A 144,179-nucleotide genomic window follows, 5' to 3' on the forward strand; every position below is an offset into this window, starting at 1 on the left:
CCAGTGAGGTAGACAGTATCAGCTGCTGGTGATAGTTTGATGTAGGTCAGCAAACTACCTTTAAAATAATCTTAGGCAGTTCTATAAACCTTAAATCATAAAGATCAAAGTCATAGTGAAATTAGCAAGAGGCAAATTCACGAGGGGAGTAGACTGCTTGCGTTTAGAGGGACAATGTATTTAAAAAGTGATCAGATCCAGTGATAAATGTTGGGAATAACATAGAATGGGACAAACCTGAAGTTTTGTCAGACTTTTTCAACAGAGAATAAACCTGATGCTACAGTGTCCACCAGATGGCAGCTCACGCTTGATAGACTTGGCTGGTGGGCTTTTAGTTTCAAGGCTGCCAATTATCCTCCACAACACATACTTTACAATGAAGGAGACAAGATAAAATGTCATAGAGTGATACAGCATGGATACAGGCCCTTTAGCCCAACTTGCCCACACCAACTAACATGTCCCATCTACACTAGTCCCACTTGCTTGTGTTTGGCCCATATCACCTCTAAACCAGTCCTATTCATGTACCTGCCTAATTGCTTCTTAAACATTGCGATAGTCTCAACCTCAAACTACCTCTTCCAGCAGCTCGGTGCATACATCCACCATCCTTTGTGTGGGTAGACCAATCAGCTTATATTTTGTGAGATATGCCTTCTTAAAATAATAATTTGATGGACTCTCTTCTGTAGACAAATGAAAACGGATCATCTTTGAAACAAGGCAGGCACGTCACTTGCCCCGCGATTTACACTTGGTTTCTTGTATGTGGTCCGGGCAAAGTGATAGTTCAGTGAACGCAGATCAATTTCATTAAATCCCAGTGGATTCCCCCATCCCACATGTCTTTGTGCTACTGTAACTCCAAGCTATTTGACATGAAGTTACATTTTTGCCGCTACTGCTGTTCCTAGATTCGCAAAATGGATGTGTTCCTGAGTACTGTTGAAATTCCATAACTTACAGATGGGATTAAATTCATCACGGGCATTTTTGCTGCAGTGCATCTCTGTGGGCAGAATGCACTGACTTAATTGTTGTAGCAAAAATAGGTCTGCAAAGCTACGACACAGACCCCAGAGATTAAATTAGACTATAAACTTTAGAGGTACAGCACAGAAACAGGCCCTTTGATCCACTGAGTCCATGCACCCTGTACACTAAAGGGCCTGTCCCACTTAGGCGACTTTTTAGGCAAGTGCAGGAGACTCTGCGCTCGCCACATGGTCGCCACATGGTCACTGGTGAGTCTCCGTCATGGTCGCGAGGAGTTCCTGCATTCTGGGAACTAGTCGCAGCAGTATGGTCGCCACAAATTTTTCAAAGTAAGCACGAGTTTTCAGAACCAAGGATAACCGACCGGTAATGTTAATTGCCCGCCAAACTTCACAGCTGTGTATCTCTGGCTTATTATAAGTTGTCTGGCTTCTTAAAAGTACCTCCACTCCTTCTCCGCCCTTATCCTCTCCCCCACTTCTTTTAAAGGACTTACTGTACACTGTGCTAGCTGTCTTAACCTTCCTGGTCATCGTTGTGTGTGTCTGCATCACCTTGGCTTTGCACCGTGTGAATTTTAGACAGCGCTCCCCTGCTTGCCCTGGCCCCCGCCTTTGCGATGTGTTTGTATGTGTGTTCCACTCTGACAGTCGCTGTTCCAGTTCCTGGTTTTTCAGGCGACTGCCGGCAACTTGACAGTCCCCGGCAGTCCGTTGAAAATCGCCTTAGTGGGCCAGCCCCTTAACTTAGCAATGTTACAAAATTTTGAGATTTTAAAAATCAAGTCTGCAATTTATCCCATCAGATAAAGCATAAACATAAGTTTAATTTGACACCTAATTCACTTTCATATCTCAAGTATTTAAAAAGTTATGGCCATTTTCATACTGGGAAATGAGCATCTTGTTCCCTATTGATTTTCTATGGACATAACAAAAAAGCTGTGATCGTGAACAGTCAAAAGCCCATAACTTTCTTAAAAATTAAGAGAACTGAATGAAATTTTCAGTTATCATAGATTGAAGCATTCTGAAACAAATATAAAATAATCTTACTTGGATGACCTGAAATTAAGGCATATAATTAGTTAGTTACCTAATTGTAGCTAATTTCAGACTTCAATTACTAGATCTAAACATCTATCCATTTCTTAATAAATGATTAACATTTTTAAATAGCCTAAATGTCCAAATAATATTCACAAATAATTCACAATAAAACATGATTTTTAAATCTCATTTACATTAATTTATAGACCATATGGAAGGAATTTAGTGTTTAATTGCTGTAAATAAATGCCCATTTAAATCAGCTTTCCAGTGGGTCCCTGTGGAACGCGCTGGTTTAGAACGTTCACATTGCGGTAGATTTGTGCCCCAAATGTCCAGAAAAATACTGCGGGATATAATGGGCCCAAAATGAGCTACTCGCAATATTAAACTTTGTATAAAGGGATCTTTAGAAGCCCTTTTTAATGTAAAAATATACAGCCTTCCTTCAGTTGACTGCTTTATGAGACCCTGCGGTTGCTGGTGGTCGCGGGTTTAGAGGTTGATTTTTAAACTACTATAACTATTTTACGAGGCCTTTAAAACTAATAATAGCTTTTGCGACGGGGTCTTTCAGCGATTTTTCGTTATTAATTAACTAGGCTGAACATCCTCGATTTAAACAGCCTAGAGAAAATCGCGTTTTAAACCCGCCCCCTCTAAACGGCGCCAAAATCGCGCACACAGGCTGGGACAGATTTTCAGCGACGCTTCAGGTAGGCTTTGCAACATACCTACTTAACTCTATCCTACACACTAGAGACAATTAACCTACAAACCTCTACATCTGTGGAGTGTGGGAGGAAACCAGAGCACCCGGAGAAAACTCACGTGGTCAGGGGGAGAACGTATAAACCCTGCACAGACAGCTCCCGTAGTTAGGATCAAACCCGGGTCTGTGGTGCTGAAAGGCAGCAACTCTACCACTGCGCCACAATGCCACCCTAAGCATTGTTGAGATAATCGGCAAACCAAACATATGCAAACCAACCTTATTAAGGTCCTGATGTTTCGTTATTGACATGGCATTACAAAGTTTCAGAAAGTATTAAAAACGAACATGCAGCAGAATTTCAAGGCATGAATCTCCAGAACAAGGAACTTTGCACATGCCCAGGTATTTGCAGAAGACTTTGCAGTATTGAGCATCGCATGTAAAATGTCACCAAAATACCATGGTAATTTCCATCAAACTTTCACATTTCACATTTCACATGAATCTCTCCGCTCTTTTCAGATTTCAGAGGCAGCAGTGGTCTGATTACAAATACAACAACTTCTCACCTGGCTACTTGACGATATTTGTAAATGTGAAGCTTACAGAATTATTGTTTAGATATAGAAATCAAACTTGAAGTTTTATGCAGATACTTTTTTTTTTTTTTTTAAACGCCACATTCACAATTCACAATTTTATATACCCATTATAAGAAAACATCTGAAGAATTTAGACCAAAGTGAAACATATCAATATTGTAAATATCATGGTAAATAGGAAGCTCATGTTAAATCCTGTATCCAGCAACAATAATAATTATAACATATAACCAATTAATGGTTATACACATCCTGCTAGACATTTTCTTCATGGGGATTTGGATAATTTGCTACCATTTCAGTTCCATGTGTTCTGAGGTAACCGATGAAGCCAAAGTTAACATGGATTTAGAGCTTTTGCTGGGAATGTTAAAATACTCCTTGGAGCATAGGAGGATGAGGGGTGATCTTATAGAGGTGTATAAAACCATGATGGGAATAGATCGGCTAGGTGCACAGGGTCTCTTGCCCAGATTAGATGAATCGAGCACCAGAGGACATAGGTTTTAAGGTGAAAAGATTGAATAAGAATCTGATGGGTAACTTTTTCACACAAAGGTTGGTGGGTGTATGGAGCAAGCTGCCCGAGGAGGTGGTTGATGCAGAGACTATCACAATGTTTAAGAAACAGTTAGACCAGTACATGGAGAGGATAGATTTGGAGGGATATGGACCAAACGCGAGCAGGTAGGACTAATGTAGCTGGGGCATGTTGGCCGGTGTGGGCAGATTGGGCTGAAGGGCCTGTTTTCATGCTGTTTATAGTGCAAGAAGAAATCGCAGATGCTGCTTTAAACTAAAGATAGACACAAAAAGCCGGGATAACTCAGCAGGTCAGAGCATCTCTGGAGAAAAGGAATAGGTGATGTTTCAGGTCGAGATCCTTCTTCAGAGTAAAGACCCGAATCGTGACCTAGTATTCATTTTCTCCAGAGATGCTGCCTGACACGCAGAGCTACTCCAGCTTTTTGTGTTAATCTTTATTTTATAGTGACTGAAATGGAAATGTACTACACACTACTGACATTGCACAAGACATTGTAATTGCTATCTGAGTTCACAATGTTGATTTTCACAATAACATACATAATTACATACCATCCGGACATGGGTTCACCATCAGCTGTGGTTTATCTCAGCCTTTCCATGTGACACACATTGAAAGTCCTGCAAACCTTACAAATTCATGCTTTTGTCCTGCCTGAATAAAGTAAGTTAAAAATCATTAGCTCTCGGGGGATAGAGAGATTCAGTGATGTGACAAGACATTGCAGATATCTCCCACTCTAGCACCAGCCATGTACTATTTGTCCTACTTTAAAGTTAGTGTTGACAGCAGAAGGTGGCAGGTTTCAGTGGCTACGTCCTCATCAAATATCAGACATCCTGCACATTTCATCTTGCTAAGATGAACAGGGGAAAATTGCTCCTCAAGGCCCTTAGAGATCTTCCATTCCTCCTATCTCTTCCAGCATTGTGCCCTCTTCTCAATCTTCCTCTCATGCTACACTTTGAGGGGAATGCCTTGTAACACACCCGTGTCTATAAGCAACTCGTCTGCGCAGAAGCTTGAAGTAAAGTCGTTTAGCTTGTGGCACTCTATGATTTTCCCAGCCATAATGAACTCTAGAAAGCACCAACATTTGCAGAATCACAGAAATCATTAGAAACAGCCTTATAGGTTTTGATAAACTATTTATCAAATAGTGACAGGCATCTTAATGCTTAAAAAAGCACAAAGTGTTGGTGTAACTGAACAGGACAGGCAGCATCTTTGGAAACCATAGAAAGGTGACGGTTCGGGTTGGGACCCTTCTATAGACATTGTGGTAGTGGGGTGGGGTTGGGTAGCAGCTGGAAAAGAGGAAGGGCAGGACCAAATATTGCGAGTGATAGGTGGATACGCATGGGGGGGGGGGGGGGGGTTAATAGGAAGATGGTTGGACAAAAGCCAAACATGAAAAGACAAAAGGTGTGAGATAAGGATAGAACTGGTGAAAATAGTGGAGCCAGAGGAAGGAATGTAGGTGGAAGGAGAGGAGAAAGGGAAGAAATAGGTGTGAGTCCATGTGGGGCACGTGGGGAGGGGGAGGGAGGGGGGGGGGGGGGGGGGGGGGGGGGGGGGGGGGGGGGGGGGGGGGGGGGGGGGGGTGGGGTGGAAGGAAGGGTTGTATGTAGGTTAGTTATCTAAAATTGGAGAATTCAATATTCATACTGTTGTAAGCAGAATATGAGGATCAGTCCCTACTGGTTGCATGTGGCCTCACTTTGTCAATGGAGGACTGCCTGGGCAAGACATCATATGTCTTCATGCTAGCAAGACTTTAATTTAGTTTAGAGATATAACATTGGCCCATCGAGCTCAGGCTGACCATCGATCACTCATGTACTATTTCTTTGTTATCTCACTTTTGCACCCTACACACTAGGGGCAATTTACAGAAGCCAATTAACTTACAAACCTGTTCGTCTTTGGAATGTGGGAGGAAAATGGAGATCCCGGCGAAAACGCACACGGTCACAGGAAGAGGTACAAACTCCGCACAGACTGCACCTGTAGTTAGTCTCTAGTGCTGTGAGGCAGTAGTTCTACCGCTGCGCCACTGTGCTGCCCTGAGCTCCAAAATGGCTGCACTTACATCATCTACATTTAATTATCACTGCACATTGTAACGGGTATAGCTTGGACCCAATAGCAGCACAGAATCAGGCAGGTATAGTTGGTAACGAACTTTATTACGATACTGTAACACAGGAATGGGTACACCGTACTCACAGAGAGGCTCAGGATTGAGCGAGGGTTCCGAAGAGGGGCAGGCAGGAGACGTAGTCGGGGTAGCGGAAGGTCCGGTCACCAGGAGATCCAACACACGATGCAAACAAACCAGCGAGGGACAGACGAAAGGAGAGTCGAAGCCAGGCAGGAAGTCGGGAAATCGCTGGAGAGTCTTGCATGAATGCTGAGAACAATCTGGTCAGAGGCAACTGAGTGCAACAGGTGAGGAGAGTTGGGCTGATGAGAGGGGAGTGGCAGGCAGGCAGGTGAAGTGGATGAGAATGAGGAGAGGGCAGACTGTGACGCACATTGGCCTCCTGATATGCATGAATCAAGCTAGCTCTGGCATTGTGCATGTTAACACTATCACCACTATGCCATCCAGGCACTTGGGCTTCAGGTAAGCCACTGTGCACAAATTAATATATTGGAACCAATCAAATGAATATTATTTCACACAATGGAAGATTGGTCATATTTTGATAGGTAATACAACCACTAATGGATCAAAAATTGTCGATTTATATTCCCTTGAAGAATGTACACATTGTTTACATAGCTGCAACTGATATAATTAAATTATATACTTGAATTATATACTTGATTTATATTTAGCCTGAGATCTTATTAGACACAAAATGCTGGAGTAACTCTGAAGTATCTCTGGAGAAAAGGAAATGTGACGTTTCGGGTCGAGACCCTTCTTCAGCATGGGATTCAGTGTAGGCTGTATGCAATTACATAGTAGAATGAAAAGTTGTTCTATGTCCATTTAAACTTGTTTGAGGTGAAACAAGCAAAGACATGAAATGGAAAGACATCCTTTGTTCTATCTGTGACTTCTGATATTAAATAGAATTTCCTACTATTACCGAATAGTTATAGATCGATACTGTAAAACCAAAAATAAATCTATCTGTAATTAGCACCAAGTTGGCACTTTGATGGCAATACAGATGATTGCTTGTATAATGAAAAGTCAAGGATGAAGAATTCTTCCTGGTTGTGAATAAGGTAAATCAGTGGGATATGGCAGAGGTTATTATGTATCCTCATGGCAGATTCACCAGTGGTTTTCATACCCCAACAGCAATCAACATTATAACCTTTATAAACTGTAAGCATTGTAAAATATGCACCTATTGAACTACACTTACATAAACAAACCAATGCCTTCATTGTATGACTATCCCTTACATTGATGTCTTCAGGATATTTATTTGCATTTTATTATATACCCTTAATAAAATTGAGGATAATTTTTGCAATTTGTTTTATTGTGAATCATCAGATGATATAACCACAGGGACAATGATAGACACAAAATTCTGGAGTAACTCAGCGGGACAGGCAGCATCTCTGGATAGGAGGAATGGGTGACATTTTGGGATTAGACCCTTCTTCAGAGAGCCAGAGGAGAGGGAGGCACAGAGATATGGAAGGGTAAGGTGTGAAAACGAGACATCAAAGGGGAAGATGTTCAAGGAAAATGTAGAATAGATCATTGTTAGCTTGGGGAAGGTGACAACGAAGCATACATTGATAAAATGTAATCAAGAGGACAGCCAGACTGTTCAGAAAACTAGGATGAGGGAATACGATTTATTTATTGATATTTGAGTGATATATTACTTTCTATAGAAGACATTTGAAGTGCTTTAATTTTATAAAAGCGGCAGATGAAAATTACTCTTTACACTGGATAAGTTGTAACAACGATATTAATGTTTGAAGGATCAGTGTGATATTTTACTTCAGTTGGACTTTAATTCACAGGGTGTATCACTTGACACTTCCTTTTCTAGATCTCTCGGTCTCGAAACAGGAGATAGGCTAGCTAATAACACCCATTATTACATGTCCACCGACTACCACATCTATCTCAACTCCTCTGTGTCACACCCTGCCTCCAGCAAGGACTCTGTTCCACTCTCCAAGTTCATCCATCCAGTATTTGCTTCAACAACAAGACTCTGTACAAGTGCCTCTGAAGCGTCTTTCTTGATCCTGAACTGTGGCTTCCCCTCTATCTTTGTTAACAAAGCCCTTGACTACCTTTCATCCGTTTCTTATCCATCTGCTTTCACTCCCTCTCCTCCAGGACACAGATAAGGTTAGAGTTCCGCTGGACTCACCTTCCATCATTTTCCATCATTTTTTTCCAAGAAATCTCACCACTTTTCCTCTTCACTCCCTTCAGTATTTTGCAGCGACCGTTTGTAACTTCCCTGTCCACTCTTCCATTCCCATGAACCACACGACTTTAGACTTTGGCCCGCCGAGTCCGCGCCGACCTGCGATCACCCTGTACACCAGCACTATCCTGCACACTAGGGACAATTGACAATTTACAGCAGCCAATTAACCTACAAACCTGCACGTCTTTGGAGTGTGGGAGGAAACCGGAGAACACAGCGAAAATCACAGGGCGAATGTACAAACTTGGTACAGACAAGTACCCATAGTCAGGATCAGAATCAGAATCAGAATCACACTTTATTCGCCAAGTATGTTTTGCAACATATAAGAAATTTCATTGGCCAGGTCAGTCATACAATTAAAAGTAACAGATCACTTTAAAAACACAATTTAACATGAACATCCACCTCAGTGACTCCTACACATTCCTCACTGTGATGGAAGGCGAAACAAAGTTCAATTCCTTCCCCTTAGTTCTTCCTCGGTCGTTGGCATCGAGCCCCCATTGACGGGATGATCTTAACTCCCGTAGCCGGTGGCGTTCCGGCCCTCCGTGTCGAGGCGATCAGCTCCTGCATCGGGGGGGGATGTCAGCACCCCCGCGCTGGGCGATCGAACCTCGCTTCGGGGCTGGTGAACCTTCCGCGACGTTGGAGCTCCCGACTCAGCCCCACCCGAGACTGCGAGCCCTTGATGTTCATTCCATGGTGGGAGCGATCCCATGCAAGGGATCAAACCGGGGTCTCTGGCGCTGTAAGGCAGTAGCTTATGGCTGCCCAATCAGCACGTCTTCCTGCTCTGAATTTTGCAACACCTACATTATTTTATCAAAGTTCTTATTCTCTGACTGTTCCTGTTGACTCATTGACCAGATGGCCTTGTTTACAGCTGATCTCCATGGTCACCCTGTTTTGGAAATTGACAAGCTGAAAAGAATGGTGTAAAGAAAACAGTTTCAGGGGAAAAACAATGTCCATGCAACCTCCCTGCAGTAATCGGGCAATAACGTCTCTTATGGACATGGTCTGTAGTTTTACCGCTCGTAAAATTAACATAGATAATTTTAGTAATGTTCTGCTGATTTTACTTATTCATTATCAAGGATTTTATATCTGACCTCCCCATTTCCCTCTATATTTTGGGGGCACAAAATAACTTCCTGTCTGAATTGCTTTAAATAGACTGAGACTGGGAATTGCTGAGACTGGATTGGAGCAATGATAAAGGTATGCTAAATAAAGCAAATAAACATTGGAAGCTTGAAATATAAACACAAAATGCTGGAAATACTCAACTGGCCATTTGTGGAGCAAGAAACAGAATTAAATGCCATCAAGCTATAAAAAAAAATTCTCACCCTCTCCCTCTCCCTCTCCCTCTCCCTCTTCCTCTTCCTCTTCCTCTCCCCCCCCCCCCCCTGACCTGACGAGTGGTTCCAGCATTTTCTGTTTAATAGAGTCTCAGAAATATGCTCCTCAGCCCAACTCGTCCATGCTAACCAAGGTGTAATGTCTTGTGTAAAACCCGTTTCTGGCTAGCACAATAAAGAGACGTCAACTGTCTTTTCGATGGTGGTTGGGGCAACTATTTCACGTGCCCGGCTGATGCTTCGGCGATCGTACACATGTCAGTGCATTTTTTCAGCATTAAGTCATCGCATTCGAGTAGTTTCTCCCGGAGCGGCTGGCTGATGATGCCGCAGACTATTCTATCTTGCAGCAACGAGTCATGCACGCTGCCAAATTATCAATCGTTTGTTAAAGACTTCACTGCAGTCAGGTAGTTGGAGAAGGTCTCTCCTCGCCACTGATTATGTGTATTGAAGATGTATTTTCTGACAGTTAAGTTTTTTTTGGTTCACAGTATGTCTAACTTCTCCTTCAGCGTTTGTATTTTGTCACGTTCCTCCGAGGCGAACTAAAAGGTTCATTAATCTGCTGAGTGTCCGGCCCCTAGCCACGTGGAGGAATGTTGCACTCCGAATCTTTTCTGGATTACTCGTCACCTCTGTCGCCATCTTGTACAGCTGGAACACCTTTATCTAGACCTTATAGTTCTTGGCTACGTTGTCTTGCATGGAGAGTGGTCCCGGTGGCTTGAGTCCAGTCATTTTTTACTTCTGACACCATGTAAAGTCTTGCGTAAAACCCGGTTGTGACTAACACAATAAAGAGACATCCGACACCGGTGAGATATGCGAGTCTGGCCTCTAGAGGGCGCTCGCATTTACATGTTGATGACGAATACAAACGTACTGAGCTAGTCCCATTTATCTGTATTTGACCCTTTCCTATCCCATGAGCCTGTCCAAATGTCTTTTAAACATTGTAATTATACCCACGTCCACCAACTCCTTTGGCAGCTGATTCCACATGCCCATCACCCTCTGTGTTTTATGAAGATTTTGGAGGGTTTGGCTCCACCAAGTTAGTACATTTACTAAAATAAGTTACCTAAAATGCTGTTTTGTGCCTCTATTTTGGAATCAATTTGGGGAACCCTTTGCAAAGGGTGAAAGGAGCATTGGTTAATTGCAAGACAACATTTCTGTATGCATTTTGGGGGCTTTTGACTTTACGGCTTTCCCCCTTCCCCGTTATATTTATGATTATAAATATCTCTTCCAACAAGGAAAATAAATCTTCTCATCTTCCTCACGGGGAAGCCAAAGCAGCTTTATTCAAGGGTTATCCAGCAGGCAGCAAGCTGTCAGAAGAAAACATTGACTGCTTTAAAAAATTTGGAGCCAAGGAAAAACTGGTAAATACTTAATGTAGGTCAGATAAACATTGCAACTTAACCTCGTGATTTAGTGGAAGATGTAAAGGAACTCTTGCACAAGAAGTCATTTTAGACTGTGGTGCTCAGAGAAAAGAATAATTCCATTGCAATTACTGAGTGAACGGGCAGAGGCCCAGCGTGAAGCATTACACTGGAAACCAGTGCAGTTCTCTGCATGTCATGTAGAAACTTCAAATGCTTTTTCATTTGAATTGACTGCAGTCAACATTACCAGATCAGTCCGTCCCCTCAAGCATCCTGCAAGTGTTATTCCCTGCTATTTTCATCAAAGCATCCATCGTGAATTAAAACAGAAATTACTGGCTGATGTTAGGAGCTTTCCTAATTTAACTGTTAATTATGCAACAATAATAACAGGAGTAGGCCATTCGGCCCTTCGAGCCAGCACCGCCATTCACTGTGATCATGGCTGACCAGCACATTCAGTACCCCGTTCCTGCCTTCTCACCATATCCCCTGACTCTGCTATCTTTAAGAGCTCTATCTAACTCTCTCTTGAAAGCATCCAGAGAATTGGCCTCCACTGCCTTCTGAGGCAGAGAATTCCACAGATTCACAACTCGCTGGGTAAAAATGTTTTTCCTCATCTCTGTTCTAAATGGGCTACTCCTTATTCTTAAACATTACCCTTCAACATACATAAAATTAAGATGGATCCCATTCATTGCATGCAATTAAAATTGTTGCTTAGAAGTTATGGTAAGCCAAAGGAAGAGCGAGGCTTGTACCTAGACCTGATTGAAAGGTTATGGTCTTGTTTAGCATTTTGAGCGTGAATTGGCCCTCTGGAGGAGCAAGGTAACAGTCTGCTCACCTGCCCTTGTTTATGGCCTTGCTGTTTGCCATATTCAAATATGCTCTTGCTTTTTGAATTTACTTGCTAACTAACAAATGTTGCATAATTATATTACTGATTTTAAAGGTACATTTTGCATTTTATGTATCATGAGCCCATCTATTCTTGTGCAGATTAACCCATAGCTTACCATCCTTGTTTACTCTCATGCAGAGTGAGTCATTCCATAAATATGTTTCTGCTTAATAGGCAGTCTCTTGGGATCATGTGTAGGAAGCAACTGCAGGTGCTGGTTTACACCTAAGATAGATGCAAAATGTTGGAGTAACTCAGCGGGTCAGGCAGCATCTCCAGAGAAAAGGAATAGGCAACATTTCGAGTCAAAACACATCTTCAGACTCGAATGGTGGTGCTACTGACACAAGGGGTCTGAAGAAGGGTCTCGACTAGAAACGTCACATATTCTTTTTCTCCAGAGATGCTGCCTGGCCCACTGAGTTACTCCAACATTTTGTGTCTATCCTTGGGATCATGAATGGCTTACACCCTCTTCTACTAATGAGGCCAATATGGAAATTACACAAAGTGCCAGACGTGTGGCACTTTGTGCAAACAGGATGGGAGGCTAGGTGGGCTATTTGAGTGGTGGTCTACTGACATCTAGACTCAAGAGTTTCAATGCCATTCTGAAAGCTCCTACAGCAGTCATGAACCAGAAATTCTCAAGTGTCAGTACATTTTTTCAAGGAGCTTTGAGCACCTCCTTGAAACCTTCCCTCTGCCCATCGAATAGTCTCTTCCCATGACAGCGCTTGAATTTCCACTTCCAGGTCCAGGGTCAGACATTTGTATAAAGCTGGAACCCTTGAAACTGCTGATGCTGGCTTAAAAAATAGACACAAAGAGCTGCAGTAATTCAGCATATCAGGAACGTCTCCGGAGAACATGGATAGGTGACATTTCCAAACAGGACCCTTCTACAGACCGATTGGAATAGTGGGGGAGAAAGCTGGAAGAGAGGTGAGTGCAAGACAAAGTCTGGCAAATGATAGATGGATACAGGTGAGTGGGGTTTCCAAACAGTAGGCGGTTAGACAAAGACCAGAGGTGAAAAGCCATGAGGATAAAAAGACATCTGAACAAAGAGGCCTTCTCACCATATCCACTGGAGTGTAACTAGGGCCTCAGTATTGGGGATGTGGACTCGGAGAGTCTAAACTACTTTCCAGTAGTTTTTGTGGAGAGAGCATTGGTATTTTCCCAGTGTCCACGGTGGCTGAGGTACAGTTGCTGCTTAACCCTCATTGTCAGAGGGCATGGAGGTACAACGGCCGTGAATTAGCAGTGGCCTTTTTTTCTTGCAGATATTGAAGGTAAGGTTTGTCCACTCACATGTTTCCATGAAGGCACTGACATTGGCTGTGGAGCATGTACAAACTCAAGATCATCGGCATACAGCTGCTCAGCTGCTGGGCTTTGCGTAACATTTAGTGTGCAATGGTATAGGTCAAATAACTTCCCTTTCATTCGGAATGATATCCTTGACTTTGCCTTCCATCACAGTGAGGAGGAGATTCACTGTGATGGATGTTTGTGTAAATTGAATTGTTTGTAGGTTTTGTAGGAATTGTCTTTGTTTGTATGGCTGTGGAAACGGAGTTTCGTTTGAGCCTCACTGAGGAATAAAATATTGTATATTGTATATTGAACTAATTGTCTAGAATTCTGCAATAAATGCCATTAACTTCAGCAACATGATCTTTTTTGAATTATCTCCTAAGATAGACACAAAATGCTGGAGTAACTCAGCGGGACAGGAATGGGTGACATTTCACGTCGAGACCCTTCTTCAGCATCATCTGTCCCTTCTTACACACTTGAACCACCTCTTACACTGTCTTCTCAGCATGGGCCTCATTTACTTGTTTCAAGAGCTTCATTTCGTTAACATTTTCCTGGTAGATAGCATATACTTGTTCAATCCCAGACCATCTGTCTGTTTGAAACTACACTGCATTTTTTTGTTAGTGCTTTGACTTTCATGTTCTGCGGATTGCAAACGTAACCATGCTGTGGTACATTCTTTGCCGTTAGCATGATTTCTGATTTGACTGACTGTCATATTTCTGTTTTTAACCTTACGCCCCTATATTTCAGAGTTAATACACTTTGTTATGCTTTACATTCCTAACAATGATAACAGTCTGTGCAAGTGTACAATTACAACAACGATATACCAAAGGAACAGCAGGGACATGTTGAAATAGATATTTAAAACACTTTACCATTTGTTTTCATTTAAGCTTTCTCTTCTCCAAAAATATACCACATGGTACTTTTCTGCTTTAAAATGGCCATATTTCCACATGTTCTCTTAACCTTTGTATGTCCTCATGAAATCTATCACCGCTATGCTTTGTATCATCTCCAAAATGCATACTATTGCTTGCATTAGACAATTGTGACAGATCACTCTGAATCTGCAACCACAGCTGCCTGGAGCAGCAGAGTCATGGGGCCTCCATTATCTGCAGGCGTCCTGTCCAAATCTTGCAAATAGTTCCTTTAACATCACCAGGTCTAAATCTTGCAATCTCTACACAATAATACCATTCATTCACCCACAAAATAAACGTTAAGAGTTCAAAATAGTGGCTTTCTCCAGGAAAACAAATTGTAGGCAACGAATATTGGCCGAGGCAGCATTGATAACATTACTCAAACTATTTACTTTTGAATTGTTCTCCTCACTATTTTCTTTCTGGTTAGAAGGTATGTGTCCCCTGTACATTTTGAAATTGTTCCTCTTACGCCCAAACCCAGGCCATGAACATATCACATATGTAGACAAAAATGCTGGAGAAACTCAGCGGGTGTGGCAGTATCTATGGAGCGATGGAAATAGACAACATTTCGGGCTGAAAGCCATATGTAGTGGCCCCAACACTGATTCCCCAGTTGCAGCCATCCACACACTGGAATCAAGAATTTATCAGATTAAATTTCAGGATAGTTTTTTAGCTTAGTTTTGTTTAAAGAAACAGGCCATTCGACCCACAAAGGCTGCACCCACCAGCGATCCCCGCACATTAACACTATCCTACGCACACTAGAGACAATTTTACATTTATCCCAAGCCAATTAACCTGCCAACCTGTACTTCTTTGGAGTGTGGGAGGAAGCCGAAGATCTCGCCGAAACTCACGCAGGTCACAGGGAGAACGTACAAACTCCGTACAGAATCGAACTCTGGTCTCTAGCGCTGTAAGGCAGCAACTTTACCGCTGCACCACCATGTCATGCCGATGGGACATAAGCATTAATTCGGTTGTAGAGGCCGACGTGACTTTGCTGTCAAATTAAATTTGAAGTAAATTTTACAAGCATATGTATCAGACAATCAAACAGTTCCACACAAAAAAGATTGACACGGTCAAGACTTATATCTGCAAAAACAGTGTGTCTTCATCATTGCCTTCTTAAATTCTGTGATATATTTTGTCTCGAGTATAACATTTTTCTTAGAATGTTTGAAGCAACTACTTAGATCTTAACACCAAACCAAATGCTGACTATACTGGTTGAAGTACAGAAGATTGCAATTTCTCAGCTGAACATCTTAATATCCTTTGATGTTAGACTTTTGATCAAGACCAAAGGATGGTCAAATTGTGGAGTCTCATGATAATAGTGTGAATTGTCTGAACATTTCAACAACATGTGGAAATATAAAGACCGTTCTATCTGCTAATTTTACATTTACTTATGTAACTCATTTGATCTTATGCACCAGATCAAGGGCCTTCTGAACTGCTATATCTCATCTATCAGTTGAGCTGATATTTCATTCCCCGATTACAATTAATTCACTTTTTCGTGTTATTTGCTTAAACTATTCAAAGTGGTGGCAAAAGCAAAATCCTGGTGACCCAGTAATTGATTTAATCTCCGATTGTAATTTTTTAACGTGGCTTCCATACCATTCGCTGCAGTCTCTCCAAGGTCAATATATGCTTCCTAACATACAGAATCACTAGATTCTTGGTCTACCCTACCTAACAAGGGCTTTGTATTTCTGTAGTACAACTTCCACCAGCTTGTACTGCTGTCTCCTTGATGTATAGGTCAGAATCCATTGACCTTTTCATTATTTTCTGTACATTTGACAGGTTTCTCCGAGTCTCTCTGGGTTTTGTGTTTCTATTTTTGGACCACTTTGAAACTATACTATTCTAAATTGGATGGGCTTGTATTTTCCACTTTGAAATCATCTTTGCCTTTCCTTATTTAATATTAATTTCTATGGGATTGCCAAGATGCTTTTCCACTAATATAAATACTAATACATAGAAAATAGGTGCAGGAGGAGGCCATTTGGCCCTTCAAGCCTGCACTACATGATACAAAATAACATTTCTTCATGTTACCCATTTCCTTATTTGCCATAAGGGCCTGTCCCACTGCGGCGACCTGTCAGCGACTGTCTTCGACCTTCAAGCTCGAGGGCACTCGCCTGAAAAACCTCGAGCTGGATCGACCGTCAGCGATGAAACCGCGAGCTAGATCGACCGACCACACACACACACACACACAAACACGTTGCAAAGGCGGGGACCAGGGAAAGCGGGGGAGCGCTGTCTGAAATTCACACCCGCCATGAACAGAAAGGGAAAAGACTCCAGTGTACAGTAAGTCCTTTAGAGAGCGCAGGGGGGTGGGGGAGGGGAGAGAGGAGTGGAGACACTTTTAAGTATCCAGCCACCTTTAAATAAAGTTTATCGTGCATTTTACTTACCGGTCGGTTTTCCTTGGTCCCGAAAACTCCAATGAGCCAATTAAAATACCACCACTACCAGTCCATAAAAGTTCTCGCCCCCTATTCTTTTTCATTCTTTCCCCCTATCTTGCACACCTCAGTTATCTAGATCTATTGGTTCTCACCTGGTTCCATTAGTCCACCATCTCCCCCTTAACTGGTTCCACCTAATACCTTCAAGGCTCCATCTCTACCTTTCCAATTCCCCTTCCCCCAGCCCATCTCCATCTGTCCATGATCCCCCACCTCACCTGATTCCACCCACCAGCTCCTCTTGCACCTCTTTATACTGACTATATTCACACTCTCAGTCCTGCTGCTGGGTCTCAACCCGAAAAGTTGACCAGCAAATTGTCTTCATTGGTGCTGCTTAACCTGCCGAGTTCCTCCAGCAGTTTGTTGTTTGCCCCAGATTCCAACATCAGCAATCTCTTGTGCCTCTGATTCTTGGTTCCCCCTTAACCCGGAAGACTAATCCTTCATCTTTATTATTTTTGCTTTTCTGTAGATATTATACTCATATTTTGAATCCATTCCTGGCAATCCATTATTTATCCACATAATGTGTATTATTGAGCATATATTATCTATATATCTATTACTCAGGCTTGGCTACATGTCATGCCTTCCAAGCCAAATTTATATCAGCAACATACTCAGTGTACTTCCACTCTACTCATCTACATTAAGAACAGTTATCGGGCCACAAACATTATTCCAACATCTTGCTTTGACATTTAACCTGCATTTTCCTTTTCTTTAGTGTGTAGGAAGGAACTGCAGATGCTGGTCTACACTGAAGATAGACAGCAGGACTGGAGGAGAGAGATAGATCTAGATAGATGGACAGATAGATACATTCTATACCTATATCTTAAGGGTTATGACCCGAAACATCACCCATTCTTTCCCTCCAGAGATGTTGCCTATCCCGCTGAGTTGCTCCAGCATTTTGTGTCTATCTTCGATTTAAACCAGCATATGCAGTTCCTTCCTACATTAGATACAGTAGATAGATGGATAAATAAACTGGAGTAACTCAGCGGGACAGGCACCATCTCCATTCCTTCTCTCCAGAGATCCTGCCTGTCCCGCTGAGTTACTGCAACGTTTTGTGTCTATCTTCCTTTTATTTGTTGTTTGGCTCACCTACATTCCATTTTGCAGATATCCCTTCACCCTTGCTGCCTGTTGCAGCTTTACATTCAATGGTTCCTTTATTATCAGTGTACCAAGTACAGCAAGAGTCTTTATTTGTCTACGGATCAGTAAGACTATTGCCATACCTTTTGCTTCCTTTAGATCTATATATTATTCTACCTTTTCCCACCCAAGCCTCATGACCATTTACTGCTGTAAAAATCCTTGAAAGTGCCTTATTAATCCTTATTGCTTAAATGCTGATCCCAGCCTGATCAACAATCAATATCAATATTAGTTCCTACCTGTCCCTGTATCACAATCTCACAAAATAGTTCACATCTTTCCCAGGGCACTTTTTACAAATCCATCCCCATGTTAAGTTGAAGTTCTGTTTAAAAAAATAATAATTAAGCTCTTGGCCCTTTCAATGTCCGGGTTAGGGTTGTGGAGTCAATATCCGAAACACCGACTCCGACCCCAACCCCTATGTATAATAATAATTCTAAATCTGTTATGATGACATTACACAAGATGGCTTTTCATAAGAACCACATGAATCATCAGGCTACCTTTTAAACCAATGCCCTTAAAGTTTTGAGTCTCATGGTTGTAGCTATGCTATTGTGGCTTTTATATTTTTTATTCTTGAAAAAAAATCATAATTCATTATGCTAAAAAAAAAGAAATTACATATAGGATCTATGACATTAAAATTCCAGTGAATTAAATAAAAATTATAAAAGCATTACTCCAAAATTTATTAAACTAAGGCAGGGGCCTCCAAACTTTTCAGCATGAGGGCCACATTATATATTTGGCAGTTTTGCGGGCTGTAGGAAAAAATAAAGAAATGTCACACATACACACCCACGCACTGACACACCCACACACTGACACACCCACAGACTGACACACACAGAGACACGAACACACTGATAGCCACACACACACTGACACATACACATACTGACCCACACACAGAAGCTCACACACTGACAGACACACACACACTGACATTTTTTACCCGAGTTGAGAAAAAAGCTTGTGTGGGGGAAAAAAAAGTATTAAACAATTTATATTGTTTTGATTTAATTGAATTTGGTTTAAAATTAACGGCTGGGTGTGTTGCATTTTTTAGGCTTTTTATCTCATTGGGTTTGAATGTGCATAGACAGAGTATCTCTGTTGAGAATTGGGTCAGTTTGAGTGTGCAAGTTGGTAAAAGTATCCACAAAAGGTAAGTTTGTACTTTCCATGCAGGAGTGAAGGTGGTTTTATGCTGGCAGCAAGGTCTGGGACTTTTGCCAAATATATTAAGATAACCACACAGGAGGTAAGTAATAGGAAGTATACAAAGGATTAATGGCCTTAAATTTATTATGCTGTAGTTCGAGACATTTTTCTTAACTATTTTTTATTGAACCTAAACACATTACTACAATTCATGTGTTCTGCTGACTGGATTTTCGTTTGTCAATAATGATTGAAGAACTTTTAGTGCCGTTGCAATATTTATTTACTTCAAAGATCCAGAGATGGGAAGTATGATCAAAACAATTTGAGTATCGTTTAATATGTTAACACACTGACCACAGAGTATAGAACATAGAACAGTACAGTCAGGCAGCATCTCTGGTGAAAAATAGATGACGTTTGTGAGTCTGAAGAAGGGTCTCGACCCAAATCACCAATTCCTTTTCTAGAGATGCTACCTGACCCGCTGAGTTACTCTAGCATTTTGTGTCTATCTTTGGTGAAAACCAGCATCTGCAGTTCCTTTACACGTAGAACAGTACAGAACAGGAACAGACCTTTTGTATCGAAGGTACACAAAATTGCTGGGGAAACTCAGCGGGTGCAGCAGCATCTATGGAGCGAAGGAAATAGGCGACGTTTCGGGCCGAAACCCGTCTGAAGAAGGGTTTCGGCCCGAAACGTCGCCTATTTCCTTCGCTCCATAGATGCTGCTGCACCCGCTGAGTTTCCCCAGCAATTTTGTGTACCCCAGACCTTTTGTATCATTTGGCACAGACATTGTGGGCCAAATTAAACTAATTTCCTCTGCCTTCACGTGATCCATATCTCTCCATTCTCTGCGTATCCGTGGCTGTCTAAAAGCTTCTTAAATGCCACTGTTGTATCTGCATCCACCACCACCACCCCTGGCAGCCACCCCTGTGTAAAAAAAAAACTGGCCCTGTACATCTCCTTTAACCTTGGCACTCTCACCTTAAAGCTATGCCCCCGAGTCTTTGACATTTCTACATTGAGAAAAAAAGGTTCTTAGTCTACCCTATCCATGCCTCTCATAATTTTCTATACTCCTATCAGGTCTCCCCTCAAACTCAACGATCTAGAGAAAAAAATCTAAGTTTGTCCAACTTCTCCTTGCAGCTTTTTTGAGATACAGCATGGAAACAGGCCCTTCTGCTCACAGATGACCATCAATCACACGTCCAAACGAGTTCTACGCTATCCCACTTTGAGATCTGCTCTCTACACACTAGGGGCAATTTGCAAAGTCCAATTAACCTACAAACCCGCACTTATTTGGTATGTGGGAGGAAACACACACGGTCATATGAAGAATGCACAAACTCCTCAGATAGTGCCCTAAAGTCAGGATCAGACCCGGCTCTTTGGAGCTGAGGCAGCGGCACTACCGGTTGTGCTACTGCCTCACTTACAAAATTCTTAAGGGGTTGGACAGGCTAGATGCAGGAAGATTGCTCCCGATGTTGGGGAAGTCCAGGACAAGGGGTCACAGCTTAAGGATAAGGGGGAAATCCTTTAAAACCGAGATGAGAAGAACTTTTTTCACACAGAGTGGCGAATCTCTGGAACTCCCTGCCACAGAGGGTAGTCGAGGCCAGTTCATTGGCTATATTTAAGAGGGAGTTAGATGTGGCCCTTGTGGCTAAGGGGATCAGAGGGTATGGAGAGAAGGCAGGTACGGGATACTGAGTTGGATGATCAGCCATGATCATATTGAATGGCGGTGCAGGCTCGAAGGGCCGAGTGGCCTACTCCTGCACCTAATTTCTATGTTTCTATGTGCCACGGGTAGTTAATACCCTCTAGTCCATGAATCAATCTGGTAAACGTCTTCTGCATTGCTTCCACATCCTTCCTGTAATGGGGTGGCGAGAACTGCACACAATACTCCAAATGTAATCTAACCAAATTATTATGTCTACAAAATGACTTCCTGACTCGTGCACACAATGGCCTGACTGATGATGACACACAAACACATGATATGTCTTCTTTACCACTATTTGTACTTGTGTTGCCACTTGCAGGGAGCTATGGATTTTGACCTCAATATCCCTCTGTACATCAACACTGTGAATGTTCTTGCTATTAACTGTATAATTTCTCCTTATATTTGATTTCCTAAAGTGCATTACTTCACACTTGCTCGGATTAAAGTCTATCTGCCATCTCTGGACCTAATCTATATCCCGGTGTATCCTATGACAGCCTTCATAACCGTCTGCAACCATTAAATTTGGTGTAGTCGGCAAATGTTAATAACTAACCCATCTACATCCAAGTAATTTACATCCATATCAGAATCAGATGTCCCAGCACTGGTCCCCGAGGAGCACCACCTCTCAATAAGCTGATATACTTCCCATCCGATACCTGGGATTTATCCACTTTAATGCTCATCAAGAGATCCAATATCACCTCCTTCATGAGAATGTAGAAAATACCTCAAAAGAACCATTAAAGATTACACATAAATGAAGTACAATAGAAAAGATGGATAGAACAGTTGGATACGCCTGAATGCTTATTTTTTCCTAATAAACGATGACACACAAGGTGCACAAACAAATCACAGATCTAAATTGAATTTTCTTGGCCTCCACATCCTGAAACTGATACACTACAGTGCCCTCCATAATATTTTGGACAAAGACCCATCATTTATTTATTTGCCTCTGTACTCCACAATGTGAGATTTGTAATAGAAAAAAAATCACATGTGGTTAAAGTGCACATCGTCAGATTTTAATAAAAGACATTTTTATACATTTTGGTTTCACCATATAGAAACTACAGCAGTGTTTATACATAGCACCCCCCCCCCCCCCCCCCCCCATTTTCAGGGCACCATAATGTTTGGGAAACAGCAATGTCATGTAAATGAAAGTAGTCATGTTTAGTATTTTGTTGCATACCCTTTGCATGCAATGATTGCTTGAAGTCTGCGATTCATAGACATCACCTGTTGTTGGGTGTCTTCTCTGGTGATGCTCTGCCAGGCCTGTATTACAGCCATCTTTAGCTTATGCTTGTTTTGGGGGTTAGTGCTCTTCAGTTTTCTCTTCAGCATATAAAAGGCATGCTCAATTGGGTTCAGATCGGGTGATTGACTTGGCCACTCAAGAATTGAACATTTTTTAGCTTTGAAAAACTCCTTTGTTGCTTTACCAGTATGTTTGGGATCATTGTCATGCTGTAGAATGAAGCACCGGCTAATGAGTTTCGAGACAATTTGTTTGAACTTGAGCAGAGAGGATGTGGCCATACACTTCAGAATTCATTATGTTACTACCATCAGCAGTTGTATCATCAATGAAGATAAGTGAGTCAGTACCTTCAGCAGCCATACATGCCCAGGTCATAACACCCCCACCACCGTCTTTCACAGATGAAGTGGTATGCTTTGGATCTTGGGCAATTCCTTCTCTCCTCTATAATTTTCTCTTGCCATCACTCTGATATGTTAATCTTCGTCTCATCTGCCCACAAGACCTTTTTCCAGAACTGTGGTTGCTCTTTTAAGTACTTCTTGGCAAACTGGAACCTGGCCATCCTATTGTTGCGGCTAACCAGTGGTTTGCATCTTGCAGTGTAGTCTCTGTATTTCTGTTCATGAAGTCTTCTGCGGAAAGTGGTCATTGACAAATCCACACCCGACTCCTGAAGAGTGTTTCTGATCTGTCAGACAGATGCTTGGGGATTTTTCTTTATTAGAGAGAATTCTTCTGTCATCAGCTGTGGAGATCTGCCTTGGCTTGCCAGTCCATTTGCGATTAGTAAGCTCACCAGTGCTCTCTTTCCTCTTAATGATATTCCAAACAGTTGATTTTGGTAAGCCTAGGCTTTGGCTGATGTCTCTAACAGTTGTAGTGATATTTCTCAGTCTCATAATGGCTTCTTTAACTTTCATTGGCACAACTTTGGTCCTCATGTTGATAAACAGCAATAAAAGTTTCCAAAGGTGATGGAAAGACTGGAGGAAAGACGAGGTGCTGAGAGCTCTCTTGAACCTGCATTAAGGAGGCAATTAAACACACCTGAGCAATTACAAACACCTGTGATGCCATGTGTCCAAAACATTATGGTGCCCTGAAATGGGGGGGGGACTATGTATGAACACAGCTATAATTTCTACATGGTGAAACCAAAATGCAAAAAGTGACCTTTAATAAAATCTGACAATGCACACTTCAACCACATGTGATTTTTCTCTATTACAAATCTTAAATTGTGGAGTACAGAGGCAAATAAATAAAGGGTCTTTGTCCCAAACATTACGGAGGACACTGTACATATGAACAAATAGACCAGATTAAAGGGTTTATTTGACAAGTAATGAAATTTAAATTAAATCATGTGAATTGATGGTAATTAACATGAGAGATTTAATCTAGCAACCTGAAAAGAAAGCCAAAGTCAATACAATATTCAAGAAGAAAAGTGATTTTGCATCTCGTTTCCCATATTTTTAATTCCACTTTGAATCTACACACTAATTACTTCCACAAAATGTTGTGGTCCACAGTTTTATAAAGTATCCATTTACTTAGAACTTCATCATTTACAACTTAAAATCTAAAACAGATTTTACACAAATTGTATTAAATAATTGTGCATATATTAAAAAGAGAAATAAAAAGGCACATGCAATATACTTTTTTTGTTAAAAAAGCACACTTGAAATTGTTTTGGCACCAGGTTAAACCTAATGCTTAAATGTGCTAAAACAAAGCACAATTTAAATTGAGTATATCATTACAGCTCATTTACATCTGCAATACATTGTTCCTATTTATATTTTCAAAGCACTTTCACATTGTTAGAACACATTGGAAGCTGCAAGGACATATTATAAACTTTAATTTGTAGACGGTAAGATCATTACAACATTGATTTATACAGCTTTCTGTGCACTTCATATAAAATATGACAGGAACCGTTGAAATTATTATTGCTCTCAATAACATTGTAATTTATCATAATCACCCTTCCACTTTCATGCATAACCACTAATGCCAAAAGTCTTTGCAAGAAAATTACTTTGGACCATTAAATGTTCCACACCTTGAAAAACATTTCAACAGAAATTAAAGTTTTAAAATACTTGACCAAAGTTGATTTTTAATATATCCCAAGCAACTATCATCAATAAAACTATCACTGTGTGAGCAGCTTCTTTGGGGTCTTGGAAAATTAAAAAAAAGGCTCACATTTATAATGGTACCTTTCAGAATTTTACGACAATTTACTCCTTCATTTTGAAGTACAACAACTTTTTATAGGAAATGTGACAACCGGTTTGCACAAAGGAAGCTATTGCAAGCAGCAGTGATGTGACCAGATACTGTTTTATGGATGCTAAAACCTAGGACAAAGGTAATCAATTAGGTCTTCGAAAGTGCAGTGGACTTTTTGCAACTCAGCAATTACAATGGAATGCAAGTCTACATATTTGTGCAGGTGTTTCTAAAGTGAAACTTAAACCAACCATCTATGATTCGAAGCCCAGAGTGATATCCACTGAGTCACGGCTAGCACTTACTGGGGGAGAAAGTGGTAAAGGGTTTGAAAAGACATTTTAAGTATACCGACTGTGTGAGCACAACCTTACATACAGGAGATTTATGAAAATGCATGATGCATGAAAATTCACAACTATGCCAATGCAAGTTATGCAAACTTTATTTATCTCAGGTTTTGATATGAAGGGAGAACTGAAGGCAATAAACATTTGATGATTTCTGTTACCAAAATATGCTTTAAAATTGTGTGTATTTGTACGCACGCGAAAGAGAATACAGAACACACAGAATCTAGAAGTAGAAAGCATGGCAGACAGAATAAATATAGTTATATTGTGAATGTGATAACTTTTGTTTAACATTGTGGATGCAAAAGAGTAGTTAGCATTCTCTGAAAAACTGAAAGGGATAAATATACATGTCATTATTCGCACAATGCAATGAAAAATCTGAAATTTAGATACACGATGAGGTATAGAATTACTGCCAATTTCCAGCAACATCAAAAGCTTAAGGAAGCACTTTTATATACTGTTGTTTGCAAAAAATCTAAGGGAACTTGCTTAACTTTTCCAGTTCTGGTTGAATTGGTTATCCAGATAAAGAAAGAAACAAAAAAACTGAATGATTTTCTGAAGACTATAAAAATATAACTTTTTTTCCATTACAACATTTTGTTAGATTTTTCAGTTATTGGTTCTGTGAAATATGATACAAATCAGATTTCTAATGTCATACCATAATGCCACTTATTCTGATGTGCTGAGAAAGTGTAACATAATTATTAAACAATGTTAAGTTCAGTTACTTCAAACTATATTTTCCAGGACATATTGCAAAAAAAATCACAAATCTACATCCATAATTTCAGATTTAAAAACACATTCTTTCTTTTTTCTTTTAATTTATTAACTCTTTTTACCCTATGTGGTATGGTTATAGGTAGTTGATGAGTAAAATGTTCTGTGGAAGAAAACATCTGCCGAACCTGCTCAAAGCCCATTAAAGTTCATATTTAGGAACTTGAACCAAAAGGAGTGAGGCCAGAGGAGGAATGTTTACAGGCATAAACAAGTCTAACTCTTGTTCAAAAGGCGAAAATATACAGGAAGAATAGGTTACACAGACATTAAACTATGCCTTGTGATTCACTGTGGTCTTTTGTCATTGTGGAAAGTTCAGTCTTGATTAAATCATGATTGGAGAGATAGTCTCACGCCCAGCACTGTCTTTCCAGTTTTCTCCCAGTTGGTTTCTCACATCTATAGATATAGTTGATGATAGTAACACCCTGACTGAAGGCAGAAATGCATCTCACGATTGAATGAACAAATGGGTAATTGTTACTTCTGTAGCTGTACCAGGACATTAATTCATCAAATAGATTAATTTTGGAGGACCAGATCTCTATTCCTGGAAAAGAATGGCTGGACTGAACCAAGTTTGAATGCCTTGGCATAAAACAAGCCAGTTTTAATTTATTTTGTCCTGGAATATATACAAATTATTAGTTGCAGCAACAGCTATGATGTTCTCTTTATGATGCCAAGCTGTATGCAGAATCTTCTTGTTGAAGTCCAGACTATCAACACTAATTTCATCTTTCTTCCTTTTTCCGCCTGTGCAAACCTTACGTGGCTTCAAGATGGCACGCGGTTTACTGCTTTCTCGAGATGCCTCAAGAGTGATGTCACGTTTGGTATTTCTGTCAAACATTCGGAAGAAGTTGTTGTAGGAGCCGGTCATAATAGCACTGTTTATAAAACAAAATAAACTAGTGTCACGGCAAACAAAATTTTATAAGTACATGACATTCAGAAAAAATTACTGCAGATCCAAATCTATTTCCTGATGTCAGGTGTTATGACAAATATTGATGGCATTATGAAAAGATATGCCGTTACTAATGTTCCCTATGACATCCCATAAAATCAAGCAGCATACAATTAATGAAACGCAGCGAGGAATGTTACCATCATATCAATAACATGCAAAATTAAATACTTCATACTTCAAGTGACGTATGAAGTATCAATTTTTCACTTGCCTTTTCTTTTCATTCTATATAGGGAATGAATGAATACGTTTATTGGCCAAGTATTCACATACAAGGAATCACTTCATTACCATTCAGTGAGTATTTTTTTTGCCTATAATAAAACCTTTATTAATTGTTTGGTGGAATTTGAATCATACAGCACTGTATGGCCGAGCTCTACTTGCAGTAAGGAAAAGTGTCCGGAGTACTTACTCAGCTGTAGTACAATTCCAAATCTGGAAACACTTGTATGATGCTGTTTTTTTTGCTAGTTTCACATGATTAGCAAACCCAATGTTAACCAGGTACAATCATATAATAAAGAAGAAGATATAAAATAAGGTGTCTAACACTGTTTCCCCTCTAGGTATAAATGAATTCTATCATAGTATACAATAAAAGGAACACACCACTATAACATAATCACAGCGATAAACATAGAACCAAAGTACTGTACATAGTAAGCTTAGCAACAGAAGAGGGAATTGTTACCAAATAAAACCTTCTAGTCTGCATCAGGTTAGGATTTGAAAAGGATCCCCATTTATAACATTTCTGAAAAATTGGACAAGTGGAACTGTCCAAATGCAAACTTGCTAATGCAAACAGCAGCCACTGAAGGCAAAGCATATACCAACAGTTATGAGGTAAATGGTCAGTTTTTGTTGTGATAATGGGCAAAAGTGGAATGGTGAGTCACACAGACATTTTTATCTTTCACTGAATATATAGTACATGAGCCAGAACCGCAAGAGTCCAAGTTTATTAATTCATATAATTGGGAAGAGGTTTGAACAACAAAGCACTCCCATGAAATGCACTGAAGTGTGAGCATAGTTTTTTCAATAATAATCTGGGATATGAAATGTTACTTAGGTACTAGATTACAACTGAATTGGCTGTAAACAGCCACGTCAATAAATACTACATTACCTGTCTGAACCATTCCAACAACACTCAAACTTGTCAAAGATGCAGTCATTCTCGTACAAAGAACATAACTTGCTCCGCAAATATTCATGAACCTGGAAATATGAAGCATCAAAACAAACCACAAATCAATGATCAGAATTATTAAAGAAAAAATAATTTTGAAGTAAAAGCATTATCAACAGTCTAAAATACTCGCCTGGTACGTTTCCACTGGTCTAGTTTCCATATTAACATCCCACACCTTGACAGATAAATAGTCTCTTGTCATCATGTACCGCCCATTATGGCTGAACTTCACATCAGAAATTGAGGAGATGATTTCAGAGAAAAATGATCTACTGCTTGGATCTTCTGGTTCTTCAAAAACTAGATGCAAAATATTAACAGAGGTTAGACATCTCTATCTGATCAGTCAATTAATCACTTTTGTAGGAAGAATGTAGTAACTTAAATATTGTTGCTATAAGAGCAAACAGAATGTGGGTATTTTGCAGCAAATCAGAAGTATGGTGGAATGCTCACCGTTTGCTTAGCTGAATGCAACAATCAAACACTCCATACCATCCAGGGAAAAGCAGTCTGCTTGATTGGCTCTCTATCCATAAACCTAGCCATTTATTTCCTCCATCATTAGCACGCCACTGCAGCACTGTGCATCATCTACAATAAAAAGGTGCCTCTCAACCTCTTCTTCCATGAAACATGAGGGCAGTAGGCACACACAAACACCTACACATTCCCTCTAGTTACACACATAGAGCATAGAAAAATACCAAACAGGAACAGGCCCTTTGCCCTACAATGTCTTTGGTGAACATAATGGCAAGTAAAACTAAATCTCGTCTGCCTACACATGATCCATATCCCTCCATTCCCTGCCTATCCATGTGCCTAGCTAAAAGCCCCTTAAACACCACTATTGTATCCAGTCCTAACTTGGAAAGATTGGCATTCCTTAATTATTTTAGGAGCTCCATCGCCATAATGCTGTTTCAGATCACATTAAGTGCTGCAGCAGTTCAAGAACTGTTTGGCTTACCATCACCTTAAGAAATCACTAAGAATAGGCCCCAAATGCTGGGCTTGTGAGCATGAACCATATCCCAGGAATAAACAAATGAAGATCAGCAATGCTGGACAACCTTGCATAATTACTTCTATTTAAAACAGCATCTTGAAGAAGAGCACGAATATTGAACGAATAAATACTGTGACAAGTAGAAGCTTCCAAACCAACTTTACCATTTGATAAGATAATGAATGACCATCATCCTCCACTTCACTCTCAGACCATCCTAAAGCTCTTTAGTATCCAAAAATCTTCTGAACTTCATCCTGTATATTCTCAAAAGCTGAGCATCTGGTGTGTGAAATCCCAACGTTCATAGTCCTCCACATCTCTGTGATAAATATGTATCTCTTGTGTTGAGACTATGAACGTTAGTTCCAGATCCTCCAGAAAAGGAAACTTCCCCATTTTTTCTGATAAGGATTCTAGTATTTTGCATGTGCTTTTCAACTAAAGTTACTGTATTCGAAAAGAGTGTTATCTGCAAAAGTCTGGCATAGAACACACTGTTCTCAGATTTCAAAACAGATAAATCATTGACATTCTCACAGGTGTCATAAAGTTTGTTTAATGCCAATTCTAAAAATGTACAACTGCAACTGGTACCAATAAATAAGCCATCTATTTAAGTAATTACATTTATTAGCTTATCTACAATCGCACCTTACCAACTGTTCACGAGCGCAAAAAAAGTGCATAATTAGGTTGGTTCCATAACCTGTGATCATAACTGTTCAAGGAAGCAAAGTAGCACTTTCAACCAAGGATGCAATCAACAACAGATGTAAACCATAGGAGTATGTTAAAATAATAGATTTAAGAGTACAAGGATCAGAAATGTAAAGCATGATGATATATACACAGAAAATTGGCAGTATATAAGCAGTTGTGGATCTGCAACAATTGTCATGGTCAGGTTTTATCAATGGGAAGAAAGACAATAAAATGGGACTTTTGAGATGTTGCATAGGATAATACTGCTCAGATCAGAATAGATTACCACAAGGACCTTTGAAGATCACAGGGGTGTATAGTTGAAAGTTTCACCAGCGAAAGCTTGCTGAAATCTCATACAGATTACACAAATTCTTAATTAACCATTTATTCCATGATCTCTTATTCATGGAAAACTTCTCCTGGTTGCTCTGGGGTTCGGTCTCTTCCCAACAACTGCTTCCCTGCCTGTCATACAAAGAATTGCCACTTGCAATACGCTAAGATATTTCCCTAGCAATCTGTGATTCTGCTATTTCAATTTGCAGGGTTTGATTATAGATTTCCACGGCACATTTAATTATGATCCAGATGGTTAAATATACTTAGTTATAACAATTTCCTAGGATCTGACGGGAATTAATAGCCTTTGCTACAAGGATTGTCTTGATCTCCTAATCACTTATTTTGCAATTTTAGTGCAAGTCAGGTAGTAAGGATTAATATTCACAATTATCTGTTCATTGCCGCATGCAAGTTGCTTCTGGGGGTTGTATCACTCATAGTGAATGATCAATGGGTATATTGTCCATTTCCATCCCTACCCCAAAATCCACAACATGCGCAAGATTGTTACAAAATTGGCATATTATAAATCAGAAATAAATTGGCTGTGTTTTACAAATAATATGTTCATATGAGTATCTGATAGATGTGGCTAATGACCTTTAGATATTTAGAATATTTAGCTATGTACATATTAGGATGTGCTATCAATCAAATATCAGTCCTTATACCCAGGGATATAAATATAGCACATTTCCAACTATGAATACCACAGAAGATAGACACAAAATGCTGGAGTACCACAGTGGGACAGGTCAAGACAGCTACATTCAAATAGTAAAACTGAGAGGGGAGGCTGCAAATGTCAGAATGTTAGTAATTAGAGGCAGGCCATGTTTGGGCAGATGAGACTTTGATATTTAACTCTCTTCCTATGGGAATATATTTTGGGTTTCTTCTGGTAGGTTTTCTTAAAAAAAAATATATACATTGAATATCTGTAAATCCATTGTGTTTGTTTTAAAATAAGAAACTTAAATCTTTCATTTATTGACCACATGGAAGAAAAATCAGAAGAAGCAAATTATCAGGTGTAGTCATAGTAACTTAAATAATTTGTTTTGTTTGGATGAAAAAAAAAGTTGGCAAATCTCAATTAAAACACGATAAATTCAGAGATTACTGTTGATTAATAACTTGATATATGCAACATTCCAAGTAATAGTGTATACTTACATTTTGAATGCTTGTCGCAGAGGGCACCAGCCCGCATATCACAGAGTCTTATTGTTCCTTTACTACTACTATAGGCAAACACATTGCACTGATGAGGATGACATTCTGCTGCTGTAATAACTTCTGTCAGCTCTTCCATGTTGGCAGGTTTAATGTCTACAATGTCTTTAGCAGTTTGTTAAGGACAATTTTATGATTAAACATGGAAACAGTTGCATGTACATTTTAACATGCTAAAATTGTATATTAATGGTTTACAATAAAAATAAAGTCTGTCCAAATGTATAACAAAATGTAAGGAAGATAGGAAGAGAATAAAATTACCAATTTAGATCAACTATTGTACATGGTCAGATGTATTCTAAAGTACAAGGATACAAAATAATTCATAATTTTAAGAAAGGGAATCTGATCTTTAAGCACATTATTACCATAATACACAACTAAAATTAAAATGCTTGCCTTTGCATCATCTCTGTGGTAAGGATCAAATAGTTAATGTGGAAAACTACATCAGACAAAAATAATGTCTGGAGAAACTTCTTCAGAAGAAGGGTCCCAACTCAAAACATTGTCTGTCCATTCCCTCCACAGGTGCTGTCTGACCAACCTTTTGTTTGTTCGAGCTTCCATCCAGCATCTGCAGTTTCTTGTGTTTTGAATGTTGCATGAATTTTGGACAATGGCTTTTCTGAATATTTATGGTACTATGAATATATTGGGCACAAAATCTGTTTACACATATCCAAAAAAATGTGCACTTTAATTTGAGTTAACCCGAGCCTTTATCAAAATCATCTCATATTTTGACCCTATTTTCCATTTCACCAACAAATTTTCTCTGGTGTAAAACTCGGTCAAGTTAAATCAATAGTGTAACAGGCAAATTTCATCTGCAGTGAAATTTTCCACCATTCTGGTTTGAATAACAACTGTTTTTATTGTCGTTATTTATTTGCAGAAGAATCAAGTTTTGCTAACCTCATTTGCCCTGAAGTTGGTCTATTTAAAAGCGCTAACACTCAAATGGAAGCTGCTGTTGCAACAGCAGATGCATCAGTATTTACAAATCCGTAAAAGAGAAGAACAATACTAATTTCCTTCAGCTAAAAAAAAATAAAAATTTGCATTGGTCTGGGTGAAAGAATATTTTATAGACAGCACTAAAACAGACATCACAATATACTGGAATAGAAACAGTTTGAAAAAAGGATACTAAAACTTCTATCTGTAATTTCTAAATGCCACAAGTTAATTCTAAGATCATCTGATGAAAGGTAGGTTTCATAGTCACTATTTACTGAAATTGAGTTAATGTGATATGTGTGCGCATTTGCAAATACTCTTCGGGGACTTGCTTCTACCATCAAGTCCATAGGTTTCAGTACTGGTACCTGTCAAGTTAAAATAAAAGCATTTTCTAAAAGAGAATTTTATCTTTCATTTAGTCACTAAGTACTCAAATATTTACAAGATTTTTCTCAACCCAGCTACTCGGGGTTCCTTGAGTTGTGTTTTCTATTGAACTACTGAATTATGAATTATTTTTCTAGAATACCATAAGAAAAGTATAACAATTGATTAGAATATGAAGAATATAATATCTCAGTTAGATTTGTTTGAAAACAAATATTTTTAGCTTATCTAAACATTTATTTACAGATTATGAAAAGCAAATCAGTTTTATTGTTGTTAACAGTCAAATAAAAAAATATTCCTTCGTTAACCTGGTTTACATGTAGAATTAGCAAAGTATATAACAAAATATGAAATACTTTGATAAAATCCCGAGCGCATGCCCCAGTGGTGGCCGGTTATAGCATCCGAGATAATACACAGATGCTCTGGACACAGGGACTTATTTTCTTGGCTAATATCCCATAAGCTTTTATTGAGCTATTCACATTAACCACCAAGATATATTTCCAAATGAAAACAATACCAATTGTTTAACCTACTTTTAAAATTTAATGACTGTCTGTGAGGGAAAGAAAGGTTTGAAAAACAAGTGTATAATGTCCCCATTAGCATCAGAATCGTAGGCTTCAATAATTTCCCAAATATACCCTGAATATTCTCAAACAGAAACAGTTTCAATATTAAATTCATTTAATTTATACACAGGTTAAATTAAGGAACACCTTAACATTTACTAGTGTACAAAACACAATTTGAATGTAGTACTCAACCATTTGAAATATTGTTCATTGATCAAAGCAGACTATTGGCACATGGGATTGATATATTTAAATATTCATCATTTAGGTCCAGTGAACAACCCTGATATGGCTCTTAAATTAACTTATTAACAAATCAGCTCACTAAAAAATGTTTAATTCAGCCAGAATCAATTAAATTGTGGTAATCCAGAAATAATTAAAAGTTCTTACTAAGTGGAACTATCTCTCTGAATAACCCATGCAAACCTATCAAAATCATATGCCAATACCCACACAAATTGATGACCGTAAGTCAGATCAAACATATTAGCATTTCATACCCGCAGAGTGGTAATTCTGACAGGATCCCTAAATCTTCCATCTTCTTCCTTCAAATTATAGCCTTCTGCTCGTTTGTCCCTTTCACTTATCTTCCACAATTTAATAGTTTTATCTGGAAGTCACAAGTTAAACCATAAAGATTATATTCTTTGGAATTACTTACTTCTAGAGCATTTGGATTTGAATCATTGGAAAAATTCTTAGACATTCACTCAAATCCAAAAATGTCATGATAGTTATCAGATTGTAGCCTTCTGTGCAATTTCGCCACCATTACTTATATTTTAACAATCATTAAACTTCAAAAACATTTCCATATAAAGCACGTTGGGATATTCAGGATATCTTAAAGCATTGAAAAAGATTCTCTTCTCAAATTGCAAGTTTTAGCTTTTTGATCCTGTGACTATCTTCAAATAACTGAATGTAGTCAAATTTAGTCAAAGTACACATGAAAATAGTATGGAGAACAAACCCTGAGGAGTCATACTTGACAATGGAATGATGCGTCCTCTATCTATGTACATAGGCAAAATGCTCTCTCTTCAATTCTATGTACATAGGCAAAATGCTCTCTCTTCAATTCTTTAAAAGCATCAACCTAAATATTCCAGTGCATCTACTGCTAAATTAGTATTTCTCAACAACTAGTTCATAGACCCATGCCGGTCCAAGTGAGTAGAGATTTGAAAATAAAATCTGAATTCCGAGCGAAGGACCATGTCACAAAACCCCAAACAACTTACATGAGTTTACACTCTGACCCAACCCACCTTCGTTTTCCTTTTAAAACTTCATTTGTATATAGTTTTCAATTGAAACTAATAGCAGCAAAAATCAGCAGGTTTAAAAAAGGATATTAATTTTCCCATGCTCGGCTTTGTTAAAGCCGATACAGCTGGATCATTTTTTTGGAACAAGGAAATGTTTCAGGAAACAACAAAGATGAGACAAGTGATGAGTTATTAATAAAAACAAAATGTTGGGAAAATAATGAGGAAGCATTTGGCGCACAACATAAAATATAAGGCTTCACATATAAAGTATGAGATTTTTTAAAGCAGGGAAATAGAGTGTACTTAACCTCAGCATGTATGTGGTGCAAGGGTCAATTTTGAGCAGCAATGCCACAGAACTTTCTAAACCATTACCTTGGGGCCAAACACCCAAATTTGAAAGGTCAATATAATTCCTCCATGGAAGCAAGATGAATTGGTAAGCTAAGTAAAAACCACAGCAACTTGCTGCAGCACAACAGAATATGTAAACATAGTACACAACGGGAGTAGAAAAAAATAAATCAGTGTATACACATACTCAATAAATAACAGATATAGAGCAATATTAATAATAATCTGTTGTAGTTCAGAGCTTATTTGTTGTTGTGTTTAATAGCCTGATGGCTGTAGGGAAGAAGCTGTTCCTGAACCTGGACGTTACAGTTTTCAGGCTCCTGTACCTTCTTCCCGATGGCAGTGGTGAAATGAGTGTGGCTAGGATGTTGTGGGTCTTTGATGATGTTGGCTGCCTTTTTGAGGCAGCGACTTCGATAGATCCCTTCAATGGTGGGGAGGTCAAAGCCGGTGATGGACTGGGCAGTGGTCACAACTTTTTGTCGTCTTTTCCACGTCTGGACGTTCAAGTTGCCGAACCAGGCCACGTTGCAACCAGTCAGTATTCTCTCTACTGTGCGCCTGTAGAAGTTCAGAAGAATCCTCTCTGACATGCCGAATCTCCGTAATCTTCTCAGGAAGTAGAGTCGCTTATTTGCTTTCTTTAGAATTGCATCAGTGTGCTGGCTCCAGGAAAGATCTTCGGAAATATGCACACCGAGGAATCCTTCCCCTACCAAAGTCCACAATCAGTTCCTTGGTTTTACTGATGTTGAGAGCCAGGTTGTTGTGCTGGCACCATTTGGTCAATCGGTTGATCTCACTTTGATATTCTGACTTATCACCATCTTTGATTCGTCCAACAACAGTGGTGTCGTCGGCGAACTTAATGATGGAGTTCGCACTATGTCCGGCTACGCAATCATGGTTATGGAGCGAGTAAAGCAGGGGGCTGAGCACGCAGCCTTGAGGTGCTCCCATACTGATTGTTATTGAGGATGAAGTGTTTCTGCCAATTCGAATTGACTGTGGTCTGTGGATGAGGAAGTCGAGGATCCAATTGCAGAGGGATGCGCAGAGACCAAGTTCCGTGAGCTTGGTAACCAGCTTGGAGGGAATGATGGTATCAAACGCCGAGCTGTAGTCTATAAATAACAGCCTGACATAAGTGTTTTTATTGTCCAAGTGGTACTATGCGGAGTGGAGAGTCAGTGAGATTGCATCCTCTGTTGACCTGTTGTGGCGGTAGGCGAACTGTAGTGGGTCGAGGTTCTCGTCAAGGTAGGAGTTGATATGCGCCATAGCCAACCTCTCAAAGCACTTCATCACCAGAGACGTTAGTGCCACTGGTCGATATTCATTTAGGCACGTCACCTTACTCTTCTTGGGCACCGGTATTATGGATGCCCTCTTAAAGCAGTGGGAACATAAGAAGTGAAAGGTTGAAAATGTCTGCAAAATCTCCCGCCAGTTGGTCTGCACAGGTTTTGAGAACTTGACCGGGTATACCAGGTCCAGGCGTTTTCCAAGGGTTCACCCCCCTGAAGGATCTTCTGACGTCGGCCTCTGTGACTGTGATTGTAATACCATCAGGGCAAATGGGGGCTCGGGAAGGCACATCAGTGTTTTCCCTATCAAAGCGTGCGTAGAATGCATTGAGCTCGTCAGGGAGTGATGCTTCGCTGTTGTTTGAGCTGCCTCCCGATTTCGCCTTGTAGGAGGTGATGGCATTCGAGCCTTGCCACAGTTGCCGAACATCCGCCTCATCCTCCAACTCAGAGCAGAAGCCCCTTTTGGCCTTTTTGATGGCCTGGTCATGGTCATATCTGGACTTTTTATAGACCTCTGCATCACCAGACTTGAATGCCCGAGATCTGGTCTTCTGATGTGGATCTCGTGGTTCATCCAAGGCTTCTGGTGCTGTTTGACAGACTATGGGTGCTGTTTGTACGGAGTGGGGTTTCTCCGAGATCTTCGATTTTCTCCCACACTCCAAAGACGTATAGTTTTGTAGGTTAATTGGCTTGGTATAAATGTAAATTGTCCCTAGTGGGTGTAGGATAGTGCTAATGTGCGAGGATCGCTGGTCGGCGCGGTTGCTAAAAAAGAGTGTCAGTGGATGTGGAGCACAGAATCTGGTGAAGAACCTGGCTTTAGTTTTCCCTGCATTTAGTCAGACTCGGTGGGCGAAGGGCCTGTTTCCACGCTATATCTCCAAACCAAACTGCACTCCCTCCTTCCAAATTGGTGCAAAGTTGTGGCCCAAATGCACATTTTCAACATTAAAAATATGCTGCTTGATAGTCCATTTAAATCTCGGTTTGAAATGATTGCTATGTGCAAGCCATATTGGGGAGGGAAAGAGTAATCAAATTTGGACATCAGCATGGTGATGGATGGGGGCAGAAAGGAAGATCGGGACATTGACTAGGACGCAGCAGATTTACTTTTAGACTTAGAGATACAGTGCAGAAATAGGCCTGTCAGCACTCCAAGTCCACGCTGACCAGTGATCACCCCGTACACCAGCACTATCCTGCACACTGGGGACAAAGTACAATTTTATCGAAGCCAATTATCCTGTATGTCTTTCCTGTGTGGGAGGAAACTGGAGCATCCGGAGAAAACCCTTGCTGTCTCAGAGAGAACGTACAAATTCCGTACAGACAGCACCTGTAGTCAAGGGTCGAACCAGAGTCTCTGGCATTGTGAGGCAACAACTCTACTGCTGCCACTGTGCCACCCTGGGTCTGGGAGGAAGTAAGGCGAGGAGAGGGAGGTGTATAAATAAATCACTGTAGTGTGGGCAAGTAAAGTTGTCTTGAGGGATCAAAAGTTCATCTGGCAATCTTAGACACCAGTGGGAAGACGTTTTTCTAGGAGTGTACAACAAGGGGTAGTCCTGGGATGAAGTAGTCCAACTTTACCCAATCTAAAAGGGTTGTTGCACAGGGAGTGACATTAGTCCGTGCACCCAACAGAAGTTAGGTCAGGTCAGAATTCAAATCTATAAGCCCCAAATGTATTTATGGAGTGATGCAAAGTGATCTGAAAAAGATTACTCTGAGCAGGAAGAAAAGTGATCTTCCATAACGCAAAACAAAATAAGTGTAATGGAATTAAATGTTTAGAATATCAAATCTTGTTCGGAGTGGAATTCCAAGGACTAATGATGTCCAAATGACCTTTCTACACATGGGTATTGTCAGAGGCGGGATCATATTATCACATGGTATTTGCGCACATTTTCATAGTAAGATCACCAGAGTGTAATTAACAGGAGAAATTGCTGCCCATGAGATGAAGATTAATTTATATCAGAGTGATGGCAAAAGCAATATATGGAGGAAAGAAGGAACTGCCCAAGATCCAAAGCATACCACCTCATCTGTGAAACACGGTGGTGGGGGTGCTGTGGCCTGGGCACTTATGGTGGCTGAAGGTACTGGCTCACTTATCTTCATTAATACAACTGCTGATGGTAGTAGCATAATGAATTCTGATTGGTACAGACAGATTCCATCTGCTCAAGTTCAAACAAATGCCTTAAAACTCATTAGCCGGTGGTTCATTCTACTGCAAGACAATGATTCCAAACATACTGCTAAATGTCTACATAATGTATAAACACTGCTGTAATTTATACTTGGTGAAACCAAAATGTATAAAAATGGTCTTTATTAAAATCTGATAATGTGCACTTTAACCACATGTGATGTTTTCCATTACAAATCTCAAATTATGCAGTACAGAGGCAAATAAATAAATGATGGGTCGTTGTCCCAAACATTATGGAGGGCACTGTAGATAATGGAATTTGAACTCACCATTTGTAGACAGTAAGAAATGAGCAGCATTCTGTTGGGGTAACCATCTGATTTTATTAATTTTTTCCTCAATTTCTAGACTTTTCAAATAATCAAACTCTGGTTCATGACTCTGAAATGTACTGTAAACATTGTATTCTCCTCTATGGTGGGGTCTGCTTTTATTCTGCAAAACAAACAGGAAATTATGCTGTAACTTAATGTATTAAACTTGTATTTACATGCTTAATACATCTTCAACAGAACAATATTAATGGTAGAAATCTCTGTATATATTAATCTTGATACCCATTATTCAAAACCATCAACGTATCTTTGAAAAATTGAAGCAACTTAAAAAATTCACTGAGTTAAATATAAACCATAGAAGTTTCTCCTCCATCTAGAGTGCCGTTTTCACTTTACCAACATAATCTTCAGAAATCACTGAACTGACAAAATTGTCATGCATTTATGAAGTGTGCTCAATATAAAATATCCTGAATTTTTATGCTCTACCACAATAGTAGTTTAAAAAAATATATATATTAAAAGAAATTGCTAAACATTATTTTTGCTTCTATCTTTACCTCAAATGATGGTTCCAATCTTTATATTACATTCTGCAAAATTCTGAAAATGTGTGTTATAAATTCCAACTTCTAGCCTCTGGGTTGCTGACTGTGAATTAATTATTCAATGTGCTTGATCTCTGGGCCAGCTTGATATCATTGTTGATCTCAGTCCAAATGGGACTAATTCCTTAGACAATTGAATCATTGACGATTACCGACATTGAAAAATTTGAAGTCAATGCAACACAAATTGCGAGATCTTTCTGGGCAAATGTCTTCAAAATTAAAGAACATTGTTTAATCATTGACCATAAAATGCAAGCTAATGAGAAATAAATCAACCTACATGTAAAGGTTTACAATGACGAAATTTAAAGGAAAGGTAAACACAAAATGCTGGAGTAACTAAGTGGGACAGGCAGCATCTCTGGAGAGAAGGAATGGGTGACGTTTTGGGTCGATATGCAAATGTATGCAAATTAATCAAGATAGGTGCCAGTAAATAATAGTCAAATATTATACTACAGGTGCACAACCTTTTATCCGAAAGCCTTGGGACCAGACACTTTTCGTAATTCAGAATTTGTCGGTCTTCGGAATGGAATTTTTTTTGCGTAGATTTTAATGGCTGGCTCAGTGGTAGAGTGCTCGGCTCGTATCCGCAAGGTCGCGAGTTTGCGCCTTGATCCCGGCAGTTACTCGGTCGCGAGTTTGCGTCTTCAATGTAGTTTTTTCTAGCAGGATAAATGTCTGTATGAAATGCAGTGTAGGAGAGGTGTACTGACTGTGTGGGCAGAACTTTGGAAGTGATTGCCCACCAGTCTAAAAAGCCGCTGTGTCTCCCTGTCCCTGGGATAGCAGGCGGCGATCAAACAGCACAATACCCCCCTCCCCCTCCAACTCCAGAGGAATCCGCTCCCCGATGGGCCGCTACGGCGACAAGTGGCTGTTTGCCCACAGCCCGAGCTGCGCCCCCTCATCCGCCACCCCAAGAACAAGACGTACCTTGCACACCATCAGCTTCTGCCCCTACGTGTTCCTCTGGAGTTGGAGCGGGGCTGGGCTGGAGTTGCTGCTGGCTGTGGGTCTCTGGGATCTCCGTGCTTGCAGTGGGCCTGGGGGTCGGTGTCCCGTTGGGCCTGACGTCTCCGGCCACCCCCCTGGACAGGAGCTGAGACTGTGAACTGTACAGCCCTTGCCCCCTCCCTCTGCAACTGCAAACAACCCCACTCTTCTGCAAGGGCGGTACAGTTCCCGGAGGATGGCAGGTGGCCGGAGACGTCAGGACCAACAGGAACCCGCTCCCCGATGGGCCCCTACGACGCCCCGAGCTGCGCCCCGTCATCCGCAACCCAGGTTCCTCTGTAGTTGGAGCGGGGCTGGGCTGGGCTGCTGTTGGCTGTGGGTCTCTGGGATCTCCGTGCTTGCAGTGGGCCTGGGGGTCGGTGTCCCGATGAGGGGGCGCAGCTCGGGGAACGGCTTCTGGTGGTCCTGACGTCTCCGGCCAGTTTGCAGTTTTCCTCTGGAGTTGGAACGGGGCTGGGCTGCTGTTGGCTGTGGGTCTCTGGGATCTCTGTGCTTGCGGTGGGCCTGGGGGTCGGTGTCCCGTTGGTCCTGACGTCTCCGGTGACTGGCACGGTCCTGCTCAAATATCCTATAGCGGAGCTATAAGATCTTTGGTCCTGCTGGCATCGCCGACTTGAAGACAGTGCAAAGCCCCCGCGCCGGTGCAATGGGCGGGGAGCTGGAGAGGGGAGGGAAGGGGTCACACACATGGCCGGGAAGCAGAGGGGTGTAGGTGGGGTGAAACTGAAGGGAGCGACAATCTGCTGCTGCCTGCCCCGCTGAGTTAAAAAGTTCCCACGTAAGACTCACGATACACTGTATATCGTGAGTCTACCGTGGGAACTTTTTAACTCAGCGGGCAGGCAGCAGCATATTGTCAATTATTAACCCTCCCGCGCAATATACCCTCACCTTCTCTTTTATGAATGGGGATTTAGTTCCCCTTTCTTCGAGGACCGACCGGAGGTTCCGCTGTCACCTCTGCGGGCCGCCCTCAGTGAACGTTTTCAAGGACCTTTCTTCAAGGACCGAAATAAATGGCCGCTATTCGGAGGTTTTCGTTATTTGGATCTTCGGATAAAAGGTTGTGCACCTGTACTGAGTGGTAACAATTATGAAGAGTGAACCGATATCCAGCACTCAAATGTCATGTCAAGGTCCCAATGCAACCCAAACGTTTTGTCTGCCCAGATGAATTTTAAACTAGTCTATAAAAAAGCATCTCTATTACACCATATATTTACCAACCTCTTGCTCCCGTTGAAATATAACAACTCTGCCGCCTTTATCACCAGTCGCCAGTAGATCTCCAGAGTAGTTGAATTCAACAGTTGAAATTATATCCGCTGAAAAAGAATATAACACTCAGTACCGAGAATATCGGCATCCGTCTGAAAGAATACTTTTGCGACTTTGAAATAAATATATAAAATGATTCGATTCTAATACAAGTAAATATGTTCCACCAAAGACATTTTATCTCATGGCCCAGTCAATATCTATACTGCAAAATTCCCTTAAATAGGCTAAATGATCTAATTGTTGAATTAGGACCTGGCTCTGACTGTTATATTCCCCTTTAATATAATAGTGACTGCAGAGAGTCGATTCTGGACCATCCTGGTGTTAAAAGTATAAAAATTAGTCCAATGACAGCTAATGATAGAGATGGATACTGGAACAGAAGATTTACAAGAAACAAGTGCCCGCCACATATCCCAGCATTTACAAATGGACGCATGTTAGTAGCAGCTGACATGTCATGTAGCAGTTTGCCTCTCATATGTAAATTTTCTAATCCAGGATTACCAGTCCTAAATATCACAATTCAAAATTAAATTGCTGTTTACAAACAATGTGTTACTCAGCTGAAACAAAGAAGAGGAAAAGAGTCAGGGTTAATGGGAATCTTGAAATCAGTTCCACATCGCGTTGAATTACTTCTGGACTCAATTGAATTATTCAACTGATTTATTCACAAAGTATTTCAATGGATGTACAGATTACTGCCATAATTCTGTTGGTTCAAACTAAAAATACATTTTATTTCTTGCAATCTTTCATAATTTAAATTTCAGAAGGTATTAGGTTGGAATTTAAAGAAAGTGGAGTGAAGAATTAAAAATCTTATTTTATTGAACCACATGTCCCACTATACGACCAGCAGTAGCAGCAGCAGCAGTGCCACACCACCTCTCACCCGGCTCATTTATCCAATTCTGAATACATTAAATTTGTCTCGGAATTGAATCAAATGATGAAACAATTGCATGGTGCCCTAGTCTTCAATGACTAAACTTAGAATTGTTTGAGGATTTTCAGGAAAAAGTCAATTTTAAAGCAATATCAGATTTTTAGAAGTTTCTAACACTCAACTAGGTATACTGGTATTAAATTTATTATATCTATAATTAGGCTGCACCATTAAAATATAATATAAATACTCTAGGTAGATAACCTCTAAATAGGAAGAAAACTATTGTAAAAACCGGTAAAACTAATTGTACACAATACACACTCAGGGCAGAATACCATCCACAAATAAGTCCTCAAGCTTAGAGTGATTTTGCAAGCCAAGTGATCAATATTTGTTTCTCTTTCCACAAATGCTAAATGGTCCTTTTTTGAAGTTGTAATTAATATTTGCACATTTATTAGAAACACCAAAACTCAGTTTAAGGATACCTAAATAAGTTAGCCAATTCTTTAGTTTAATTAACATTGAGATTAGGATAGCCACGTCTTCTTCCATTTTGAGATGATTCATTTTGAGAAGTCTCTCTCCATTGCAGGTGATAGACATCTGACCGATATCCACTATAAACCCACTGACTCCCATGGCTATCTAGACTACACTTCTTGCCACCCTGCTTCCTGTAAGGACTCCATCCCCCACTCCCAATTCCTCCGCCTATGCCGCATCTGCACCCAGGATGAGGTGTTCCTCACCAGGTCATCGGAGATGTCCTCATTCTTCAGGGAACGGGGGTTCCCCTTCTACCATAGATGAGGCTCTCACCAGGGTCTCTTCTATACCCCGTGACTCTGCTCTCACTACCCCCCCCGCCCCCCACTCGTAACAAGGGCAGAATCCCCTTTGTCCTCACCTTCCACCCTACCAGCCGTCACATACAACAAATAATCCTCCGACATGTTCGCCACCTCCAACATGATCCCACCACTTGCCGCATCTTCCCATCTCCTCCCGTCTGCTTTCCGCAGGGACCACTCCCTCTGTAACACCCTGGTCAATTCGTCTCTTCCCACCCGAGCCACCCACTCTCCGGGCACTTTCCCTTGCAACCGCAAGAGATGCTACACTTGTCGCTTCATCTCCTCGCCATTCAAGGACCAAAGCAGTCTCTCCAGGTGCGGTGGAGGTTCACCTGTACCTCCTCCAACCTCATCTATTGCATCCGCTGCTCTAGGTGTCAGCTGCTCTACATCGGTGAGACCAAGCGTAGGCTTGGCGATCGCTTCGCCCAACACCTCCGCTCGGTTCGTAATAACCAACCGGATCTCCCGGTGGTTCAGCGCTTCAACTCCCCCTCCCATTCCGAATCCGACCTTTCTGTCCTGGGCCTCCTCCATGGCCAGAGTGAGGACCACCGTAAATTGGAGGGGGTAAATTGGACACCTCATATTTCGCTTGGGCAGTTTGCACCCTAGCGGTATGAACATTGACTTCTCTAATTTCAGGTAGTCCTTACTTTCTACTCCCCTTCTCAGCTCTCCCTCAGCCCACTGGCTCCACCTCTTCCTTTGTTCCTCCCCCCCCCCCTCACATCAGTCTGAAGAAGGGTTTCGACCCGAAACATTGCCTATTTCCTTCACTCCATAGATGCTGCCTCACCCGCTGAGTTTCTGCAGCATTTATGTCTACCTTGAGATGATTCAAGTTTGGCAGCACAGTATTCACCTCGGGAGATTTAAATGGAATCCCAAATTAAAAAGGATGAAGTTTGCGGTTGGCACATTGAGCCTAATATACAATGATAGGGCCTAGAACATGACAGGTTAAGAGAACCAGATCAAAACCAATGGAAGCAGAGCTCACTTATGTTCATTCAGATCTTTTTGAATGATCTTTGTGAATGTTAATGTAAAGAAGGACTTTTATTTCTTCATTTACCAAAGCAACAGTTGCATTGCAAGGAAAACAATGAACTCAGAGAAAGCTTTTCTTAGCTAGCCTCTCATGTATAACTTGCTGTCTCCCAACCAACAGGTAAACTACAGAACACCCTCAGCCCCTGTACATTCCTAAGTCTATCATTATTAGCACTTGTGAAGAGAATCTTGGCTTCTGTAGCAACAAACATCCCCAGGAATGGTTTGATGAGAATGTGAAAGAGCAAGTCAGGAGCAGTTCTAGGAATAGCTAAACCTAGTGTGCTGCCAGCCAAGTGAAAAGACAGACACAAAAAAGCTGGAGTAAAGGGCCTGTTCCACTTACGTGTCCTTGGCGTGCAAATTACGTGACCTTGTGGTCGCGTTGAGCCGCGATGGTCCCGCGAAAGTCGGTCGTGGTTACATGCGTACGCAGTCGTCTGGAGCGCGTGACGTAATTTGAAGATGGGCACAAAGCTGGAGTAACTCAGCGGGACCGGCAGCATCTCTGGAGAGAAGGAATGAATGATGTTTCGGGTCGAGACTCTTCTTCAATCTGAAAAGAAGGGTCTTGACCCGAAACGTCACCCATTGCTTCTCTCCAAAGATGCTGCCGGTCCCGCTGAGACACTCCAGCATTTTGTGTCTACCTTCAATTTTCTTTGCACTGCTCTGGGAGTATAAGTGGGGGCGGATCCGGACTGCAACGGCCGTGAGCCCCAGGCCGAGTTCGGCGATCGTTTGCCTGCTTCTGCTGCTGTTGAAGGTGAGACGTTGCGTCGTGCCAGGGTCTTGGGCCTGTCCCACTTTGGCCGTCAGTTCTACGACAAGCCGTTGGCGCGCAAAGATTTTGTTCACTACAAAAATTTCGGAGCCCCGCGCGATGTCGCGCACAACTACATACCCCTTCGCTCTTCTAAGTGGGACCGGCCCCGCGCGGCCATACGATGCTCTTATGCCTCAACGCGACCACGAGGTCGCGTAATTTGCGTGCCAAGGACACGTAAGTGGGACAGGCCTTTAACTCAGTGAGGCAGGCAGCACCTCTGGAGAGCCGGAATGGGTGTTTAAGAAAGAACTGCAGATGCTGGTAAAATCGAAGGTAGACCCAAAATGCTGGAGATGCGGGTGAGGCAGCATCTAAGGAGAGAAGGAATTTGCGATGTTTCGGGTCGAGACCCTTCTTCAGACTGATGTCAGGGGAGGCGGTAGGACAAAGAAAAAATGTAGGCGGAGACAGTGGGTCGTGGCAGAACTGGAAAGGGGGGGGGGGGGGGGGGGGGGGGGATGAAGAGAGAGAGCAAGGGCTACCTGAAGTTAGAGAAGTCAATGTTCATACCGCTAGGGTGTAAACTACGCAAGCAAAATGTGAGGTGCTATTCCTCCAATTTGCGCTGGGCCTCACTGACAATGGAGGCGGCCCAGGACAGTAAGGTCAGATTGGGAATGGGAGGGGGAGCTGAAGGCCACCGGGAGATCAGCTTGGTTAAGACGGACTAAGCAGAGGCGTTCAGCAAAACGATCACCGAGCCTGCGCTTGGTCTTGCTGATATAGAGAAGTTGACACCTGGAACAGCGGATGCAGTAGATGAGGTTGGAGGAGGTGCAAGTGAACCTCTGCCTCACCTGGAAAGACTGTTTGGGTCCTTGGATGGAGTTGAGGGAGGAGGTAAAGGAACAGGTGTTGCATCTCCTGCGGTTGCAGGTGGTTTGGGTGGGAAGGGACGAGTTGACCAGGGAGTTACGGAGGGAACGGACTCTGCGGAAATCAGAAAGTGCTGGAGATGGGAAGATATGACCAGTAGTGGGATCCCTTTGGAGGTGGTGAAAATGGAGGATTATATGTTGTATACGACGGCTGATGGGGTGGAAGGTGAGGATGAGGCGGACTCTGTCCTTGTTACTAGTGGGGTGAGAGGTAGTGAGAGCGGAGCTGCGGGATTTGGAGGAGACCCTAGTGAGAGCTTCATCTATAATGGAAGAGGGGAATTCCCGTTCCCTAAAGAATGAGGACATTTCCGATGCCCTGGTATGGAAAACCTCATCCTGGGCACAGATACAGCATAGATGGAGGAATTGGGAGTGGGGGATAGAGTCTTTACAAGAAGCAGGGTGGGAAGTGTAGTCTAGATAGCTATGGGAGTCAGTAGGTTTGTAGTAGATGTCGGTCAATAGTCTGTTTCCTGTGATGGAGACGGTGAGATCTAGAAACAGTAGGGAGATGTCGGAGATGGTCCACGTGAATTTGAGTGCAGGATGGAAATTAGTGGTGAAGTCAGTGAGTTCTGCATGGGTGCAGGAGGTAGCACCAATGCAGTCGTCAATGTAGCGGAGGTAGAGTTCAGGGATAGGGCCAGCGTACGCCTGGAACAGGGATTGTTCGACGTACCCTCCAAAGAGGCAGGCACAGCTAGGGCCCATGCGAGTGCCCATCGCTACTCCTTGGATCTGGAGGAAGTGGGAGGAGTCAAAGGAGAGGTTGTTGAGGGCAACGACCAGCTCTGCTAGGCAGAGGAAAGAATTGGTGGATGGAAATTGGCTGGTTCTGCGGTCTAGGATGAAAGAGGGCTTTATGACCCTCCTGATGGGGAATGGAGGTGTGGAGTGACTGGACATCCATAGTAAAGATGAGGGAGTGGAGGCCTGGAAAGCGGAAGTCATTGAAGAGACAAAGTGCCTGTGAGGTGTCTTGGACATAGGTTGGGAGGGAATGGACCGGGGGGATAGGATGCAGTCGAGGTGCATGGTAATGATTTTAGTGGGGTAGGAGCAGTCAGAAACATTTGGTTCTGCCAGAGCAGTTATGAATTTTGGGAAGACAGTAAAGCTGGGCTATCCGGGGGTGAGGAATGATAAGGTTGCAGGTTGGGGGGGAGGGGGGGTCAGACAGAAACCCTGCTGACAAGGGAGGTCCCATGGCAAGCTGACCTCTACCGCGCGGAAGCTATGCGCCAGCTCTAGGACACCACCTCCGACTCACCCCTGGACCATGATCCCACAGATGAGCACCCGACCATCATAGACAATAGGTAGGGAGGAATTGGACCAGGGGGGATAGGATGGAGTTGAGATATGTGGAAATTAATTTGGTAGGGCATGAACAAACAGAAACAATGGGTCTGCCAGGACAGTTCCATTTGTGGATTTTGGGGAGAAGTTAAAATTGGGCCCTGTGGGGCTGGGGAACGATAAGGTTGGAGGCTTTAGAGAGCCGAAGTGATGAAGTCAGTAATGGTGTGTGATATTAAGGCCTGGTGCTCGTCTGTGTGGTCTGTGGGGTACGTTTGGGACGGGGGACGGGGTCATCACTGGGTGGTGAGGACTCCTTCCCATGGAAAAAGGTACAGAGACGGAGGCGACGGAAGAAGAGCTCTGCATCGTGGCGGACCCGGAACTCGTTGAGGTGGGGGCGGAAGTGAACAAAGGTGAGGCCTCCGCTGAGGACAGACCGTTCTTAGTCGAGACCCTTCTTCAGACAGTATAGGTTATGTGTGTGCTAAACAACAAAAACAGATTGAAGCTCTGCAGTTCATTAACACATGTTAGTGAATGGTGTAGCCAATTGACAGGAGAAGAAAACTCCAAGGACAGGCTAATTGTTAAAATGGAGGGGCTTAGTGTGTGAATGCTCAAGAAAAAGCTGAAGCTTTCACAGCTATCTAGTGTCAGAATTGTCAAATACATGATCTATCACAGCTTCCTCTCAAGAATTCTACCATCATATAAGCCAGTCTATAGTCAGCCTTATTCACTCATTTTGCTATCAAGAAGCAACTGAAAGTACTGGATACAGCAAAAGCTTTGGGTCCAAATAACATTGAAGACCTGCTCTAGAACTAACTGAACCACATTTATGCTATTCACAAAAACAGCCTGCTAAAGAAGATGGTATAAGAGGAAAGATACTAGCATGGATACAAGGTTGGCTGAATGGCAGAAGGCAAGGAGTGAGAATAAAGAGGGCTTTTTCTAGTTGGCTGCCAGTGACTAATGGTGATGCTGGGACCATTACTGTTCACGTTGTATATCAATGAATTGGATGAGGGAATTGAAGACTTTGTGGCCGTTTGCGGAAGATACAATGATAGGGGAGAGGCAGGTATTGCAGCAAAAGCAGGTTCTCTTCAAAAGGACGTGGACAAGTGGGAGAGTGAGCAAAGAAGTGACAGATGGAATACGGTGCAGCAAAGTGTGGAATCATGCATTTGGTAGTAGGAATAAAGGCGTAGTCTATTTTCTAAATGGGGAGAGGATTCTAAAATCAGAGGTGCAAAGGGACTTGGGAGTGTTGTTGCAGGATTCTCAAAAAGGTAATCTGCAAGTCGAATCGGTAGTCAGGAAGGCAAATGTTAGTATTTATTTCAAGAGGACTAGAATATAAAAACAGGAATGTAATGCTGAGGCTTTATCAGGCACTGGTGAGACTGCATTTGGAGTATTGTGAGCAGCTTTTGGGCCCATATCTGAGAAAGGATGTGCTGGCAGAGGAGGTTTACGAGAATGATCAAGGGGATGATTGGGTTAACGTATGACGAGCGTTTGACGGCACTGGGCCTGTACTCATTGGAGTTTAGGATGAGGGGGACCTCATTGAAACTTACTGAATAGTGAAAGGCCTAGATAGAGTGAATGTGGAGAAGATGATTTGACTAGTGGGAGGGGTGGGAGATTGCAACCTTCACGTGGTCCACCCTGTTTCGACGAATGCAATCATCCTGGCGTGCAAAATCAAATAAGATCAAATAGAACACGTTGTCCCACAACTTCAGGCTGTGCAAGCCATATGCAAGAAGACGACTAGTGGGAGCGTGTAGGACCAGAGGGCATAGCCTCAGAATAAAAGGACGTTCCTTTAGAAAGGAGATGAGGAGGAATATCTTTAGTCAGAGGGTGGTGAATCTGTGGAATTCATTGTTACAGAAGGCTGTGGTGGCCAAGTCATTTGTTTTGTTAAGGCAGTTATTGACATATTAGTCGGGATGTCACGGGTTATGGGGGAAAAAGGCAGGAGAAGGCGTTGAGAGGGAAAGATAGATCAGCCATGATTGAATGGTGGAGTAGACTCGATGGGCCAAATGGCCTAATTCTGCTTCTATGACATGAAGAAACAGGACAAATCCAATCTCAACAATCAAAGTAATGGATACTGCAGTGTACAGTACTTACTCACCAATAACTTAGGGTTTGCCTGGGCAGCTCAACTCCTGACACTAACCGCAGCCTCAAATCAAACATGGACCAAAGAGCTGATTTCCAGAGGTGAAATGAGAAAGGCTGCCCTTGACATCAAGATAGCATTTAACAAGTGAGAGCTTGTCCTGGTAAAACTAAAATAAATGGGAGTCAAAGAGAAAACATTGCAGTATTTGAAGTCACATCATGCACAAAAGAAGATGGTTGTGGTTGTTGGCGATCAATCATTCCAGTCTCAGATCATTGCAGCAGAAGTTCCTCAATGTTAGACCCAACCAACTGCTTCTGTAATAACCTTCTTTCATAAGGTCAGATGTGGGATTTTGCTGATGATTATATAATGTTGAATTCCATTTCCAACACCTCAGCACATGAAATAGCCCATGTAAGAATCAGCAAGAGAGAATAGCGTCCAAGCATGCGCTGACAAATGACAAGTGATATTCTCACCACAAAAATGATGACTCTTTTGGGCAGCACAGTGGCGCAGCTGATAGACCTGCTATCTCGCAGAGTCAGATACATGGTTTTGATCCTGATCTTGGGTGCTGCCTGCCTGTGCAGTGTTTGCACATTTTCCCTGTGACAGCGCCGGCTTCCTCTGAGTGCTCCGGCTTCCTCCCACAGCTCAACGACATGCAGGTTTACAGATTAACGTGAATCTGTAAAACTGTCTCTAATGTAGGGGCAATGAGAAATGTGTAATAAGAGAATAATAGTGGGAATGGGTGTTTGATGGTTGGCATGGACGCGATGGGCCAAAGAGCCTGTTTCCATGCTTCATCTCTCAAAATAAACTAAAACAGTTCCAGTCAATTACCATCTCCAACAAGACATTCTAATCACCTCCCCATGACATTCAATGGCATCATAAATTCCTCCTGTGGCAGTTTTAAAGCAAAAATCAGGTACTTACTTAATTGAACATATGTAGGTTTTATATTAGAGAATAATAGACATAAGTCAATTGGATCTTCTGCATGCTGGCTCAAAAGCAAAATCCTGAGAATGCTAGATATCTGACAAAATAATACATTGCAGTAGATGATCAGCTGTTCAGGCAGCATCTATGAACAGCGAAAAAGCTAGTATTTCAATAGACAATAGGTGCAAAAGTAGGCCATTTGGCCCTTCGAACCAGCACCGCCATTCAATGTGATCATCCCCAATCAGTACCCTGTTCCTGCCTTCTCCCCATATCCCCTGACTCTGCTATTTTTAAGAGCCCTATCTAGCTCTCTCTTGAAAGCATCCAGAGAACCTGCCTCCACCGCCCTCTGAGGCAGAGAATTCCACAGACTCACCATTCTCTGTGAGAAAAAGTGTTTCCTCGTCTCCATTCCAAATGGCTTACTCCTTATTCTTAAAATGTGGCCCCTGGTTCTGGACTCCCCCAACATCGGGAACATGTTTCCAGCCTCTAACGTGTCCAAACCCTTAACAATCTTATATGTTTCAATGAGATATCCTCTCATCCTTCTAAACTCCAGAGAGTACAAGCCCAGCTGCTCCATTCTCTCAGCATATGACAGTCCCGCCATCCTGGGAATTAACCTTGTAAACCTACGCTACACTCCTTCAATAGCAAGAATGTCCTTCCTCAAATTAGGGGACCAGAACTACACACACTACTCCAGGTGTGGTCTCACTAGGGCTCTGTACAACTGCAGAAGGACCTCTTTGCTCCTATATTTGATTCCTCTTGTTATAAAGGCCACCATGCCATTCGCTTTTTTCACTGCCTGCTGTACCTGCATGCTTACTTTTATAGACTGATGTACAAGGATCCCCAGATCCCGCTGTACTTCCCCTTTTCCCAATTCAGGTTTCAGGTTGATAATATTTCAATAGGAAGTACAAGTCAAGGTGGCATTAAACAATCATGTGCAGCCTTTGCCTCTCCACCAAGGTACAACACCAGCATATTTGTGGAAGAATGTGCTTCGTATTCTGCAACAATATTAGTAGTCCGTATTCGTATTCTGCAACAATATTAGTAGTCCATGTACTGAAAGATGGTGAATATTTTGACAAAAGCAGATTCAGTGTGAAATTCAACAACTTTTTAAGAAGGGAGGGAGAGAGAAAACGGGGAATTACAGACCAGTTAGTCCAACATCGGTAGTGGGGAAATTGCTAGAGTCAGTTATTAAAGATGGGATAGCAGCACATTTGGAAAGTGGTGAAATCATTGGACAAAGTCAGCATGGATTTACAAAAGGTAAATCATGTCTGACGAATCTTATAGAATTTTTCGAGGATGTAACTAGTAGCGTGGATAGGGGAGAACCAGTGGATGTGGTGTATCTGGACTTCCAGAAGGCTTTCGACAAGGTCCCACATAAGAGATTAGTATACAAACTTAAAGCACACGGCATTGGGGGTTCAGTATTGATGTGGATAGAGAACTGGCTGGCAAACAGGAAGCAAAGAGTAGGAGTAAACGGGTCCTTTTCACAATGGCAGGCAGTGACTAGTGGGGTACCGCAAGGCTCAGTGCTGGGACCCCAGCTATTTACAATATATATTAATGATCTGGATGAGGGAATTGAAGGCAATATCTCCAAGTTTGCGGATGACACTATGCTGGGGGGCAGTGTTAGCTGTGAGGAGGATGCTAGGAGACTGCAAGGTGACTTGGATAGGCTGGGTGAGTGGGCAAATGTTTGGCAGATGCAGTATAATGTGGATAAATGTGAGGTTATCCATTTTGGTGGCAAAAACAGGAAAGCAGACTATTATCTAAATGGTGGCCGACTAGGAAAAGGGGAGATGCAGCGAGACCTGGGTGTCATGGTACACCAGTCATTGAAAGTGGGCATGCAGGTGCAGCAGGCAGTGAAGAAAGCGAATGGTATGTTAGCTTTCATAGCAAAAGGATTTGAGTATAGGAGCAGGGAGGTTCTACTGCAGTTGTACAGGGTCTTGGTGAGACCACACCTGGAGTATTGCGTACAGTTTTGGTCTCCAAATCTGAGGAAGGACATTATTGCCATAGAGGGAGTGCAGAGAAGGTTCACCAGACTGATTCCTGGGATGTCAGGACTGTCTTATGAAGAAAGACTGGATAGACTTGGTTTATACTCTCTAGAATTTAGGAGATTGAGAGGGGATCTTATAGAAACTTACAAAATTCTTAAGGGGTTGGACAGGCTAGATGCAGGAAGATTGCTCCCGATGTTGGGGAAGTCCAGGACAAGGGGTCACAGCTTAAGGATAAGGGGGAAATCCTTTAAAACCGAGATGAGAAGAACTTTTTTCACACAGAGAGTGGTGAATCTCTGGAACTCTCTGCCACAGAGGGTAGTCGAGGCCAGTTCATTGGCTATATTTAAGAGGGAGTTAGATGTGGCCCTTGTGGCTAAGGGGATCAGAGGGTATGGAGAGAAGGCAGGTACGGGATACTGAGTTGGATGATCAGCCATGATCATATTGAATGGCGGTGCAGGCTCGAAGGGCCGAATGGCCTACTCCTGCACCTAATTTCTATGTTTCTATGTTTCTAACCCCTGTAAATGTGAAATGTACCCATCAGAAAACTTGTTCAAAACTTTGCTGTTAAGTAGTCTAATGTTTATTTCAGCACCTTACCTTCATGTAATTTTAAGACATATTTGAAGTACTATTGAGAAACTTTGGTTGTGTAGAGTCCCACTAATTTTAATTGTTATTAACTTTTAAGTCTGAAGAAAGGTCTAGACCCGAAATGTCACCCATTCCTTCTCTCCAGAGATGCTGCCTGTCCTGCTGACTTACTCCAGCTTTTTGTGTCTATCTTTGGTTTATACCAGAATCTGCAGTTTCTTATTATACACAAATTGTTATTGTTCTATTTGTAGTTTCAATGCAAGGCTCAATAAACTCATTTGGAATTACTTAAAAAAGATTTGTCATTTCTTTTTGCTCAGGGTACATTCAATTTTTTTAGGTTCACATCTTTCAACAAACCCAATAAATGCAAGCCACATTAATCCATTTTCAATGTGGCAATAATACATTTAAAAACACTTAAAACAATGAACATTGCATAGGAATTACCACACTATTTTATGTACACATATTTGTTGTTGGTATATTTTTAATTTCCAATGAGCATTGCTACCCATTTGTGGCATGTGCTCCTGGAAACAAACACTATAGTGACAATTGACTATAAAGTTGAGAAATCTTTGCTTTCAGCAATCAGAATAAATTATCAAACTTTCATCAAGGCATTGCACATGGAAGAATGCTTGTGATAATGTATTATATTATTATAAACTAATGCTATAAAGCTGTGCTTATAAAATGTTTAATAAATCCAATTGTTCAATTGTGTAAATTTTTTATATCTAAAAATGAAAGAAGAAAATATCATGCACTTTAAAGAAATTGGTCATTTAAAAAAAATAGCCTTACAAATAAAAGGATATTTTTAGTTTTATACTATTGTATGAAGAGGCAGATCCATGCAACTCAAAAGATAATTGAAATTCTTAAATATATTAAGCACAGAAAGCATAATCCATTTAGAGATTATCAAAAATCCAGTTGAATACCATTTTCTGCAACATTTCCTTTTACAGTGCAACTATTTAAAAACATGAATGCAGAAAAGCAGCTTACTGCAGAACCTATGGAATGAAAGGTTAACAAAAATAAATCTTAACAGTAAATTGTTAATTATGAAGATGCTAGAATACAGTTTGGAATTCTTGGTTTAAATCCGTACCTTGATCATAAGATGATGTTGACATCAGTGAATTAGTACCAGAGGTAGAAGTCTTAAACACTTGAGAGAAATTGCAAGGAAAGCATTTCATCTTCTGCAGTATGCAAACGCTGCTTTAACTTCCTCATTTGATACCTCCACGGTCCAAATGGGTGAATACCCTTGGCTCTAATAATATTTTCTTTTGCTATAGATTTTTTAGATGCCTGCATTGCATAGAACTGGTTAATGTTTTAGATCACGGAGAGCAGGCACGCGAGGGGTGGACTCTGCATTTACAGCAGTACAGTGCAGGCCCCATACGCTATTCCCAAGATGCTGCTAAGACAGGGACCATTGCACTAAAAAGAGCTGTCCAGCACATTGCCAACAATTTTAAATCCAAAATCAATGCAACTGTCACCACAGCCTACTATTTTGATCCTCTTTTGAAGTTGCACAAAATTCTGTATCAAGTAAATTTCTAACCGTTTAAATCAATCTGATAATAATTCAAAATACATTTAAAATCGTTGCTTCTGAGAAGCTAATGATTTGCAATGCAACAATGATTTTACAGTTCAAATCGGCAGCGTGACAATGTGGAAACGACTGTTACAATCAATGAAGCAGACTATCAAATAAAACTAAGCATTATCCATTTTCATTTCTTCCTTGAATACTGCAGCATGTTCACTGAGGAAATCTCAAGCTGCTGAAGTCACATGTTCATTAAATTATCTCTCAGCCAACTGCGATGATTTGACAAGTTCATTTTACAAATGAACAGACCCAGGTCAAACGATCTTGATGTTTAAAAGATATTTAGTATGGTGCTATTTAAATCTGCAAAATTTATGCCATATATAAAATTAACAATTTAATTATAATTTTAAGCTATTATAAGCGCATCAGTAATGGCTACCCTCCCAATCCCACAAAGTATTCGTTGTTTATTCAGTCTTTTTAGGAATACGTTGCATTTTCCCTTTAATTTAGATCTAAGCATGTTCAATCGTGCAGGGGTGTCAATAAATAAAACAGATGCTCATTACATTGTGTTCAGTAAATATGACTAATTTATCATGGATTGAAAGGTTATCACAGTTTAATACCTGCCCGGAATCTATCCGGGAGCACTGCTATTTCTCATCTATATGTTATTCTTCAAGAATATCATCTGAGATCAGCACACGAGTTTCCACATGAAAACGACTCTATCTTACCCTCAGGCAGACACAAACTGCTGGAGTAGCGGTAGTGGGGAAGACAGCATCTCTGGAGAGAAGGAATGGGTGACGTTTTGTGTCGAGACCCTTCTTCAGTCTGATCTTACCATCACTTCTTGTCCAACACTGAGTATTTTAGAAAACGTCTCCACCTAAATTATGGCAAGACCAAAACTACTGTCTTTCAATTATTATCTAAGCTCTGGAAGACACTTCCAACCCTTCTTTAAAATAATCTTCAAAACGTAATTCCACTGTAACATGTTAGCTGGCATATATTTTGGGGAAAAAGCAGCTGTGTTTACTCAACACTTGCCTCAGTTTTCTATTTTTCAATTAAAATACAAATTTAATTTGTTCAATAGCTTTGTTGCCAACCCACAATCTTGTAGAAAATTAGTTACTTGGAAGTAACCTGATTGAATAGAGGCAATTATAAACTGTGATCATCATAACATCAGTGGCTCTTTAGTATTGGTACCTCAAGGTTTAGATTAAATCACTCTAGTTGACTGGCTCCAGTCTAATAGGCACCATATCTATTTTGGGAAATTAACTTTAAATCTCTGCTGTTACTCTATATTTTTTCATTATCACTAAAGAATGATTCAAACAACCTTAGGATTTAACAAAAATATGACCAGATTCAGTGATATATACAGCTGCTCCTCGACCTACGATTGGGTTACACTCCGATAAACTCACCGTAAATCGAAAATATCCTAAGTCAAAAACGCATTTAGTAGAATTTGATCACGTGACCGTAAGTGAGCTGCAGCTCGCTGCCGTTGTCCGGCGTTTGCACCATCGTAAAGTCAAAATATCGAAGTCAAGTCGATCATCGTAAATCAGGGAGCATCTGATGTTCCCTAATATTTTCCGCCATCTCACACACAATTGAAAAGAAACCTTTTAAACTCATATGATAGAATTAGCAACACCTCAAATGCTGCCACCATGTTATATTGCCTATTCCACATATTAGGCTGATCCAAATTATATGAATCGGCAGTCAACCTAATTGAAGAGGTGATCAAGAAGATTGAGGGCAGTGCAGTAGACGTTGTCTACGTGGACGTTAGCAACTTTAGGTTGGTCTCGGTTAGATCATATGGGTTTCGGGACAAGCTAATTAATTGGATACAAAAAAGGCTTGAAGGTTGGAGACAGAGTGTTGGTAGAGCCCTTTTACAGGCTGAAGGCCTGTAACCAGTGGTGTGCTTCCATGTTGGTCTGTTTCCATGTTGTGTCACTCTATGATTCTCGCAATGCAACGAGCTGGATGAATGATGAAGCAAGGATAGCATGAATTTAAAAGGACTGCAATAATGAAACTTTAGTTGAATGTGAAGCTAAATTGTTGTGTGTACCTCAAACGAATAAAAACTGAGAACAAACATTGAACAGGATATCAATGGGGAATTTGAGAAAACAGTAAGATAAACACTCAAACACAAAGAGCCAGGCATGGGAATAGACAGATAACAAACAGAAACAAATCAGTTAAGAATAAACAATTATCTGAATCATGGTTCAGTTGGGCCTCTGCATGATCTTATGGGGATAAGTGGATGCAATTGCCCTGGAATCACATGGCAAGGTGTAGTAGAATGTATCTATCAAGGATAAAATCAAATAACATTTTTATATATTTGGTTTAACCATGTATAAATTACAGCTGTGTTTATATAGTCCCCCCCCCCCCGATTGATAGAATCTCCAAACAAATTTAAAAAGATTTAATAATTAAAATTATATATTTAACTTTGAAATCACTGCCAAGTGAAACATTATGGAGGAATTATAAATTCTACTATCAAACAGATTATCCTGTTCTCCAATTGTCACAGTATTTTATCATAGTTACCCACTCCTCCCAAACAAATTATTTTCTATGTAAAATATTCTGTGCTGTATAATCTTCATTGAAGATAGACAAAAAATGCTGGCTTTCGCGGGTCAGGCAGCATCTCTGGAGAAAAGGAATAGGTGACGTTTCGGGTCGAGACCCTTCTTCATACAAAGAGTCAAGGGAGAAGGAAACTAGAATTATGAAAAGGTACAAAGGAGCCCACAATAGTCAATTGTTTATGGTAGAAAATGTGATAATGATGGGAAACAAACAAGACAGCTATGGTGGGGGACAGATGGAGAGAAAAGGAATACAATGGTTACTTGAAATTAGCAAAATCAATATTCATACCACTGCGTTGCAAGCTGCCCAAGCAATATACCCCAGAACCCCTAGAACCCATAGGAACCCTAGTAACCCCGGAAACCCCAGGAACCATAAGAAGAAACTCACCTACAGGACGAGGGAATCCAAGACCCGCATCGCAATCCCGACTGGTCGCACATGGAGCCGCTCGGAACTACTCAGCATCGGACGTGGCTGCGAGAAACTGGCGTGTGAGTACTACAGTACCCTTACCGTCCCGTCAGAGCCGGGCAGGAAAGCCCCTTGGATCACCACTCCGGAGGGCAGGAGACGGAGCAAGCGCCGGGAACGGAAGCAGAAACGTGGAAGGCGAGCGGGGGTGCAGGACAGGCTACGGAGGGCTCCACAAAGACCATCGCTCCCAGGCGTCTTTCTGGCGAATGTCCGGTCACTCACCAACAAGCTGGATGAGGTAAGGCTCTGGATCAACACCCAGCGATCCCTGGAAGACTGCTGTGTGCTGATCTTCACAGAGACCAGGCTCAGCGCGCTGGTTCCCGATGGGGCTGTGGACCTGACCAACCGGTCACTGGATCGTGCTGATAGAACAAAGGACTACGGTAAGAGCAAGGGTGGCGGGCTCTGCATCTACATCAACAATGACTGGTGCACCATCCACACTGCAATAGAGAGCTACTGTTCCCCAGACCTGGAATACCTACTGCTTAAATGTAGACCGTTTTACCTGCCTCGGGAGTTTACTGTGGTTATCATCATGGCCATATACATCCCACCACAGGCTAATGTTAACCTAGCGCTAGCACAGCTGCACTCGGCCATCAGTAAGCAGCAGGATGCTCACCCCGACGGTGCCTTCATTGTTGCAGGGGACTTTAACCAAGTCGACCTACGTGCCACACTCCGCAAATTCCACCAGCATGTGCAGTGCCCTACCAGGGGCTCAAACACGTTGGATAAAGTGTACACCAACATCAAGGACGCATACAGAGCTCTCCCCCGCCCATCCCTGGAACAATCCGATCACTTCTCACTGTTTCTACTGCCTGCATACAGACCCCTCATCCGCAAGACCAAACCTGCAATAAGGACGGTCAAAATATGGCCCGAGGACGCCACCCTACAACTCCAGGACTGCTTTGATCGCACCGACTGGGACCTGTTTGCACAACAGGCTACCAGTGGTACAGAGATAGACTTGGAGGAGTACACATCCACTGTGCTCTCCTACATCAACTGCTGTGTGGAGACTGTCACAGTGGACAAGCAAATAAAGATGTTCCCAAACCGGAAACCCTGGATGAACAAGGAGGTTCAGGATCTGCTAAGGGCACGCAACAACGCCTTTAAATCCAGGGACACTTCTGCTTACAGTGCGGCCAGGTCGAACCTGAACAGAGGCATAAGAAAGGCCAAAGTCATCCACAGGCAAAGGGTAGAAGACCACTTCAATACCGCGGACACCAGAAGCATGTGGCAGGGTGTCAGGGACATCACTGACAACAAGAGCAGCCCCGCCTGCCCCCACGGTGATATCACACTGCCAACGAACTAAACACCTTCTTTGCCCGGTTCGATACTGGCAACACCACCAGGTGTGGAATAACCCCGGCCATAGCGGAGGGACAGGCCTTAACACTGAGCACTCAGGAGGTACAGTGCGCTCTGCGTAGGATCAATCCACGCAAGGCTGCAGGCCCGGATGGAGTACAGGGAAGAGTATTAAAGGACTGTGCTGGACAGCTGGCGGAGGTATTCACGAGAATCTTCAATCTATCTCTATCTCTGGCAACGGTCCCCAAGTGCCTGAAAACAGCCACCATAGTGCCGGTGCCGAAAAAGTCCAAAATCACCAACCTCAACGACTACCGGCCGGTTGCCCTGACTCCAATCCCTATGAAGTGCTTCGAAAGGCTGGTCCTCTCCCATATTAAATCCAGCATCCCTGCCTCACTGGACTCCCATCAATTTGCATACAGGGCAAATAGATCGACAGAGGATGCCATCTCTCTGGCCCTTCACACTGTCCTGACTCACCTGGACAGACAGGGCACGGATGTGAGGATGCTCTTCATTGACTATAGCTCTGCATTCAATACGGTCATCCCCACCAAGCTCACCACCAAACTCCACCAGCTAGGCCTCAGCTCACCGATATGCGCTTGGATCCTGAACTTTCTCACGGAGCGACCGCAGGCAGTGAGACTGGGCCCGCACCTGTCCTCCACCATCACCCTGAGCACCGGCACACCACAGGGTTGTGTACTAAGCCCCATGCTCTACTCCCTCTTCACTCACGACTGTGTCCCTGCATTCGACACCAACACCATCGTGAAGTTTGCAGACGACACAACAGTGATTGGGCTGATCACCAACGGTGATGAAACAAACTACAGAGCGGAGGTGCAGAATCTGGCGGACTGGTGCGCCAATAGCAACTTGGCACTAAACACCTCCAAGACCAAGGAGCTGATTATTGACTTCAGGAGGTCCCATTCTGGAGAATACGCCCCAATCTCCATTTACGGGGAAAGTGTGGAGAGAGTGTCCAGCTTTAAGTTTCTGGGCACTCACATTTCAGAAGACCTCACATGGTCCACAAACACCGCCGCGCTGGTCAAGAAGGCACAGCAACGACTGTTCTTCCTGAGGACATTAAAAAAGACTGGTCTGCCCCAACAGCTGCTGACAACGTTCTACCGCTGCACCACAGAGAGCATACTAACTTATGGCATCTCTGTGTGGTATCTCAGCTGCACGGAGGCGGAGAGGAGAGCTCTTCAGCGCGTAGTCAACAGAGCGCAGCGGATCATCGGGACAGAGCTACCAGCCTTGGAGGGCATCTACCACACGCGGTGCCTCAGGAAGGCCCTCAGCATCCATAAGGACTCATCACACCCCTGCCACGGTCTGTTTCAACTACTTCCCTCCGGCAGACGTTACAAGGCCTTCTACGCCCGAACCTCTAGACTCAGGAACAGTTTTATCCCAAGAGCTATAGCGGCTCTGAACCGGCCCTAATGAGTGCCCCCCCCCCCACCCACTCCCTTTGGACAGTCTCCCTCAGATGGTCACGTCAATCAATTCAGCTTGCTTATTTATGTATTGTATTTATTTACCTTTCTTGTACATCAGTGGAGCTGCACACTAAATCTCATTGCACTGACGTGCAATGACAATAAAAGATATATTATTATTATTATTATTATTATGAGGTGCTGTTCCTGCAAGTTGCGCGTGGCCTCACTCTGACAGTGGAAGCAGCCCAGGACAGAAAGGGAACAAGAAGGGTAATTGAAACACTTGGCAACTGGGAAACTGTGTTGGCCAAGGGGGACTGCAGGGCTCTCGCTTAACTTTTTTTCCCTGTTGCCAGCCGGGCAACCGTGGCAGCTTTTTAGGTTGCCAAATGACAGTTTAGGTGGTCATTTAAGATGGCTTGCATGACGCGTGCGATAATGTGCTCGGACGAAGTGCGTAGTTACCAGTCGGAATTATACTCAATGAAGCATTCACATATTATTTCAGCTTCAAATAAAGTCACAAACTAAACATATTCACCAATCAAGACATGATATATCCCACAATGACATGCAGCAAAATTATAAGACAGTATCTCAACTCTTTTTACACATTGCAATTAAATTCAATTTCTATTAGTTCTTTCCACTTCCAAACAAAAATGTGGTTGGATTATTATGGTAACATATATGCGTACATATAGTTGTGAATGTTGCTCATTAAATAACTACAGTACTGATACTCCATATTAAGAGCATTGATTTGCCGTTAAAATGAATTCTGTAATAACGTGTCAACGGCAGCAGTGACAATCGAACACTGCGGTTTTAATGTTTCACGTGTTTACAATTTAATTAATCCATCTTTATGGATAAAACAAATAATAACATTGGGAATTAAAACACATTTGATTGCATTCCATTATCAAACATCGTCAATGTTCGCTCTGAAGACATTCCCAGGACAATAGGGTCAGGGAGGGGGGTGTGTGTGAATCAGTGCGGGGTGGATAGATGGCGGGGGGTGGGGGGGGTTAGAAGGCAGTCGGTGCAGAATGGATGGATTGAGGCAGGTGAATTAGTACGTGGTGGTTGGAGTAGGTAAAATTATGAGGGGAGAGCACGGGGGATGTCAGTGGTGTTGAATGGGGGGGTTCAGTACGGGATGGATGGGGGTAGACAAAAGTGCTGGAGAAACTCAGCGGGTGAGGCAGCATCTATGGAGCGAAGGAAATAGGCAACGTTTCGGGTCGAGACCCTTCTTCAGACTGTTCCCCCCATTCTTCTTGAATGGGAGGATCAGTACAGGATGGATGGGGGGGGGGGGGAGATCAGCACAGGATGAATGGGGGGGGGGGGTGGGGTCAGTACAGTGTGGATCGGATGGTCTGTGCAGGATGAATGGGGGAATCACTACAGAATGAATGAGGGGGAAGGTGCAGGGTAAATGGAGGGTGGGTCAGTACGGGATGAATGCGTGGATTAGTACAGGATGGATGGAGGAGAAGTGCAGGATGGATGGGAAAGGGGTAAGTACAGGATGAATTGGGGAACCAGTGTAGGATGGATGGGGGGGTGGCAGGAGAATCAATGCGAGGTGGATAGGGTGATCAGCGCAGGATGAATAGATTGGGGGGGGGGGGGGGGGGGAGATGAGCACAGGGGATGTCCGTGAGGACTGAATAGAGGCGGGAATGGGGATCAGTGCGGGATGGAGAGGAGGGGTCCCAGGATAAGGGGGGGGGGGGGATGGAGAGGGCGTACAAGAGAGAGAGAGAGAGAGAGAGAGAGAGAGAGAGAAGGGGGGGCGAGCTATGGAGGAAGGAGGGTCAGCACTCCTCGGACAACATCGCCCCGCTGCCTTGGCCGTTGGGAACTCCTCGCCACCGCCTCCCTCCTCCGCCAGCCAACAGCAAGGTGCGGGGCCGAGCGGTGCAGCTCAAAGATCCTAAAGGTATAGTATCTTTGGTGCAGCTGCTTCAGAAGGGTCGGAGCGAATGACGGGCCCCGAACAGCGGCAGCAGCGGCCGCAACAGCGGCTCCATCACCTCCTCCTCCCGCCCCCGCCCCCGCCCGTCCTGATAAGGGCCTCTGCTTGCAAATGCAGTAACGGCGCTTTTAAAAACCCTCCCGCACGCCGAGGCCTCCCCCTCCCTCCCTCGGCGTGCGTGAGGGTTTGTTTTAAAGCGCCATTAGCGGGTTTGCAAGCAGCGGCCGCTATCAGGGCGAGCGGGGTGCGGAAGGTGGAGGAGATGGAGCCGCTGTTCGGGGGCCCGTCATTCGCTCGGACCCTTCCTCACCCCGCACCTAGTATCTTTCCCATGCATTACAGCCGTCACTGCCGACACAAAACGTCGCGTTCCTTTTCTCCAGAGATGCTGCCTGACCCGCGGAGTTACTCCGGTTTTTTGGGTCTATCTTTGGTACAAACCAGTATCTGGTTTCTAAGTCGGGCAAAATGACTCGGTGTTTAGGGTGTATAGCGGCGCTTTTGAGTGGTCAGTGGCACCCGGGCAACCACTAATTTCGAGCCCTGGACTGAGCGCAGGTGTCCAGCAAAATGATCGCCCAGTCTTTGCTTGTTGTCGCAAATATACAGTCCACACCGAGAACAACGGATACAGCAGATGACGTACCGAGAACAATGGATACAAAAGATGAAGTGCACTGAAAACAACAGGCACAGTAGATGAGATACACCGAGAACATCCAAATCTTCTTGTTTAGAATATTAGTAGGTTTTTAAAGTATTTTTGGTCTAATCTCCCATGTAATTGATAGTGTCTGCTATCTCCCATGTAGTTGATAGCAGGCACCAATGTCCTACCTGTAATCCTGCCAAATCATGTTTTATTTACTTCTCAGAGCATATCTCATATGTATTATCAATATCAAATATTTTTCTTCATCCGTTACTTCGTTGTTGTGGACCCTGACACCTCTCTTTAGATTTGGGACATGGACCTTTGGTTTATAATCCCACATTAGTCCACCCCCCCCCCCCCCCAGGAAATAATGTTAAGCTATAAACTTCTAATTTTGGTGAACTTATTCTAATTCGGATGAAAAAAGCAGGCATAAGAATAAAAACAAAGCATGAATAGGCATATACAAGGGATTAGCTGTCAATATGGTCAGTAATGGAAAAGGAGAATGTTACATGGGAGAAATCATTGGAATTTGAACCCAGATGCTTGTGGTCTTTCTCTCTGTGATTATTTCTCCCCACAACAAACTGCATCTATCAAAAACATGCTTTGTGCAATTTGCTTATTCCCAATTTCAAAATCAACTAGTTTTAATCTTTACTTAGTGGAGTGCAATTAGTACAATTGTCTCAATGACTGAGTTCAATTCTGACTCAGACGCAATTGGTTAGCACGTTTTTTCTGTGCTTTCATGGATTTTGCTCGTGCAGTGGTTTCTCAGCATGTTCCAAAAATCTGCTGATTTCTAGTTAACTGGCCGCTGCAAATTACCCTGAATATTGGTGGCTGGTGTGAGGGGAGTTGCTAAAACAGCATATTTGAGAGAATGGTGTCTAATTTCATGTGCTGAATGGCCATTTTCTATGCCATGAGGAAATATGAAACTGATAATACAAACCAGAAAAAAAGACAGATCTAAATAACACAGATGTAGAAATTTTTAGAAACATCCTGATTGATCTGCCACGCCTTTTTAGTTTTGATTATTTTGGTCTTGGTGTTAGCATTAAAGCTATACGTACCACAATATACTTCATTACGTTTTGCACGTTACATCCTGTTCATTTTTATTATGAAGCAGATAAAAAACTGTCCTGATCCCAAGGATCTTGTCAGGTATTCAGAAATTGAACTTTGTCAAATATGTTATCAGCTGAACAAAAAAAACTCAACTCCTCCAATATACCGTACACTGTTCTTAATTTTCAAAGTTGTATGCCTGGAAAGTACGTTTCAAAAGTAATTTAGATGTCCAATCAACATGTGCGACAAAAATGTATTTACAATAAAACATAAGTCAACAAAAATCCATAATTGATTTTAATCATTGGTTGTGCATCTATGGTTGATTTATATGAAAGAGTTTGTTAATAAACATTAACAAAATAAGAGTTAATAACCTCAATCAATTGTTTGTTTTAATGCTTTTTGAAGGAGAAACAATCATGAAAGGTTGAAGAGACAGTGTTGTATTATTGCAATTAAATATTCTCCAAACTGCATGGATTCAGCTGGAATTTTTCCCAAGTGGATGTAAAATAACTAATCAAAACCTAGTTTTTTGAAACAGGCTGTTGCACGCGAGTTTCAAAAAATTAAATTATCAATTGATAATTGACTAGAAACTGGATCCGTTTGTGCCTTTCTTTAATGAATAAATGCTTAATTAAAAACAATACATTATACTATTTTAATGGGTTTTTGCCCACTTCTGTTGATATTCTATCTATCAGGAAATTGTACTGGCCATTTCCTGACACGATTTACTCTATGTGATGCTGTCATCATTATTACAAATTAATTTTGGTGAATAATTATAATCCAACAAATTGAATTAACGTCACAACTTAGAACATTCATTATCTTACAATTTACTGAGATGTGTGCCAATGCGAAGCAGCGAATTTGAATGAAGATATTAAAAAATTTACAGCCAGCAATAAGAAAACATTGAAATGCATCGAAAAATCTCATTGCCGAGCATTTGTGCACTGATAACTTCTGTTCACAGGTATCTCAATCTGAGGCCCCAGAGCTGCTGCTGCAGCCTTTTGTGGCTCAGGATCACCCACTGCACAAGGCATGAATAGTCCATCTGGTCTCGAGAAGCAACTGGAGACCTCCTACACAATTATCCACCATGTCCTGTTGCACCTATCTTTCATGTATCCAGCCTATGTGGCAATAGCAGACAAAATCGATGGCATCAGCGTGCTTCATGGTAGGCGGTACATGGATAAGACAGCAACTGCATGCTATAGTTCTTATATGTGAACATCCAAGTTGTATTTTAATACTTCTTAAATGGAGTAACTCACAGCAATCCTTTTATTCCACAAAATAAAAATGTGCCAATTTTGCTATGTTTCTGTGACCTCAATTTGGTATTGGGATGAAATGGTTCCTCAGTACACCAAAAATAGGCGAAATCCATTTTCTCAGTAGGTATAGCAAAAGCACAATAATAAAAACATGTTAAATATGGTTTTCAGTTTTGGGAATTTCAGCAAAGAATAATAGAGAATAACATTCCTTCACAACATATCACGAATGAATCAAGTACATCATGAGCATGATAGCAAAATGTTTACAAAGATTCCATTATAAATATTTATAATGGATCCATTATAATTTCTGGCATAAAAGTCATCGAGAAGTTTGCACAATATTCTAAAGATACCGGTCTCATGGTACCATTTATAGGAGGATCTTGAATGTGGTTTCTGACATTTAGTCATCTTAAAAATAATAACTCACTACCTACTCTCAAGTTAAAAAATACTGAATTATGGGAGTGGCAATATTACACTAAAAGGCACAAGCCTCAAGTATTTGTAATACTAACTACCTACCATTTACAAAACTTACTGAAAATCATGAAAATCTGTCAGTTTTATTCTCTGAATTTCTGTCTTTCTTCTTCCAAAATGGTTAAGACTTCAGCAACTACTCGGGAAGTATTGTGGGCATCTGTGAAGAAGAGGTCTGGGACTTCAGTTGGGCTGCAGTAAAAATAAAAAACTGCGATCAAGGCCCAAGACAACTTGTGAGCTGTGCCACAGGAAATTTATTACAAAATTATTTAAGTGAAACACTCATGGAGCAATTAACGTTAATATAATTGTTAATACATCTCAAAAAATGAACCAGCTGGAATGGAAACCTTCTATTTTTCATTTAACAATGCAATTTGCAAAACCAAATAATCCTTCTGTATCTCACCAAGAACTGTACAGATTACTCCAGATGTGGTCAAGGGTTTCTAGAACTGTACCATAAATTCTATTTCCTTGAACCTCTTCTCTAGATATGAAGTGCACATGCATAAACCTCTCAAATTATGTTCTGTACCTATTCTGTTGATGTACGTAAACGTAATACCCAAATTACGCCCATCGAGTCTTCCAGCTTCATCACCATTTAGCAAATACGCTGTTCTACCTTTTTGTATCAGAAATAAATAATCTCAGAATGATCAAAATAGAAATCAGTGATAGTTTTGCCCTTTGACATTACCTTTGCAATCCAATGCTTCAATTTACATTGATTATAACTTGCCTACCTTAATGTTCAGCTAATTTATCTACAATTTCATTGTTTCATTCTCTAAAATATTTAGAGTTTAGAGGAGAACAAATGGATGACCTATATTTAGATTTTAATAAGGTGATACATCATGGGTTATTATCATTTAAAAAAAGGCTCTCTTTTTGTTTAGCAAGATGTAATATGTGCTGGATTTAAAATGCTTAGGATTTATATGATGACTTGGATGGACATATTATAGGTATGTTTGACAAATTGGCTGATACAAAAAGATAGGAAAACAAGTGGAATATGAGGAACCTACAAAGGAATATAGGTTAAGTGGTGGGCAAAGATCTGAAAATGGATTAGAATGCGAGAAATTTTGAATCCATCACTTTGCCAGGAGGGAAAAAAGATTATCACCTAAACTGCAGCACCTTGATACACAAGATCTTAAGTGTATGATTTGTAAATGGGCAATACGCATTTCCCCAAGTAATTAGAAAAACAGACAAAATGTTATTAATTGCAAAGGGGGGGAGTTCCCTTCAGTTTTTTGAGACATTGCACATTCTTCCTTGAAATAGGTCACCCTATTTTTAAAGGAAGCTTAATACAGCATAAGCAATTCAAAGAAGAGTTACTAAACTAATACTTGGAATAGACAGGTTGTCAAAGAAAATGTGGATAGTTAGCTTTATATCCTCTTCTAAGAAGGATTGGTTGATAGAAAGGGTCCCGAGTGGTCTTGACAAGATAGATGTGAAGAAGTTCCCTTTTTGTAAGAAAATCTAGTGCTGGGGAGGAAACAAAATCACTGTTCAAAAGTAGAGACACTCATTTAAAACAGAAACAAGGCAAACAGGTTTTCCGTTTAGAATTGTTTTTTAAAGGGTGGAAAAGGAAAAGTTGCTGAATATTTTTAAGACAATTCTAACAGGGAGGCAAATTATTGAAAAGATTCCAAGAGGGTTTTAATTTATGTTTGGAAAGCCAGTGAATAATCAAAGATGGTCAGGATCATTTTTTTACTGGAGATCCTGCTGAAAATTGAAGATTGCAAAACACTGGTGTTTACATCCTTAATGAAATGCACACACAACCCTTAAGTCAAGTCAAGAGAGTTAACAATACCACATTAGATACTGCAAGTTCAACAGCAAATGGGCCATTCGTTGCAACTGAATCAAAATATCACACACGTGACCAAATGGCATCACATAAATAGATCAAAAAATTCTTGCAAGAGATTAATCTTATTCATTGCTATTTTCCTACCTACAGAACTATAGTGCATGTCTGCTAAAGATAAGAACATTCCAGAGTTTTAAAATTCAGTTTGTAAGGGCCATTCTTTGGACAGGGAACCAAATTTCACACATGTGACCAGATGTCATTACATAAACATTAAAAAATTATTGTACGCGATTAATCTTATTCATTGCTATTTTCCTACCTACAGAACTATAATGTATGTCTGCTAAAGATATGAACATTCTAGCCTTTTAAAATTCAGAGTTTGTAAGATGTTATGAACAAAATGCTTCCATGTGAGGTCACACACACGACCAGTCACATTTGGCCTCTGATCCTAAACAAACATTGTCAGCATAACATAAAAAATTCACTTGTCAAACTTCGACAAAAATATGAATCATATATACAGTACAAAACAATATGTATTCCACAATTTTTCATATTTTTGGTCACACACACTAATGGGCCTGTCCCACTTAGGCGATTTTTCAGGCGACTGGTGACTATCAAGTTGGCGACTGTCAGAGCGGAACACACAAACACTTCACCAGCCTGTTATGCAGGCGAGAGACAGGTCAAGCGGGGGGAGCGCTATCTGAGTGAAATTCACACGGTGCAAAGCCAATGTGATACACACACCTCAATGAACAGGAAGGTTGGCGCTGTAATAAAGAAGTTAAAAGTCCTTTAAAAGAGGGGGAGAGGGGGGAGAAGAAGTGGAGACAGCTTTTAAGAAGCCAGAGATGCACGGATGTGAAGCTCGGTGGATATTAACATCGGTTATCGGTTATCCTTGGTTTTGAAAACCACTCTTTCGTTTTTTCCCCCAATGAACTAATGAAATTCACCGGTCAGCACTGGCTACAACGTACGAGAACCTGAGAACCTTCAACCTCCTGGCAGCCCACGAGGACCTCCTGGCGACCCACCTATGGCACGAGAATTCTCGCTACTCTCCATGGCAGCTTCATTCTAGTCACCACTAATTTTTCAACATGTTGAAAAGTATGTGGCGACCATAATTAGCGAACTTCTCACGACCATGAAGGCGACTCACCAGCAACCACCCTCGAACATGTGGCGACTGCATAAGTCTCATAATACAGGACTCTTTCGAGGCCCTGTAATTGGAATGAGTACACTTTAAATCCTTTAACGAGGATCTCTGCCACAGAAGGTAGTTGAGGCCAGTTCATTGGTTATATTTAAGAGGGAGTTAGATGTGGCCCTTGTGGCTAAAGGGATCAGGGGGTATGGAGAGAAGGCAGGGATGGGATACTGAGTTGGATGATCAGCCATGATCATATCGAATGGCGGTGCAGGCTCGAAGGGCCGAATGGCCTACTCCTGCACCTATTTTCTATGTTCTATGTTTCCTGCAGTCGCCTAAGTGGGACAGGCCCATAAGAATGGACCAAATTATAGCTATCAAATTTGAATTATGCTAATTTAGGAACTTCAAACATAAGAAGTCTTGTGTTACAAGGAAGGGCATAGACTAATAGTTTTTAAAGATGACTGTAATGTCTCCCAAGAGTTCATGGTTTTCAGCCTGAGGCACTAGTTCAATTATTTGCTGTATAAAATGTTTATGCATTATCAATTTTCAGTTTAATAATTAATCTCACAAACTTTGAAGATGCTGCACAAAAAGGAACAACAAAGCTAAGACAAATTACAATGGGAATAAAAAACAGTCAGAGGAATTTGAGAATACTTCAAAGTAAAATACAGTGGAGTCATTTAAAGATAGCAAATATCAGATCCCTAAAAACAAGATCCATTAGTGATACGGAGGACCGTTGACACAACAAAGTGACGATGAGATTTATAGTCGTAAATTGGTTTATTTACAAAAAGAAAGTGCAGACATGTCAGAGAGGAACAAACTGGTATTTATGGAGAAAGAAAAATGGGAAGACCAGTTTTGTTTAGTATAGTTGATTGTCACTTGTACAGTGAAAAGCGTTTTCGTTGTCTGCTATCTAGTCAGCAAAACAATACATGATTACAATCAAGCCATCTACAGTGTAAAGATACAGGATCAATGGAATAATGTTCAGTTCAAGATAAAGTCCAGTAAAGTTTGATTAAAGATAGTCCGAGGGACTCCAATGAGGTTGATGGTAGGTCAGGACTGGTCTCTAGTTGGTGATAGGATGGTACAGCTGCATTTTAACAGCTAGGAAGAAACCATTATCAACTAATGATGAAGAGAAGAGTATCAGAGGCAGAAAAGCAAGATAGATGTGTGGTTAGGCAATGTTATAAATACTGAAACATGTTTCTTTAGGGATACGTGGTACAGGATTAACTCAAACTCAAAAAAAGGATGTTACCAGTATAAAACTGTCAGAGCACAATCCTGAAATTCCCATTTGACATTATTGTGACAGCAGTGTCTACCACAAATGCAGCATTTCAAGAAGGCCTAACTCATGAGAAGATGTATCACCAAAGAGGGCAGTTGTACAAAAACAAGTCCAATCTTCTTTACATAGCTGCCATCAACTACAAGACACTTAAATTGAGAGGCCCGTGATCTTATGAAATACATGGACTTGGAGTTCAAATATTTCCCGGGAGCTATAATTCTGTCAACTGAAAGATGAGGAGAGAGGTATCAAATTGATCCAGACCTACGATTTCCAAGATATTGCCACATAGAATGAAAACTTAGGTATTCTACTGTACACATGTAGGTTTGCTGGACTGGTATTGCAGCAGGACATCATCGACCACTTTAATCATGGGCACCTCACCCCACTCCGCTGCTTCACTCGGTTTGAGAATAAAACAGGTTCGGATAGCTAGATTGAATGCTGGTAATAGACTCGTTTGGAGCCTGTGTTCCAACCAGTGATGATTGCAGTGGAGATTTATGGAGAAAGGAAAGAGAACAAATTCAAGCAAATAATTAAATGATAGAAAGAGAAAGATGGAGATCAAAATATTATATTAGCACCTCAGGATCAGATGGTCAGAGGGATCACAGAGGCCACAAGAGACATTGTGTGAGAGTGGGGTATGGGGATAATGATGAAAAGTTAACTGGGAACTTGCAGCAGTGAGGTCCCACTGGATAATTGTGGTGATGGCAATTGTCCCGCAGCCATTAACGCCGCGCCGGGCGATGCAAGGCCGCGCTCCGGGTCTTGTTGTTGGAGCCCCCGGCGGGCGCTAGCAAAGTCCCGCAGCCATTGTCCAAGCCGCGCGGGGCGGTGTTGTAAGGCCCCGCTCCAGGTAATCTTCGACCCCGCGACTCGGGCGGGAGAAGTCGCCGATGCGGAAGCCCCGAAAAGCGGTCTTCCCAGCAGGGACCCGCGGGCTCCCGATATTACTGTCCACCGTACCTGCGGTTGGAGCCTCCGAATCTCCCAAAGTCGGGTCGCAGCAGCGCGCCACCACAGCTCCACCCGCTCCGAACTCGGCCAGCTCCGTGATGGTGATAGCTCTGCAGCTCCGCGACTGGAGCCCCCAGGTCGTTCCTGCTGGAGGCCGCTCCACGTTGCAGCCCCAATGACAACGGAGACCCAACAGGGAAAAGGTCGGGTTCTCCGTGCAGGGGAAAGATTGAAAAAGTTTCCCCCCCACACGCACACACACACGCACCCCATCAAAAAAAAAAAAACTACATTAAAACGGGACAAAAAATAACAAAAGGACAGACGGACTGCAGAGGCAGCTGCGACGTGAGTCGCGCCGCCCACCGTGCAATCATCATGCAATTGAATTTCTAGATAACAATCTAGATTATATCAATACAATTAGCAGGTTAAAACACACCTCATTTTTTGAATGCACAACACAGATTTAAAAACAATACCATATTCACAATTTCTGAGGATTCAACTATTTCCATTTACATTATGACATCTATTGTTACATTACTTGTTAATCACTTCATTTTATCTTTTGTAATTTCCCCGTTCTTTCCTCCTACTGCTTTCTCTAACGTAACTATAGCAAGATCCAATCAGTCATAGAAACATAGAAAATAGGTGCAGGAGGCCATTCGGCCCTTCGAGCCGAATGATCATTGTGATCATGGCTGATCATCCCCTATCAATAACCCGTGCCTGCCTTCACCCTAGTCCATTGATCTGAAATTTCAACTCTCTGTAAATTATTGTTACACCTTCTGATCATTTCTTAAAGTCTCATTGTTTTACTTTTGTGTGGCAAAACCAGTTAGTTTTTCCAAGCAAAACAAAATAGCAGTGAAATAAATAGCATTTAAATACCATTTAAATACCATGGACGACGCAAAGCCACTACAAAGATAAAGCCAACTACAAATAACCTGTTTTCTTTGTTGCTTCAAACCGAGGAGCACCTGAATTAACAAGTTTCAATCAAGATGGCAATGCAAGTAAATGTAACACAAAATGCAGTAAAATAGGAAAACTTACTCCAATGTCACTAGTTGTGGAGAGTCATTGCCAATGGTAAAGAAGGTAGAAAATGAAATAAAGTGGCCAAATAATACAAACTACACACAATTGTTGGAACTGTTCAAGAATACAACAGTTTCCACGTGAACATTCAGTCAAATGCATAAAACTGAATTTACTCAGGTTAAAGAACAGCACATTTTGTGTCTATCTTTGGTTTACACCAGCATCCGCAGTTCCATCAGGGCTCTCACTTAACTTTTTTTCTCCATTACCAGCCGGGAAACCTAGGCAGCTTTTTAGGTTGCCAAATGATCGTTTAGGTGGTTATTTAAGATGGCTTGAATGACGAGTGCGATAATGTGCTTGGACGAAGTGCGTAGTTACCAGTCGGAATTATGCTCAATGAAGCATTCACATATTATTTCTGCTTCAAATAAAGTCACAAACTAAACATATTCACCAATCAAGACGTATATATACCACAATGACATGCAGCAAAACTATAATACAGTATCTCAACTCTTTTTACACGTTGCAATAAATGCAATTTCTATTCTTTCTTTCCACTTCCAAACAAAAATGTGGTTGGATTATTCAGCGTATGATCAACCTCGGTGAGATCAAGCGCAGGTTTGGTGATCGCTTCTAACACTTAGTTCTCAATAACCAACCTGATCTCCCGGTGGCTCAGCACTTCAACTGCGCCTCCCATTACGAATCTGACCTTTCTGGCCTGGGCCTCCTCCATGGCCAGAGCGAGGCCACCGCAAATTGGAGGAACAGCACCTCATATTTCGCTTGGGTAGTTTACAGCCCAGCGGTATGAACATTGGCTTCTCCAATTTCAGGTAGTCCTTGCTTTCTCCCTCCTTCCCTTCCCATTCCCAGTTCTCCCACAGCCTACTGTCTCTGCGTCTTCCTTTCTTCCCCCCCCCCCCCCCCGACATCAGTCTGAAGAAGGGTCTCGACCTGAAACGTTGCCTATTTCCTTCGCTCCATAGATGCTGCCTCACCCGCTGATTTTCTCCAGCTTTTTTGTCTACCACCTATTCACACAAGTTCTGTTATTCCACTTTCCTCACCCACTCCCTACACATTAGGGGCAATTTTGCAGAGACAAGTTAACCTACAAATTCAATGAGTCTTTGGGATGTGGGATGAAACCCACACGCTTGCAGGGAGAATGTGCAAATTCAATACAGACAATGCCCGAGGACATGATCGAGCACAGATCTCGGGTGTGTGAGACTGCAAGTCAAACAGATGTGCCACTATATTTTGTTTTCCAACAGACAAAAAATTATGCGTTGATAACTTGGTTACTAAAAAAAATAAAGTATCAATTTTCAGTCTTAAATCTCTAAGTCACGCCGAGGCAGTGACCATGTACAGGGCGGCCGATGATGTGCTGGCCGTGGCAGTGCGCATGTGCAGAGGGGAGTATGTGCTAGCCGTGGAAGTGCGCATGTGCAAGGCGGCCGGTCATGCTGGCGGATAAGGAGCGGCCGGAGAGCAGAGACCCGGCGGCCCGGACACGGAGAGTGACAGAGAGAGAGATAGAGAGGGGGGCCTGCTCAGAGTTGAACGGTAGGTGTCCCGTCAAAATGACACCGCTTTTAGGTTGCCCGGCGGGACTTTAGGTGGCCATTGGCAACCGGGCAACCATTAATTTCAAGCCCTGTTCATACGCATAGTTCTAATGCTTACCTTGATCCAACTCCGAGAAAAGAACGACTATTTTGTAACACTTATCCAAGATTGCTATTTCATTTATGAAACAATGTGGGCTCATAATTCAAATTATTTTACACCATAACTACGTTAAATATTTTCCACTATCACCATTCTTGTGGTCCTTCCTTTCATAATACAGGTTTCAAAACAAAAAAAGAGTAAATTTCTATTCCGGAATATGTTTCTATCTTCTAGATTCTGTTTCCTGACCTACAAATGATTACTTTAAAACCACATCTCTACTTTGTTTTTGGAACATAAATTAACGCATCACTTTGCATCTTTTTTTCTAGTTAATGATAATAATCATTTCTTCTTAGTAATCCATTGAGGCAATGTTTGGCTCAGATTACATGGATAGGGATATATAGAGGGAATTATTTACTCCATTTAGATGAAGTAACATATGGCTGCTTTCAATAAAAAGCATATTGAAACTTGTTCACTATTTTGGATCACTTGCACAACATTATTTTTAAGTAGTTCATGCTCTATGTCCTTGTAATATGTGAGATAATAGGTTTTCAACATCTCACTGAAGTGAAACACTAACTTTAATTTTTAATTTGGGAGCTCCCTTAATCTAACTGGTACATTATTATATTTACTATTTAACATATAAGACAAAACATGCGCTTGTTGCTTGTAATGTAAAAATTGAAGCTCTTCTACGATGCTCTTGTTGGCAGACAGTCGGAAGTGGTCAAATCGGAGATAGTCTGCAAGATGTTCATCAGTCAATGAAAGTAAGCATGCACGAACAGCAGGCAGTGAAGAAAGTGAATGGCATGTTGGCCTTCATAACAAGAGGAGTTGAGTATAGGAGCAAAGAGGTCCTTCTGCAGTTGTATAGGGCCCTAGTGAGACCACACCTGGAGTATTGTGTGCAGTTTTGGTCCCCCTAACTGGAGGAAGGACATGCTTGCTATTGAGGGAGTACAGCAGGTTCACAAGGTTAATTCCCAGGATGGCGGGACTGTCATATGCTGAGATAATGGAGCGGCTGGGCTTGTATACTCTGGAATTTAGAAGGATGAGAGGGATTTTTTTTGAAACATATAAATTATTAAGGGTTTGGACACGCTAGAGGCAGGAAACGTGTTCCCGATGTTGGGGGAGTCCAGAACCAGGGGCCACAGTTTAAGAATAAGGGGTAAGCCATTTAGGACGGAGATGAGAAAACACTTTTTCACGCAGAGAGTTGTGAGTCTGTAGAATTCTCTGCCTCAGAGGGCAGTGGAGGCCAGTTCTCTGGCTGCTTTCAAGAGAGAGCTTGATAGAGTCAGGGGATATGGGGAGAAGGCAGGAATGGGGTACTGATTGTGGATGATCAGCCATGATTACATTGAATGACGGTGCTGGCTCAAAGGGCCAAATGGCCTACTCCTGCACCTATTGTCTATGATGGTCGGGTGCTCATCTGTGGGATCATGGTCCAGGGGTGGTGTCCTAGAGCTGGCGCGTGGCTTCCGCGCGGTAGAAGTCAGCTTGCCATGGGACCTCCCTTGTCAGCAGGGTTTCTGTCTGACCCCCCTCCCCCCCAACCTGCAACCTTATCGTTCCCCACCCCCGGATAGCCCAGCTTTACCGTCTTCCCAAAATTCATAACTGCCCTGGCAGAACCAAATGTTTCTGCCTGCTCCTACCCCACTAAAATCATTACCATGCACCTCGACTCCATCCTATCCCCCCCGGTCCAATCCCTCCCAACCTATGTCCAAGATACCTCACAAGCACTTTGTCGCTTTAACGACTTCCGTTTTCCAGACCCATGTTCCCTTATCTTTACTAAGGATGTTCAGTCATTCTACACCTCCATCCCCCACCAGCAAGGCCTTTAATTCCTTGTTTTTTCCTCGACTGCAGATTCTTCAATTTGATGCAATTTCCATCCTGCACACAAATTCCCTTGGACCATCTCTGACACCTCCCTCCACTTTCTTGATCTCACCATCACAGGAGATTGACTAACGACTGAGCCCACTGACTCCCAGAACTATTTAGACTACTTCCCATCCTGCCTCCTGATAAGACTCCAGACATTAGTGTACACAGGAGTGGTGGACATTGCCCAATCCATCATGGGCACTGGCTTCCACACCTTAAACAGATCTACTGGAAGCGCTGCCTGAACAAGCCAGCAAATATGATTAAAGTCCCACGCCATCCTGACCACCTTCTCTTCTTCCTGCTATCATTGGGAAGAAGGTACAGGAGTCCGAGATCTACTGCCTCCAGCTTCAAGAACAGTTTCCTCACATCAACCATTATACACACCATTGAGGATAAATGGGGATACTGTGGATAGGGTGAGCTGTTTTAAATATCTGGGAGTCCACATCTCTGAGGATCTGACATGAACATCACACGCCTCAGCACTCGTGAGTAAGGCAAGGCAGCGCCTTTCCAACCTCAGGCAATTGAGGAAATTCAGAGTGTTTCCGAGGATCCTCCAGTGCTTCTACTCAGCGACTGCGGAAAGCATCTTGTCCGGAAATATTACCATCTGGTTTGGGAATTGCTCTGCCCAGGACAAGAAGGCTCTGCAGAGAGTAGTGCGTTCGGCCGAACGCACTATGGGAACTTCACTCGCCCCCCTGCAGGAACTATACATCAGGAGGTGCAACTCCAGAGCCAATAAAATCATGGGAGACCCCTTCCACCCCTGCAACGGACTGTTCCTGCTGCTACGGTCAGGCAAACGCCTCCGTTGCCATGCTGTGAGAACGGAGAGGTTGAGAAGGAGTTTCTTCCCAGAGGCCATTAGGACTGTAAACTCCTATCTCACCAGGGACTAACTTTTACTGTACCACTCTACTGTTTTGTTTTTTTAAAGTGCTGTTTTTTTCCCTTTTTCCTTCCGCCCACAATATTTTATACGTAAAATAATATGTGATTCTGTTCCATTCTGTTTGTAGTTTGTTTGGTTGTTTGTTTGTTTGTCTTTTTGCACAAAATCCGCGAGCATTACCACTTTTCATTTCACTGCACATCTCGTATGATGCAAGTAAATCAAGATGGCGTCGCGTGCACAACGCGAGGCTCTGCATCTCCATAGTTTTTGTAAGTTAGTTTACTTTTTGTTAATAATTACCTTAGTTTTTGCTCGGAGCACTCGAGCGAAGACTCTGTACGGCCGTCAGGAGCTACTGGAGCCCGGTCGTCTCTGCACAACGAGCCCCAGAAGCGACTTCCAACTGCCGCCGGAGATCGCCAGGACAATGCAGTCTAGCGGGCCAGCTCCCCCGACAGGAAGTGCCCTGAGGTGGCGCAGGGACCGTAAACAAAGACGTGGGAAGCGGGGAGGCTATCGAGCTAGGCTAAAATTAAATCCTCACCAGCCAGCTCTGCCAAGCATTTTCCTCGCAAATGTTCGGTCCCTGGTGAGTAAAATCGACGAACTACAGCTGCGGATCACCACACACAGACGGATCGCCGACTGCAACGCCATGGTCTTTACCGAAACATGGCTCAACGATAACATCCCGGACAACGCCATCGAGCTGGATGGGCGCACTGTCTTCAGGGCCGACAGAACAGCGGAGGACTCCGGTAAGACCAAGGGCGGCGGACTGTGCATTTATGTGAACAACTCGTGGTGTACGAACGTTGTTTGGATTGGTAGTCACTGCTCTGCTGACCTGGAATACCTGATGATAAAGTGCAGGCCCTTCTATCTGCCCAGGGAATTTACATCGATTGTTATCACTGCAGTCTATGTCCCCCCTGGACACTAATGCCAGGCTAGCAATGGAAGAGCTGCAAGCTGCTATCAGCAAACAACTAACTGCACACCCAGAAGGGCTTTTATTGTTGCGGGTGATTTAACCAGTCCAACCTTAAAACTGTACTCCCCAGGTTCCATCAGCATGTTTCCTGCCCAACCAGAGGAGACAATATTCTGGACTTAGTATATACTAATATCACTGAAGCCTACAAAGTCCTCCCCCTCCCGGGTCAGTCTGACCACCTCTCTCTGTTCCTGCTCCCCAAATACACACCTCTGATCAGACGTGTGAAACCAACCATGAGGACAGTGAAGGTTTGGCCTGAGGGGGCTGTCTCTGTGTTACAGGAACAGTTTCAGCAAACAGACTGGAGTCTGTTCGTCACCCAGGCCACCTTTAACTCCCAAGTGGACATTAACTCATACACCTCAACCGTTTTGGACTATATAAAATTCTGCACTGACAACGTCACTACCCACAAACAGATAAAGACCTTCCCTAACCAGAAGCCGTGGATGAGCAGGGAGGTCAGACTCCTGCTGAAGGCTCGCGATGCTGCTTTTAAATCTGGCGACGCTGAGGGATACAGCTCATCCAGGGCCAATCTGAAAAAGGGAATTAGGAACGCTAAACTCAATCACAAACGGCAGATCGAGGAGCATTTCCAAAACAACTCCGACCCCAGGCGCATGTGGCAAGGAATCAAATCCATTGCCGATTACCATAAAGTTAACACTCCCCCCCCCCAGACAACGCCTCCCTTCCTGACGAGCTAAACCACTTCTATGCTCGTTTTGACCGGGACAACAAAACTCCAGCCATCAAAGCTGCCCCACCCCCGAACGAACAACCTCTCAGTCTCTCCACCTCTGCTGTACAAGGTGCACTGAGCAAGGTGAATGAGCACAAAGCTGCCGGCCCCGATGGCATCCCTGGGCGTGTGCTCAGGGCATGTGCTGGACAACTGTCCCCGGTCCTCACTGACATTTTCAATCTGTCACTGGCCCAGGGTGTCGTCCCCACTTGCCTCAAGACCTCAACCATTGTGCAAGTGCCCAATCAGCTTCAGGGAGTCTCAACGACTTCCGCCCAGTGGCACTCACCCCTGCCATCGCAAAGTGCTTTGAGCGGCTGATCTTGTCTCACCTCAAAGCCAGCCTCCCCCCCACACTGGACCCCCATCAGTTTGCCTACCGGACCAACAGGTCTACAGAGGACGCCATATCGGCGGCCCTACACTCAGCCCTGACCCACCTGGACAGCAATAACACCTACATCAGGTTGCTGTTCATTGATTTCAGCTCCGCCTTTAACACTGTCATCCCCGCTAGCTTGATCACCAAACTCAGCGGACTTGGCATCTCCACCTCCCTCTGCAACTGGACACTGGATTTCCTCACCAACAGACCACAGTCTGTTAGGGTCAACAACCTCACCTCCTCCACTATAACACTGAACACCGGCGTGCCACAGGGCTGTGTGCTCAGCCCTCTCCTCTACTCCCTCTTCACCCATGACTGCATCCCTAAGTATGGCTCCAACGCCATCATTAAATTTGCCGACGACACCACGGTGGTAGGACTGATCAGTGACAACGATCAGTCAGACTACAGGGAAGAGGTCCAGCACCTGGCAGCCTGGTGTGCCAACAATAACCTCGTCCTCAACTCCAAGAAGACGAAGGAAATTATTGTTGACTTCAGGAAGAACAGAGGGGGCCAGACATACCCCCATCCATATAAACGGGGCTGAGGTGGAGCGCGTCTCCAACTACAAATTCCTCAGGGTACACATCTCGGAGGATCTGTCCTGGTCCCTCAATACCACCAAACTGATCAAAAAGGCGCAGCAGTGCCTTTACTTCCTGAGGAGGCTCAAGAAAGCTCACCTGTCCCCCCAGATCCTGACCAACTTTTACCGCTGTACCATCGAAAGCATCCTGACCACCTGCTTCACGGTATGGTATACAGCAGTTGCACCACAGCAGATAGGAAGGCACTACAACGGGTGACGAAAACCGCTCAGCACATCATCGGTGCCCTGCTCCCTGCCATGGATGCCCTCCACCGAAAACGGTATCTGAGACGGGCCAGGAAGATCATCAAGGACCCCTCTCACCCTAACCATGGACTGTTTGCCCTCCTCCCATCAGGGAGGCGGTACAGGAGCCTCAGGTCTCGAACTAGCAGGATGAGGAACAGCTTTTTCAACAACACACTTACATTGCTGAACTCGGAGTCCCGTCGCTAGATATCTCCATCCACATTGTTAACCAGTACTCTTCTTACTCTAATGTATGCTTGTTCTGTATTTTTTTAAATTCCTATCTTGCACTATGACCAGACGCTAAATTGCATTTCGTTGTACCTATACTTGTATCTGTGCAATGACAATAAAGTTGAATTGAATTGAATTGTATGTGACGATTAAACTTGACTTGACTTGAGGTTCTTGAATCACCCTGGACTCCATGAGCACAACCTCAGCACCAAACAACTGTGGACTCTGCTCTTCCATGGTTGCTCTATGTTTTAGTTTTGTTTGACCATGGTCTAATTTACTAACAATTACAAGTAATTTATTGCTTTTTATTTTTGTTATTGCTGTGTCTAATGTGTCGGCAAAGCTGCCATAAGTAAGAATTTCATTGTTCCAGAGCATATTACAAATAAACACTTGATACCTTGCAGAAAAAGTAGGCTAACTGACAACAGGGACTGTGGCAAATATTTGTTTGCTGGACTGGAAGTGGATGAATAATGGTATTCTTTAGGGTCTGGTGTTTAAGCCCATTCTTAGTCACGTGTGCGACCAAAATTATGAAAAATTGTGGAATACATCTCTTCTAATTCTACAAGCATTACAGGTATATTGTTTTGAACTGCATATATGATTCATATTTTTGTCATAGTTTATCAAGTGAAATTTTTATGTTATGCTGACAATATTCATTTTGGGTCAGAGGTCAAATATGACTGGTCACATGTGTGACCTCCCAATGAAACATTCTTTTCATAACTCAGTTTTATCTTACAAACTGAATTTTAAAAAGCTAGAATGCTTTTTAGCAGACATGCATTATAGTTCTGTAGGTAGGAAAGTAGCAATGAATAAGATTAATATCTTACAAGAATTGTTTAATGTATTGCTTTATGTGATGCCATCTGGTCACGTGTGTGATATTTTTGTTCACTTTCCAAAGAATGGCCCTTAAGGCTACTGCTTTTTAGGTGCGTGGGTGCTAAATTTGCAGAAAACACTGAACTGCAAAGATGATAGTTGCAGATGGATATAAATAGGCTGCTGGAATGGTAAATGAGATGACTACAGTTGCTAGGGTAGATTGAAGATTTTAACAGAAGGCTGACAGAATGTGTAAAGTATATAAAACAATGCGTAATCTGAGCAAAATGGATAATGGAAGGGTGTTTCCTCTGGTGGAGAGCTCAAAGGCTATAAATAGATCCAAATAAAGGGACGAAAATAAAGAGCGACAGAAGAAGAAACTTATGTGTATGTGTGGTTGCAATCTGAAATGCACTACCTGCAGATGTGGGGTAGGAGGATTGCATCATGGTTTTCACGAAGAAACTGGGTAAATATACAGTGGAGAAGGAGAAACTGATAGGGAGAATGGAGTCACAAGGAACTTCTCTCAATGCTTCCCACACCTCCCCCACCCCCGTGCTTCCTGTTGAAGTTTCTATAAGAGACCGGAGCCTAAACGTCGCTTGGCCATTCCCTCCAACAGATGCAGCCTGGCCGGCTTAATTATATTCACTGGAATTTAGATAGGTGAGAGGGGAACATATAAATATATAAAATTCTTAAGGGATTGGACAGGCTAGATGCAGGAAAAATGTTCCCTGGGGGAGTACAGAACCAGGGTCACTGTTTAAGAATAAGGGGCCATTTAGGACTGAGATGAGGGAAAACCTTTTCACCCAGAGAGTTGTGAATCTGTAGAATTCTCTGGCACAGAAGGTAGTGGAGGCCAAATCACTGGATGTATTCAAGGGAGAGTTACATTTAGCTCTTGGGGCTAACGGAATCAAGGGATGTGGGGAGAAAACAGGAAAGGGGTGCAGATTTTAGATGATCAGCCATGATCCTATTGAATGGTCGAAGGGCCGAATGGCCTACTCCTGCACCTATTTTCTGTTTCTATTACTCCAGTGCTTTCCTCAAGATTCCAGTATGAGTTCCTTGTGATGGACACAAAAATGCTGGAGTAACTGGAGGTAGCATCTCTGGACAGAAGGAATGGGTGACTGTTCGGGTCGAGACCCGGGTCAGACTGGTTAGGGATTAGGGAAACGAGAGATATAGACAATGATGTGGAGAGATAAAAAACAATGAATAAAAGATATGCGAAAAACGTATCGATGATAAAGGAAACAGGCCATTTTTTGCTGTTTGTAGGGTGAAAACAAGAATCTAGTGCAACTTGGGTGGGGGAGGGTTAGAGAGAGAGGGAATGCTGGAGCTACCTGAAGTGGGAGAAATCAATATTTATACCACTGGGCTGTAAGCTGCCAAAACAAAATATGAGTTGCTGTTCCTCCAATTTGCATTTAGCCTCACTCTGACAATAGAGGAGACCTAGGACAGAAAGGTCTGTGTAGGAATGGGAAGGAGAATTGAAGTGTCCGACAGCCGGGAGATCAGGTAGGTTCAGGCAGGCTGAGGGAAGGTGTTCCGCGAAACGATCGCCCTTTCTTGGTTCTGGACTGCTGGTTCTGGACTCTCCCAACATCGGGAACATTTTTCCTGCATCTAGCCTATCCAATCCCTTAAGAATTTTATATGTTTCTATAAGATCCCCTCTCATCCATCTATATTCCAGTGAATATAATTGAGTGGGTCAGGCTGCATCTGTTGGAGGGAATGGTCAAATGACGTTTCGGCTCCGGTCTCTTGGTGAGACTTCAACAGGAAGCACTGGGGATGTGGGAAGCATTGAGAGAGGTTCTCCCAGAACTCCGATGGGAGTTCTGGGAGAACTTGTTCAATGTGGCTGCAGATTGACACAAAATGCTGGAGTAACTCGGTGGGACCGGTAGCATCTCTGGAGAAAAGGAATAGGGGATGTTTTTTGTCGAGACCCTTGACAAGACTCTCAATCCGAAACGTCACCCATTCCTTCTCTCCAAAGTTACTCCAGCATTTTGTGTCTTGGGTGTAAACCAGCATCTGTAGTTCCATCCTACACATTGTTCAGAGTAGCCATGCTTGAAGATAGACACAAAATGCTGGAGTAACAACGGGTCAGGCAGCATCACTGGAGAGAAGGAATGGTGTCGTTTCGGGCCGAGACCCCGATGGAGTAATGCTTTGGTAAGGGGCCGAAATGGAGGTGATCGGTCGAATAGCCTTGGTTATACTCCCATAGCTATCTAGACTACACTTCTTCAGACCCTGCTTCCTGTAAAGACTATCCCCTACGCCCAATTCCTCTGTCTACGCCGCAACTGCGCCCAGGGTGAGGTTTTCCATACCAGGTCATCGGTCACCAGTCACCATTCACATCACCCATACCAACGGCAACTTTTTTTATTCAGTCCTGAAAACAGACACAAAAAGCTGGAGTAACTCAGCGGGACAGGCAGCGTTCTGGAGAGGAATAGGTGGTGGGAGTTTCAGACTGAAGAAAGGACTCAACCCGAAACGTCACCTATTCCTTCTCTCCAGAGATGCTGCCCGTCCCGCTGAGTTACGCCAGGATTTTGTGTCCATCTTCGGTGTAAACCAACAACTGCAGTTCATTCCTGCACTTATATATTAACAGACCGCCAAAGGGCAGCAGCAGGACCGGGTGCCAGTAGGTGACTCGCCCGTCACGTCCCTGGCTGTGGCCCGGCCTCAAGCGGCCGCACAAGCACCACCCCGACCCTTTGAGAACCGAATGGCACTCACCTTCTGCCACCTCCTCGTCCACGGCACCTTTCACCTGGGAGAAACACCACTGCAAGTCGAGGTTGCTGCCAGCGCCGAGCCCTGCTGAGCAAACACTCACTGTGAGCTAATGCAGGTAGGTGAGGGGAGTGGGAGGGGCGACAGGGGATGGTGGGGCAGCGGATGGGTGGGGAAGGGAGGGGATGGAGGGGGATGGAAGACAGATGAGGGGGAAGGTGAGAGGAGGAGGAGAGGTGAGGGGGGGGGGGTAGAGTGGAGGTGATGGGCAGGGGAGAGAGATATGAGGGAGGGGAAAGTGTGGGAGGTGAGGGTGGGAGAGGTGAGTGAGAAGGTGGACGGGTGAAGAGGTGGGTGTGAGGGGGGAAAGGGGTGGGTGGGGAGTGAGCGGGGAGAGGGGCGGTTGGGGAGTGAGCGGGGAGAGGGGCGGGTGGGGAGTATGCGGGGAGAGGGGTGGGTGGGCGTGAGGGGGAGAGGGGCGGGTGGAGTGTGAAGGGGGGGGGAAGAGGGGAGGGTGGGCGTGAGGGGGGAGCAGGGTCGGTGTGGGGGGCGGGGAGAGGGGACGGGTGGCAACTAGGGGCAGAGGGGCGGGGGGGGGGGAGAGGGGGGGTGGGAGTGAGGGGGAGAGGGGAGGGTGGGCATGACGGCAGACGAGAGGGAGTGTGTTGGGGGGGGGAGAGGGAGGGTGGGGGGAGAGGGGGAGAAGAGGGGAGGGGGAAGAGGGGAGGGGGGGGGGGGGGGAGGGGAGGGGGGAGGGGGCGGGGGTGGGGGGAGGGGAGGGGGGGGGGGGAGGGGGGGGGGGGAGGGGGGGTGGGGAGGGAGGGGGAAGAGGGGCGGGAGAGGGGGGGGAGGGCGTGAGAGGGAGGGGGGCGGGAGGGGCGGGGAAGAGAGGGCGAGGGGAGAGGGTGTCCGAGGGGGGGGGGAGAGAGGGGGGGGGGAGAGGGGGGGGAGGGGGGGGGGGGGGAGAGGGGGGAGGGGGGGAGGGGAGGGGGAGAGGGGGTGAGGGGGGAGAGGGGGGGGAGGGGGGAGGGAGTGGGGAGGGGGGAGGGGGAAGGAGGGAGGAGGGGGGGGAGAGGAAGGGGGAGGGGGGGGCGGAGGAGGGGGGAAGAGGGGGAGGCAGGGGGGAGGATGGGGGGGGGAAGGGCGGGAGAGGGGAGGGGGGGGCGGGGGGTGGGGGAGGGGGGAGGGGGAGGGGGGGGCAGAGGGGGGGTGGGGGAGGGAGGGGGAAGAGGGGGGGTGGGGGAGTGAGGGGGGTGAGAGGGGGGGGGGGGGGGGTGGGGGGGGGGGTGGGAGGGAGAGGGGGGGGGGGGCGGGGAGAGGGGGGGGGGGGGTGGAGAGGGGAGGGGGGGGGGGGGGGGTGGGGGGGGGGGAGGGAGGGGTGAGAGGGGGGGGGGGGGAGGGGGGAGAGGGGGGGGGGGGAGGGGGGAGAGGGGGGGGGGGGGGGGGGGGGAGAGGGGGGGGGGAGGGGGTGAGAGGTGGGGGGGAGGGGGAGGGTGAGAGGGGGGGGGGGGGGGGAGAGGGGGGGGGGGTGAGAGGTGGGGGGGGGGGGGGGGGGGGTGGGGGGGGGGGAGAGGTGGGGGGGGGGGGGGAGAGAGGGGAGGGGGGGGGGGATGGGGGGGGAGGGTGGGGTGGGGGGGGGGGTGGAGGGGTGGGGGGGGGGGTGGGGGGTGGTGAGTGGAGGTGAGAGGTGGGTGGAGGTGAGAGATGTGGGGGTGCGGGGTGAGAGGTGGGTGGGGTGGTGAGAGGTGGGGGTGAGAGGTGGGTGGGGGTGGGGGGGTGAGAGGTGGGTGGGGGTGGGGGGTGAGAGGTGGGTGGGGGTGGGGGTGAGAGGTGGGTGGGGGTGGGGGTGAGAGGTGGGTGGGGGTGGGGGTGAGAGGTGGTGGTGAGAGGTGGGGGAGGGGGTCGGGAAGGCTGGGCCGTAGCCCACGCCTGCAACCCTCCCGCTCTTACCAGCCATGGCCTTCAGTTGCTCCCGCCTGCTGGGCGGGCGAGGGGGAGAGCGAGCGCTTGCCGGCGACTTCCCGCGGCGGCAGGTGGTAGCGGCGGCGACGGCGGCGAGGAAGGTGAGGGTGAGAGGGGGACCATGGAGCAGCGCCGGCGGGGCGTCAGCGACCTGGCAACATGGCGGCCGCCGCCCGACCGACCAACCGACCGACCACAGGGCCCCGTGACGTCGCAAGGCGCGCGCGTGGCCGCCGTCATCCTTAAAGGGGCAGCGTCCCTCCGTCCGAGCGCGCCCCCGCGTGGGTGTGTGTGTGGGGTGTGACTGAGCGCGCGCCCCCGGCCCCGCGTGGGGGCGTGACTGAGCGAGCGCGCGCGTGCGTGTGACGCAGCGGTGGAGTTGCTGCCTCGCAGCGCCAGAGAAGCCCAGTAATTAGCAAAGATTATAGAGCGGATCTTTGGTAATTAGATCCCGGCGACATGTCCTCAGGCTACGGCTCGGTGCATCCTGGAGGACAGCATGTGGCTGCCGGAAATAAGTACCAAAGATCTTAGAGCTCAAGCACTGGGTAGAAACGGTGGAAGATAGAGCTCTAGGGGCAAGTGGAGTCAAGGGATATGGGGAGGGCAGGCACGGGTTATTGATAGGGGACGGTCAGTCATGACCACAATGAATGGCGGTGCTAGCTCGAAGGGCCAAATGCCCTCCTCCTGCACCTATTTCAAGTTCAAGTTCAAGTGAGTTTATTGTCATGTGTCCCTGTATAGGACAATGAAATTCTTGCTTTGCTTAAGCACACAGAAAATAGTAGGCATTTACTACAAAACAGATAAATGTGTCCATATACCATGATATAAATATATACACACATGAATAAATAAACTGATAGTGCAAATAACAGAAGTGGTTGGTAATAGTCAGAGTTTTGTCCGAGCCAGGTTTAATAGCCTGATGGCTGAGGGGAAGTAACTATTCCTGAACCTGGTTGTTGCAGTCTTCAGGCTCCTGTACCTTCTACCTGAAGGTAGCAGGGAGATGAGTGTGTGGCCAGGATGGTGTGGGTCTTTGATGATACTGCCAGCCTTTTTGAGGCAGCGACTGCGATAAATCCCCTCGATGGAAGGAAGGTCAGTGCCGATGATGGACTGGGCAGTGTTTACTACTTTTTGTAGTCTTTTCCTTTCCAGGGCGCTCAAGTTGCCGAACCAAGCCACGATGCAACCGGTCAGCATGCTCTCGACTGTGCACCTGTAGAAGTTAGAGAGAGTCTTCCTTGACAATCCGACTCTCCGTAATCTTCTCAGGAAGTAGAGGCGCTGATGTGCTTTTTTGATGATTGCATTAGTGTTCTCGGACCAGGAAAGATCTTCAGAGATGTGCACGCCCAGGAATTTGAAGCTCTTGACCCTTTCAACCATCGACCCGTTGATATAAATGGCCCTATTTTCTATTTTTCTATGATAGTGCCCTTCAAATGGGAGTGGTTGGAGAAAGCATCCTGCTTGCCTGCTAGATTTTCACTTACTGTAACTGCAGGAAAAATGTTCCCGATATTGCGGGGAGTTCAGAACCAGGGGTCACAGTTTCAGAATTAAGGGTAGGCCAGTTAGAACTGAGATAAGGACAAACTTTCTTCACGCAGAGAGTTGTGAATCTGTGGAATTCTCTACCACACAAAGCAGTGGACGCCAATTCACTGGATGTTTTCAAGAGAGTTAAGGGCCTGTCCCACTTGCATGCGATTGCGTGCGTTTGGCGAGACCAACCGGAAGCGGAGGTCGCGCGAAGTTCGCGCTAAGTTCGCGCAGGATGTCATTTACGCATAAAATGGGGGGTTGCTGGCTGCTATTCCATGATCATCATGGAAGAGATGCAGACTGCATTGCTGCAACAGCAACAGAGACTTCTGTTAGCAGCAGCCCTCCTGCTTACAAATCAGCTGGGCAGGAGGCGGGCCGACTGAATTTGGGCATCGCACGGCGTCGGGCGGTGACGTCATCACGCAACGCCACGCCCGGCAGTGACGACTTCACGCAATGCCACGTGCTGGGCGTACTCCGTCAAGACGCTGCGTACGACGTCAAGACGCATCGTATGACCGCAATGCGCCTGCGTGCGTACGCAGGCCGATAGGCCGTTGGTGTGCGAAGATTTCGGTCACTGCAGGAATTTTGGAGCCCCGCGCGATGTCGGGACCAGCCCGAACAACTTCATACCCCACTGCGCGACCATGGGACCGGCCACGCGCGGCCATATGGTGCCCGTATGCCTCAAGCGACCACGAGGTTGCGTAATTTGCGAGCCAAGGTCGTGTAAGTGGGACAGGCCCTTTACATTTAGCTCTTGGGGTTAGTGAAATAAGGGATATGGGGAAAAAACAGGTAAGAGGCACTGATTTTCGATGAACAGCCATGATCATATTGAATGGCAGTGCTGGCTCGAAGGGCCGAATGGCCTATTCCTGCACCTAATTTAGTTTCTATGCTTGAGTATATGGCAATAAAACTCGACCACTTGATACCTCATGCATGGTGGAGGTATAATGTCATAGAGTGATACAGTGTGAAAACAGGCCCTTCGGCCCACACCCGCCAACATGTCCCAGCTACACTACCTGATTTTGGTCCATATCCCTCCAAACCTGTCCTATCCATGTATCAGTCTTACTGTTTCTTAAATGTTGGGATAGTCCCTGCCTCAACTACCTCCTCTGGCAGCTTGTTCCATACACCCACCACCCTTTGTGTGGAAAACGTTACCGCTTAAAAAGTTACCTCTTAAAAATACGTCAAAAAAAGCCATTGAAATCATACTTCTACAATGCACTAAAACATGATTTTAATACATCAAATTTCAAAAAGTACCTACCGTGGGAGGGGACACCCATAGGTACGGAGCTTTAGCATTTTTCAGCTTGAAATTGTGCAATCTGGTGCATACTGTAGCGAGTCTTTTAACTTACAGTTGAATGCAATATTTATGCTTTAAATTGGATTAGCTATTAATGTTAGGCTAAATTAAATCCCTAATTACATTCCACAGTGGAGCCAGGCTCTGATCAACAGGTGCAGCACATGAATGATCTTAGTATATTCATGCATGGAAATCAGATTATAATCAAACACTAGGCCCATGTTGACCAACCTGGGTCTCACTGCACACCTGGTACTATTCCTGACCCTGACTCCAGTTGCATACCTTCTCTCATTCCTGACCCTGAGTCCAGCCTTCCACCTGGCCTCCTATTCTACCCTGATCATAACTGCTTACCTGCTTAGGTTCCCAGTGCTGAACACTCTCATGGTCTCAGCTTTGACTGCACATCTAGTACTTTCCAGACCTTGACTCTGGATGCACACTTGGCCTTGCTACTAGCCCCTCTGCACTGACAATATATCTGGCCCTCACATGAAGCCCCATATCTGACCCCCTGGACTTAACCTATTATGTTCAAGTCCACAGGCGCTTATCTAATGCCGTAATCTTTTATGGGGCACTTCACAGACCAAATTTTGTATAACAAAATTTGCTACATCCATTGGCTTCCTTGTTATCTAACATGCTAGTTACTTTGTCAAAGAAGTCATCAATTGGTTGAGCACAATTTCTCATGGCGGAGCTGGCGACCTCGAGGCTCAGGAGGCAGAGCCCGCCAGGACTCGCCCTGGGCTCGCTCCCGTGAGGGCGGCCCGGCTCGGGGCTGGAACAGTGCTTCCGTGTGGGGCTGTGACGCTCCCGTGAGGGCGGCCTGGCCCGAGGAAGGAACGGTGCTCCCGTCGGAGTGGCCGAGCTCGGGGAGGTACAGCGTTCCCAGCCCGAGGGAGGAGCGGCGCCCATGTCGGGGTGGCCCAGCCTGAGGGAGGAGCGGCGCCCATGTCGGGGCGGCCCGGCCCGGGGAAGTAGCGACGCCCAAGTCGGGGCGGCCCAGCCCGAGGGAGGTACGGCGCCCATGTCGGGGCGGCCCAGCCCGAGGGAGGTACGGCACCCATGTCGGGGCGGCCCGGCCAGAGGGAGGTACGGCGCCCATGTCGGGGGCGGTCCAGCCCGAGGCTGAAGACGGCACGATACTCACGTGAGGGTGGCTGGGACGGTGTTCTGGCGGTGGTGGCCTGAGTCCGGGGTTCGGCCGCGGGCCAGCGGCTGCGTCAACAGGACTGGTGGGCGGCAGCTTCGACCACCCCGGGGCGCGGTGATTGAGCCGCGGGACAGTTTTTAACATCGCCCGGTGGGGTATCGCCTCAGCGCAGAGGGAGAAGAGGAGGGAAGAGACTGCAGACCTAAGACTTTTGCCTCCATCACAGTGAGGAGATGCTGGGTGGAATCACTGTGGTGGATGTTAATATGTGTTTATTGTTGTTTTTTATTGTATTGTATTGTATTGTATGTATGACTGCTGCAATTTCGTTCAGACTTCGGTCTGAATGACAATAAAGGCTATCTAATCTAATCTAATCTAATCCATAAAATTATACTCACTCAGCTGTATAAGTATTCTGTTACCATTTCCTTCGTTTTCCTTTCAAACTGTCCTGATGTCATTTTCACCCCCAATATTTTCAGCATTTTGCTGTGTTCCTCTCAGCTGGAACTATTCCGGAATGCAAAGTCCAATAACTATATATTTAAGCAATATTATTCTATTAAATGTGATCTTGAGAGTACATAATATTTTCTGTGGTATTCATAACACAACGATAATAAAAAGATCTTTGTTTTGATTGCAACTAACATGCAAACATTCTTATATTACAGTTAATATGTACCGATGGCATATGTTCATATGTTCCAATGTTCCCCTTTCCCAATTACTTTTACATTGAAGTGATTGAAATCCAAGTGAAGTTTAAATGGCATCAGAAAAATAAAACCTCCGGAATGGATGATATTCATTACGTGATTGGATGGAGTCAGTATCAGCACAATTACTATATTAAACTTCGAATCTTCAGATGTCCGGGTTCAAGCTAAAACTAAAGACAAATAATAACCTCCTCACACATTCCCCTGCAAGTATCTCTGTCACTCCTATATGCCCCTTCTTTGAACAAGCTCTTAAACATCACATCTGAATCAGTTTCCATCTGATTACACTCCTTGAGGATGTTCATCTATGTGTTCAATTAATAAAACAACGAGATTGGGGACATTTCTATTCAACCTGTCAAAGGAATTGGGGGGGGGGGGGAGTTAGAAATAGTCAGTGAGGTAAACAAACAAAATAGTTGAGTGGTAAATGACAATAGTGCTACCTTCCCAATATTTAACTGAAGGAAATACTGGGTTATCGAGGCTGTATGTTGTGACACCTTGCATGTCATTTTAATATTACACTTATCCCATCCCCCTGAATATTCCGGATTAGTAAATTAAGGTTTTGTCAACTAATTACAAATCAGGCTAATTACAAATCAATAACATTAGGCAACTCCGAAACACGAAGCGCTGACCATTGGGATCCAGACATCACGGACAACTGGCCTCAGCTCCTTGCTCACATCTGCCAGTGCTCTCTGTCTGAACCAGGGGCCACGGAGCGTTTTTGAAAGTGGGGAGGCTAAGTGATCACTGATCAATGGCCTTGCGGGTACCCGACGAGGGAGTGGAGCAACTGAGCGGGGGGGGGGGGGGGGGAGGGTCTGGGAGGGGGTACTTTTTGGTACTTTTTGAAATTTGATGTATTAAAATCATGTTTTAGTGCATTGTAGAAGTATGATTTCAATGGCTTTTTTTGAAGTATTTTTAAGAGGTAACTTTTTAAGCGGTAACGTTTTCCCCGCCTCGAGCCTTCAAGCATTCCCCCGGCTCCAGGCCGCTCTCCCACCCCCCCACCCCCCGACAGCCCCTGCCTCAAGTAAAACTTCATCACCGCCCCGCCCTGTCCCACTTACACTACTTTTTCGGAGACTGCCTGCACCCGTCATAGGTCGTTGCAGTTTGGCAATAATTTTCATCATGTTGAAAATCCAGCTGTGACCAGAACAATGTACGACTCTTTGGGTGACTACTCCCAACCAGACAAGCTTCGCCCTGCGACCCGGCCTGTATAGTCGTGAGTAGTCTCCTCAGTCGCCCAAAGAGTCGCAGCGTCTTTCTGGTCACCGCTATATTTTCAACATGTTGAAAACTTTCGCCGATCTACAACGGCCTATGACGGGTGCAAGCAGTCACGGAAAAAGTTGCGTAAGTGGGACAGTTTAACTCATTAAACTCATCTTGTGTGTGAGTTTGCGTGTTTGTTTGTGAACGTGATTTTCATGACCTGAACTACGCCAAAACGGTACACGATAGCACTACAATGCTCGGCTTACGCAGCATGGTCCTGTGGTGTAGTGTATCAAGTTTCATTCAGATTGATGGTATATTTTGAAAGTTATTCACATTTTTACATTTACAAAACCCCAATTTGAGAAAAAGATATATTCTCTCTGCACTGGCACTTAGAGCAATGACATCTCAATGGGATTGTAGCCCGGCTCGCTACAATGTTGCCATCCCAGGACACCGAGTCCTGCCAGCCCAAGCAATTGCATTTTTTAAAAAGTTTAAAATGAGGGAGGGTGAATAAAGGGTGAATAAAGGCAAAGAGCAGCCCCTGCGCAGTTGGGGGCTATGGGTGAGTGGTGGAATATTGTGTTGAGGGAACGGGTTGCATTGGGGGAACGGGTGAGTGGTGAAATATTGCGTTGGGGGACGGGTTGCATTGGGGGACCAGGCCACCCGTGTTGGGTATCGGGTGAGCGGAGGAATATTGCGTTGAGGAAGGGGTTGCGTTGGGGGGGGCAGGCCTCCCATGGAGCCTATGGGTGAGTGGTCGAATATTGCTTTGTGGGAACTGGTTGTGTTGGGGGACCAGGCCTCCCGTGTGACAGGGACCCAACAGGTCCCACTTGGTCTATATACTGTACATATATATATATATATATATATATATATATATATATATATATATATATATATATCAGGGCTCGAAATTAACGGTTGCCCGGGTCCCATTGACCACTCAAAGCGCCGCCGGGCAACTAAACACCGAGTCATTTTGCCCGGCTTGGCAACCAGATACTGGTTTATACCGAAGATAGACACAAAGTCCTGGAGTAACTACGCGGGTCAGGCAGCATCTATGGAGAAAAGGAACGCAACGTTTTGTGTCGGCGGTGACGGCTGTATTGCGTGGTAAAGATATTAGGTGCGTGGTGACGAAGTGTCGGAGCGAATGTCTACAAGTGCGGGCCTTCAGAGACTTGTAGCGCCTCCCAGTGGGCAGCAGAGTGAAAAGGTGGTTGGCAGGGTGGGATGAGTCCTGTTTGATGTTTGTGGCCCGGCGTAAGCATCGGGCCCTGTAATTGTCATCCAGGGAGGGTAGTTGAGCGTTTGTGATGCTCTGTGCTGTTTTAATAACTCTCTGTAATGCCTTCCTCTCAGCCACAGTGCAGCTAGCAAACCACACCAGGATGCCATAGGAGAGGATGCTTTCCACGGCGCACCGGTAGAAGGACAGCAGCAGCTGCTGTGAAACGTTTGCTCTCCGCAGAGACCTCAGGAAATATAGCCGCTGCTGTGACTTCTTCACGAGAGTGATGGCGTTCACTGTCCATGTGAGGTCCTGAGAGATGTATATACCCAGGAACTTAAAGTCAGTGACTCTCTCCACCATGTCTCCTTTGATGTAGAGAGGAGCAGGTTCCTCTCTCCTCCTCCTGAAGTCAATAACCAGTTCTTTTGTTTTCGTTGGGTTGAGTACCAGGTTATTTTTAGTGCACCAGTTTTTGGACTTCATCTCTGTAGGCAGACTCGTCGTTGTTATTTATCAGCCCCACCACAGTCGTGTCATCTGCAAACTTAATGATCCAGTTTGTGCTGTGTGTTGGTGTGCAGTCATGGGTGTATATTGTGTATAAGATAGGACTCAGCACACAACTTTGTGGCGCTCCTGTGCTGAGCGTCAGGACTGGGGAGTGATTGGACCCCATCCTGACAGTCTGTGGGCGATCTGTTAAGTCCTTGATCCATCTGCATGTGTTGGCAATAACACCCAGGTCAGACAGTTTGTCCACCATTCTGCTGGGAATGATGGCATTAAATGCAGAACTAAAATCTACAAACAACATCTACAAAATCTACAAACTTTGGATCATTGAAGCATATAGTAGTATAGTTATAGTTATAGAACTTTGCTTTTGCAAGTTTCATATCCAATTGAATGCATGAATGAAAGGGACTTTTGATCTCAAACGAATCATGTGAGATTTGATAAAATCAATATTTAGACAAAGAAAGACACAAAGTGCTGGAGTGTCTTTTAGCAAACCAGCATATGCCGCTGCTTGTGTCGAATATTGAGTTTAAAAGCTTTAACTCCCTCATCCCTTTTGATTCCACATAAAGTGAACTATTAATGTACACTTAATTTATGTTGATTATATTTATGGTAAATTCATATAAATGAATTTACTTCGCTGATCGATGAAAATCTAATTGATGTTAATGTGAGGAACATTCTACAGATTACAATATGAGAATATTCTACAGATATGCCCTCAACAACTTTTCGTTTGACTCCTCCCATTTCCTCCAAATCCAATGTGCATGGGCCCCAGCTATGCCTGCCTCTTTGTAGGGTACGTCGAATAATCCTTGTTCGAGGCGTACCGCCGCCCTATCCCCGAACTCTACCTCCGCTACATGGACGACTGCATTGGTGTTACATCCTACACCCATGCAGAACTCACTGACTTCATCCATTTCACCACTAACTTCCATCCGCCACTCAAATTCACCTGGACCATTACCGACATCTCCCTACCATTTCTAGACCTCACTATCTCCATCGCAGGTAACAGACTACTGACCGACATCTACTATAAACCCACTGACTCTCATGGCTATCTGGACTACACTTCTTCCCACCCTGCTCCCTGTAAGGACTCTATCCCCCTACTCCTAATTCTTCCGTCTACGCCGCATCTGCACCCAGTATGAAGTGTTCCAAACCAGGGCATCGGAGATGTCCTCATTCTTTAGGGTTCCCATGTTTGACTATAGATGAGGCTCTCACCAGGGTCTCTTCTATATCCCGGAGCTCCGCTCTCACTCCCTATCCCCCACTCGTAACAAGGGCAGAGTCCCCCTTGTCCTCACCTTCCACCCTACCAGCCATCACATACAACAGATAATCCTCCGACATGTTCGCCACCTCCAACGGGATCCCACCACTAGCCACATCTTCCTATCTCCTCCCCTTTCGGCTTTCCGCAGAGACCGCTTCCTCCGTAACTCCCAGGAAATGCTGCACTTGTCGCTTTACCTCCCCCCTTGACTCCATCCAAGGACCCAAGCAGTCTTTCCAGGTGCGGCAGAGGTTCACCTGAACATCCTCCAACCACATCTATGCATCCGCTGCTCTAAGTGTCAGCTGCTCAACATCAGTGAGACCAAGCGTAGGAATGGCGATCGCTTTCGCCCAACACCTCCGCTCAGTTCGCAATAACCAATCTGATCTCCCGGTGGCTCAGCACTTCAACTCCCTCTCCCATTCCGAATCCGACCTTTTTGTCCTGGGCCTCCTCCATGGCCAGTGTGAGTCCCAACGTGAATTGGAGGAGCAGCACCTCATATTTCGCTTGGGTGGTTTACACCCAGCGGTATGAACAATGACTTCTCCAATTTCAGGTAGTCCTTGCTCTCTCCCTCTTCCCCCTCCCCTTCCCAGCTATCCCACAGCCCACTGTCTTCGCCTCTTCCTTTTTTCTTCCCTCCCCCCCCTCCCCACTCCCACATCAGTCTGAAGAAGGGTCTCGATCTGAAACGTCACCTGTTCCTTCGCTCCATAGATGCTGCCTCACCCACTGAGTTTCTCCAGCATTTTTGTCTACCTACAGATATGTGAGATCAGTCTGAAGAAGGGTCTCAACCCGAAACGTCACCCATTCCTTCTATCCAGAGATGCTGCCAGTCCTCCAGCATTTTGTGTCTACCGGTACCTGTGAGAAACACATTTGCATTTGAATCAACTATTACCCGAGATGATCATAACCTTAAGGGAAGAAATGTATATTGCAACAGCCATTTATTGAAGTGTGAGAGATAAACTGGGAGTAAAAATGTGGTTCCAAAATGTTCTGTTTCTTCTGCCTCTCATTAATTCAGACCACTGGAAAAATTGAGAGAGGCCATCTGTCCATAAACCAAGACCACTTTTGGAATGAGCTGGGGTGTTGGATGATTTGCTAAAGTTTTTTAAAAAAAACAGTTGAAAACAGTAAATAATTGTATTAAATAACACACTTGAGCTGAAAATATCAGACGTTTCCATGTCACATGCAAGGTATTCAATGTATTTAACTGTGCTTTAAAGAAATGTATTATAATGATATAAATGTATAATTATAATAACACAGTTTAGAAAAAGTCCCTTTGCCCAACTCATCCATGACAACCAAAGTGCCTTTTGAGCAAGTCCCATTTGCCTGCCTTCGGCCCATATCACTAAAGCTAAACTGATGCAGGTACAGCAGGCAGTGAGGAAAGCAAATGGCAAATTGGCCTTCATAGCGAGAGGGTTTGAGTATAGGAGCAAGGAGGTCCAACTGCAGTTGTACAGAGCCCTGGTGAGACCACACCTGGAGTATTGTGTGCAGTTTTGGTCTCCAAATTTAAGGAAGGAAATTCTTGCTATTGAGGGAGTGCATTGTACGTTCACCAGATTAATTCCCGGGATGGCAGGACTGACATATGATGAAAGAATGGATCGACTGGGTGTTATATTCACTGGAATATAGAAGGATGAGAAGAGATCTTATAGAAACATGTAAAATTCATAAGGGATTGGACAGGCTAGATGCAGGAAATAAATTCCAGATATTGGGGGGAGTCCAGAACCAGGGGTAAGGGGTAGGCCATTTAGGACTGAGATGAGGAAAAACATTTTAACCCAGAGAGTTGTGAATCTGTGGAATTCTCTGCCACAGAAGGCAGTGGAGACCAAATCACTGGATGTTTTCGAGAGAGAGTTAGATATATATCTTCAGGCTAACGGAATTAAGGGGTATGGGGTGAAAGCAGGAATGGGGTACTGAGTTTGGATGATCAGCCATGATCATATGGTGGTGCTGGCTCGAAGGGCTGAATGGCCTACTCCTGCACCTATTTTCTATGTTTATTACCATGAACATATATCCATTACCCTTTATATGAAAACCTCCCCCTCAGGTTTGCTTTAAATATATTCCTCATAAACCTATAAACCTATCCCCTCGGGGTATAAGTTTCGATAAGGACCCTGTCCATTCATAAAACCTGTATATTCAACGGGATGGTGAGTCAACAGCGTCAAGCTCCTGGGCAGACACATATCTGAAGATCTATCCTGGGCCCAGCACTGATGATGGTTCAGTGCTACAATCACAAGTAAGGTAATCAATGCCTCTACTTCCTTAGGAGATTGAGGAGATTTGGTATGTCACCTAATACTCTGTGAAGATTCGGTATATTGTCAAGTATCTATCAGACATCCGCAGATGCACAATAGAAGGCATACTGATTGGTTGTTCCTTGGCCTGGTTCACTAACTCGAATACCCAGGAACTAAGAATGCTGCAAGAAATGGTAGATGTTTCCCAGTTCACCATGGGTATTGACCTCCCCACCATTATTGGCTTGTACAGGAGGCTCTGCTTCAAAAAGACAGGCATCATCAAAGACCCATACTACCCTGACCATGCTCTTATCTTGCTGCTAACTTGGGAAGAAGGTATCACTGATATGCATGACAATTAACTGCTCTTGACTCTTGACAACCAAAGCCATGGTTTTTAAGAGTCAAGTCTATGTTTAATCTGGACTCCATGATCTGAAGGACAGACCTTCACTACATCTGCACTCTTGTAATTTCCCCACTCCGATCTTTTTATTTCCCCTCCAATTTCTCTCCCCCACCCCCTCATCTCTTGCCCCTTGCTGTTTCTCTTCTCTCATCCTTATCATTCTTCTTCCCCATTTCTGCCACTTCCTCTGAAGGTCCGTCCTTCAGGTCATGGAGTCCAGATACCTTCTTCCCAAGTTAGCAGCAGTGGCAACAGGCTTTAATACCAGAAAGTTTGTTGTTAGTTTTTACAAAGCAAAAGCAACCTTCTGATCTTTAACAAATATCTGAGGTGAATGGTGGTGCGAATGGATAATTCTATGGATGCATCCCCTCTTTATCTCTTCTACCAACCCACCTTTTACCAATACATCCCCACTTCTTCTTTTCTTTCCATCTCTCTCTTCCTTTCATTCACTCACCGCACAATGTTAGGCTTTTCAAGTCAGTGGCTTGAAGGTTAGCATATGATTACAGTGAATGATTTGATTCACTGTATAACATTTCTGCTCAATAAAATTCCTGTTAATTTTTGTTTTGTTTTGATCAGAGGTGGTCAGAGATAACATTATCAATGTTTTGCCAGGTGAAGTTATATGGGTGGAGCTGAGAAATAAGAAAGGCTGATTACCTTGTTGGGAGTGTACTGCAGGCCCCCAAATAGTCAATGGGAATTAGAGCAAATATGCCAGGAGATTGCAGGCAGCTGCAGAACTAAGAAGGTTGTTGTAGTAAGGAATTTTAATCTTCTTAATATTCCTAATATCATAGTGCAAAAGGTTTAGACGGGGCAGAATTTATCAAATGTGTTCAGGAAAGTTTCCTCAGGCCCTATGGGGCAAGTGAATGAAATGTGTTGAGCCTTTTGGGACCAGTGACTACTGTTCTATTAGCTTTAAAATAGTATGGATAGAGACAGGGTGGGTGCACAAGTTAAAATTCTAAATTGGGGCTAGACCAACTTTGAAGATATTAGACAGAAACTCGCTCGTTGATTGGAGCAGGTTGTCTGAAGGAAAAGGAAAGTAAGATGTTTTTAAAAAGTGTACTGACAAGAGTCCAGGACCTGCATGTTCCTATTAGAGTGGAGGGCAAAGCAGGGGGCGTAAAGTAGCTTGGATGACGAGAGAAATTGAGGCTCTGGTCAAGAATAAGAAGGAGGCATGGGGCGGGTATAGGCAGCTGCGAACAAGCGTATGCCGGGAGGTGTTTCAGGAACTGAGAAATTTAACATGGGAGAGAATTTCATTCTATGGGTAAAATTATTATATGACAAGCCGACAGCAAGAATATTAACCAATAATATGTTATCTTCAAAATTCCAACTATCAGGGGCAATAGACAGCGATGTGCACTATCACCCCTGCTATTTGCCCTTGTGATAGAGCCCTTAGCAGAAAGTATAAGAACTCATCCGAATATTGGGGGATACAATACCAAAGACTCAAATAATAAAATCTCACTGTACGCAGACGATATACTTTTATACATCACAAAATCGCAAACTAGTTTACCAAATTTATTAAACTTCATAGAGGAATTCGGATCTTTTTCAGGTCTCATTGCACTGATGTGCAATGACAATAAAAGATATTATTATTATTGTTATAGAATAAACTGGAATAAAAGTGAAATTATGACGTTAAAACCTCAAGAATCGACACATTTATTAAAATTTCCCTTTAAAATTGCAACAGAAAAATTTAAATACATGAGTATCCAAATTACTAGAAAATATAAATCATTATTTAATGCCAATTTCATGCCGCTATTAACCAAATTGAATGCACGGATTAAATTCTGGAAAACATTGCCGTTGTCCTTAATAGGCAGAATAAATGCTATAAAAATGATTTTTTTACCACAAATATTATACCTATTCCAATCAATACCATTATACATTCCAAAAAACTTATTTAAAAAACTAGACTCTAATATTACAAATTTCATTTGGGACTATAAATCACACAGAATCCAAAGAAAACATTTGTGTAAACCCAAAGATGCTGGGGGACTTTCACGCCCGAACTTTTTGTACTACTACTGGGCAGTGCATATAAAAAATATAATCAATTGGTTGGACAGTTCTGCCCAACAGTCAGAATGGATAAGAATGGAGAAAGAGGACTGTTCTCCTTTTAATATAGGAGCGATCCTCTTCTCCCCGACAAAAATGAATAACACAATATATAAGAAGAACCCAATCATCCATAATACAATACAAATTTGGAAACAAATAAAATTAACTTTAAAATTAAGAAACCTATCACTTTTAACTCCATTAGTTAATAATCCAGCATTTAAACCATCTTTCACTGATAAAACATATAACCAGTGGGAAAAACTGGGAATTCAACGGATCGGTGATATGTACGAAATGGGAAACTTGCTATCATTTCAACAATTACAATCAAATTACAAGCTGAAAAATAACCAATACTTTAAATATCTTCAGATCCGTGACTTCCTGAAAAAACATATACAAGGATACCAAACTTTACCTCTAGACTCATTGGAAGAAGCAATGAACAATAAGGCTGAATCAAGGTAATTGATATCATATTTATATAATAGTATCTTAAATATAGAATTACCATCGACAGAGGCATTTAGAGAAGAATGGGAACGAGAACTAATGATAAAAATCCCGAAAGAAACTTGGGAAAAACACTTGATATATATACATAAATGTTCGATTAATGCAAGACATAATTTAATTCAATTTAAAATTCTACACAGATTATATTATTCGAAAATTAGATTGCACAAATTCTACCCAAATACTTCCCCCCATTTGTGATAAATGTTTATCTCAGAATGCCACTATAACACACTCTTTTGTTTCTTGTATAAAATTACACAAATTCTGGAGCGAAATCTTCGAAATTTTCACAAAATTATTTAAGATAAAACTTGATCCTAACACTGAATTGATTATATTTGGATTACTGGAAGACGAGAATAAATTGAATATGTTTCAAAAAATTTTCCTTAATTATGGTTTAATAACAGCAAAAAAACATACTGACATTTTGGAAAAATACATCGATACCAACGCTTAAAATGTGGATTTCAAACATGTTGGAAACCTTACATCTTGAAGAAATGCGATTCCTCCTAACAGACAAAGTAGACCAATTCCTAAGGATTTGGTCTCCATTTGTCGACTTCTTACAAGCATATGGTGCAACACAAACGTAGAAATGATCCGTTTCAGGACTGGGCGAATGGTGGTCAAGAATAACAAATAGCTATCTCTCCTTCATTCTTCTGCTTTCTACCTCTGCCTCTTTTCTCTTCATTTTCTTTCTTTTCTCATTTTCCTTTTCTCACTTTCTGATATCACACACCTCTCTATTTCTTTTCTATTCTTTTTCTGTCTCCTTTTTATTGTTAAAATAAAAAAATAAGAAACTGTAACATGTCAATATATACTAGGTATCTATGGTACCATATTATTGTACTTCTAAAAAAAAAAAAAAAAAAAGGAACAGGATCACACTAAAAAAGGAACTTGGGTGGGCCTTCAGGAGGGGACAGGAGGTAGCTGTGGCAGATAATATTAAGGACTAGACTAAGTGGGACCCATTGGGTCCCAGTCACACGGGAGGCCTGGATCCCCCAACGCAACCCATTTCCCAATGCAATTATTCCACCACTCACCTGTTTCCCCCAACGCAACCCGTCCCCCCAAAGCAATATTCCACCACTCACCCATAGCCCCTAACTGCACAGGCGCGGCTCATTTTCCCTCATCCCCCATGAATTCCCCCCCCCCCCTTCACTTCATGTGTGGGAGGGGAGGTGGGTGTGCGGTGGGCAGGGAGGTGGGGAGTGGGGCTGTGTGTGGGCAGGGGGGTGGAGGTTGGGGGGAGAGCATGGTGCGGGGGGAGGGGGGTTGTGGGGTGGGGTGGGTGGGAGGTGTGTATGTGTTGCATCTCTACTTGCGTTCTTCAGGCGGGGGCCAGTGGGGGAGGGGGACGGCTTCAGGCGGGGCCTGTCAGGGGACAGCGGGGGCAGCGCTGGCGTGGCCTACCGCTGTAGGACACGGACCCAGAGGGAGAGGCATGTGGGGGAGGGGGGAGGGTTGGTGTGGGGAAGGGAGAGTGTGGGGGAGAGAGAGGGCGGTGTGAGGGGGAGGGACGGTGTGGGGAGGTGTGGGGGCGGGGGAGGGAGAGGCCTTTATGGGCGGGGGTGGTGGTGGCTGTGGAGTGGAGAGGGGTGTTGTGGTCGCCGCAGACGCAGCTCGCACTCTGCTCACCCCACACTCTGCTCACTCCGCGCCTTCAGTTTTCGGCCTCACTCAATAGCTCCCGGTCCGGATCCGGCTTTACTCAGAAGCTTCCAGTTCAACTCAGCGGGTCCCGGCTTGTCGTGCTGGTCGCCGCAGAAGCAGCCCGCACGCTGCTCTCTCCCAACGCAGCGCTGCTCTCTCTCAATGCTGCTCACTCCGCACTCGCTCAACACACTCTGCTCACTCCGCTCCTTCAGCTTTATTCTCCTAGCCGCCGGTGATTGACAGCGGGTGGCGAAAGGGGCGGTTTTTACGATTTTTATATCTTCATAACTTTTGTACTATTCCAACCATCGGAACACAACTTGTTGCACTTGCAGCACAGGAGAATGGCGAGTAAGGTGGCGAAAAATCGTAGCTCTATCGGATACAGATTTTGCGCAAATTTAAAATGAACTAAAACCGGAAGAGGACAAGATGAGAGTTTTATAAGTATACTGGACCAAGTGCAGACCCGTTGGTGTGGTTGCGGGGGAGGGGGTGGCATGCAGCATCACCCCCACGCACATCCGCTAACTACCTCCCTTGATATTATATTCATATTAATTTGCACCTTTTACCCCATAACCGCCCTATCCACTGACACATAGCCCCCAATTCGTAGGCGTGTCTACAGAGGGAGGGGGGGGGGGGGGGGTAGAGAGGGAGGGCAGAGAGAAAGGGGCAGAGACAGATGGGCAAGAGACAGGGAGAGGGGGTGGAGGGGAGGAGGAGAGGGAGGGTGGGTCAGGGAGGAGGGGTGAGAGAGATGGGAGGGCAGAGAGGGGGACTGAGAGTGTGGGAGGGAAGGGGGGAAGTGAGGGGGGGGAGGGAGGGTGGGTGGTAGGGGATGGGCTGGAGGGAAGGGGGTAGGGGTGGAGGGGAGGGGCGAAGGGGGTTTAGGGGAGGGAGGGTGGGGGAGGGCAGGGGGGTAGGGGAGAGGAAAGGGGGAGAGAGAGAGAGGAGGGGGAGAGGAGTGGGGGAAGAGAGTTGGGGAGACAGAGAGAGCGAAATGCAACCGTGCGTCACGCGTTCAGAATGTTCTGGAAATGAAGCGTGCGCGTCACATGCACAAAAGCTGTCGGCAGCTCTATGGAATTCAGGGGAGCAGCCTGTCACGTCACACACACACTAACCACCTCCCCCCTCTAACCACCCCCCCTCCCCCCTCTAACCACCCCCCATCCTCTCCCCCCTCCCCTCTCCCCCCCTCTCTCCCCCCTGCGAGGGGAGGGGGCGGCCTGAGGCGTCACACACACTAACCACCCCCATTGATATTATATTAAGAAGGGAGGGAGGAGATGGATACGGCCGCCCAGCTGCCCATGGCCTCGCATCCTCGGCGCTTGGGGGGGGGGGGAGGGGGAAGGTTGGAGTGGGCGGGCGGGCGGGCGGGCGTGATGCCGAGTGAGCCTGCGGGTCGCCAGCGAGGATGGCGAAAAGCAGCGGGGGGACCAGCCGATCTGTGACTGAGCCGAGCCGGGCCGGGGGGGGGGGGGAGGTGGGGGGGGGGGTGGAGGAGAGCCGGACGGCAGCAGCCGTTATGGTCGCGCGATGAGAAGGTGGTTAGCATGAGGCGAAAAAATGAGTGTGGGGGGGGGTAGAGAGTGAGGGTAGAGAGAGAAGGGGAGGGAGGGAGAGGGAGAAGGAGGGGAAGCGGGGAGGAGAGAGGGAGGGGGGACAGGGAGGAGGGGACAGAGAGGGGGAGACAGAGAGGGGGGGAACTGGGAGGGGGGGGACTGGAAGGGGGGAAACGGCCTCGCAGGGCTGGTCCCGACATCGTGCGGGGCTCCAAAAATCTTGCACTGGCCGAAAATCCCGCACGCCAATGGGCTGTCGTCCCGCAGGCGCATTGAGGGCGTACGCAGCGTCTCGACGGGCGTACGCAGCGTCTTGACGTCGTACGCAGCGTCCTGACGGCGTATGCCTAGCACGTGGCGTCGCGCGATGACGTCACCACCCGGCGTGCCGTTGCGTGATGACATCACCGCCTGATGCCGTGCGACGTCCAAATTCAGTCGGCCCGCTTCCTGCCCAGTTGATTGGTGAGTATGATGTTGGGACCATACGCCTCCGCGGTTTGAATTGGGACCGGCCTCGCATGGCCGTACGCCTCAAGCGACCATGTTTGGTCGTGAGGCTCTGAGCGTTGGGGTTCGGGCAGGCGGGCGGGCGTAGGAGTGCAGATGCGGGAGGCGTGGGACGAACGTACTTGAAGCAGGCGGGGGAGTGGGGGAGACCGGGCTGCCAGATGAAGAGAGAGAGAGAGAAGCGGCTTGGATTGTTCGGCATGTGGGCATTGTGACGTCAGCAACTGGTAAGAGCCGTTCAGATCTTAAAAATTGACTTTTGATTGAGTTTTGTGATCAATTTTACTCAAAATCTGGGAAAATAATTGACCAAGGAGTGGATGTGCGAATGTAAAAGTAACATCGCTAGCGAAATGCTAAAAAAGTCGGCGTTTTTGCGTCTGGTTTGCGCGGAGTAACGAATCAAGTGCAAAATGCCGTACACCCACACACCCACAGAGTTTTAAAAGTATATAGATAGATAGATAATCCCAAGAGATTTTATGAATGCATTAAGGAAAAAAGGTAACCTGAGAGAGAATTGGTCTCTTCAGGAATCATAGTGGTCAACTCTATCTGGAGCCACAGGAGATAGGTAAGGTCCTCAATGAGGATTTCTCCTCTATTTTGACACAGAAAGACATGAGGACTGGAGAACCAGGACAGGAAATGCACAGTGAATGACAGAGCTCTGGGGAGCATTTTAGAGCAGGGGTGTAGGAGTTCGAGTACATAGTTCATGGAAAGTGGTATCCCAGGTAGATAGGGTGATCAAGAAGGCGTTCGGAACATTTGCCGTTATTAGTCAGTGTATTGAGTATAGAAGTTGAGAGATCGTGTTATAGTTGTACAATACATTGTTGAGCCCATATTTAGAGTATTGTGTCCAGTTTTGGTCATCATGCTATAGGAAAGACATTGTTAAGCTGGAAAGGGTGCAGGAAAGATTTACGAGGATGTTGCCAGGGCTCTAGGGCCTGAGCTGGGGAGAGGTTTAGCAGGTGAGGACTTTATTCCTTGACGAGCATGTGGATGAGGGTCATAAAGTAATGAGGATTAGGAGTAGAATTAGGCCATTTGGCACATCAAGGCTACGCCATTCGTGGCTGATCTGTCTCTCTCACCTAACCCCATTCTCCTGCCTTCTCCCCAAAACCTCTGACACCTGTACTAATCAAGAATCTATCTATTTCTGCCTTAAACATATCCACTGACTTGGGCTCCAGAACCTTATGTGGCAAGGAATTCCACAGATTCACCACCCTCTGACTAAATACATTTCTCCTCAACACCTTCCTAAAAGAACGTCCTTTAATTCTGAGGCTATAACCTCTAGTTGTAGACTCTCCCACTAGTGGAAACACCATCTCCACATCCACTATCCAAGCCTTTCACTATTCTGAATGTTTCCAGGAGGTTCCCCCTCATTCTTCTAAACTCCAGCGAGTACAGGCCCAGTGCCGACAAATGCTCATCATAGGTTAACCTACACATTCCTGGGATTATTCTTGTAAACCTCTGCTGGACCCTCTCCAGAGCCAGCACTTCCTTCCTCAGATATGGTGCCCAGAATTGCTCACAATATTCCAAATGCGGCCTTACAGCACCTTATAGAACCTCAACATTGCATCCCTGTTTTTGTATATAAGCCCTCTTGAAATAAATGCTAGCATTGAGTTTACTTTCTTTACTATCGATTCGACTTGCAGATGAACCTTTTGGGAATACTGCACCAGCACTCCCAAATCCCTTTGCACCTCCGATTTCTGGATTTTCACCCCATTTAGAAAATAGTCTATACCTTTATTCCTACTACCAAAATGCATGACTCCACACTTTGCTACACTAAATTCCATATGCCATTTCTATGCCCACTCTCCAAGACTGTTCAAGTCTTTCTGCAGAGACCCTGTGCTTTCTCTACACTACCTGCCCCTTCACCTATTTTTGTATTATTTACAAACTTTGTGATCCTATAGAGGTGTATAATATGATGAATATATTGGGTGAATGCAGAGAGTCTTTTACCCAGAATAGGGGAATCAAGAACCAGAGGACAGAAGTTCAAGGTGAGGGGAATGATTTAATAGGAACTTAAGGGACAACGTTTTTACACAAAGGGTGGTAGGTATATTGAATGAGCTGCCGGAGGAGGTAGTTGAGACAGGTACTTTCACAATACTTAAGAAACATTTGGACAGGTACATGGATAGGATAGGTTTAAAGGGATATGAGTCAAATGTGGGTATGGGGGACTAGTGTAGATTGGTCTACACTATGTTGGTCGGTGTAGGCAAGTTGGGCTGAAGGTTCCATTTCCACATTGTATGACTCTGATGGTACAGTGTGCTGCTAGGACTTAAATGGATCATTATTTCTTCAAGACTTAAATTTGCAATGCAGAATAAAGATTGTCATTATGTGAACATTTTTACTAGCATTGTAATAAAAAACACATCATGGAATATTACAGAACAGAAACTGGTCATAAACTTCCTGCTGTAATATTTTTCTAATTCCCCTTCTCCTTATCAATAAATGAAACCAAAGCTTACCACGAAAATATATAATCGTAAATTGCAATTGTTCTACACTTAGAAATGAGTTCAATTTTCTTTTACTCACGTAGAATAGTTCCAAGATGTCACGAGTCACGAATAATCTAAGCAAAGGGACATTTGCAATATGATTTAATTGGCAATAAAAATAATTACTGCTGCCTTTTTATCTTGCAGACACTATTGCAAAATCTCTGGATAAATTTCTCTTGTCTCTCTTTCCCTTTCCTTTATATTGTTTTAAAAAAGCACAAGATCCTTCATCCATAAATTGCAGAAACAAATATATTGCATTTGATGCATTTATTTTCCACTTTTTTTACAGGAACAGATTTGCAGTATTGGTGGAAAGATGACAGTGAAGAATTTATATTAAAATAATTATTTGTCTTATCATTTTACTCCAGCCCTAAGCACATATAAATGCATTTAACAAATAGCCTTTAAGTCATCAAGTTCTGTCATAGAGGGCAATGAGAAGTCATAATATCTAAATTATTTACTTTGATTGCCAAGCAAGGCTAGGAAATTAAATAGAGCTGAATTGTGCAGTGTGTGGGACAGATTAAACTTGCCTTACTTCATGCATGGTACATTTGACAGGTAATGTTTAATCACACTTCCAATGGATGGACATTGTTCAGCTGTCATGGTAAATAAGGATTCAAGTGGTTAAGGGCAGCCTGACACAGATCTCCCAAGGAACGGTTGTGACAAAATCAAATAAACAGATGGAGGATGTATTACCCTCGGCTTGAATGGGTAAAATAATAAACTTTAAATTCATAATAGGATGGAATCATACAGCTAGTAAATAAATATGATGATCAGAGCTTTTTCAGGATAATGCACACCAGTGAAAGTCTTGATTGATGTGAATTATCCCATATTAAAACTGAAAAATGCTGTAAAAACTCAGCAGCTTGCACAACTGTTAAGGAACAGAGTTAACAAATATTTTTTGCTATTTCAGGTTGATAACCTTTTGTCAGAACATCAGCCTGAAACATTAACTCTCGCTGCAACAAGTTGCTTGACCTTCTGAATCTTTCTAGCATTTTCCCTTTTATTTTTCCATTTTATTTCACAATTGTGGTCGGCACGGTAACGCAGCGGTAGAGTCGCTGCCTTACATCGCCACAGTCCTGGGTTAAATCCTGACTACAGGTGCTGTCTGTACGGAGTTTGTACGTTCTCCCTGTAACCGCGTGGGTTTTCTCCGAGATCTTCGGTTTCCTCCTACACTCCAAAGACATACAGGTTTGTAGGTCCATTGGCTTGGTATAAATGTAAAATTGTCCTAGTTAATGTGCGGGGATTATTCGTTGGTGTGGACTCGGTTGGACAAAGGGCCTGCTTCTCTGCTGTATTTCTAAACTAAACTGAACTAAAATTCCAACATCTTCAGTATTTTATTAATCTATTCCATTCCCGATGGAAAATTGCTGCACGCTTCCATCCAAAATTAGAACATTTTCATGATTTTTCCACGATATTATAAGAGGCATCCATCGAAATCAAAATAAACACATTTCTCATTATTCCTTACATTATGTTTACATTGCAAAGTGTATAATATGTTGCTTCCATATTAATGTGCTTCATGTGACTCCACTGCGCCATCTGTAGGTCAGTAATATCTGTAACATCAGTGCAAACTTGCATTGTGAATATAAACAGAAGTTGTTTCTGATAAGAACCCAGTGCCAAAATCCACAAAACATATAACAATATCTCTGTTTAACCAGTACTCACAATCAGACAAAGGCACATAAAGAAATCTATGTAAATGTTAATTCAGTGTGGACTGACCTTCAGACAAAGCTTTGTTGTCCTGAACTGTGTACATGATCCATTGGGCTATAGAACAGTTTACCATTTTGTCAACCCATTAAAAATATTATAATTTCAGTGTAGTATTAATTATGATCTACAAGCAAAATTTAATTAATATGGTCACTTAAGAGTAGACATAAAAAGTCTTATTAACTGAATTTCAAATTAATCTCAAATCTAAGAATTGATATTTTTCAAATAATACGTTTTTCCTATCCTGCACTTTTGCATCAAATTTGGGGTGGAAGATTGCAATCTTCACGTGGTCCGCCCTGTTTTGACTAATGCAATCAACCCGTCATGCACAATCAAATAAGATCAAATCGAACAAGTTGTCCTACAACTTTAGGCTGTGCACGCCATATGCAAGAAGAAGAGAAGCATCAAAATAATTATTTGGAGATTTGCTATTTACTTCAATGTAAGTTCACACAATGATCTAGTTAGTTTGCCTTTTGAATTTACTTATGTATCTCGATTTAAAGATTATACCAACAAATCTAGTACCTGACCTAGCAAAGTCAATTACTTCCCATCTATAACAAAATGAAGTCAATCACAGGAGTACATTAAAACAGGTTTGTTTATTGATGTTAATGAAATGCAATTAACAGCATCATCCTAACTTTGCTTGTAACATTTTCTTGTAACATAAGCCAATAATCTTTGATATGTCCATTTTCCATTCTGACCTCTTATGCAATCTCAGTTTTATTTACTTCTCCATTGACAGATGTACCTTCAGTCGCCTCGACCCTGCGCTCAAGTACAGCATTTCTTTCCTCAACCACTCTTCTTCCTCTTCCTCTTTCCTCTTCTTATTATGCAAAACCTTCTTTGACCAAAACATAGTAATGTATCGTGAAATCCCCTTGTGTGGTTTTCGTTTCATTATAGTCCAACAGGTCCTAAATGTCCTCGGACATTTCACTACATTAAAACCTTTAATGTAAATGGAGGCTATTTTCGTTGAGGAATATTTAGAATACTCTCAGCTGCTGCCTGCTTTGCTTTATAAATAATAGTGTACAGCTCAATTCAGTATTCAAGATTGTCAGCAATAATGATAAGCAGAATAGTCATATTCTGCTTGTCACCTTTAGTAATGAATTATCATCAACGTGTTTAATGTTAGATTAGTTTATTGTCAGAGATACAGTGAATAGCTTGTTCTGCATGCTATCCAGTCACATCATTCTCTGGATAAGTATAATAAATCCTCTTCTGGAACAGCACACAGAGAGTCGCCATGTTCCAGCTCCAACAAGGAGAAGGACATAGAGGGTAGTGAGATCATTGTAGGATATACTAATATGATAGGATCTATGGAGAGAAGAAATAGGCGATGTTTTGGGTCGAGACCCTCCTCCAGTCTGACCCGAAATTCTCGACCCGAAACGTTGCCTATTTCTTCCCTTCATAAATGCTGCCTCACCTGCTGAGTTCCTCCAGCATCTTTGTCTACCTTCCATTTTTCCAGCATCTGCAGTTCTTTCTTAAACATACGAATATGCTAGGGCATTTTTAGATAAAGAGGGACATGATGTTGTGCTGAAGAACATTAAAGTGCATCAGTCCAAAGGGCCTGAAGGGATTTTTCCTCGGTAACTCTTAGAGGCTAGAGAAGAGATTGCTGGAGCATGGAGAAAGATCATTTTATCCATAAGATAGACACTAAATGCTGGAGTAACTCAGCGGGTCAGGCAGCATCTCTGTAGAACATGGATCGGTAACATCGGTATTGTGTGCAGTTCTGGTCACCGCACTGCAGGATGTGTAGGTTATTAGAGGGTACAGAAAAGGCTTACCAAGATAGGCCTTGATAAACACAAACTTGGATGGTTTTCTCTGACGTGTCGGAGGCTGAGGGGAGGTTTATAAAATTAAAAGGGGATAGATAGGTTCATTGTAATGTGATTGTGCTAATGATCATTAATTTGATGGAGTTATGTAAGGGTAACGTCCCGTGAACCCTTACCTCAGTCTGATGTTTACAGAAGTCGGAATCACCAACACTGAAGCGGCAATCAAGAAAGCACATCAGGCTATTTACTTTCTTAGGCATCTTAGAAGATTTAGTATGTCCACAAAGATTCCCTTGAATGTCTAGGGATGAACTAGGGGAAGTATTGTGACAGGATGCCATTTGTTCTTGACCGCCTGGATCTACAGAGAGTGGTGAACACAGCCCAGTCCCCCTTGGGCTCACCTCTTCCTTCAATCCGGTCCATCTTTGCCTTTGACCGCACTGGGCCCGTACTTGCTGGAGTTTAGAAGGGTGAGGTAGGACCTCATTGAAACATACTGAATAGTGAAAGGTCTGGATAGAGTCGATGTGGAGAGGATGTTTCTACAAGTGGGACAGTCTCAGAATAATAGGACGTACCTTTAGAAAAAGATGAGGGGGAATTTCGTTAATCAGAGGGTGGTGAATCTGTGGAATTCTTTGCCACAGAAGGGTGTGGAGGCCAAGTCAATGGATATCTTTAAGGTAGAGATTGACACGTTCTTGATTAGTAAGGGTGTCGAGGGTTACAGGAAGACGGCAAGAGAATTGGGTTGAGAGAGAAAGATGGATCAGACATGATTGAACGGTGGAGTAGACTTGATGGGCCGAATGGCCTAATTCTGCTCCTACAACTTATGACCTTATCTTCACGGGACGTTGCATCGGGAAGGCTGGAAGTATCGTCGAAGATGCCTGCCACCCTGGCCATTCCCTTTCCTCTCTTCTCCCTCCTGGGGCTTGAAAGCTCAAATATCCAGACTTAAGAACAGCTTAGCAAAGGAAGGAGCTGCAGATGCTGGTTTCAACAGAAGATAGATACAAAAAGCTCAGCGTGACAGTCGACATCTCTGGAGAAAAGGGTCTGGAAAAGGGACAGTGCGAGTCCGCAGTGACCGGCGATCCCCACACATTAGTGCTGTCCTACACACACAGGTGCCCTCCCCTAATTCCCCATTTACTGATGCCCTCCTGAACCCCATATACTTTACAACAGATTGGGACATTGCCCGGACTCGTGGTCCTGAGCCTTAGGGAAAGGTTGAGCAGGTTAGGACTTTATTCCTTGGAGTGCAGGAAGCTGAGGGGTGATCTTGTATAAAGTCACAAATGGAATAAATAAGAGATGCACAGACTGACATATGATAAAATAATGGATCGACTGGGCTTGTATTCACTGGAGTTTAGAAGGATGAGAGGGATTCTTGTTGAAACATAAAATTCTTAGAGGATTGGACAGGCTACAGTAGATGCAGGAAAAATGTTCCCGATGTTGGGGGAGTCCAGAACCAGGGGGTCAGAGTTTAAGAATAAGGGCTAGGCCATTTAGCACTGAGATGACGAAAAACCTTTTCACCCAGAGAGTTGTGAATCTGTGGAATTCTCTGCCACAGAAGGCAGTGGAGGCCGATTCACTGGAGGTTTTGAAGAGAGAGTTAGATGTAGCTAGCGGAATCAAGGGATAGGGGGAGAAGGCAGGAACGGGGTACTGATTTTGGATGATCAGCCATGATCATATTTAATGGCGGTGCTGGGTCGAAGGGCCGAATTGCCTACTTCTGCACCTATTTTCTATGTTTCTATGTTATCGAAGGAATTTACTGGAATCGTTGCCTCAAAAAGGCAGCCAACATCATCAGAGACCCACACCACCCTATGCCACACACTCATTTCACTCCTGCCATCGGGAAGAAGGTACAATAGCCTGAAATCTATAATGTCCAGGTTCAGGAGCTGCTTCTTCCCGACAGCCATTCGGCTATTTTACTTCGGAGTCACGTGAGTGACTACGTGAAGAAGGCCGTCAGCCCGCATCCGCGTCATTACGTCTAACGCATGGCGCGCGACTGGCTGGCAGGCGCGCTGCTCCTCCAACGGTAAGTTTCAAACCTGAAGGTAAGTTTCAAACTTAATTTTCAGGTTGTATTTTACCTTGCAGGAAGCTCTCTACAGAGTTCCTGCTGGATGTCGTTCCATGGAATCCCCGACTCCGCGGGGAAACACGGCTGCGGAGACCGCGGGGTATCCCGGCTCAGCGAAGCAAAACCCGGGGAAACCCGGAAGCGGAGACCGCGGGAAATCCCGGCTCCGCGAGGGTGGGGAAACCAGCTCGGTGACAACCCGGCTGCGGAGATGCTCCACCTGATACTCCAAAGAAGGGAGTAATATCAGCACGGGTCTCGGGGGCCCGTGGCAGCACCTGGTACAGGGCTGCAATATATCTCCCTCTCTGAGGAGGGGAGCTAGGCAGTCGCAGTTTGGTGGTATGTCGTGAGGGAATTTTCCACAGCACGCCAGCTGCGTGACACCTGCAGCAGCGCCTGTTGCAGGGCTGCATTATATCTCCTTCTCTGAGGAGAGGAGCGTAGGCAGTCAGTGTATGACTGACTCCAAATTCAGAAGTATGTCCGTGAAGCATACTGGAGTGCATGCGTGAGGTCAGAATTCTGTCATGACATTAAGGATTGCGATATCCACTCAAACGGAGGAGCCGCTGCAAGGAAAAGTTGGCTTCCAGCCTATGGCAGAAAACCTAGAGCTTGGTAAGCATCTATGACCTCACGTCACATCATTACAGAGTGCCGGCTGGGGAGCGCGAGGCCAGCAATTTCCAAGTCGCCGAATTTTCTCCTTGGGGAAATCCTAGCAAACCTGGATGAGGTAGTGAAGTGGTCAGACCAGTCAAGGTACCTACGACGAGCAAAAGCCTCACCGTTTTGCGGCGACTACACCCCGACGCCTCCATCGGCAGTAAGTGGTTCAGTGAAGCTGGTGGCAGCTTGAAAGCTGATCCTCTGGGCAGAGGTCTTTTAGGCCAATGCCCAAACCGGCCCTGAGGCAGAACTCACACAGGGTGTGTGGACTAGTTACGTGTGGTAACAGATTACACTGTTTTGCACGAATGTCGAGATATGGGGTCACCCTTGATTAACTCACATTCACATGTGCCTGAAGCAACGACTGGTTCAAGGTTGCCATTCCTCCCACTCGGTTGAACGCAGTGATGGAGATGGTGCTAAAATACATGCATACATGCCTGAGGCAGCTCCTGGTTCAGGTTGCATAAGTCCTCTCATTCAGACGTATGAAGGATGAAGATGGAGCGATATATATATATTATAAGACCATGGGAGATGGTGTCGCAAACATGCTTGGTACAAAGGCATGCACAGACAAATTGAGATACGGATGGTGACACCTGGTTCAGGTGCAATTACTCCCACTCTAAAAAGAGTGTCTAAGGTTAGTATGGATTAACTCCAAACAGGAACCCGAATATGACTATGTGCCGAGGTCCCATGCTTAATGTATAATGCACGACAATCGCATGAGGGATAGTGGTGTGCTTTGCCTCTAAAATTGCTGCTCCGTCAGAGACAGACTAGCCACTACAAGAAAAGTTGGTCGGCAGCATCAGCGATCTAATGGAAATTACAACATGGAACAGAGTTTGCGAATAAAATGTCGCTGGAACTCCAGCAAAGATAAGGGACCTGGAGTTAGAGACACTGATAAGTAGGTCTTATTATTCACCGCCATGAAAGTTCACTATGGTGGACGAACAGTATTCAGCATTGCTCCACTAACTTTCGTCAGAAAATCTTCAGTTATATTGCAAACTGATGCTAGTGCTCAAAGATGGGAAATTACTAATACCACCTCTAGTTACAGAGATGATGGGATTTGCATGAGTTACCAATTCTTCAGTTATATGGTATCAACTACCTATAGACACTAGGTGCATTCTATGGGTTAAAGGTTTGTGCGAAAATGCATAATCTGATGCTCAAATCCAAGTGGATACACTTGGTAGTGTCATATGTTAAGCACATGGGTGCAATCAAGTCAAAGTATCCGTGATAGTTTACCTATCATGACTCGGGCAACCATCCAATGCATAATAATATCAATTCATTGACTTACAGACCCTGAAAAGTCTGTTCCTGCGGCTCGGATTGTTAGACCGAACCATGGACGTGCTCACTGCAGATTGCAGGGAAGCTGCGACTAGACAGGATGGTTACATCTGCAGAAAAAATAACAATTTATGTTCATGGCTTAGTCAAGCGGAGCAGACCAGGAGCATCAGGTCTCAAACTAGATTTTGGGCATACCCCATGGACCTTCGGTTGTGTGTGGTCACATCTACTACAATACGTGAAGGTCACTAGAGCCTTAGGGGCACTGATCTAGCAATGTTTATTAGTTACATAAAACCTCATAAGAAGGTATCAGTACAGACCATCTCCAGGTGGTTAAACGAGTTCTGGCTTGTGCAGGAGTGAACACTGACATTTTCAAATCTCACTCCACCAGGACTGCAACAGTTTCAGCAGCAGGGTTATAGACGTTCCGCTGTACCACATACTAGCGACTGCAGGATGGTCAAACAAACGATCTTTTCAAACATTTTATAACAAGCCTATTGCCAGACCAGGGGTATTTGCCAACTCTATTTTTAGTTCTGTTTATAGTTTCCTCCCGGATGAGAGGGGTTACTATTGTCATTTTGTTCATTAAAAAGCATCAGCATGTCTAAATCTATGTCATGTCTGAATGCATTATTAATGTTCACTCATCCTTGGTCAATTGAAGCAGTGAGTGATGCATGGACTCGTTCCACGGCATGAAATCACAGAGCTTCAAAATCTTCACGTAATCACTCACGTGACTCCGAAGTAAAATAGTAAGATTAAACGAGAACTTACCAGTTTGAAGTTTGATCTTTATTTTATGAGGAGTTACGTTGAGGGATTACGTGCCCTCCGCTCCCAACCCTCTCATAAAGATCAGCTGGTAGTCCTAGTTTCTCGAATCTTACTATATTCAGTTCATCAACTGTTATCTGTGATTTCACACCGCTGCTTTGAAGATTGACGCGCATGCGGGCTGACGGCCTTCTTCACGTAATCCCTCAACGTAACTCCTCATAAAATAAAGATCAAACTTCAAACTGGTAAGTTCTCGTTTAATCTTACTATTAATCACTACAACCTCAAATAAGCTCTGAACGACATAGACTATTATTGTTATTATTGCACCATTATTGTTTTTTTGTGTGTACGTATGTGCGTGTGTATATATACACATACGTATATATATATAATCTATATATATATGTGTATTTGTGAGTATGTATATATACACACACTGAACTTTTTTTCTTGTTTATTATATTGTTTACAGTGTACTATGTTTATATATTCTGGTGTGCTGCTGCAAGTAAGAATTTTATTGTTCTATCTGGGACATATGACAATAAAACATTCGGGACTCTCTCTCTTGACTCTTGAGTTAAATGCCATATCTTTAGGTTTGCAGTTGGCATGGTAACAGTGTGAGGTAGGTGGCAGAGTGAGCTATGAGGAAGATGAAGAGAGGCTCAAGTGTGATTTGCCAGGTTGACTGAGTGGACAAAGGCCTGTCAGAAGGAGCATAATGTGGAGACATGTGAAAACAGGAAGACAAGCTATTATTGAACAATAATAGATCAGGAGACAGTCTCCTTGTACACCAGTTGCAGAAAGTAAACATGCACATGCACCAGCTGATTAAGAAGGTATATGATAAATTGTCCTTCAGAGCAAGATAATCCACATTTAGAATAGATGTTTTATGCCATTTGTCAAGGCCATGGTAAGATCATACCTTCAGTATTGAGTGCAGATTTGGTCTTTTGTTCTGAGGAACAATGTTCTATCAAAGGAAGGAGCTCAGCAAAGGTTTCCCGGACTGATTCCTAGAATTTCAGGACTAATGCATAAATAGAAATTGGAACAATTGGCCATGCGCTGGGACTATCCCAGCAAGCAGTGGCAAAGCCCACCAGCAGGTCTGGCTCACCTGCCATGCACCAAGGACTTGCTCACTGAGGGTGGAGGACCCTCCTGGTGGGCCCAGTTCGTGAGGATGGAGGACCCGCCTGTTAGGCCCAAAACTCGGCCCCGAGCCATGGGCGTCGACGGGACCCGCGGCGCTGAGAGCGAGGAAGGATTTTCACCACCGAGAGCAAAGAGGGATCGATGAGCAACCGCTGAGAGTGCAGGGGACCGTCGAGAGAGAGGTGGACCGTCAAGAGCATAGAGGGAGCATTGAGAGTGAGGTGGACCTTTGAGAGCAAAGGGGACCCATTCCGTCGAGAGCAAGGACGGTCACCGAGATTGAAGGTGGACCCGGTGAGGGGGCGCAAAGCTTGAAGGGCGACACAGCGGGATCGTCAAAATCCAAGGGGGACCCGGTGGACTGCCACGTGTAACGGCAGGCAGAGGATAGGACTGTTCGGTGAACTTTTGTAACTTTGTCTGCACCGGAAACCAAAGCATTTCACTGTACCCATCGTATGTGTGACAATAAAGTATAATTGAATTATATTTGTTCAGAAGAACGAGAGCAGATGTCACTGAAGCCTACAAATTATAACAAGACGGCTAGATGCAGGGAGGATGTACCTGATGGTAGGAAAATCCAGAGCTAAGGACGGTAGCCTAAGGAATATAGGTAAGCCATTTAGTACTGCGGTGTGAAAAGTTTCTTCAACCAGAGATTGGCGAACCTATGGAATTAATTACAGAAAGTAATAGAAGAGAAAAGATTAACTACATTTAAAAATTAGATGCATTTCTAATTGCTGAAGACATCAAGGGATTGAATTTGGATGATCAGCCACAATTGTATTGAATGGTAGAACAGTCATGGACGGCTGACTTGCCTCCTGCCATTCCTATTGTCAATGTTTTTGTCTCTGCTTGCCACATTTGATTTTTTTTGCAGATAGAGCATGCCGCACTTGTGCTATTTTCCCCACACTGCTGGACATACACTGTGAGCTCTAACCATACTTGAGCATAGAGTAGACAGCATTTTCATACATCTGAAAAGTATTTTGTGCCTGCTGGGCTGCTGTCATGGTTTCCACTATTAGTACTATTCTGCTTCTTCCTGAGTGCAGCATAATGTGCCTTATTTTATCATCAGGTTTAATTTTATAGGTACAGCATGGAAATAGGCCCTCTGACCACCGAGTGCAGAGATCAGCAATCCCCGTACGATACCACTATCCTTCAGACTAGGGCCAATTTTTTTTTTATCATTTACAGAAGCCAATTAGCCTACAAACCTGCACATCTTTGTAGTGTGGGAGGAAAACGGAGCACCCACGCAGTCACGGGGAGAACATACAAAGGAAAACCCACGCGGTTACGGGGAGAACATACAAACTCCATACGGACAGCACCCATGATCAGGATCGAAACCGGGTCTCTGGTGCTGTGAGGCAGCAACTCTACTGCTGCGCCATTATGCCGCCCTGAAAGTTGACAGTTTTCCCAATCCATGACTTTTTCTCGAACAAAATTACAGATTCTGTTTCAGGTTATCTTTATAACCTTTAGTCAGCTTGTGGTGGAACCACAACATCACGATTCACTTTAATAACGTGTCCTTGTCAGTGTGTGTGAATCAGTACAAGTCTTCACCCAAGAAACACTTCATGTTAACATTGTTGCTTTATTTCTTCATATCCTTTTAATGACACAACAAAAATTGTTTATATTTTTATTGACACTTTCGGAAAAAATTGGAAAAAGATTAATGTCCCATTTGGGCAGTCTAGAAGTAATTGTCGCATTATGTAGTTTGAGATGAGCAAGCCACACTTTTAACTTTACCCCAGGATCTATCTTTTTGTCATTAAAAGATTGGTCATACCTCTTCACTTTGAAAAGACAAGCACACTAGAGCACACAAGACCAAGGTATACAATTGCTTCACAGGTTTTATAATAGATAGTTGTGTAGTGATCGATAATTCTTTACAAATGCTTGAAAAGTGCTGACTGAACCATATTTCCATTGTGCTGAAGCAGATGAAGAGTTTCATAATCGTGAAGTATCAAGTTGCAAAAACTTTAAAGAATGTAAATTAATAAAGCATCATGTTTCAAGAAGCAAAAAGTTTAGAGAATGCAAATGAATAGTATCACTGCTCATAAAAACTTGTCAAATAATTAACCCACTGGGCACTAACATTTAAGGCAACCTGATACTTTGTGGGAACAAAGTTGCAGATTTTGGAAATCTTGAAATAAAAACATAAACTAAAAATAAAAACTTGCAGCGGGTCAGGCAACATCAGAGGAAAGGGAAATGGTTAATACTTTGGTTCATGCTGCACATGTTATTCTGCAATTTGTGCCAATATGCATGTATAGACGACGGGCTAACCAGCAGAAAGCCCTCAGGATAAATACACAGGTCACTTAAAAGTTAGCAGGTTGCGATTTAAAAGGGGTGCTACATGGTTCAGTGTTCAGTCACTAATTATTTAATTCAATGGATTCAATGGTGCTTTATTTGTCACAGGTGCAAATGCACAGAGTAATTCTTTTTGCATATTTACACATGCAGGAGCTGCCATGTTTTGCCGCCATTTCCAAACTCCAGTCCGCCTGATTTACTAGAGTGGTCCCTGATCCAGGTAAGACCAAGGCTCCTGCACGGCTGCGATCTGATGTCCCTCGCCCAGTCATCTTTGTGTCCCTGGGGCGCCTCCTGCAGCTGAACTTGAAGGTGTTGGAAACTTTACCCTTGTCCACTCTCCCACCAGCCATTGCCCCTCGCGCCGATGTCTCCAGCACAACAGAATATGTAAACGTAGTTCCTAAGTATGTTCCCGAGTCTGGTGGTGCATACTTTCAAGCTTCTGTACCTTCTGCAACCTGGGAACTGGGGGAAATCGGAATGACCAGGATGGGACAAGTCTTTGATTATGTTGCCTGCTTTTGAGGCAGTGTGAAGTGTAAATAGAATCAATACTGGCCCGTGTAATGGACTTGGCTTCTGTTCTATATCTACAACTATCTGCAATTTCTTGCAGACTCGGGTATAGTTGTTCCCAAACCAAGCTCATCATCAATCCAACGGTGTTGCTCTCAACATTAGCAAGGGTAAGGATTTGATGTTGCCTTCAGGAAAGGAAAACCAAGGGATCATGCACCTGACTTCACTGGTGGGATGGTTGTGGAAAGAGTCAATATCCTTAAGTTCCTGGGTGTGAACATCTATTATGATCTGTCCTGGGCCCAGTACATTTATGCAATCACAAAGAAAACTCCCCAATGCCTCTGCTTCCTCAGAGGTTTAAGGAAATTTAGCACGTTGCTGAATACTGTCTTGTAAGTATATAGTGGACATTGCATCACCATTTAGTTATGAAATTAAAATGCTCAAGAATGAAGAAGTCTGTAGAAAGTCATGGACATTGCCCGATCCACCATGGGAACTGACCTCCCCACCATCAAAAGGATCTACTAGAGATGCGGCCTCACAAAGGTGACTAATATTGTATGCAGCACCGTGGCCATGCTCTCTTCTCACAATACAATACAATACAATACAATACCTTTTATTTGTCATTTGAACCTCACATGAGGTTCAAACGAAATTTGGTTTCTGCAGCCATACAAGAAAAGAACCAAGACACACACCAACACAATTTAATTCACATAAACATCCATCACAGTGCGTCCTCCTCACTGTGATGGAAGGCAAAACTTAAACATATCTCTCCCCTGCACTCCCCTCTCCCCCCCATGTCAGAGTCAAAGCCCCCGGCGGGCGATATTAATTGTCCCGCAGCCATTAAAGCCACGCCGGGTGATGCAAGGCCACGCACCGGGTCTTGGCATTCCAAGCCGCGCGGGGCGGTGATGTAGGCCCCGCTCCAGGTAATCTTCAACCCCGCAACTCGGGCAGGAGAAGTTGCCGTTACGGAAGCCCCGAAAAGCGGTCTCCCACCAGGGACCCGCGGGCTCCCGGTATTACTGTCCACAGACCTGCGGTAGGAGCTTCCGAATCTCCGGGTGTCGGGTCAAAGTAGCGCTCCACCACAGCTCCACCCGCTCCGGACTCGGCCAGCTCCGTGATGGTGAGTAAATCCGCAGCTCCGCGACTGGAGCCCCAGGTCATTCCTGTTGGAGGCCGCTCCACGTTGCAGCCCCAACGACAACGGAGACCCGACAAAGAAAAGGTCGGGTCTCCCATGCAGGGGAAAGACCTTAAAGTTCCCCCACCCCACCCCCACGCACACACATACCCCGACAAAAAAAACCAATAAAAACTACATAGAACAAGACAGAAAACAATAAAAAGACAGACGGACTGCAGAGGCCGCTGCTGACAAGAGTCGCGCCGCCTCACTGTTACCATTGAAAGGAAGGTACAGGAGCCTGATGACCATTACCTCTAGGTTCAAGAACAGCTTCTTCCACATAACGACAACCCTAAATACAACCTACCTCAGTCCTCTCAACCCCTATCACACCACTACACACTTTACACTAACATGGTTGCTCTGTGTACTTTTGTTTTTGGTTGGTTGTGGTCTACTTTATCTAGAATAAAATATGATTTTTTTTGTTTATTTATCGTTGTTGTTATGTCCAATGTGTCTGTAAAGCTGCAGCAAGTAAGGATTTCATTGTTCTGGATTATATCTAGTGCATAAGATAGCAATGTTACAAAATTTTGAGATTTAAAAAATCAGGTCTGCAATTTATTCCATCAGATAAAGCATAAAAAGAAGTTTAATTTGACACCTAATTCACTTTCATATCTCAAGTATTTAAAAAGTTATGGCCATTTTCATACTCGGAAATTAGCATCTTGTTCCCTATTGATTTTCTATGGACATAACAAAAAAGCTGTGATCGTGGACAGTCAAAAGCCCATAACTTTCTTAAAAATTAAGAGAACTGAATGAAATTTTCAGTTATCATAGATTGAAGCATTCTGAAACAAATATAAAATAATCTTACTTGGATGACCTGAAATTAAAGCATATAATTAGTTAATTACCCAATTGTAGCTAATTTCAAACTTCAATTACTAGATCTAAACATCTATCCATTTCTTAATAAATGATTAACATTTTTAAACAGCCTAAGTGTCCAAATAATATTCACAAATAATTCACCATAAACCATGAATTAAAAATCTCATTTACATTAATTTATAGGCCAAATGGAAGGAATTTATTGTTCAATTGCTGTAAATTAAAGGCCATTTAAATCAGCTTTCTAGTGGGATCCTGTGAACGCGCTGGTTTAGAACGTTCACATTGCACTAGATTTGTGCCCCCAAATGCCCAGAAAAATACTGCGGGATATAATGGGCCCAAAATTAGCTATTTGCAACATTAAACTTTGTATAAAGGGATCTTAAGAAGCCCTTTTTAATATAAAAATAAACAGCCTACCTCCTATTGTCCCCTGTATGAGATCCGGCCGGATGCCGTCCGTCGGGGGTTTAGTGGTTAGTTTTTAAACTACTATAACAATTACATAAAGCTCTTAAAACTAATAATAGCTCAAGCGACGGAATCTGCCAGCGAATTTTCGTTAATAATTAACTAGGCTGAACATCCTCTATTTGAACAGCCTAGAGAAAATTGCGTTTTAAACCTGCCCCCCTCTAAACGGCGCCAAAATCGCGCACACGGGCTGGGACAGATTTTCAGCGACGCTTCAGGTACGTTTTGCAACATACCTACATAAGACAAATAATAATAATAATAATAATACATTTTATTTATGGGCGCCTTTCAAGAGTCTCAAGGACACCTTACAAAAATTTAGCAGGTAGAGGAAAAACATGTAAGGGGAATGAAATAAATAGTAGAGACATGACTAGTACACAAAGTAAAGACAGAATTCAATTCAAAACACAATATGAGGCAATTAATGCACAGATGAAAAGGGAGGGGGACGTGGGGCTAAGGATAGGCAGAGGTGAAGAGATGGGTCTTGAGGCGGGACTGGAAGATGGTGAGGGACACGGAATTGCGGATCAGTTGGGGGAGGGAGTTCCAGAGCCTGGGAGCTGCCCTGGAGAAGGCTCTATCCTCAAAACTGCGGAGGTTGGACTTGTGGATGGAGAGGAGACCGGCTGATGTGGATCTGAGGGACCGTGAGGGTTGGTAGGGGGAGAGGAGGTCAGTGAGATATGGGGGGACCAGATGGTGGAGGGCTTTGTAGGTGAGGACCAGGATTTTGTAGGTGATCCGGTGGGAGATGGGAAGCCAGTGAAGTTGTTTGAGGACTGGAGTGATGTGATGCCAGGATTTGGTGTGGGTGATGAGTCGGGCGGCTGCGTTCTGGACCAGTTGGAGTCGGTTGATGTAGGTGGAGCTGATGCCAAGGAGAAGTGAGTTGCAATAGTCTAGTCGGGAGGAGATGAAGGCATGGATGAGTCTTTCAGCAGCGGGAGGTGTGAGAGAAGGTCTGAGTTTGGCGATGTTGCGGAGATGAAAGAAGGAGGTTTTAATGACATGGCGGATGTGAGGCTCAAGGGAGAGGGTGGAATCAAAGGTCACGCCAAGGTTGCGGGCCTGGGGAGATGGGGAGACAGTGGTGCCGTCGATGGTGAGAGTGGGGTTATTGATTTTGCTGAGTGTGGCTTTGGAGCCTATGAGGAGGAATTCTGTCTTATCGCTGTTGAGTTTGAGGAACTTATGTTGCATCCAGGTTTTTATAGCTGACAAACGAGTTGATATGGGAGAGGGGTGGGGGGGGGGTGGTTGTGGGGGGATTTGGTGCTGAGGTAGATCTGGGTGTCATCGGCGTAACAGTGGAAGTCCAGGTTGAAGTGGCGGAGTATCTGACCAAGGGGGAGGATGTAGATGATGAACAGGAGGGGGCCGAGTACGGAGCCTTGGGGAACACCTTGAGTGACTGGCTGTAGCAGAGGTGTGGTTGTGGAGAGAGATGAAGTGGGATCTGTTGGAAAGGTAGGAACAAATGAACACTTTCTTTCACTTCTCAGCAAACAGCACACAAATGTGATAACTGCTTGCTACAGCTACTCTCTGCAAAATAATTTTCTCCTCATGAGGGAATCTAGATCTGAAGAAGGGTCTCGACCCGAAACATCACCCATTCCTTCTTTCCAGAGATGCTGCCTGTCCCGCTGAGTTATGCCAGCTTTTTGTGCCTATCTTCTAGAACTTGGGAACATTGTTTCAAAATGATGGATCACTTTTGCAATTAGCAATATAATTTCTCAGAGGGGTGTGAATCTTTGAAATTCTTTATCCCAGAGAGTTGTAGAGGGTGATTCATTGAAAATATTCAAAGCAAAGTTCAATATGTTTTTTGACAAGAGGGAAGTTAAGGTTCGATGTTCCTGAGGCCAAGATAAATTCAGCCTTATTTTATTAAATGGTGGAGTTGGTTGAAGGGGCCATTAATCCTATTCCTGCTCCTTTATCTTCTGTTTTCATTGACATATCTATAAATAAATGAAATCATATGTGTCCGAAAAGGAGCAGGAAGAAGCCAAAGCTTATTAATTCCCATCCCTTATTCAACTGCTTGTAATTATCTTATACAAATTTAGCAGCTATACGTACACCATATGTACACCAGCCACTATATGTACACCAAATTATTTACATTGAAACACTAATCAAATATTTACAAAGCCATACAAAAAAGAAAAAAAGAAAAAGAAAAGAAAAAACCCTCATATACTATACATGATATATACAACCCATCACTCTATAATCACCCTTCCCAATACAATCAGTATAACAAATATCCCACTCACAATCACCTATCCTCATCCCAATATCCTTTTAAACAAGTGTTTTTGTACATCTTTTTAAACTGAAGATGCTGGAATCAATTATTAAAGAGGTAATAATGGGGCATTTGGATAGCAGTAAAAGGATTAGTCCAAGTCAACATGGATTTATGAAAGGGAAATCATGCTTGACTAATTCTTCTGGAATTTTTTGAGGATGTGACAAGTAAAATGGATGAAGGGGTGCCAGTGGATGTAGTTTATCCTGCAAATGAATTTATACATATGATTTCTTAGGATAGCTTCTAAAGTACTGACTCCTGCAGCCACAAACATGTTACAAGCACTACACCATCTAGGTTTCCTAAGCAGTGTTCTCATTGCATCGTTATATGCCACCTTTAGACTCTGCAAACCTGTCTTTCCATAGTTCGACCACAGGTGCGCAGTGTAGAGTGGTGTGCAGTATGCTCTAAATAGCGACATCTTCACCACATCTGCACTCGCACCAAATTTACGCAAGAGAATATTCGCCTGTACATACAGCATGCGTCGTTGCCTATAAATATCCTCATCATCTGTCATTTGTTCTGTAATAAAATGCCCTAGATATTTTACCTTATTACAGACACTAAGATTATTGTCAGACAATTTAAAATCAGGAAATTTTAGACATTTATCCTCTTTGGTTCTACAGATCATAACAGCACTCTTACTAGCATTATGTTTAATATCATGTTCCACACCATACACAGAACATATAGTAAGGAGCTGCTGGAGACCAGCACTAGATGGACTAAAGACCTCAAGATCATTAGAAGCGGTTTTTTAGTTTACTCCAGCGCTGAAATGGTCCAACGATTTAAATTTTTTTTTTACAGAATGGCAGTCGGAAAAAATCTTCAGCGTTAACTAGTTCCCTGAGAAAATATATCCAGGACAGGCGGTAGAAAACTGCATTTTAACCCCGCCGCCCCCCCCCCCCCTCAAAGGTGCCAAAGTCGCGCACATGGCCAGTGACAGAACTGCAGCGCCGCTGAAGGTAGGTTTTGTAACATACCTACAATTACCATACAAACCTGTACGTCTATCGAACATGGGAGGAAACCGGAGCACTCAGAGAAAACCCACACAGGTCACAGGGAGAATGTACAAACTCCGTACGCACAGCACCTGTGGTCAGGATCGAACCCGGGTCTCTGGTACCGCAAGGCCGCAACGCTACCGCTACGCTACCATGCCCATACATTATAGCAATTGGGATTGATAATTTTAACAGTTTCCAATAACAATACCCAGATAAAGATTGTAGTCTCCAGGTTGCTTTGAATGTTATTTGCCTCGATGTGAATTGCAGAATGATGTGACACAAATAGAGGACATGCTGTTTGTTGCATTTGTGCAGTGATATGATGCAGTGGGATGAACAGTGGCAGTGGTGGACCTGTTGCTTCACAGCTCTAGCGATGTAGGTTTGATCCTGACTTCCAGTGCTGTCCGTGTGCCAGCACTACTTCCACCCCTTCCCCCAGCTGTTGTTCAGCTTTTTTTTTCCATATCCTGGAAGACATATGCGTTGGTAGATTAATTGGCCACTCTAATTTGCCTCTACTTCGTGGATGTTTGGTTGAACCTGGAGGAGTTGGTGGGAATGTGGAGAAAATAAAATATGTTTAGCGTAGGATTAGTGAAAAATGGGTATTTGTTGCTCAGCATCATCTTTTAGTTTTAGAGATAGTGTTGAAACAGGCTCTTTGGCCCGTTGTGTCCACGTCGACCAATGATCAGCCATTCACTAGTTCTATCCTAAACGCTAGGGACAATTTACAGAAGCCAATTAACCTACAAACCTGCACGTCTTTGGAAACCGGAGCACCCAGAGAAAACCTACTAGGTCACAGGGAGAACATACAAATTTTGTATGGACAGTACCCATAGTCTGGATCGAACGTGGGTCACTGATACTGTAAGGTAGCAACTCTACCACTGCACCACTGTGCCACCCCTTTTTGGGTCACAGGTTTTGTTTATGTATTCTCTCTACAACACAGGCTATCATCACTCTATAACACAGGTTATTTAAAAGTACTCTCCAATGGTCACACTCCCAGGTCTTTCAAAGGTACCTTCAAATTACATTCCTCTCTTTCCCATTGTGTTTTTTGATGTGAAACGCTATAAAGGCTCTTAATGCATTTTCAAGTTATCAGCTGTTCGTGTAGAAAACAGTTTGAAAACAAAATATGTAATAGCAGGCAGCGTGTTTAATTATAAGCTTCACCAGTCTGATGAAAACACATTGGAATGGGTAGTCAGTGCTTGATTCAATCTCAATTCAAATAGAAAGGTGTAATCTGCCGGATGCTCTCCGCACCAGAACATTTACCACTGAAATCATAAAAATATATACAAACAAATTTTCACAAGGATCATAATTATCCATGAAATGTTTCCATCAGTTAGGTTGAAAATATGACTAATTGATATCTTTATTACATCCATCTGTTTTCAGCCCAAATGAGTCTCCATCAAAAGGACAGACGGTGGTTACAAATGTAAACTCTTATAAAAATACCAATTACCATTTACAAATAACTTATTTACGTAAAAAGGATTAGATTTTTCACATGCCACTGGTCTATGCAGCAGGCCACGTACAAGCAACACCAATTTTTGGAGAATTAACGTCCTTAGATACAGATTGAATAACTGGTTGTTAGAAATGAATTAGGCATCTTCAAGAACGAGGCAAAGAAGTAATACTTTGGTAAAATGGAATTCTGCATTTTTTTAAATGGAATTTGACTGTGTTTGTAATTGGAATTTATATTGCATCTTATTCGTTATTTTACAAGATGCCTATCATTTCCCCACAGATGTTTTGTTTTAGTTTTCTGGCTGGTAAAATGTTCCCTTGTCGTATTATTGATATATATTGCAGAACCTAACAGAAAACATGGTAATGCTTTTGGATAATACAGAATATAAATGTTATAGATAAATCTCAGGCAGGATTGAAGTAAAAATGTTGTCTTAAATATGATGTGCATTAACAATCAGTATTCCAGATATATTGACGTGTGTAGTTTACTGTTATATATAATAATAATAATAACAAATATAATAAATCTTAATATATAAATTTGTATTAAGCACATGCTGAGTATTTCTAACTAAGGAATTCTGTGGCCTGCTCTTTTATGGAACCATTAGCTGTTGTAGCTAAAACGCTATTTATTTCCAGTGCAAAATATTATGGCTCATTGTGATTCTTTAGCTCTCTTTGTTCAGTTAAACGTATGTTGTGATTCCTGCACAATTGCAATCAAATGTATCACTGATTTTGGGCTGGTGATGTCCCATAGCAAATTTAAGTCAATCTTTTGAAAACACTATTATAGTTGCAAATGGGCATATATATAAAATGTCAATTGTTTCTGCTCTGCAGGTTGAATATGTTTTGGTGGGTATATTGAATGGAGCTTACGATGTATTATTCGTTTTGGCAGTTTTATTATTAGAAACCAAGATGTACTAAGTTGCACCCTCTCTGTCAATTGTTGTGCCTGTAACGAGATCAAATAACTTTCAAACTTGAAGATTTGCTTCCGTGTAGGTAATACAAACTAAAATTGTGTTCACGTCTAAATAACTCAACAGCAAATCCAAACTGAATCAAGCAAGGAAATTCCTTGCAAATGTTATTGTTGCCTGGAAATTCAATCGCATAATGTTTTTGTTCAGTTATAGAATAGAAAATAAATCTTTTACAAAATATAAGTCATTAACACCAACTTCTGTGTGATTTTGTGTCATCTGGAAAATTCTGCAGTCTTTCCTATCAAAGATAGTCACAAAGTAACTCAACGGAACGTACTACAGAAAATAGATAGGTGACATTTCTTACCTGGACCCTTCTTCTGACTGATCGTAGTTGAGAGCGGTGGGGGGGGGCTAAGTAAAAGGCAGGAGAAGTCAGCTGTGAGCCCAAGAGGGATACATGATTGTGAACTGTGAAGTTATTTAATGCACCTTTAGTGGAGGAAGAGGTGGGGGGAGGGGGAGGGGAAACTGGTGCGAGGTCAGCTCAGGGTTCACGAGAAGGAAGCGGGGGGGGGGGGGGGGGGCGGTGTGGGGGGTGGAAGGTGTTGGGGGGAGGTGAGATGGAAGGGAGGTGTTTGTAGAAGTTACCTAAAGTTGGAGAATCGAATGTTCATACCGTTGGGTTGCAAGCTACCCAAACAAAATATGACATGTTGCTGCTCCAATTTGCCTGTGGTCTCATTCTGGCAATGGAGAAGGCCCAGGACGGAAAGGTCAGTATGGGAATTGAAGGGGGAGTTACAGTGGTTAGTAATCAAAAAACCCTGTGGGCCTTGGCAGACCAAGCATAAGTGTTCAGCGAAATGGTCAACGACTCCACGTTTGGTTACATCGGGATCACGGAATGGCACAGATGAGGTTAGAGGAGGTGCATGTGAACTTCTGACTCACCTGGAGGTTCTGCTGGAGACCCTGGATGGAGATGAGCATGGAGGTTTAGTTTAGCGATACAGTGTGGAAACAGGACCTTCGACCCACCACTATCTGCACACTAACACTATCCTACACACACTAGGGGCAATTTACAATTATACCAAGCCAATTAACTTACAAACCTGTACGTCTTTGGAGAGTGGGAGGAAACCAGAGATCCCAGAGAAAACCGACGCAGGCCCCGAGGAGAACGTACAACTCTGTACAGACAGCACCTGTAGTCTGGTTCGAACCTGGGTGTCTGGCGCTGTAAGGCTGCAATTCTACCGCTGTGCCACAGGTATAAGGACAAGTGTTACATCCCCTGTGGTTGCAGGGGAAAGTACCTAGGGAGAGGGTGGTTTGTCGTTACAAGATCTGGCCTGAAAATGGTGCAGACAGTGCAGCCCCTGGAATGAAAAATGATGGATGTTGCATATTGTTTGGTGGCTCCGAACGTGATCAGTATCCTCCATGCATTTGCACCTCAGCAAGAAAATCGCGGATTGTGCGACACGGCAGAAATTACCAATGTACAAATCAATAACATTAATTACAAATCAATAACATTAGCCAACTCTGAAACACGAAGCGCTGAGCATTGGGATCCAGACATCACGGGCAACTGGCCTCAGTTCCCCGCTCACATCTGGCAGTGCTCTCCGTCTGAACCAGGAGTCGCGGAGCATTTTTGAAAGTGGGGGGGGGGGGGGGGGGGGGGGGGGGCTGAGCGATCACTGATCACTGGCCTTGGGGTACCTGGCGAGGCAGTGGAGCATCTACGTGGGGAGAGGGTGTGGGGGGGGGGGGGGGTGCTTTTTGAAATTTGATGTATTAAAATCATGTTTTTGTACATTATGGAAGTATGAAAACATTTTTCACACAGAGAGTGGTGAATCGCTGGAATTCTCTGCCACAGAAGGTAGTTGAGGCCAGTTCGTTGGCTATATTTAAGAGGGAGTTAGATGTGGCCCTTGTGGATCAGGGGATCAGGGGGTATGGAGAGAAGGCAGGTACAGGATACTGAGTTGGATGATCAGCCATGATCATATTGAATGGCGGTGCAGGCTCGAAGGGCCGAATGGCCTACTCCTGCACCTATTTTCTATGTTTCTATGTTTCTATGTCTATGATTTTAATGTTTTTTGTTTAAAGTATTTTTAAGAGATAACTTTTTAAGGGGTAACTTTTTCCACACAAAGGGTGGTGGGTGTATGGAACAAGCTGGTAGAGGAGGTAGTTGAGGCAGGGCAATCCCAACATTTAATAATAATAATAATAATAATAATAATAATAAACATTTATTTTGGACTCAAGGTCCAGACAAGGGACATTACATAAAAATACATTGCATATAAAAACATCAAAAAATACATATAAAATCTTAGTATATCACTTATAAAAGCATCATAAATTATATATTAAAAAAACACAATACATGAATTAAAATTCAGAATAAAAAAGAATGATCAAGTAAGTAAGTAAGTTCATTGGCCAAGTATTCACATACAAGGAATTTGCCTTGGTGCTCCGCACACAAGTAACAACATGACATACAGTGACAGTTACGAATGACTCAGAAAACAATAAACATTAATAATAATAAAACATTAATGATAAAACACCATTGATCAAGCATGTGAACCAACAAAATACCAGATCAAAGGGAGGCTACAGATTTTTGGCTGTTGAGTAGAGCAACTACTCCTGGATAAAAACAGTTTTTATGTCTGGCTGTGGCAGCTTTGACGGTCCGGAGTCACCTTCCAGAGGGAAGTGATTCAAAGAGTTGTGGCCAGGGTGAGAGGGGTCAGATATTATCTAGCCCGCTCGCTTCCTGGCCCTTGCAGTGTACAGTTCATCAATGGAGGAAAGGTTGCAGCCAATAACCTTCTCAGCAGATCGGACGATTCGCTGCAGCCTCCAGGTGTCGTGCTTGGTGGCTGAGCCAAACCAGACCATGATGGAGAAGGTGAGAACAGACTCTACGATGGCCGTGTTAAATAGGACCATCATTGCCTGTGGCAGATTGTGCTTCCTCAGCTGCAGTAGGAAGTACATCCTCTGTTGGCCCTTTTTGACTGTGGAGTCGATAGTAGCCCCCCACTTAAGGTCCTTGGAGATGATGGTTCCCTTAAAAGACGCCACAGATGTGACTGTGGTGTTGTTGATGGTGAGTGGGGTGAGGGGCGGGGGAGCTCTCCTAAAGCCTACATTCAATTCCACTGTCTTAAGAGCATTGAGCTCTAGGTTGTTGTGATGGCACCAGGACGCCAGCTGTGACACTTCCTGTCTGTACGCAGATTCCTCCCCATCCTGGATCAGTCCAATCAGGGTTGTGTTTTCCGCAAACTTGAGAATCTTGACAGAGGTGTCTGTGGAGGTGCAGTCGTTGGTGTAGAGAGAGTAGAGGAGAGGGGAGAGTACGCAGCCTTGCGGTGCTCCTATGCTGAGCTTTTGCGGGTCCGAGATGTGCTTTCCCAGCCTCACATGCTGCTTCCTGTCTGTCATGAAGCTGGTGATCCACCGACAGAGGGGTTCAGGCACAGTCAACTTGGAAAATTTGGAGTGTAGTAGCTCTGGCACAATAGTGTTGAATGCAGAGCTAAAATTAACAAACATCAATGTCCTATAATGAGACAAAGATACCTGTGTCTCCACAACTGGGATTTGTAGCCTGTAGTGCTAAACCTTATGTTTGACAAGGCCACAATAGTTGCATTTTTAGTCATTTATCCTGCAAATGAATTTATACATATGATTTCTTAGGATTGCTTCTAAAGTACTGACTCCTGCAGCCACAAACATGTTACTAGCACTGCTAGTAGTGAACACTTAGCAGTGTTCTCATGGCATCATTATAGGACACTTTTTGTCTCTGCAACTTGTCTATCCGTAGTTCGACCACAGGTGCGCAGTATAGAGTGGTGTGCAATAGGCTCTAAACAGCTCCATCTTCACCACATCTGTACACGCACCAAACTTACCCAAGATAATTTTCGCTTGTACATACAGCATACGTCGTTGCCTATAAATATCCTCCTCATCTGTCATTTGTTCTGTAATAAAATGCCCAAGATATTTTACCTTATTACAGACACTAAGATTATTGTCAGACAGTTTAAAATAATTTAAGAAACAGACTGATACATGGATAGGACAGGTTTGGAGGGATATGGACCAAAAGCAGGTAGTGTAGCTGGGACATGTTGGCGAGTGTGAGCAAGTTGGGCCGATGGGCCTGTTTTCACACTGTATCGCTCTATGACTACATTATACCTTCACTACCTATGAATGCTTCAAAATCAAGTGGTCAAGTTTTATTGCCATATACTCAAGCATAGAAACATAGAAGATAGGTGCAGGAATAGGCTGTTCGGCACTTCGAGCCAGCACTGCCATTCAATATGATCATGACTGTTCATCTAAAATCAGTACCTCTTTTCTGTTTTTTCCCCATATCTCTTGATTTCGCTAACCCCAAGAGCAAAATGTAACTCTCTTGAAAACATTAGGTGAAATGGCCTCCACTGCCTTCTGTGTCAGAGAATTCCCCAGATTCACAATTCTCTGGGTGAAGTTTGACCGCATCTCAGTCGTAAATGGCCTATCCCTAATTCTTAAACTGTGACCCCTGGTTCTGAACTCTCCCAACATCGGGAACATTTTTCCTGCAGTTACAGTAAGTGAAAATCTAGCAGGCAAGCAGGATGCTTTCTCCAACCACCCCCATTTGAAGGCCACTATATTCCACTGCTTCTACCCAGTGCTTGTTATCTACTTCCAGCAGCCACTCGTTGTCCTCCAGGATGCACCGAGCCGCAGCCTGGTCCATGCCGGTCACCAGGGTGAATTTGGCACAGAGACTCTCACGGCCGCGACGCAACGCTTCCGACGCCTCTGACACCCTGGGACTCTTGCACTGAGGCTGCTCCATGGCCAGAGCTGTGGCGAGCGACTTGCCAGCCCGGCAAACACTCGCCAGCTTCGGCTCCCTGTCCGCATCTGCCCCCACCGCTACCTCTGCTTCTGCTTCCATCCCTCCCTCCGCCCCGGCTCTCCAACACCCACGACCAGGTTGCTCAGAGCACAGCAGTGCCTTCTCCAAAGCCGGAGACATTGAAACATGTCTACTCAAAAAAGTGGGGGGCCTGCAGCCCTCTCGGTTCCGCGGCCCATGTGAACACCACTCCCCTGCCGTTCGCCGGCCTCGATCACGCAAATCTTTAAATTCCGATTGCCGCCGGGAGCAGGACATGGCCTTACTCGCTGCGCTGGGTGACACTCTGCCCGGTCCACGTCTTTCAATGTTAATTTGCATGGGGACGTGGTTTGGTGTGATGATTCGGTCAAGTGGGAATAACAGAGAATAAGAGTGCTGCTGTCTTGTCGACAGATGCACACACAAACAGTTGATATTAGTTTTGAAATTCTCGTTGATCACAGAATTTATCATGACAGAGCGCGAGAAATACTGTGATCAGCGTGAGAATTGGGCGAAATGAGTGAGGCTCACGCTCAATGCGCGAGAGTTAGCAGCTCTGAAATATACCGCACTGTAAACAATATAATAAATGATACAAAAAAGATCAGTATGTGTATACTCACCCACACACACACGCATATGTACACATAAAAACAAACAAACAATAATAGTGCAATAATAACAATAATAGTTAATGTAGTTCAGAGATTATTTGAGGTTGTAGTGTTTAATAGCCTAATGGCTTAAGGGAAAAAGCTGTCCTTGAACCTGGATGTTACATTTTTTAGACTCCTGTACTTTCATCTCGATGGCAGAGGTGAAATGAGTGTGTGGCCAGGGTGGTGTGGGTCTCTGATCACGCCGACTGCTGTATTTTTGGTCCATGCACAAGACTATGACATTGTTTTTGCACTAACTACATGATGTTTTATCTCAGAGAAGAAAACAATCCTTCTCGAGATGAAAAAGAGGAAAGAGAGCCCATATTCTCATCTTGGTTGAGGTTACAGACATCATCAGGCATCAACAGTAATGGGACAAAGGCTTAGACCTGTTTGTGCTGCTGGTCAAGAAACAAAGGAAGAAAACACTGTTTCACAATCCTAAATGTGATTGCCAATGACTCATGAACGTTAACTGCTATCTCCTCTCTATTTCATCTGTCTGAAGACAGGCTCCAAACAAAATACATCATCTGTCCATTTCCTTCATTCTTTACCCACCAAGTTTCCTCAGCAGTTTGCTTATAGCTCAAAATACCAACAACTGCAGTTTCCTGTGTCTCTTTGACTCATTGTAGGTCTCTTAATTTGTTTATTTTCACTTTGCAAGCTCCCTTAAGTGCAGATGATGCGTCAATGATTAAATTAAAGTCCTTGGCTTGATACCAATCTGCTAAATGGTGTAAGGATCACATTCATCTAATGCTTCTGTAAAACATCTTATCTAAATGACGCCATGGAATTGGAATTTTGTGGAAACTATGGTCGAAACACTAAAATAATATTTTAAATATTCCACATATTGAGTAATTAAGTACTTTTCTCCAGTTGACTTGCAGAAGATTATCTTGGTACAACATATAGGGGAATGTGGGCAGGGAGAATTGGACAGATGCAGCTGAGTCTGTTCAACTTAAGTTATTGGATCTGATACCGGATAGATCCTGATTTGATGTACAATCTCTTTCTTTGAATTCTCCCCCAAGCACAATCCTCATTTAAAAAAAAAATTATGTTCAATATTCCTTCCTCAGTAAATATTGCTGTGAATTCCACATAATTTCTCCTCCATTCCTATTACCTCCATCACAACTGGACACAGTCTGATTTCCTCTCCCAATCCCTCCAATCACACTCCCAAAGCTCAATACCGTCACCTGACCTTTGTTGTTTTTGCCTGCTACAGTGTTCTGATAACCTTCAAAGTCATGATTCCTCCTTATAATTATGTCCCAACACAACCATCAAGGCTCCTGCCCTGTTCAGCAATTTCTCAACTCAACTCACTTTTGATTTCACATTTGATCTTCTTCCTCAATGTCTCTTTTCTGTTTTCATGCCCATATCCCATTATCCCCGGGATTCCAAAATGCTATGAGCGTCAGCCTTAAGTATACTTAAAGACTAACGATTGCCATTCTGAATGGAGAATATATTGATACATAACCATCTGAGTGTAGAAAATCTTCCTGCCATCAGTCCTAGTTATCTGATCATTTATTCTGAGATTATACTTACTGCCTCTGGACTCTGAACCAAAGGGAAATAAACACAGCTTTCACCTTGTTATTTGCTTCAAAGGACCATCACTGGAGGATGTAGGATCAATTTTCCCAACTTCTCTTCACACATAGCCTCTCATATTCAATACAATACAATTTATTTGTTGTCATTTGAACCCAGAGGTTCAAACGAAATTTGGTTTCTCAATCCTTCACATAGCCTCTCATTCAAGGATCCATTCAAGCAATTCCAAGTCAGGTATGACCAGACCTCTCTCCAATGGTAATACATGACCACAGCATCACGACACCTTTCCTTGTGTAACGTTATTTTATAGGACAAATTATCATGTGCTTTTTTGAATATCTGAATTTGCTGCATATATCTGCTGGAAGAATGCTCAAAAAAAGGCCAAAGTATTTATCAAACATGTTTGCCCTTTAATGAAACCATGTTGACTCTGAAACTCTTTATGCTTATCTATGTCTTCTTTTGTGTAACTTCAGGAGCAGAAATTGTCAGCATAGTTTTATTTTCAAATCCCTCATTAATTACTTGCCCTGCTGGAGAGCAATGTAATTGCAAGATGTTTCAAGAAAACCTCCGTAAGGGCAGGAGTCATTACATCCTAGTGGACAAATCATTGTTTCCCGCTGACAGACAAGAGTAGTTTTAAAATGCCATACATAATGGGCAGCTGCATGGTCTTAATGCTGTCTAGGTTTCCCCAAGTACAGTGGCACAATGGTAGAGTTGCTGCCTTACAGAGCCAGAGATTCAGGTTTGATCCTGACAATTGATGCATTTTGTACAGAGTTTACACATTCTCCCATGGGTTTTCTCCGGGTGCTCCGATTTCCTCCCACATTCCAAAGACGTGCGGGTTTGTAGGTTTATTGGCTTCTGTAAATTGTTCCTACAGTGTAAGATAGAACTAGTGCATGGGGTGATTGTTGGTTGATGCGGACTTGGTGGGACAAAGGACCTGTTTCCACGCTGTTTCTCTGAATGAAACAAAGACGTACAGCTTTATTACTTCCTTAATAATGGACTCCAATATTTTCCCAACAGCTGATGTCAGGCTAACTGGCATTTATTTCCTTGTTTTTCTTTTCTCCCTTCATTTTTATACAATGTTACAACCAAAGATACTAGAGGAGCAAGATAAACCACGAGGCGAAAAAGCTGTAGTTGGTCATGGGTAATTTTTTCGCGCCATTTCGGGAATCAAATATCTGAGTTTTTTTTAAAATCGGTTTCTGTCGTGTCCACATCTACAAGCGTGGCGCACTGTTCTGCTATATAGTGTTCGAATCGCCAATTTAGGCGACCTGACCTGCCTTTCTTCAGGTTCCCCACTAAAGACGAAAGGTAAGAAAAAAATTATTACTTTCTGTTGTGTAGCCTGCCCGATCTCTTCCTATAGCTCAGATCGTGGAGCCGGGGGTAGCCAGAAGAATTTCTCCGATCGCAGGCCCGTGGACCATAACATCCTGAAGCCGCGGTCTGCAGAGCTTCTAGCTGCGGGCACAGCGTGGACTTTCCCTCGCGGAGTCTGGGATTCCTCGCTGGAGAAGAGCTCCGACGGCCGGCCCGCGGCCTATAACATCGTGAAGCCCAGGTCTCCGGTAGGAAGCGGCCGATTCGGGACCTCCAAGCCGTGGAGGTCCCGAATCGGCTTGTGTTTAAGCCGCTTTCAAATGGTGTTTAAAATACATGATACAGTAAATGGTGTTATAGGGAACAACGACATGCCACGAGGAGCACACATTAATATCTCTGGTTGCAACTGTGGCATGATGGTAGATCAGAGGCAGAGCTAGCAGAGGAAACCTTTTCTACACAGTTGTGAGAAAGAAAATCTAACTATTACATGCAATAATGTGGGTATGGTGCCTGAAAACGTCTTGCTGCATGGGAAGCAGTGCAATAAATGGCTTCGCACAAAACAGGTGCCGTGTTGCACTAACATGTTTTTTTTTCAACTTTGGAAGAATTCTTCATTTATTTAATGCCTGAAATCCCATGATTTCAGCTCAGCTCTCGACTTAGTGAAAGACCTGGAGGTTTCTTGAAGCCTTTATTAAATGTCTACCAAAAACCTGTCAGCAATTTGTGAAGAAATCAAACATCAAATGCCAGAGAGCCATAGTCTTTGACACTTACATTAGGGCCGCAGTTTTAATTTGACAAATTGTGTATTGTAATGATGAAAGTTTCTACTTGCCATTGCTTTCATTCCATCCACTGCTGCTTTTGTGCAAACCTCCCTGATCACCTTTTCTATTGATCAGCATGTTTAACCTTGTACCAATCAGCCAGTGTGTGAATGAACAGTCCACTGGGTCAACCTCTGGTGGCAAAAACAGAGAATGCAGGTCTGACAGCATCAGCAGAAAGAGAAACAAAATTAACATCACCTATCACAGTCCAGCTCTGAATGCAAGATTTTGCTCAAAAATTGCTACTCAAAGGCCTGCATCAATAATAAAGTATCTTTATTGAAAGAGAAATGGATATTCTTTTAGTTAAGCAGTTGACAAAATAGGTCTCCTAAAATAAAATTCTGCCTCATTAATATTGTAGCAGCTCTTCAAGGGCTGTGAGATCTTGATATCCTATCCTTTTCAGGTGCCTCGAAGCTCGTTGAACTTGTAAAAACTGTTCCAAAAGATGCATCAAATTATGTATATTCCTTCCCTGGAATCTATGAAGTCTGAGCTGCCAAATCACTGACAAAGGTACATGAGCAAAGGGAACATGATCCTCTTATTGGATTTTCTGGAAATAATCCTAATAACACTGGAAGGGAGAACATTAATGTTTGCCAATATTATAAGCCTAAACTGTCAACAATGCAGATTCAAATTTAATTAATCTTTTTTTTTCATTCCTCCTTGATCATCTTTAAGTAGGATTTATGAATAAGCATTCTATAGATTTTCGTGCTCATCGATAAATTTAATGTTGCATTGCACAATCGGCTATCAGTTATCTATGCAGATGTTCATAAAAGATGCTGCCAAGGTTGATGTTCAGTTTGTTACTATTGTTGATATTCAGTTGATGTTCATATTACTAGAGTTTGCTCTGGTAACTGATTCAAGCTCCCAGAATCACTAGGAACTTGGAATGATTTATATTTTGCCTGCATTGCTCTCAATTAAAACAATTTTATTTCATTTAAATGTAAAGTAAATTTGACGTTTGCTGTCAATATAAAAACCTTGCAAGCATTTAACATATTCACCCAGCTGATAGAAGATAAGCTAAATTACACAATAAAGATACCAATATTCAGTATGTGTAGGGAGGAACTGCAGATGCTGGTTTAAACCAAAGATAGCTAGAAAATGCTGGAGTAACTCAGCGGGACAGGCAGCATCCCCGGAGAGAAGGAATGGGTGACATTTCGGGTCGAGGCCCTTCTTCAGATCTTCAAGTATGAAGAAGTGTCTCGACCCGAAACGTCACCCATTCCTTCTCTCCACAGTTGCTGCTTGTCCTGCTGAATTACTCCAGCATTTTTTGTCTGCCAATATTCAGGTTCTTGGTCAAAAAATGATTTGTTGCAGCATAACGGATCCTTTCTGCCATAAAATCCATTTTGTTTTACGATATGCAACAATCTTCCATTGGGAGAATATGGGACATGTTGTGTGTCAGAGTTGCTGTGAAATTTAATGGTGCTCAAAAGGTTTCAAATCTATCTAGGGCAATATAAAACTTTGAAGGAAGAGTTGTATTTAAAAGCCATAAACTACATCAAAACATTTTTTTCCTGCAATTCGACAGCTGGATTTGATGAAGTTTGTTGTTGAAACTTTCCTCTGATGCACACACAGTGGGTCAAAATTATTATATTTGCTTTGCAACGACTAAATGTTATTTCTGGAGGGCTTCCCCAAGGAGAGGAGTAGACAGCTTAATTAACAGCTGCTCTGGGCAAGCTCCAGGCAGGAGAGGATCCCGGGTCTATGGTGTATCTGAGTGTGTCTAACTTTAAAAAGTGAGCATACCATTTGGTATGAACCTGATGTATTATTGTATCAGACACCACTATTCAGTTGGGAATTACTAACTTCAATGAAGGTGGCTCTGTTGATAACTCTACCTTAGTTAATGTGCTTATTATGCATTCTGCAACATAAACAAACCCACAGACATGACCAGGACAGCACAAATGTCTTTGCTGGGAACAAAATAAAATAAAAACAAGTACTAATTAGACAGATTGGACACAAATCTCCTTAAGAGGAACCCATGCAATAGCAGACACTGTCGGTGATTGAATTTCAGAGAATAGGCTGCCAAAGGTAAGTGAATACTTTCAGCATGTCACAGAGATAGGCTGCCAGAGAATTCACCAAGTCATGAAAACTAAAAACCTGCAGATTATGAAAATCTAAAATAAAAACAGATTATGTTAGAAACCCTCTGGGGACAGTTTACAATTTTACCAAAGTCAATTAACTTACAAACCTGTACGTCTTTGGAGTATGGGAGAAAACCGTACCCGGAGATAACCCACGCGGTCACAGAGAGAACGTACAAACTCCACACAGACAGCGGCCATTGTCAGGATTGAACCAGGGAACTGGCTCTGTGAGGCAGCAACTCTACCGCTGTGCCACTGTGCCACCCTTAAAACATCTGGGATTTATAAAAACAAGTCAAGGCTCACAAAATACCCATCCTAGGATTATTTTAAAGATTTATTAAGACTGAGCAAATTTCATGAACAAAATAACATAAATAAAAGCAATATATTTGTAAAATATTATGTCTACCAAATCTACATTACTAAAAGTCTGATTTTGACCACTTCCTGTTGTTCTGTATATTGATTTTAGAAAAAACGCTGCCACTTATGGCTGTAATTTCTGGCCATCTTACTCAGAGTCCCCATCCGCTGCGCAGGACAAGAGGATTTTTCCCATCGATGAAAAATAAAAGAGTTATTGGTGTTTAAAAAATGTTGAAATTCTCTCTCCTGAGGGCCATGCCCCCTCCTGAGGGACTATAAAACCCGGAAGTGTTGAGTGCCTCAGTCAGTCTCTGCAAGATGGGGGAGCGAGAGGGTCACGTCTCTCAGTCTGAGCTGTGAATAACACTGAACACATGTCTAGTAAACTGTGAGTGGCTTTACTGACCTTGAGTGCCCTTAATGTGGTTTGAAAATGAAAATATGGTTGGTTGGAAAAAGCACAGCAAATGGTTGGTAATGGTTGGTTTGAAATAAAGCGCAGGAAATGGTTGGTTTGAAATAAAGTGCAGGAAATGGCTGGCGGTGGCTGGTTTGAAATAAAGTGCAGCAAATGGTTGGTGGTGGTTGGTTTGAAATAAAGGGCTGCAAATGGTTGGTGGTGGTCGGTTTGAAATGAAGCACAGCAAATGGTTGGTGGTGGTTGGTTTGAAATGAAGCACAGCAAATGGTTGGTGGTGGTTGGTTTGAAATATAACAGCAAATGATCGGTGGTGGTTGGTTTGAAATGACAAATGATTAAAAGTCTAAACTTGACAACTTCCTGTTTGCTCTGTATATTGATTTTAGATAAAACGCTGCCACTTATGGCTGTGATTTTTGGCCATCTTACTCAGTCCCCCTCCGCTCATCAGGTGCAGAGTTCTTCCCATCAATGAAAAATAAAAGTGTTATTTGTGTTTAAAAAATGTTGAGAATCTCTCTCCGGTCAATCACGCCATGAAGGCCTTCTGGTGGGAGCAATTATAAAACCCTGAAGTGTGGGTGTGGCTCAGTCTCTGCAAGATGGGGGAGGGAGAGGTCTGAACTGTGAATCAACTGAACACACTGAATGTCTACTGAAGTGTGAGTGTGGTGTTTATGTGGTATTGTGTGGTGTTAGGGTGATTTTATGGTGGTTTCACGCTGCTTGAAATGGTATGAAACTGCATTTGAATGTGGTGTCCTGGCACCCTGCATGAAATGGTATGAAATTGCATTTGAATTTGGTGGCCTTGCACCCAGCATGAAATGGTATGAAACACGGAAGCGTTGAGTGCCTCAGTCAGTCTCTGCAAGATGGGGGAGCGAGAGGGTCACATCTCAGTCTGAGCTGTGAATAACACTGAACACATAACCATATAACCATATAACCATATAACAATTACAGCACGGAAACAGGCCATCTCGGCCCCACAAGTCCGTGCCAAACAATTATTTTCCCTTAGTCCCACCTGCCTGCACTCATACCATAACCCTCCATTCCCTTCTCATCCATATGCCTATCCAATTTATTTTTAAATGATACCATCGAACCTGCCTCCACCACTTCCACTGGAAGCTCATTCAACACCACTACCACTCTCTGAGTAAAGAAGTTTCCCCTCATGTTACCCCTAAACTTCTGTCCCTTAATTCTGAAGTCATGTCCTCTTGTTTGAATCTTCCCTATTCTCAAAGGGAAAAGCTTGTGAGTGAGTAAACTGAGTGTGGCTTTACTGACCTTGAGTGTGCCCTTAATGTGGTTTGAAAATGAAAATGTGATTGGTTTAAAATAAAGCACAGCAAATGGTTGGTAGTGGTTGGTTTGAAATAAACCACAGCAAATGGTTGGTGGTGGTTGGTTTGAAATAAGGCACAGCAAATGGTTGGTGGTGGTTGGTTTGAAATAAGGCACAGCGAATGGTTGGTGGTGGTTGGTTTGAAATAAGGCACAGCGAATGGTTGGTGGTGGTTGATTAAAAATTGTTGAGAATCTCTCTAGTGTCAATCACGCAATGAAGGACACCCCCCCTTACGGTGGGAGGGGGGAGGGATTATAGAACCCGGTGGTGTGGGTGTGGCTTAGTCTCTGCAAGATGGGGGAGGGAGAGGTCATGACTGTCTGAGCTGTGAATCAACTGAACGCACTGAATGTCTACTGAACTGTGAGTGTGGTGTTTTGTGCGGTTTTATGGTGGTTTTATGGTGGCTTCACCCTGCTTGAAATGGTATGAAACTGCATTTGAATGTGGTGGCCTTGCACCCTGCATGAAATGGTATGAAGCTGCATTTGAATTTGGAGGACTTGCACACTGATATTTTTAAAACATTTTTTAAACACTAATAACTCTTTTATTTTAAATCCTCTTGTCCTGCGCAGCGGAGGCAGACTGAGTAAGATGGCCTTAAATCACAGCCATAAGTGGCAATGTTTGTTCTAAAATATACAGAACAACAGAAAGTGGTCAAGATCAGGCTTTTAGTAATATAGATTATTCTTTAATTCTGGATATCTTCATGCACGGATCATCCTGTTGATCATTAAGGGAGACTAGTTCTCCTATGTACAGGTGATCTATCCAATCTGTAGTGCCTCTCCAAGTTTTCAAAACTTTCTCATTTAACAAAGCAAAGAAACGCACTGGAAGTTTGAATGATGCGCCATCTTTTTTTATAGCATCATCTTAAATTTTCAGTTTGCTTTAAGTCTGAAAATGATTCTTTCTTACATGATTCAGTGAATCAATCTCTCAGGTTCAGGTCATAATGTTTGATGTTTTGACCTTTACGACACAAAGGCATTTGATGAGATTAATAAATAACTGATCAATGGGTTTCACTCCAACATCAATATTTCCAAATGCCTTGGGAATGAATCCATTATTGGTGGAACAAAGGTTTCTACTTCCCTGGAATAATGAGTCCTGTGAACAGCAAGAGCAAAGAATTCAGAAAAGGAAACATGTAGTTCACTTCCTTAATTTCCTAGCCTGTTTTAATAGTTCATTCGACAATTCCTTTTATTTCATAAAATGTTGGTATAAAAATTTAGATCGACTTTCAGTCAAGAATTCTTGCTACATTCCTCACGACCATGAAGGCGACTCCCCAGCAACCACCCGCGAACATGTGGCCACCATGTGGCGACTGCATAGTCTCCTGCAGTTGCCTAAAAAGTCGCCTAAGTGGGACAGGCCCATAAGTCCAATGTTGTCAAATCACAGAAAATATCAAGGGCTGACCCTGTTCAAATAACACCTGTAAATGGTTATTTAGGGGGAGTTGAAAGGAATATATACAGGCTGATAATCAAAAGTTTTGAATGTAGACTTTGATTTATAGAGGAACTTCTCTCAATACAAGAACAGCAGGTTACAGACAATAGATGGCAGTGTACAGACACTAGAGAAATCTCATCTTTCACCAAATGTGAAATTGATTTATTTTATCTCTATGTTCCAGTTATATGATTTAGTGGTGAAAGAAAACGAGCCAGTTATGGTTAATAATTGACATTAAAAGAGTGTTTTTATGTGAACATTTTCAAAACCAAAAAAAAACATTAATGGGAAGTCATAAAACCCTAATAGTCAGTTCGTGTGTTTGAGAATGTATGAAAATGATATTGCTCAAACATAATGTTCAAAAGATAAAGAAGATGCAGATCAAAGCAAAGTAGATGAAATTGGTCACTATGTAACTGGACTCATTAATTCTGAATCACATAAAGAGGCTGAATCATAAGTACTTTTTCAGAAGCCAATAAGTTACATATCATTTGAACATTCTCATCTTATGTTTAGTTGATTTAGAAATGTATTAAAGTCCATTAAAAAATGTGACAATATAATGGAGAACTTACCATTGTGGAATCCCACTATGAGGCTTGAAATTAAAGTGTGATATGGGCTTGTAGTACAATCATTTCACAGGTTGAATTGCTTGTGTTCATCTTGTGTTCATCTTGTTGTATAAAACCATGAACACATAGGTCATATTTTGTCACAGTGTATCATAATTGAACAAGGAAGAAAAGACATAAAAGGACAAGAAGGTAGAGGTGGTGGGATAGGTTGAATAGGGCAAAAGTTTGTTGCTTTCATCAAAAAAGGTGCGATGCATGCACAGTTGTATGAGACAAAAAAAAAGGTTTTCATGTAATTAAAAAAAAAACAATATTTAATACACAATAATTATTAACTCCATCTGCAATGTTTATGATATTATCAGCCCATGGAAAATATTAGATGGGGCAAAGATGGAGAAATTTCATTGAAGCTAGATGAATACATAAGGGAGTAAATATGCAAATAGATTTAGACTCAGTGAATTGTGCAAAGATAGTGCACAGAAGGAGACTATTAGGCTCATCATGCATTTGCTGATGCTTTGAAAGGGCTGTCCAATTAATTCCACTCCCCTGCCTTTTTCCTCAGAGTGCTGTATTTTTCCCTTCAAGTGCTTATCCATTCCCTTTTGAAAGTTACCATTGAATCTGCACTTTTAGGCAGGGTATTCTACATCATAGCCTGCAGGGTAATTTATTTTCCTTTTGTTGCCTCTGGGTCTTTTGTCAATCATCACAAATCAGTGCTCTCTGGAAACTCCCTGCGCCACCTCAAACAATTTCAACTTATTTATTCCATTCAAGCCATCCATATTTTGAGTACCTCTCTCAAAACTACTCTCAATCTTGCCTGCTCATAAGAAACCATCTCCAGTTTCAACCGAAGATAGACACAAAAAGCTGGAGTTACTCAGAGGGTCAGACAGCATCTCTGGAGAAAAGGAGACCCTTCTTCAGACCCGAAACATCACCTATTCCTTTTCTCCAGAGATGCTGTCTGACCCGCTGAGTAACTCCAGCAGTTTGTGTCTATCTTTGGTTTAATCA

General features: G+C 43.4%; 1 protein-coding gene across 4 annotated transcripts; it reads right to left on the reverse strand.

Moving 5' to 3' along the window:
• Nucleotides 1-23,619: 23,619 nt before the first annotated feature.
• On the reverse strand, nucleotides 23,620-85,890 carry ppp2r2d (protein phosphatase 2 regulatory subunit Bdelta). 4 transcript variants are annotated; one of them, XM_033033659.1, is made up of 10 exons: nucleotides 85,665-85,890; nucleotides 83,718-83,801; nucleotides 41,280-41,377; nucleotides 38,413-38,578; nucleotides 33,473-33,585; nucleotides 32,189-32,366; nucleotides 30,973-31,137; nucleotides 27,865-28,034; nucleotides 27,669-27,760; nucleotides 23,620-26,450 (listed from the first exon to the last, which is right to left on the reverse strand). In XM_033033659.1, the coding sequence occupies exons 1-10, from the start codon at nucleotides 85,669-85,671 to the stop codon at nucleotides 26,171-26,173; spliced, it is 1,353 nt and encodes a 450-aa protein (XP_032889550.1). In that variant the 5' UTR covers nucleotides 85,672-85,890; the 3' UTR covers nucleotides 23,620-26,170. The 4 variants fall into 4 exon arrangements, with proteins under 4 accessions (XP_032889550.1, XP_032889552.1, XP_032889553.1 ...); XM_033033661.1 differs by having other exon boundaries at nucleotides 26,093-26,450; nucleotides 83,718-83,798; XM_033033662.1 differs by lacking the exons at nucleotides 83,718-83,801; nucleotides 85,665-85,890 and adding an exon at nucleotides 66,026-66,132 and having other exon boundaries at nucleotides 26,093-26,450.
• Nucleotides 85,891-144,179: the final 58,289 nt, after the last annotated feature.

This window comes from Amblyraja radiata, chromosome 15, assembly GCF_010909765.2.
Source record: "Amblyraja radiata isolate CabotCenter1 chromosome 15, sAmbRad1.1.pri, whole genome shotgun sequence".
Taxonomy (NCBI): Eukaryota; Metazoa; Chordata; class Chondrichthyes; order Rajiformes; family Rajidae; genus Amblyraja; species Amblyraja radiata.

What these genes read in the sequence shown, in the direction of transcription:
- ppp2r2d (XM_033033659.1), bottom strand. An exon ending in GGACGAGGAGGTGGCAGAAG is followed by an intron (nt 41,378 to 83,717) that starts GTGAGTGCCATT and finishes ATTCTTTTTCAG; the next exon opens with CGGATATAATTTCAACTGTT. An exon ending in TTTCTTACTGTCTACAAATG is followed by an intron (nt 33,586 to 38,412) that starts GTGAGTTCAAAT and finishes TGTGACTTCCAG; the next exon opens with ATAAAACTATTAAATTGTGG.